This window comes from Natrix helvetica (assembly GCF_964273705.1).
Source record: "Natrix helvetica genome assembly, chromosome: 15".
Classification (NCBI taxonomy): Eukaryota; Metazoa; Chordata; class Lepidosauria; order Squamata; family Natricidae; genus Natrix; species Natrix helvetica.
This window is the reverse complement of record NC_138565.1, coordinates 9,496,188-9,635,894: the sequence shown is the minus strand read 5'-3', so window position 1 is coordinate 9,635,894 and position 139,707 is coordinate 9,496,188. Positions and strand designations below refer to the sequence as shown.

The 139,707-nt window shown below is 47.7% G+C and overlaps 8 protein-coding genes, 1 long non-coding RNA gene and 1 pseudogene across 11 annotated transcripts in view; 2 read left to right on the top strand and 8 right to left on the bottom strand.

Annotated features, from left to right (window-relative positions):
* Positions 1–12,900, top strand: part of EGFL7 (EGF like domain multiple 7) — a 30,645-nt gene extending 17,745 nt beyond the window's left edge. The window contains exons 6-11 of one of the 2 annotated variants that reach the window (XM_081967497.1): positions 2,537–2,632; positions 5,397–5,552; positions 7,211–7,278; positions 8,695–8,863; positions 10,434–11,016; positions 11,424–12,900. In XM_081967497.1, the coding sequence (XP_081823623.1) occupies positions 2,537–2,632; positions 5,397–5,552; positions 7,211–7,278; positions 8,695–8,863; positions 10,434–10,456 (512 nt within the window). In that variant the 3' untranslated portion in view covers positions 10,457–11,016; positions 11,424–12,900. Of the gene's footprint in view, positions 1–2,536; positions 2,633–5,396; positions 5,553–7,210; positions 7,279–8,694; positions 9,259–10,433; positions 11,017–11,423 lie in introns of those variants that run through there. The other variant, XM_081967496.1, reaches the window with a different exon arrangement.
* Positions 1–17,593, top strand: part of LOC309399569 — a 216,730-nt gene extending 199,137 nt beyond the window's left edge. Inside the window, exon 2 of the long non-coding RNA XR_014176539.1 lies at positions 13,523–17,593. This is a non-coding gene — a long non-coding RNA (uncharacterized lncRNA). The remainder of the gene's footprint in view (positions 1–13,522) is intronic.
* On the bottom strand, positions 16,355–62,284 carry AGPAT2 (1-acylglycerol-3-phosphate O-acyltransferase 2). Its single transcript, XM_081967505.1, has 6 exons — positions 62,021–62,284; positions 39,541–39,674; positions 37,793–37,968; positions 23,925–24,020; positions 21,509–21,581; positions 16,355–19,331 (listed from the first exon to the last, which is right to left on the bottom strand). The coding sequence occupies exons 1-6, from the start codon at positions 62,197–62,199 to the stop codon at positions 19,165–19,167; spliced, it is 825 nt and encodes a 274-aa protein (XP_081823631.1). The 5' UTR covers positions 62,200–62,284; the 3' UTR covers positions 16,355–19,164.
* Positions 62,285–64,388: 2,104 nt separating this feature from the next.
* On the bottom strand, positions 64,389–66,616 carry LOC309399372 (ficolin-1-like; the record flags this gene model as incomplete). The annotated part of the gene is made up of 6 exons (XM_081967108.1): positions 64,389–64,902; positions 65,050–65,184; positions 65,380–65,509; positions 65,833–65,960; positions 66,150–66,205; positions 66,612–66,616. The coding sequence occupies 6 exons, from the start codon at positions 66,614–66,616 to the stop codon at positions 64,652–64,654; spliced, it is 705 nt and encodes a 234-aa protein (XP_081823234.1). The 3' UTR covers positions 64,389–64,651.
* A 9,131-nt stretch (positions 66,617–75,747) lies between these two features.
* LOC309399561 (ficolin-1-like) lies at positions 75,748–79,306 on the bottom strand (annotated as a pseudogene). The gene is made up of 10 exons: positions 79,214–79,306; positions 78,992–79,096; positions 78,616–78,669; positions 78,294–78,329; positions 77,933–77,959; positions 77,573–77,608; positions 76,984–77,111; positions 76,569–76,698; positions 76,232–76,365; positions 75,748–76,086 (listed from the first exon to the last, which is right to left on the bottom strand). The product of its transcript is annotated as a ficolin-1-like (transcript).
* Positions 79,307–80,627: 1,321 nt separating this feature from the next.
* LOC309399568 (ficolin-1-like) lies at positions 80,628–101,344 on the bottom strand. The gene is made up of 10 exons (XM_081967513.1): positions 101,120–101,344; positions 100,911–101,024; positions 84,584–84,637; positions 83,365–83,400; positions 82,990–83,016; positions 82,618–82,653; positions 82,070–82,197; positions 81,503–81,632; positions 81,175–81,309; positions 80,628–81,027 (listed from the first exon to the last, which is right to left on the bottom strand). Exons 1-10 carry the CDS (start codon positions 101,208–101,210, stop codon positions 80,777–80,779), a joined length of 1,002 nt encoding a protein of 333 aa, XP_081823639.1. The 5' UTR covers positions 101,211–101,344; the 3' UTR covers positions 80,628–80,776.
* On the bottom strand, positions 98,343–100,711 carry LOC309399347 (ficolin-2-like; the record flags this gene model as incomplete). Its single annotated transcript, XM_081967083.1, has 6 exons — positions 98,343–98,743; positions 98,891–99,025; positions 99,218–99,347; positions 99,665–99,792; positions 100,212–100,247; positions 100,585–100,711. Coding segments are annotated over 6 exons (807 nt in total), but the record flags the coding sequence as incomplete, so codon positions are not given.
* A 3,041-nt stretch (positions 101,345–104,385) lies between the features above and the next one.
* LOC309399559 (ficolin-1-like) lies at positions 104,386–109,252 on the bottom strand. The gene is made up of 9 exons (XM_081967502.1): positions 109,139–109,252; positions 108,899–109,012; positions 108,560–108,613; positions 106,713–106,739; positions 106,343–106,378; positions 105,800–105,927; positions 105,353–105,482; positions 105,038–105,172; positions 104,386–104,891 (listed from the first exon to the last, which is right to left on the bottom strand). The coding sequence occupies exons 1-9, from the start codon at positions 109,227–109,229 to the stop codon at positions 104,641–104,643; spliced, it is 966 nt and encodes a 321-aa protein (XP_081823628.1). The 5' UTR covers positions 109,230–109,252; the 3' UTR covers positions 104,386–104,640.
* Positions 109,253–126,384: 17,132 nt separating this feature from the next.
* LOC309399371 (ficolin-1-like) lies at positions 126,385–129,101 on the bottom strand (the record flags this gene model as incomplete). The annotated part of the gene is made up of 8 exons (XM_081967107.1): positions 126,385–126,635; positions 126,783–126,917; positions 127,110–127,239; positions 127,557–127,684; positions 128,103–128,138; positions 128,476–128,502; positions 128,802–128,915; positions 129,011–129,101. 8 exons carry the CDS (start codon positions 129,099–129,101, stop codon positions 126,385–126,387), a joined length of 912 nt encoding a protein of 303 aa, XP_081823233.1.
* A 3,175-nt stretch (positions 129,102–132,276) lies between these two features.
* On the bottom strand, positions 132,277–137,192 carry LOC309399558 (ficolin-1-like). The gene is made up of 9 exons (XM_081967501.1): positions 137,079–137,192; positions 136,841–136,954; positions 136,463–136,516; positions 134,603–134,629; positions 134,232–134,267; positions 133,691–133,818; positions 133,244–133,373; positions 132,929–133,063; positions 132,277–132,782 (listed from the first exon to the last, which is right to left on the bottom strand). The coding sequence occupies exons 1-9, from the start codon at positions 137,167–137,169 to the stop codon at positions 132,532–132,534; spliced, it is 966 nt and encodes a 321-aa protein (XP_081823627.1). The 5' UTR covers positions 137,170–137,192; the 3' UTR covers positions 132,277–132,531.
* Between the last annotated feature and the right edge of the window lie 2,515 nt (positions 137,193–139,707).

The window sequence follows — 139,707 nt, the reverse complement described above, 5'->3', positions numbered from 1 at the left end:
TGCTGGGTGGGCCATGGTGGGTATGACCTACTTGGCCTCCTGCACAAACAGCGGGGGGGGGGGGGGGGGAGGAGGGAGGCTGTGTTTTCGCCCTCCCCAGGCTTTGGAGCAATTGTGAAATCTATATATTTTTTTTGCCACCGGTTCTGTGGGCGTGGCTTGGTGGGCGGGGTCATGTGACGGTGGGCACGGCCAACTTTTTTTCACTTTCTAAAGCATTGTTTTCCCTACTATGCGCCTTAACCGACAGGGAAAAAATGCTTTAAAAAGTGGGGGGGGGAGGGAAAGGTTCCCACGATCACCCCCCTCATCAGCTGTGAGCTGCGCGATCCTCAGACCCTCTTAATGATGATTGCACGGATCCGCTGAATGTCACGGAATCTTTTTTCCCACTTTTTAAAGCATTTTTTTTCCTACCTATTCACCCAAACCGCAGGAAAGAAATGCTTTAAAAAGCGGGGGGGGGGGCAACAGGTCCCAATAATTGCACTGCTCACAGCTGATCCATGGGATCGTGGGAACCTCCCCCCCCCACTTTTTAAAGCATTTTTTTTACCTCCGGTTCTGGTGAAGGGGTAGTAAAAATGCTTTAAAAAGTGGGAAAAAAGGTTCCGTGACACTCAGCGGATCCGCGCAATCGTCAAAACCACTTCTTAAAGCTTTTCTTTTACTACTGGTTTGGGCATTTTTTGCTACCGGTTCTACTGAACCAGTCAGAACCGGTAGCATTTCACCCCTGCTCCGGAGGTTTTCCTTGAGCCTCCGGGAGGGCAAAAACAGCCTCCCTCAGGCTCTGGAGGCCCTCCGGAGATCAGAAACAGGCCTGCTTCCAGACAGGCCCGTTTTTCGCCCTCCCAGAGCCTCCTGTACTTACCTGGCATTATGAATGGGCTGCATGGAGACTCCTGGGAGGGGAGGGGAGGGATGGGCAGGACCACCCAGTTCTTGCAGCTACCGGTTCGGCAAATCGGATGTAAAATTAACATCTGGTTTGCCCGAACCTGTGCGAACTGGCCCAATCCCACCCCTGGTTTTATATATATGTGTGTGTGTGAAGGAAGACTGATGCTGAAGGAACTCAGTTTATTTGATGGAAAGAGAAGCTCTTTTCCCCTCAAAACTGCATATCAGGCGACTTGGAAAACACTTCTGGACTTTCTGCTCAAGAGAGATACAAATGAAATTCTGAGTTTATGTTTTTAGGTGGTTATTATAGAAAAAGTTAGGACTTAACTGTTTTTGTAGAAGGAAAAAGGTGGTGCTATAATTCTACTATGCACTGAAAAAAGTTGGAAAAAGTTTTTCTTTCTTTCTTCTTCCCTTACTCTATCCCCCTCTTTTTCCTCCCTTCATCTTTTTTTTCTTGTCTTCATTTTTGTTTGTGTTTTATATTAAGAAAAACATTTAATGGAAATTATCGAAAGAGCTGCGTATCAGGCACCAGAATCTTTGAAAACCTAATTACGACTTTTCAACCAAAGTCTGTAGAGATTCTCCGTCATCCAAGGTTGTGATTGTCCCAAAGGTGCTTTTCCAGGAGGTAACTGGAGTTTCTTCTTCTTTTTTCCTTTTGACGATGTTTTGCTTCTCATCCACAAGCTTCTTCAGCTCTGACTGGATGGTGGGGAATGGAAGGATTTATACTCCTTGCAGACAGAACTGGTCATTTGCCTCCTTTTAGATGGTCCTTAAGGGACACAGTGGCTAAGACACTGAGCTTGTCAATCAGAAAGGTTGGCAGTTTGGCGGTTCGAATCCGTAGCGCTGCGTAACGGAGTGAGCTCCCGTTACTTGTCCCAGCTTCTGCCAACCTAGCAATTCGAAAGCACGTAAAAATGCAAGTAGAAAAATAGGAACCACCTTTGGTGGGAACGGAACAGTGTTCCGTGCGCCTTTGGCGTTTTGTCATGCCGGCCACATGACCACAGAGACGTCTTTGGACAGCGCTGGCTCTTTGGCTTTGAAACGGAGATGAGCACCGCCCCCTAGAGTCAGGAACGACTAGCACAGATGTGTGAGAGGAATCTTTACCTTTACCTTAGAGGGTCCTTGAAGCACTTGGAGGTTTAGGTTCACCTGAGTAGCACAAATGTTTTATTCTGGAAATCCCCACCGTCCTATCAGAGCTGAAGAAGCTTCTGGGATGAGAAGCGGAAACGTCTTCAAAAGAAAAAAAAACAAGAAAGTCCAGTTACCTCCTGAAAAGGCACCTTTGGGGCAACTTTTCAACCAGTTAAATCCACAGGCAGCTAAGCCAACCCGGGATCTGTCAAGCCCAGTTACTCTGTTCCGATAACAGGTCATGCCTGAGAAAGAGCAGATAATGGTAGGGTAGATAGCCTGGATCGTCCCACTTCCCCCTGTCTGAATGCAAGTGGGGGTCCCCTCCGCCTTCTCTTTGGCTCTCTGGTCCCGGGGTTTCCGTCTGCTCTTGTATGAAACCAGCCCACACGTTGACTGATTTACGAGCAGCGGGTCTGCAGGAAAGAGAGACCGCCAGGATGCAAACCTAACCGGTGTGTTTGTCTCACCGCAGCTGCTATTTGCCGCCCACCGTGCCCGCCCAGCCAGAAATGTTCTCTCCCAAATGACTGTGCCTGCCCTGGATGGACCGGGAGGTGTTGCCAGACAGGTAAAAGTCTTTGGATGCTGCCAGGTGCTTCCTCTTCAGGAGAAGCTGCAGCTCAGCCTGATGCTGGCATTGGGGAAGGTGCCGTGCTCCGAAAGCTCAGATTAAATGAAAAGGGACTCGTGCGTGCAAAGGGCCCCTTCTGGGATATGCCATTCCGGACTCCCATGTGGCTGCAGGAGGGGTTTAGAGAACACTTAGTCCAGCCTTGGCCACTTGAAGAATTGTGGACTTCAACTCCCAGAATTCCTCAGCCAGCAAAATCTGGGAGCTGAAGTCCACAAGTCTTAAAGTTGCCAAGGTTGGTGACTCCTGATCTAGCCCATCTCCATGAGGGGATAGACGTCTCCTGAGAATGTCTCCCTTCCCAAAGGAGCTCTTAATCCTAGGAAATTCTTCTTGATGCCCAACAAAGGTCTCTTTTCTTGCAAGAGCAGTGAGGAAAATAAGGCAGGCGTTCCTTTGGCTGGCGGACAGAAGAGGCTGGCAGGTTTTTGTGTTGTTGTTGTTAGTCGCGAAGTCGTGTCCGATCCATCGCAACCCCATAGACAATGTTCCTCCAGGCCTTCCTGTCCTCTACCATCTTCTGGAGTCCATTGAAGCTCACACCGGCTGCTTGGGTGACTCCATCCAGCCACCTCCTTCTCTGCCGTCCCCTTCTTCTTCTTTTGCCCTCCATCGTTCCCGGCATGAGGCTCTTCTCCAGGGAGTCCTTCCTCCTTCTCATTAGGTGGCCAAAGTACTTGAGTTTCCTCTTCAGGATCTGGCCTTCTAAAGAGCAGCCAGGGTTGATCTCCTCCAGGACTGACCGGTTGGATGGCCTTGCAGTAAAAGGGACTTGCAGGAGTCTTCTCCAGCACCAGAGTTCAAAGGCTTCCATTCTTTGGTGCTCAGCCTTTCTTAGGGTCCAACCTTCACAGCCATCCATTGCAACTGGGAAAACCAGGTGTCAGCATTCCAAATATCATGCAGAATTAAATCAGAGTCCAAGGCAAAACTATCCTTAAAGTTCCAATTTAATAAGTCAGACATGTTGGCACATCTGTGGAATCCCAAATCTAAAGCTTCCTGGGATTCCACCCAGTTGAAAGTTCATGATCTTATCCCCACACCCACAAATCCATCACATGGTCCAACCTTCTTCGGCCACGCTGGCATCTCCACCCAGCTGGTTCCGGTCAGGTGCAGAGGTGCGGAGACAAAAGATGACCTTGGTGTCAGGCCTGTAGTTCTGTTCCTTTTAGGATCTTTGGCCTGCCACACTTTTTAAATAAATTCTTATGCTGTTTCATTGGTATAGTAGTTGGGAGGGGAGAATAGAAAGGAGTAGGATTGTGGAATGTATTGTTATGGATTTTCTTAGAAGCTCAAGGTCGTCTTTTGTCTCCGCACCTCGACACCTGGCCGGAAGAAGAGGGGTGCACATGCCAGCGTGGAAGATGAAGATTGGACCATGTGATGAATTATGGGGTGTGGGGATAGATGATGAACTTTTAACTGGGTGAACTCACAGGATGTACGTTAGAGTTGAAATTTCACAGCATAATGCCAACATGTCTGTCTTATTAAATTGGAGTTTTAAGGATAACTTTGCCTTGGACAATGATTTAATTCTGCATGATATTTGGAACGCTGACACTTGGCTTCTAGAATGGAATGACAACAACACATTCCACAATTCTACTCCTTTCTATTCCCCCCTCCCAATTACTACACTAATGAAACAGCATAGTGAAATAATAGAGAGTGTGGCAGGCCAAAGATCCTAAAAAGGAATATAACTGCAGGCCTGACACCAGGTTTTTGTAGGCGTAGGGTAAATAATCTGCTGAATTTTTCCTCTGCTGTACCTTACACACACACACACACACACACACACACATATGTATTTGTGTTACAACCCCTGGTATGCCCAAATTCCAGTAAGGGTATGGCTAGCTGATGAGAGCTAAATAGCTTGAAATAGATCTATACTAGTCTCCCTTTATTTATTTATCAGCACAAATACAACACACACACACACACACACACACACACACACACACACACACACACACACACACACACACACACACACATATATATATATATATATATATATATATATATATATATAATTTTTACATTTAAAACAATGCAATACCGCAGAGTCGGAGTGATCATACATTCACATTATGTACAGCTAGTTTCAACCATTAACAGTTAATCTACTTGATACATTGTCTGTCCTTCTGTCCAATCACAATATATACATTTGTTCCAGTCTTGTCATCTTGACTTATACCAATCATAAAATCTGTTCCATACTTCAAAATATTCTGATTCCCCTTTATTTTTAAGTTCCAAAGTGAGCCTATCTGCTTCTGCATAGGCCAACACTTTTCTGATTATATCTAGCTCTGATGGTGTGTTTTCTTTTTTCCAATACTTGTACATAGGTTATGCGCGCTGCAGTTAGTATATGTATAATTAAGGCTAGCAAACTCTTGTTGGTGTTTTATAAGGCATTCAAAGCTGGGATTTTCAGTGGGCATTTGGGCTGGCATGTTAAATAGGCCCATTTCGAGAGTTGGTATGATGTGTTTATCAGATCGGGTGCCTGTTATTCCTCCCCCCCTCCTCTTCCCCATCATTGATGCAACAATTATTGTTAAAATATATTATTGTAAATGGGTGCAACCAGAAACGCACTAACCAGGCCTGGGAGGGGGGCTGCTCCCACCATGCAGGGGTCCCCTTGGCTCACAGCTTCCCCCTCTGCCTGCAGATGTGGACGAGTGTGCAACGGGGAAACACGGCTGCAGCCAGCTTTGCATCAACACGGCCAGAGGTTACCGCTGCGCTTGCCATCCAGGGTACGAGCTCCAGGCGGATGGACAAAGTTGCTGGGCTCTGAAAGTGCCCCCCACCCCAGCTCCCCCAGGTGAGATCAGCCAGCTGGCTTAATTCTTGTCTGACAAGGGTGTCGGGGAAGGGATTCGGGCTTTGTGTGCTTTCTCACAAAGGAATGCAGAGGCCAACAGTTGACTTTGAGCCATTGCATGGAATTTCTCCTCGCCTCTCCCCCTGTTGGGATTTGCACCTGGGCCCTCCTTCTGGCCACCTTCGTATCTGGTGACTTGGCTTGCTTGTTTTGGCTAAGAAAAGCTAGAGATACAGACACAGATATAGATTAATAGGATTTCAGCTGGGTTTTTTTGCTTTTTAAAGGAAAAAAATACTTTAAAAAGCTTTAAAAACAGCTTCCGACGATCGTGCGGCTCAGCTCTGAGATCGTTGGAAGCTATTGATTTAGATTTTTAAAAAGCGGGGGGGAAAGTTTCCAACAATCGCACAGCTCTCACAGCTGAGCCGCACAATCGTCCAAAGCTATTTTTAAAAGCTTTTTAAAGTATTTTAAATACTTTAATCGGAAACTTTTTTTTTTTTTACTACTGGTTCACAGAACCAAACCATGCCGAACCGGGAGGATTTCACCCCTGGTATGAGCCCATCCTGTGCAAGATTACCTGGTCCCTAATCCTGGCCCAACATGACTGACCTGGAGCTCCCAAACATCACTTTTAATTCTGCACACACCTTCCTGTAGCACCTCAAGACTTTTCTCAGGGGCTTCGGGGGTGGTGGTCCACCTGCTGCCTTCCTTCTCTACGTCGCACCCCGAGCAGGAAGAGGAAGACTACCAGCCCAGGCTGACCACCGCTCATTATTACTTTTGGTACGCGCTGTGCCACTTCAAACTCGTACCGTGAGTAATAATGCGCGGAGGGGCAGCCTTTACGCCGAAGAGGAAGAGTGGAGCAACGTGTCGCCGGAGCAACGCTTCTATCCGTGGGAAGGGAAGAGCTACTTAATGCGCGGCTGATTTCCTGCACTCTCTTGGGGAGACCAAGAGAAGGAGGATTTTGAACATCTGGGGTGTGTTTGGTTGGTTTTTTATCACTCCAGGAGCACAAGATATAATGCTCCGTCCAAAAATAAGCTTGCAAGGTAGGCCGGGGAGAGAGCCAGCAAGTGGTTTAAGTCACTAGGTGGGTTTCTGTGGTTGAGGGTGGTCTTGAACCCAGGTTCCCCTGCTTTCCAGCCCAACATCTCAACTCCACACCAGACTGTATGGTTGGCAATATTTGCAATTCTGCCTGAATAAGCAGAGTGCCAGATAGCAATCGCCATAGCAGTCTTATATCCCGCTTCACAGTGTTTTTACACCGTGAAGTGGCATATAAGTCTAAGGGCTACTGCTCTATATAACTGGGAACAATTTCCCTCCGTTCTCCGGATTGTTTGGGAAGCCGTCGTGAAGGAATGCAGATCTGGCTTTGAGGAAGGAAGAAGAGAGACGTCGGGGGGGGGGGGGACGTGGACAGAGAGAAGAAAGTTCCAGAAAGAAACTCGAGATCCTGGTTCTCGTAGTGTGCGAAGGGGCCGAGAGAAATTTGGACAGACTTTCGGGAGCCTCTTATTTCATCCCAGAATAGCAACAAACACCAACCTTCTTGGAATCGTTGCGATGGCTGCCCTTAACCCGGTTCTTACCAACATTTTGTCGTTGTTTTGTTTCGTTGTGCATTTTTGCTGCAGGAAGTGACAGCCTTCCCATTCCAGACGAAGTGAGGGAGCTGAGAAGCAGGTTGGCCGCTTTGGAAGAAGTGAGTCCCCGTCTAATAACCACGGTTAGCAGTGGAGATGACAGTTGTCTGAACAGTGGCAGTCACTGCAACTAAGCAACAAAAATCCATAGGGTCAGGCAGAGATCAGGGAGGAAAATTCACTCAGTAATTTGGGTAATGGGTTTGACTTAGAAAAGAAAGTCCTGAGTCCGTGATGGCGAACCTATGGCAGGCGTGCTACAGGTGGCATGCAGAGCCATATTTGCTGGTATGCCAGCCGGTGCACATATACACGCCGGCCAGCTGATTTTCACCCTTCCGGAGGACCCGGGGAGGCGGTGAAGCTCAAATTAGGACACTGATGGCCAACATTGTGTGCTTGCGTGCTATCACACAAATGCACATGCCCACACCAATTCAATCCTCCCTGCCCACCTGCATATGCGCGCACCACCCCTGCCCAGCCTCCGGAGACTTTCCTGAAGCCTGGGGAGGGCAGGAAACAATGAGCCAACCGGAAGTTCGGAAATTATCCTTTCCAGCTTCTGGCCCCGGGGAGGCTGTTTTCGCACTCCCCAGGCTTCAGGAAAGTCTCCGGAGGCTGGGGAGGGGTCATGTGTGCAAGTGGGTGGGAAGGATTGAATTGCTATAGCACGCGAGCATACAATTTTGGCACGGCGTCAGAAAAAGATTCGCCCTCACTGTCCTAATTTGAGCTTCACTGGTGAAGCTCAAACACAGCTGTGGAGCTTGGCTGGCAATGTGGCATATGTGGTTGATTCTTTGGAAATCCTTGCTTGACCCCAGCCTGGCTGATTCTCTTGAGATGCCCTGGTGGTCTCCTTTCCAAGCTGACTCTCCTTGGTCCTTCCTAGAGTCACGCTTCTCCCGTTCTCGTGTTTACGTAGTTTTATAATATTACATACAGAAAGAATACAAAGGCAAATATTAAGGAGAAGAGGAAAGGGGACAGTGGGGGAAAGCAAGGGGGAAAGTAAAAAAAAGAAGGCATTGACTTCCAACTCCTTTGGTGCAGTAAAATAAGGCATTCAGATCTCCCCTCAACTTTTTACTTTTTTGTAATAATTGAAACTAGCCATTTCTAGCACGGCAAATCTAACTCATCGGTAAACCCTAAAAATCACTTTCGGCTTTTTTCCACCTCAAGCACAAAGTCCAGAAGTGGTTTCCAAGTAGAAATAAAAAATATTTGTATTTTTCATCAAAGCAGTCGATTTAGCCAACTCCGTCAGCTTTTGCAGCCATCCCTCCGTTGTGGGAATTGAGGGGACCTTCCATTTCTGGGCATAGAGTAGTCAACATACATAACGTCCGAGTTCTGAATCCCCCACCCCCAGTTTTGTTCCATTAAACCTGAAAGAAAAGTCTGTGGCTTTCTTTCTACATCCACTTTAAGGGTTTTCTGTATTAAAACGCTTCTCCCTTTCTCAACAGAAGTTCCAGCTCGTTTTGGCACCGTTTCTCAAACTGGATCTGCCTGGCGCCGGAGAGGGCCCTGGGGCAGCAGAACCCATCAGCCTGTTGGTCCACATGATCCAGCAACTGGACCGAATAGATTCGCTCAGCGAGCAGATCTCTTTCCTGGAGGAGCGGCTGGAAACCTGTAGGTGGTGCCAATGTGCCTACTTCCCTCCGGCTCATTCCTTCCGGGCCTGGCCCAGATCCATCATCACAGGGTTTCCCATGGTGCAAAGTGCAGGAGGGATTTGGGACACGGGGGTGGTGGAGGGGGGAGACTGGTCTGAAGAGCCGTACAGACTCTTCTGTGGCTCCCCAAGAGCTTCCCACCCCATTTGCACACGTTTAGGGGTGCAATTGTTCCAGATCAGCACCAGGGATTCCTTCCCCCAATTTGCAGGCGGAAGGTCTGCCCTAAATAGCTTTAGAGTGGCGGGGGGGGGGGGGGGTAAGCAAAAATTTAAATTTGGAAGAGAGTATATTTGTAGCTCAGGGTTGCAATGAGGAGCCGTTGGTGCTCTCTGAACTTGGTTGTTTTCTTTCTGGGAACATCATCAGTGCGAGAAGGGAGTGGCATTTGGGGAGGGGAGGAGGAGGAGGAGGAGGAGGAGGAGGAGGAGGAGGAGAGGAGGAGGAGAAAGAAGAGGATGACTATGGGGTCCTTGATGCTCTCTGAGCTTGGTTGTTTTCTTTCTGGGAACATCATCAGTGCGAGAAGGGAGTGGCATTTGGGGAGGGGAGGAGGAGGAGGAGGAGGAGGAGGAGGAGGAGGAGGAGGAGGAGAAGAAAGAGGAAGAAGAGGATGACTATGGGGTCCTTGATGCTCTCTGAGCTTGGTTGTTTTCTTTCTGGGAACATCATCAGTGCGAGAAGGGAGTGGCATTTGGGGAGGGGAGGAGGAGGAGGAGGAGGAGGAGGAGGAGGAGGAGGAGGAGGAGGAGGAGGAGGAGGAGGAGGAGGAGGAAGAGGAAGAAGAGGATGACTATGGGGTCCTTGATGTTCTCTGAGTTTGGTTGTTTTCTTGCAGGCGTTTCATGATCCAACTAGGTTACATTATCAGTGCTTAAAGGGAGTAGCATTTGGGGAGGGGAAGGAGGAAGAGGAGGACTGGGGGGGGGTCCTTAATGCTCTCTGAGCTTGGTTGTTTTCTTGTAGGCATTTCATAACCCAACTAGGTAACATCATCAGTGCTAGAAGGGAATGGGAGGTTTGTTCTCTTTTTATCTACAGTGACTTGGCCTGTCAGGGGGTGTTGTTTTCCTCTTGGTAGTTCCTTAATTTGGCTGTTTTGATTGCTGCTCTGACTTGATAATCCTTGGATCTGTTGACTGTTGACTGCTTGAAACTTAAAGCCATAAACAAGACCCCAATGGAGGTCAATCAAATCAAGGAGTCAGCCTCCCACCAACACTGTCAGGGAGGCCACTAGCATCCAAGCAGAGAGCAAACCCCGTCTCCTTCTAACACTGATGACGTTATCCAGTCGGGTTATGAAACGTCTGCCAGGAAACAACCAAGCTCAGAGCGCACCAAGGATGCCGCAAGACCAACGTTTTGGACGGGGAGTCAGAGCGATGGTTTTGCTCCTTTGAAATAGCCGAGGGATGCTTTTCTTCCTCTTGACATTCCTCCTCCATTGTCCTTTCCCTTCCTCAAGGACCCTCCCCCCTGGAATGCCGAGGCTGACTTTGCCATTTTGCCCCCCCCCCCCATAGGCTCCTGCAAGAACCGTCTCTGAGGCTGAAGGAGGTTGGAGGTCCGCATCCCACTATTTCCCCGGTGTGTCTCTCCGTTGAGTAGCAACTGAGCCCTGTTCCAGCAGCCAAGCCAAGCAAAGGCAGCGGAGAGGATTAAGCGGCTGGAAATATCACGTTCTCAGCAAGCCTCCCCCATCCCCACCCCCCCTCCCTCCCTCCAGCTGGCTGGCTCCCAGGATGGCTCACCTCCCCAAACCCTGCTGGCCAGAGGTGGTGGAAGGGAGACAGGCGGCCTCCTAGCAAAACATCCCTGGGAAACAGGAAGCATCTTGCTTGCTGAGCGGACGGATTCGGGTGAGGTGGGCAGGTCTCGCCTCTTCCCCGCGAAGTACAAGAGCAGCAATTCAGGGGGAAAAAAGAGGGTTGTTTATTTTTGGCAAAGCTCAGAAGCTGCTCTTTTCCAGGCTGCCGCCCAAAATACCTTGGCAAGGCAGGGTTAATTCTGTGGGGAGGGGGTGGCGCTAAACCAACCCTCCCCCATGTAAATGCACCATCAATGTCCTGCTTGCTTCGTTTTCCAATTGTAGGAAACACTCCCACTGTGCTTCTCATTGTCAGGGGAAGATTTCACCCTGAACTAGATGAGGCTTAGACCGCGGCGTTTCCAAACTGCATTATCTTTAAGGTGCGAAGAAAAGAAATAAAATCCCGGAAAACATATTCTAATGAAAAACAAAACTTTAATACAAAAATAATAAATTGGAAATGAAACAAAAACTAACTAATTGTCACATTTTGGAAAAAGCAATTCTGTCTCCCAGTTTTCCTGGTAGTCGGACAAAGATCAAAAGGGAAGAGAAGACTCTGGAATGTGTGAAGTAATAAAAAAAGATAAGCATGCGCAGTACATCATTGTCAGATAAGACCTTATGACCTGCGCAGTAACTCTTTCAGTTTAACTATTTAGTTTCAATTCGTCAGTTCAGGCTAGCAAACAATTTAACGCAGTGACACTCATGTCCTCCCTTTCTAAGAAAGAAATAGAATCCTAGGGCTGGGAGGGACCTTGGAGGTCTTCTAGCTCAACCCCCTGCTCAAGCAGGAGACCCTATACCCGTGATGGCAAACCTGTGCCACTTTGGGCATGTGCAGCCATGTTGCCTGTTTGTCGTCTGGGTTTCTGGCATGCTTGTGTTGGACCTTGGGGGATGGGTGTGGTCAGGAGGACCATGGCCAGGTCAACGTCACTCATGTGGTAGCCCGAGCACTCTGCCAGCGAAAACGGGCTCCCGAGCTCCATTTCCAGCTGCGATGGCCTCCCGCAACCCTCTGTCAGCGAAAACAGACCCCCGAGAGGACCATGTGTGACTCTCCCAAGCTCCATTTTTGCTGGCAGAGGCACTGCCATGGGCCAGATCCATCCCCCAGGCCTTGAGTTTGACACCTCTGCTCTAGACACCCCGAGCTCCCTCAACTGTCCATCTTATGATTTAGCCTCCAGAACCCTAATGGTCTTAGTAGCTCTTCTCCGCGCTCTTTCTAGGGTCTCAGATCCTTTTTTGGTCTCATGATGACCAGAACTGGAGGCAGGATTCCAAGCTTGGCCTCACTAGTTCAGTGTAAAGTGGTACTCTCACTTTCCGTGGTCTTGAATCTTGTTGAAGGCAGCCAAGGTCTGCGTTGGCTTTCCTGACTGTTGCAGCAGACGCCTGGTTCCTATTTAAGGAGTGGTCTACTAAGACTCCTGGATCCCTCTCACTGTTACTGCTGTTGAGCCAGGAGCCGCTTATTCTATACCTGCGCATTTGGTTTTTCCTACTTAGGTACAGAACCTGATTTCTCTCGCCGTTGAATCGCATCTTATTCAGAGGTGCGCTGCTACTGGTTTGGACTGGTTCTAGCGAATTGGTAGTAACCCGCTCTGCCCACCTGCCCCAGCAGCATTCTGTCCTATATCACCGTGTTTTTGAAGCTGCCTGCATGCGTGCATGCTCACATTTTCAGTCCCGTGAGAACCGGTTGTTACATTATGTGACACTCACTTCTGTTTCTATTGGGTTGGGCCTGTCGAGATCCTGCTAAATCTTGAAGCTGTCTTCCAAAGTGTTGACTTTTCCTATCAGCTTGATGGAAATTTATACTTCTTCCCCCCATGTCCTTTATAAACACAGTCCTGACTCTAGTAAAGCCGTCAGAATTCCTTAGCAGGGACATCCTCTTCTAAAATAGCTAATACAGGTAATCGGTCCAACCGTCTTAAAGGGACCCAGGCTCTGCCCATGTTCTGCCTCATGCATTTTCAAAAACTTTGGCTTGTGACCTTCATCCAACCGTTGTTGAATTTGCCCACCCCTTCCCATACACTTGATTGGATAGAATGGAATAGAATGAGCTGGAAGGGACCTTGGAGGTTTTCTAGTCCAGCCCCACGCTCAAGCAGGATAACCTATAGCATTTTAGATGACTGACTGTCTAGACCAGTGTTTCTCAAACTTGGCGACTTTAAGTCCTGTGGACTTCAACTCCCAGAATTCCCCAGCCAGCATAGCTGAGGGCAACTTCTGTTCCATGGGTTGATTGTTCTCACTGTCAGAAAATCTCCTTATTTCCACGTTGAATCTCTCCTTGGTCTGTTTTCAGCCTTCCTCAGCCTTGCAAGACATGCTCCATAATCCCCAACAGCTGAGACTTATGGGAGTTGAAGTCCAACTCCTCTAGGGTGCCTTTCTTTTCCTTGGCCAGTAGTGGGTCATTTTCTCAGTGTCTACAAAAAAAAAGCTCAGAGCCAAACTAGGGGTGGGAGGGTCACAACCACCCAGGACCAGCCTTTGATTAGATTAACAGAGTTGGAAGGGATCTTGGAGGTCATCTAATCCAACCTCCCTGCTCAGGTAGGAGACCCTACACCATTTCTGACAGATGGCAGGCCAGTCTCTTCTTGAAGGTCCCAAGTGATGAAACTCCCACAACTTCCGAAGGCAACTTCTGTTCCATGGGTCGATTGTTCTCACTGTCAGAAAATTCCTCCTCATTTCCAGGTTGAATCTCTCCTTGGTCAGTTTCCATCCATTGTTCCTTGTCTGGTCTTCCGATGCTTTGGAAAATAGCTTGACCCCCCTCCTCTCTGTGGCAATCCCCCAAATATTGGAATTGACTGCAATGAGTTGGCCATGGCCAGTTGGCCCACAGCGTTTTGGCTGTAATGAGTTGGCCGCCATGAGTTGGCCATGGCAAGTTGGCTGTAGCAAGTTGTCCCATTCCCCTCATGGTACTTCACTGCTGCAGAGCTGCTGTCATAGTTAGACAACCTAGCCAGGTACTTTTGTGTCGGGAGTCTAAGGCTGCATCACATGGACCAGGTACCATTACCTAAAACAGAGAATTGGGCCGCTAGTGCATCCAATTGCCTCAATTACCTTTGCCGAGGTACCAGAGGCAGCGAAGAAAGGAGATAATCCTGAGTCCTTTTTTTTTTTTTTTTGTAACAGTGCAGATGTTTCGCTTTCCTTTTTTCTTGCTTGGAGCCTGTATGTTTTTGGCCACGTGCTGACTTCCATGGTGCTTCCCAGCACCTATCGAGCATTATCGTCTGACGGTGAGGGCCACCGCAATGTTGGACATTGAAGATCATAATGGGGCAATGATTTGTGAATGAGGTGTCAAACGCAAGGCCCGGGGGCTGCCTCCGGCCCGCAGGTTGCTTAAATCTGGCCTGCAGAGCCAGCCTGGAAATATCCAAGGATAGGCTCATGGTGCCTCTGCTGGCCAGTGGGCCACGGGAGGGCAGGGGGGGAGGCAATCCCCCACAGCCCATTTTCAGCCTCCCGAGCCTCCTGCAGCACTCTGCCAGCCGAAAACGGCCCGTTTTCAGCCGGCAGAGTGCTGGAGGCCCACCAATGGCCACGGCCACCCCCAGGCCACACACACACACACGCACCCCCAGCCCTCCGAGGTCAAACACAACCCTAATGCGGCCCTCAATGAAATTGAGTTTGACACCCTTCAGCTACAGCCCCTTTGTATTCGGAAAAACGATTGTTAACCTGCATGTAACCTCTTTAAGGAAATCAAGGGATCTTCGGAAGGGTTGACCTCCAGTTTCTCATATCTCAGTCAAAACACGATTGTGACGAGGTTGGATGGGAGCAAAAGGAAGCCATAAGGAATGCCGGGAACCAGGCTGAACCGCTGATAAGGAAGGAAACAACTAGAATAAAAGGACATTTGCAAAAGTTTGCAAAAGTTTGAATTGTTATCATAGAAATAGCGCTGCGGCGTTCCTCCCCCCCCCCCCGGCTTTCCAATAAATCTGTTCTTGGCTAAAACAACCTAAAGAAGTAAGACTTTTCATCTCATTACAATGGGGGAAGCTTTAAATGGTCTCATTCGTCGGACTCTCCTGCAATGCCAGTGCTGGAGGGTCTGGGAGTGAAATTTTCAGTCTCAAAAACTGGTAAGGTGCTAAATAGGGTCAGTTGCCACTCAGTGGGAATGCCTTTTAAGTCAACCTGAAGTGGTGGTGGGGGGGGTTCCTTTGCTTTGAGGATCTTGGAAAGGCCAATAATAAAGCTTTTTTGGGGGGGGAGGGGAGGGCATCATTCCAGACCGTGCTGGATTTTCCAGAGAGTTCATCCAGACGCCCTCCTGGTAAGAAAAAAACAGTACCGAGCCAGTTGGGCGAAATGGTGCTGATGCTGGGCCTAGAAACCAGGAGGTTGAGAGTTCTCATCCCATCTTAGGCACAAAAGCTGGTTAGGAGAATTTGGGCCAGTCCGTTTCTCTCAGCCCAACCCACCTCACAGGCTTGTTGTAGAAGAAATAGGACGACGGTGTATTGAGTGTGTTTGCCCTCTTGAGTTATAGCAGTAGTACTTCGATTTATATACTGCTTCAGAGTGCTCTCCAGCCCTCTCTAAGCGGTTTAGAGAGTCAGCATGTCACCCCCAACAATCTGGGTCCTCGTTTGACTGACCTCATAAGGACAGAAGGCCGATCCACCTTGAGCCGCTCGGGGTCGAACTCCAAACAGTGGGCAGAGCTTGCGGTGCTGCATTCTAACCCATACAATCAAGAGTGAATATAGCACTACATGCATAACATCAGGATGGAAGGCTGAATCGACCTTGAGCTGGTCAGGATCGAACTGCTGGCAGTGGGCAGAATTAGCCTGCAATACTGCATTCTAACCACTGTGCCACTGCGGGAGGGAGGGAGGGAAAAGAGGGATGGAGGGAAGGAAGCAAGCAATAGCACTTACATGTACATATACCACTTCATACTGCTTTACTGCACTCTCTAAGTAGTTTGCAGAGTCAGCCTACTGCCCCCAACAATCCCGTTCCTCGTTTTACCGACCTCATAAGGACGGAAGGCTGATCCACCTTCAGCCGCTTAGGGTCGAACTCCAAACAGTGGGCCGAGTTAGCTTGCAGTGCTGCATTCTAACCCATACAATCAGAGTGAATATAGCACTACATGCATAACATAAAAGGTAAAGGTTCCCCTTGCACATATGTGCTAGTCGTTCCCGACTCCAGGGGGCGGTGCTCATCTCCGTTTCAAAGCCGAAGAGCCAGCACTGTCCGAAGACCTCTTCGTGGTCACATGGCCGGCATGACTCAATGCCGAATGCGCACGGAATGCTGTTCCCTTCCCACCAAAGGTGGTCCCTATTTTTCTACTTGCATTTTTACGTGCTTTCGAACTGCTAGGTTGGCAGAAGCTAGGACAAGTCATGGGAGCTCCCTCCGTTACCTGGCACTAGGGATTCAAACTGCCAACCGAAGCTCAGCGGTCTTAACCACTGAGCCACTGCGTCCCTATTAAATGCATAACATAAGACAAGGTAAATTAACCCAGACATGGCTAAGGCCTCCCTTCCCTCCCTTAATTCCCCAAAGCAACATTTTTTTTGAAGGAATCAACCACGCCAGCATTGCTTCTCTTTAAATAAAATTCTTTATAAAAATAGTACATTTGACAATACCAAAAAGCAACCAACGGTTTTGCAATGTAAGGCACTTTTGCACATGTTTTTGGTACGCTTTTGAAGGGGTGGAAAAACCATTCTTCAGCTGTCGGAACTACAACTACTAGCAGCCACATACTCCTTTCTGGTCTCCGCCCCCTGAAGTCCGGCTGGGGATGAGCACTTTGGGCCTAAGGTTGAGGGCCTCCCTTCCACTTGTGCTTGTCCCCCGTCCGTCCGCCCATCCCCAGGACAAGGGCAGCCATGTTCCCAAACCTTGTAAATTAAGCTGGAACTGGCTTAAAAGGATGGTGGATCCAACAGACCATTTGAATGCCGGAGTTCTGCTTGATGATGTCTTCCAGATGCTGAGCTGCTTCGGGAGTAGCTTCATCCCCGCTAAGTGGGAGATGGGCTTTGTTGCAGAATTGGAGTGGGGGGACAGCAAGATGGGCATCCCAGATACTGGAATGGAGCAAAGCAATCCTATACATTTGGCTCTTCTCCTGTCTATGGAAGGATGACTGATCACCAAGACCAAGGAATTCTCCAGAGTCTGGTGATCTTTTTCAACCTCGATGACATCAAGATGGGTGGACTTCAACTCCCAGAATTCCCCTGACTGGGAGTTGAAGTCACCATCTTGAAGTTTGGGCAAGATGTGCCCAGTCTCAACCATTTTTGTGGGTTACAGAAGAATGGTCCATGGGGACAGGGCCACAGCGGATTGGATGAAAGCAAGGGAATGCAACTTGCTTTTGCATGGCGGGGCTGCCAAGAAAGACCACCTAAGCCTTTGATGGGGGAACTAAAGGCATGCGTGCTGGAAGTGGCACACACAGCCATCTCTCCGGCCATGAGAGCTGTCGCTCGTTCTTCTTCCAGGTTCCAGCATGCCAGCCAGCTTGGTCTTCACGTTCATGGGAATGCCGGAAACTGGAAGAGCAGCTACCCAGTGCTCAGACACACGCCAGGGAGACGATCTTCCATTTTCTGGCACATGCATGCGCACCAACCACCTGGTCTTCTGGTTTCTGTTGGGCACGCATGCACGAAGACCAGCTGGGCGGATCATCTTCTCAGCTGCTCTTCTAGTTTCTGCCACATACATGCGAGTGCGCAAACTCCCATTTCGGCATTCGATACCGAAAAGGTTCGCCGACACTGACCTACCCCCCCCCCCAATTTGGGTTCAGGGTCCCAATCGGTTCAGAAACGGACACCCTTGAGCAAAAAAAAAAACCCACTCCCCCTGAGGCTGGAGGGCCTCACTCAAACTTTGCAAGATGGCGGAGGCTGCCTTTCTACAAACTAAACTTTTCCTCAACTTGCAGACTGAAGGAAGCATAAGGCTGATTGTCAACCAACAGGCAGTGGCTTCATCGGCTGGTTCGGGTGAGAATGGCTGGATCAAGGCTTGTGGGGAGCAACCAGAGTTTAGGAGGGCAGCAGCCGAATGTGCAGGGAATGTCGGACAAGTGGCAAGTTCTCCCTCCCATTTCCGAGTGAACACGACGTCTATTCTCTTTTAAGAGTTTACTTCTGGGAATCTCTGCCCCAACACAACTCAACTCTGCTGAAGAGTTCATGAAAAGCTTGCGAGCAGCCTCGTGCCCTCCGTTTATCACAAAAAATCGAAATGAAATGGGCATGCTTTGCTGAGGTGACAGGCAAATCCAAACACTACGGCAGGGAAGTTTAATCAGATTTCTTCACACATTCGTCTTGTTTTGAAATCCTCTCCAGCAAAAGGATCTCCCCCTCCCCATCAGCTCTTCTCTTTGACATCATGAGATCTCAGAATTTCCAAGTTAGTATGTCTGCTTTGCACTCCGACACACAAACCGTGTTAAGGCAACTTTTGGTGACTAAAAGGCTTGAGATAAACCTCTTCTTGCAACAGAGCTCTAGTTATCTTGAAAGAAAAGAACAAGGAGAGAACTTTGCCCCAAATAAATAAGAAAGCTTCCTTTTTCTTAGGCGACATTTGAAGTTGGAAGGACTTTGTGATGTCTGGACTTCTATTCCCAGAATTCTCCAGCCAGCTTAGCGGGCTGGAGAATTCTTGGAGTTCAGGTCCTCACATCTTAAAAGTTGGTGAGACTGAGAAGGATCAATAGGAGTGCTGGAGGATGGAATTTTCTTGGTTGCCATAGCAGCAAACTTTGCTCTGGTCCTTCACATTCTCCCCAGCTTACCTGTGGGAGTTTACTAGCGTACCTTGTCTCCAACAGTAATAGATGCAGTCTAACAGGACAGCAAACACCCAGCATCTCCTCTTAGGAACAAGGGTCATTACTGGTTACCCCTCTCAACTCAAAACTGCGTCACCCCCCATCTTCCTTAGGAAAAAATGCCAAGTGGATCAGGGTCTGGGCCTGTCCACCCAAATTGTCCCTGTGCCCAATGAAGAGAAGAAGCGCCTTCACACCATCACCCTGGAGGGCAAAGAGGAAGCCGTGGACCCAGTCCCTGAGGTCACCAGGAGAGAGAAAAGGCACTTGGGGTTGTTTAAACTGCTGGTTGTGGACACCGAGAAGGACAGGAATCTTTGGTAATGTCAGTTTGTGGAGAAGGAGGTGGGGGGAGAAAGGCCAGACGAGATTCCTCAACCTTTTGAGCACATCCACTGGTTGAATTTCCTCCTCCCCCTCACTCAATTGCTTTGGGACAACCTACACAAGCAAGTTCCCATCAAGCAAGGGGGGCCATCACCACTCTTGGGGTCAATTGAAGGATCTGTCCCACAGGTGAGCCCTCCAGTCATTTTGGCAAGAGACCCTACTGCCCAAGGATGGAGGCCTCTCCGTTGGCTTCTCTGCTCATTCCCGACAACCTGAAGAAGGTTTCCCTCATGGTGGTGTAGCATTGCTTGGAGAGATCATCAACGTCCTCACTTGTCAGGCCCTCCGTTGAGATGGGCGGGAAGATTTCCACCTTGATTTTGCCTGAAGGCAGAAAAGTCAGTGACAAATTCATCTCCATGGGCCCTGGTTTTACTGCCCCCACCCCACATGTTTAGAGCAGGGAGTTCTGTTGGTTGGCCAGGCCAACTCTCCCAAGTATTTGGGAAGGGGGGACCCACAAGGAAACTCCTCCACTCACCCAACACATGGCCCAACTCTCAAACCCATCCTCTCGACTGGATGCTTCCCCCGATTAATTTACCCCACTGTCCCTCTGGGTTCTCACAATGGAATGCGACAACTTGCCACGGCCAACTAGCTACGGAACAACTCACTGTAGCCAAGTCGCTGCAGGACAATTAACAATTAATGAAAACATTGTTTTAATTGCTGTCATTCACTTTTCATGTTGCCCCTCCTTTAATGCAGATGTGTCAACCTCAATTTCATTGAGGGCTGCATCAAGTCTGTGGTTGACCTCAGGGGGGGATGGGTGTGCATGGCCGACTGAGTGGGTGTGGCTGACTGGGTGGGTGAGGCCAACTGGGTGGGCGTGGACGGCTTGACGCCACTCCCCAAATTGCTGGCATGTTTCCTTTTCCCATTGGGTAGACTGGGCCGAAGTTACGTTGGCGTGATCTTTGCTCTTTGCATTGGGTGGACCAGGACGGCCCTCAGGCTGGATCTTGAGTCTTGAGATCTAGGCCTTGAGTCTGACACCTCTGCTTTAATGGTTCTATTCCCCCGTTTCTTTGATATTAGGGTAACTCTTGTCCAGCGATGAGTTGTATATGGCGAGTTGACCGCAGCGAGTTGGTCGTGGTGACTTAAGTCGCGGATTGACTTAAGGTCAATACTGTAAGGCCTCTTATACAGTATTGATGAGCTGCTTGCCCGGAAGGTGTTACAGAGCCCAACTATATTGCTTTGACTGGGGGGACCTTCCTGTTGTGGCCCACCAGCGGCCAGAGGAGCTGGCAGAGGAAGCCGTGGACCCAGTCCCTGAGGTCACCAGGGGAGAGAAAAGGCACTTGGGGTTGTTTAAACTGCTGGTTGTGGACACCGAGAAGGACAGGAATCTTTGGTAACGGCAGTTTGTGGAGAAGGAGGTGGGGGGAGAAAGGCCAGACGAGATTCCTCAACCTTTGAGCAAATCCACCGGTTGAATTTCCTCCTCCTTCTCACTCAAGTGCTTTAGGACAACCTACACAAGCAAGTTCCCATCAAGCAAGGGGGGGGGGGGCATCACCACTCTTGGGGTCAATTGAAGGATCTGTCCCACAGAGTCTGACATTGAGAAGGTTGGGGTGGGGCCAGTCCTGGAGGCTGAGGAAGGCTCTGAGGAGGGCTCTGCATCAGAGGCAGAGACGGGGCCGAGGCCGTCTGACAGTGATCAGGTACATATGGAGCTAGACAGCAGTGAGGCAGAGGAACAGGTGGAGCCTGTTCCAGTGTGCGCATGCGCAGAGCTGCCAGAAGAAAAGAACAGCTGAGAAATCAGGGTCGACTTGGGAATAAAGCCACAGGTGGATGGTGAATGACCCCTCCCATAGGAAAAAAAGAGGAGCGAAAGGGGAGTGGGCTTTTGCAGGAAGCAATTCATTTGTTCGTTCGTTAGATGTTTCAGGAGTGTGAAGATCTGTCCGTGAATCTCACAGACTCTGTGCCCGGTGTTTCCTTGCATTGCACTGCGTTTGGAAAATATCGACATGGCAGCTTCCCAAGGTAGATAAGGTCTGTGGTCATCAATACTCCTTTGAAAGACTGTTTGCCAGGCCTTGGCTGAATGTGAAAGAGAGGAATTCACATTCATTTACGGGGTTTTGTCGGGACCAGGGCTCTGCTTCATGCTTTTTTGGGGAAGCCTTGTCAGAACAACTCCAGAGAAATAGACTTTGGGAGGGTGGAGGATTAGCCAAAAGGCGGTGAAACCAGAACCGTGGGAAACAGCCCCCCCCCATCCCCCCCCATCCCCCCCCCCCCGGTCTCTCAAGCGTTTTTTTTTCTGCTGGTCCGGAAATCCGATTTGTTTCTTGAAAAGCTCTATCAAGCAAGCGGGGAGGAATAGATGCTGCTCTGAACCCAGGCATATCTGCAGGCAGAGAATTGGCTCACCAAGCCAGCAACCTGGATTCCTTTTCGCCATGCCAGAGAATTTTTGGATCTCCAAGGACAGTTAAGAGAAACAGAACAACACCGCAAGCTGTGCATTATCCTACCTGACGTAAACATCTTCTTTTCTGGGTTGTAAAATGAAGAAAAGGACGAATAGACCACAGGAATTATTGGAACCTTTCAAAGGGAAGATAATAATAATAATTAAAAAATGTTAGCAAAAATCTGGAACGTCTGTGGAGATTCTCAATCATTCAGGTAGGTCATGATTGTCCCAAAGGTGCTTTTTGGACTTCTCATCTAAGAAGCTTCTTCAGCTCTGGCTGGAGGGTCAGATTCTTCCATTCCTCACCCTCCAATCAAAGCTTGAAGAAGCTTCTTGGATGAGAAGGGAAACATCTTCAAAGGAAAAACCAGAAAGTCCAGTTGCCTCTTGAAGAAAGCACCGTTGGGACAAAAATCAGGAAGTTCTTAAATCTGCAATGATCCCTGGTTTTTGTTTTTTGTTTTTTACTCCCAGGGTGATTTATACTTCTTCTTTTTTTACACGACATAATAGCAAATGAAAACTTCCTTCTATCAGGACTGAAGCTCGAACGTTAAAGACTTTTCTTATGATGGTGCTTTATTAAAAAGGAGAAATTTTGCACAGAAGAGGAGCATGGGGAGCTGTGGAAGGAAGTCAACCAAAGGAGAACTCGACTGGAGTCAGGTGTTCAGTGAAAAAGTTGCATAAGAATGGACAAGGGGCCACCATTGCATTAACACAGGGGTGTCCAAACTTGGGAACTTTAAGACTTGTGGACTTCAACTCCCAGAATTCCCCAGCCAGCCATGCTGGCTGGGGAATTCTGGGAGTTGAAGTCCACAAGTCTTAAAGTTCCCAAGTTTGGACATCCCTGGCATAACATAACATGACGTTGAATTCAACATTAAAAAGAAAAGGAAGGAGCTCATCATAACGTTGTTGAGATGCAAACGTGTTGCATCATTCAAATGTGGTTTTTTTGCAGTGCCCTAAAGTTATGTTCTGGGAGGAAATAGTTTAATGTATATTAATTTAATTCTGAGACCTTTGACGTTACAATAAAAGTAGAGTTGCTACTCATGATTTGGGCTTCTTGTCTCGGGCTGTTCCTGGGGGTCCCTATGATACCAAGCAGCAGCCTTCCTCAAAGACATGCTCCATAATCCCCAATAGCTGAGACATATGGGAGTTGGTCTAACTCCTCTAAGGTGCCTTTCTTTTCCTTGGTGGGACATTTTCTCAGTGTCTATGAAAAAAAGCTTGGAGCCAAAGTAGGAGTGGGAAGGTCACAACGAGCCAGGACCAGCCTTTGATTAGATTAACCGAGTTGGAAGGGACCTTGGAGGTCATCAAGTCCAACCCCCCACCCAAGCGGGAAACCCTACATCATTTCTGACAGATGCCAGTCCAGTCTCTTCTTGAAAGCTTCCAGGGATGAAGTTCCCACAACTTCCGAAGGCAACTTCTGTTCCATGGGTTGATTGCTCTCCCTGTCAGGAAATTTCTCCTTATTTCCATCCTTGTTCAGTTTCCATCCATTCTTCCTTGTCTGGCCTTCGTGTGCTTTGGAAAACATCTTGACCACTCCTCTCTGTAACCGCCCCTCAAATATTGGAAGACTGCTCTCCTGTCTCCCCTGGTCCTTCTCTTCCCTAGACTAGCCATGCCCAGTTCCTGCAACCCTTCATTTTATGTTTTAGTTTCGAGGCCTTTGATCATCTTAGGTAGATTCATATTAACAAAGTTGGAAGGGACCTTGTAGGTCATCCGTCCAACCACCCGCCAAAGCAGGAGACCCCACAGCATTTCTGACAGATGACAGTCCAGTATCTTCTTGAAAGCCTCCAGGGATGAAGCTCCCACAACTTATGAAGGCAACTTCTGTTCCATTTAGTTGATCGTTCTCAGTGTCAGAAAATGTCTCCTTATTTCCAGATTGAATCGATCAGTTTCCATTCATTGTTCCTTGTTTGGCCTTCAGGTGCTTTGGAAAACAGCTTGACCCCCTCCTCTCTGGGGCAGCCCCTCAAATATTGGAAGACTTCTATCCCGTCTGCCCTGGTCCTTCTCTTCCCTAGACTAGCCATGCCCAGTTCCTGCAACCGTTCATCGTCTGTTTGAGCCTCCAGTCCCATCATCATCCATTGTTGGAAAGTCCCAAAAGGTGATCACATGACCTTGGGACGCAGCAATGGTCATAAGTATGAGTCAGTTGCCAAGTGTCCAAATTTTGATCACGTGACCCTGGGGAGGCCGCAAAGGTCACAGCTATGAAAAATGGCCCTTAAGTCCCTTTTTTCAATTGTAAGTTTGAACAGTCACTAAACAAACTGTTTGTAAGTCGAGGACCACCTGGGCTATGTAATGTTTGACAACTTGAGTTATTTCTAAAAATAAAAATTAAAAAGGCAGGCTATAAATAATCATAGGTATAAATAATCCCATTTCAATCCATGGGAGGCAAGTCACTCCTGCCAAGCGCCGTCTCTCACCTGGGTCTGGACTGCGAGATGAAAAGCTCCTTTCTTGAAAGGCAGAAGATCTCTATTCATGTTCCGTGTTCCCTCTGGGTAGATCCAGATCTTGAGCTGCAAGCAAAAGGAAAGACAAACTGTAATACCTGGTGTGTGTGTGTGTGTGTGTGTGTTTGTGACAGGCTCCCCTGGCTGTGAGGCGCCTAAGCCCTCTGTGTTCTGACCGAGGCTCCCCCAGCAGCACGAAGCCGAGTCCTCGTCCCGATAAACCCCTTTTATTTATTTGGCAGTGAATTCCTCTCCAGCAAAGTCTTTCCTCTCCCGCAGTTTTTCAAGAGAGTTCACAATTGCCAACCTTGATCAGGCTTGGAGAGTGGCCAGGCCGATATCTTTCAGATGCCGCAACACTAGGCAAGAATGCAGGAAGGAACTCATGGTCTCCTGCAAACTCCACTCCCCGGTTGCTCCTCTTTTATTCCTATGGGAGGGGCCATTCATTATCCACCTGTGGCTTTACTCCCAAGTCGACCCTTGTTCTTTAGCTGCTCCCTTCGTCTGGCAGCTCTGCATATCCGCACACTGCGAACAGGCTCCAGCTGTTCTTCTGCCTCACTGATGTTTGACTCTGAAGGCAGCTGATAACTGTCAGACGGCTCTGCCCCCCTCTCTGCCTCCAACATATAGCCCTCATCAGAGGCTTCCCCAGACTCCAGGACTGGCCCAGGTTCCTCCCCAACCTCCTCACTCTCCGAATCGGCTGCCAGCTCCACTGGCGAGCCAAAAACAGCCCTTAAAATCTGAGCAGTTACCGATCCCTTGGTCAAGATTTCGGAAGTACCCCAAAACAAAATGACTTCTCTCTCTTCCTCCCTTCCGAGATTTTTGCTGCAGCTTCTGAAAGGTTCCTCCTGGCGCAAAAACTGCAGAAAACTAGAAACTCAGTTGCACTGTTTGCAAATCTAACTGTAAATCAAGGAGCTACCTAGAATGCTCCTACCAACACGGACAGGGCAGGCCGCTAGTACATAAATGGGGAGCGAAACTCTGCACTCGCTAGCACTGATGGGGTTAAATAATTGGGTGGTAAAACGTCTGCAAGAAAACCACCAAGTTCAGAGAGCACCAAGGACCTCACAGATCAAATATTTTCTTCTATTTGGTAGCACAAATGTCAGGCTTTTGACGCCCAAAGTCATTGAGAAGTGCTGTTACCTAGAGATGCCATCTACCTCAATGTTCACACAGAATAAAATGTAGGAAATAGAGGCATATCTTTCAAAAGATCGTTTGGATGCTACAACATTCAAATATAGTCCCAAAGGTGCTTTTTCAGGAGGCAAACTGGACTTTCTTGTTTTCTGGAGAAGCTTCTTGGATGAGAAGCAAAATGTCTTCAAAGAAAAAAAGCAAGAAAAGACAATTTCATCCAGCCACAAACTGGATGACGGAGAATCTCCATAGACATTCGAATAAAGTGTTTGAAAAGCACATTTCTTACTTATGGACAGTTGGGCCTTTTAAAAAGCAAATCTGTTCCCCGTGAAAGCTTTAAAAGGAAACACTTAAAAACAACTTTGCAGACTTTTTATTGTATTTCAGCTCAAGTGTCAACTTGCAAAGCATTCCTGGCCTGCATCCCTTAATTAGGGCATCAGTCGGAACCCTGACAGCAAGTGGGAATCATAGAAGGGACCTTGAAGGTCTTCTAGCCCAACCCTAGCCTGGCTCAGAGCAGAAGACCTTATACCAGGGGTGTCCAAACTTGGCAACTTTAAGACTTGTGGACTGGGGAATTCTGGGAGTTGAAGTCCACAAGTCTTAAAGTTGCCAAGTTTGGACACCCCTGCCTTATACCATCCCAGTCAAATGGTTTTTTTAAAAAGAAAACCTCCAGCAATATCTTGTTGATTTGATATGGCAGTGAATTCAAATACCTTTTGAGGCTGTTTAAACTTTAGAAAAGCTCTAGTAAGACCACACCTAGGACACTGCACCCAGTTTTGTTCACCGTGCTATAAAAAAGAGGTTGAAACTCTAAAAAAAAAGTGCAGAAAAGAGCAACCAGGATGATGAGGGGACTGGAGGCTCAAACATACGATGAACAGTTGCAGGAACTGGGCATGGCTAGTCTAGGGAAGAGAAGGACCAGGGGAGACAGGAGAGCAGTCTTCCAATACTCGAGGGGCTGCCACAGAGAGGAGGTGGGTCAAGCTATTCTCCAAGGCACCCAAAGGCCAGGCAAGGAACAATGGATGGGAACTGAACAAGGAGAGATTCAACCTGGAAATAAGGAAAAAAATGCTGACAGGGAGAACAATCAACCAATGGAACAGAAGTTGTGGGAGCTTCATCACTTGACACTTTCAAGAAGAGATTGACTGTCGTTTGTCAGAAATGGTGTAGGGTCTCCACTTGAGCGGGTGATTGGACTAGATGACCTACAAGGTCCCTTCCAACTCTGTTAATCTGTTAGAAATGGAATTAATCTTGCCACCTCCAGGACATTGAACAAGAAAATGTCAAATGTTGTTCTCATCATATCTACGGTTGGTGGCAATCTCTAGTTGATCCTGGATCACCTTGAACAAAATACTGAGCAAGAAGAGATTTGATTAGCATACCGGCTGGGGAACTCTGAGAGTTGAAGTGTCCACCAGCCTTAAAATTTGTCCTGTTTTGAGAACCACAGCTCTGAAGCAATTTTTTTCTCTTTAGATGGACGGAGTCAGGGAGAAAATGAAGTCTGTGTGCATCGTATCACCTGCCAGAAGGGGGTGCTGTTGCCCCGGCATGCTTTCATAGAGGGCAGCCAGTGTGGGGAAAAGAGCAGATTTAGAATAAATAGAATGAACTGGAAGGGACCTTGGAGGTCTTCTAGTCCAGCGGTCACCAAATGGTGGTCCGCGGAAAAATTATTTGCATTTTTTATATTGCACTCAATCACGGGTCCTCAAACTAAGGCCCCTTGGTCGGATATGTGCAATGAACGCTTGTGTTGCTGCAGAGAGTCTCCCCCTTCGGGGTCTTTTTGTGGGGGTCGGAGGGGGGCAGAAGTTCTGACTTGGGGTCTGCTTCGGCCTCCTGGTGGGGGGATTTAGGCGAAGGCTGGAGGGAAGTATCGTTGGTGGCGAAGAGTCGGAGGGCCTCGTTCCAGTGGGACTGCATCATGGCCTGGAACTGGCTGACCATCTCAGCCCACTGAGCTTCCAGGCGCCGGTACCTGGCCTTGCCCTCCCACAGGTCTTCCCTCTGCTTGGAAAGCCCATGCTCCTAGTCCTCCGTGAGGTGCTTCTGCTGAGCCTCCTTCTGGGTCAAAGCCAATTTGAACTGAGCTGTTTTGCCAACTCTTCGCCCCAGCAACTGCTTCCTGTTGGGGCCCTAAGGAGCCCGGGCGGGCAGGCGAGGAGTGGCTGAGAGGGGAGGGGCGAGCAGAGGCCGGCAAGGCTCCCCTCGACATGAATGACATTGAGTTGGCCACGCCCACCCAGACACATGACTACCTAGCCACACCCACCTAGCCAGTCATAAGGCAGATATTAGTGGTCCGTGGGATTTAAAATTATGAATTTAGTGGTTCCTGAGGTCCGAAAATTTGGGGACCCCTGTCCTAGTCCATCCCCTTATTTTAGATAAGTGATTATCTGGACTCTTTTTAAAAAGCTTCAGGGATTTCTGAAGGCAAGCTGTGCCATATAATGAATGATTATGTCAAGGAGTCTACGATATAATGAGCAATTGAGGGACCTGGGTATGTCTAAACTAACAAAGAGAAGGACTAGGGGAGACAGGATAGCAGTCTTCCAGTATCTCAGGGGCTGCTCCAAAGAAGAGGGAGTCAAGCTATTCTCCAAAGCACCTGAGGATAGAACAGGGAGCAATGGGTGGAAACTAATCAAGGAGAGAAGCAACCTAGAACTAAGGAGTTGTGGGTGTTCCATTCCTGGAGTCCCAAGGGTGGTTTTTCAAGAGGCAACTGGACTTTCTGGATTTTCTTTGAAGACGTTCCACTTCTCATCCAAGAAGCTTCTTCAGCTCGGATGAGAAGGGAAACGTCTTTAAAAAAAACAACCAGAAAGTCCAGTGAAAAAGCACTTTTGAGACAACCTGGATGACTGAGAATCTCCATATCCATTCCTGGAGGTTTTCAAGAAAAAAAAGATTGGACCAGCAGTTGTCCAGGAGGGAATAAGGACTCCTGCCTCGGTCAAAGAGGCTGGACTAGAAGATCTCCAAGGTCCCTTCCAGCCCTACAATTTTATGCTGAATAGCTCCCCTTATTCGATCAGAAAGATGGAATCAGAAAGTCTTCACATGAAAACATTCAACCACTTATCGGAGAAAAAATATATACAGGTGGTTCTTGAGTCTGTCCATCGGAGTCATAACTCAAGACAGTCATAAACTGGGTTGGCCATGTGACTGATTCAATTTTACAACCTCTTTTTGCAGCAGTTGTTAAGTGAACCCGTGGTTCGCATTGGGACCAGTTTTGCAAAAAAAAAAAAAAAAACCCAGAAAATAACTATTGGTTTTCAGCAAAACCATCGGAAAATGCCATCACGTGATCACTGTAGAGAGTGATAAATGTTGCCCAGTACCCAAAATGTGGTCACGTGATGTGGGTGGGGCCATCTGTCAAAACTTCTCAATCTAGGTGCAAGTACCTGTTGTGCCTGTCAACTGTCAGCCCCTCCAGCAGCTGAATCAGAGGAGGAGGAGGAGGAGGAGGAGGAGGAGGAGGAGGAGGAGGAGGAGGAGGAGGAGACGTGGGAGTTAGGGTCAGTATCAAGGCAACCTGAGAGCTCCGAGGGAGAAGAGGGAATGGAGCTGGCAGAGAGAGAGAGAGAGACAGAGGCAGAGCCTGGACTGTCCGTCAGCCCTCAGATGGAGGGTCAACAGCCCCCAGGTCTGGAGGTGGCTGATGAGGAAGAGGAGGAACAGTTGGGTCCAGTGCCTGACTTGCAGATGCACAGAAGGCAGAGGAGAGGAGAACAATAGAAATCTATGGGCCTGTCCTTGGGACGGAAGAGCCACCGCTGCTAACAAAGCCCCACTCTAGCTCTGGGGATCAAAGACAGGGGGTGGAGATGAATTAGTGTAGCAGACAACTATTCATCTCCCTGCCTGATGGACTTGTTAGCCTGTGTTGAGAGAGAAACTTTTTTGTCAGGGCTGCTGGCTCTCCTACTACTTGTTTCAACTACACAGGGTTTGTTGTGTTTGGGGAGCTGGGTCAGAACAGTACCCCTCCCCTCCAGGTCCGTCGTAACTTCAAATAGTTGCTAAGTACCAATCCTAAGTCAAGAACTACGTAACCCAGCATACAGCTGTTTTAAAGGTTGCAAAATCACTCAAAATGCACTGGCTGATTTAGGACAGAAAAATAAGTCCAATAAGAATATTATCTTAAGCTATTCCTACGGACTACAAAACTTTGGCAACTTAAAAGATGTGTGAACTTCAACTGCTACAGAGAAGGGGCTCTTTTAAACTGCTCCCAATTTCATTTAGCTACAGCCCAGGAAAATTTAACTCCAGATATTGTAGCTTTAGTATATTAAAGTATAAAGGTAAATGTAAAGGTTCCCCTCACACATATGTGCTAGTCATTCCTTACTTTAGGGAGCAGTACTCATCTCCGTTTCAAAGCACAAGAGCCAGCGCTGTCCGAAGATGTCTCCGTGGTCATGCGGCTGGCATGACTCAATGCTGAAGGCGCACAGAACGCTGTTCCCTTCCCATCAAAGGTGGTTCCTATTTTTCTACTTGCATTTTTTACCTGCTTTTGAACTGCTAGATTGGCAGAAGCTGGGACAAGTCACAGGAGCTCACTCCGTTATGCGGCGCTAGGGATTCGAACCGCCAAACTGCTGACCTTTCTGATCGACAAGCTCAGCATCTTAGCCACTGAGCCACCATGTTAAAGTGTCTTGACTTGATAGTAATTATAGTTCCTTATGTCTTTTTATAGACACAGCTCTCATAGAAATAGCATAGAACTGACAAAGTCCCAACGTAGAATACATTCTTGAAGATAACCTGACTCAGTTTTTGTTGCAAAAGATTAACCTTGCACACTAGATGGTTTAGTACAAGGAGTTGCATCTAGGTAGCTGGCCCAAGTCCAAGCCACAAATATAAATCTTTCTACATGCTATGCAATAAAACCACATTTTACCTTGCTGCCACCACCTCAGTTCAAGAGGGCGATTTGGGTCACATTTCTTGGAAAAGTTTTGTTTATGACATAACATACAGCCAGATAGATTAGATAGATAGATAGATAGATAGATAGATAGATAGATAGATAGATAGATAGATAGATAGATAGATAGATAGATAAATAGATATAGATAGAAGATAGATAAGATAGATAGATGATAGATAGATAGATAGATAGATAGATAGATAGATAGATAGATAGATAGATAGATAGATTAGATAGATAGATTAGATAAGATAGATTAGATAGATAGATTAGATAGATAGATTAGATAGATAGATAGATTAGATAGATAAGATAGATAAGATAGAAAAGATAGATAGATAGATTAGATAGATAGATAGACAGACAGACAGACAGACAGACAGACAGATAGATAGATAGATAAGATAGATAAGATAGATAGATAGATGATAGATAGATGATAGATAGATGATAGATAGATGATAGATAGATAGATAGATAGATAGATAGATAAAATAGATAGATGATAGACAGACAGACAGACAGACAAGATAGACAGACAGACAGACAAGATAGATAGATAGATAGATAGATAGATAGATAGATAGATAGATAGATAGATAAGATAGATAAGATAGATAGATAAGATAGATAGACAGACAGACAGACAGATATAGATAGATATACATACATACACACACACACACATACACATACATATATATTAATAGTATATTAGCAATGTCATAAAATACTTTCAGCTCCTCTTTGATTTCTGACCAAAACTGAGATCGAAACCTCCGATTGCTAAGCAAACCGGTGTTTAAATGAGTCATGCCTAATTTTATAACCTGTTTGCACAGTCATTAAGTGAATCACATGGTCATTAAGGGAATCCAAAGCCAGTTGTGAAGGTCACGAATGGCAATCATGTGACCCTTCCTCCACACACACACACACACAGACACACCAGGACATTGCAACTGCCATAATTGCATGCCAATTGCAAATCATTACCAAATTTTGATCCTATGATTTCAGTCACACTGACAACCATTAATTCTGAGGATTAGTTGTAAATCATTTTTTTCAACTTTACATCGGTTGTTACACAGTTGTAACTCAAGGATTATCTGTACATGCTCTCCCTTGTAGCTTTGTTACAATAAGGGAAAGGGAAAAATCCCCCTGGCACATTTGTGCCAGTCGTTCCCAACTCTAGGGGGCGGTGCTCATCTCCGTTTCAAAGCCGAAGAGCCAGCGCTGTCCGAAGACGTCTCCGTGGTCATGTGGCCGGCATGACTCAACGCCGAAGGCGCATGGAACGCTGTTCCCTTCCCACCAAAGGTGGTCCCTATTTTTCTACTTGCATTTTTGACGTGCTTTCGAACTGCTCGGTTGGCAGAAGCTGGGACAAGTCACGGGAGCTCACTCGATTACGCGGCGGGAGGGATTCGAACCACCGAACTGCTGTCCTTTCTGATCGACAAGCTTAGCCACTGAGTCCCTTTTTTGTTACAGTAAAATAATAAAAAGAAATTGCATTTTGGTGGGGGGGGGGGGGAGACGGGGGTTCAACCCTGGAAGCATATATAGGTAAGTCCTTGACTTACAAAAGTCCATTTAGTGACAATTCAAGGTGACACCGGCATTGAAAAAATGACTTATGATCGTTTTTCACACTCACAACCACTGCAGCATCTCTATGGTCAGGCGATCAAAATTCACACGCTTGGCAACCGACTCATACTTATAACGGTTGCGTTGTCACCTGATCCCCTTTTGCGACTTAAGCAAAGTCAACAGGGGAGACAGATTCACTCAACAACCGTGGCAAGAAAAGTCATAAAACGGGGCAAAACTCACTTATTAAGGGCCCCCTTAGCAACACAAATGTTGGGCTCCGTTGGGGTCTTAAGTAGAAGACTACCTGTACAGGGATATTTTGACTTTAAAAAAAAAAATGTTTGCAACTCAAGAATAATATTGTGAGCTGGGTCTTGGAGCCACAAAGCAAAGCTCAACAAAGTGAGATAGAAAATGCCAGCACGCATTTCTACACATAGCCATCCTTGCTACATGCAAATATACAGTAATGTTTTTGAGGGCAGAAAGCAGGACTGACTTCCAGTCATTCAAAGTGACACAAGCTCAGGATCTAAAAACATCTTAAGAGACTTAACGGGGAGAAAAGCAAAGTTTTACACCTGGGCAGGAAAAACCAAAGGGACGAGGACAGATTAGGCAAAACCTGGCTCCAAAACAGGAACTGTGAGAGGGACCGTGGAGTCCTAGTGGACAATCACTTAAACAGGAGACAGCAGCCAAAAAAGCTAACACAATCTTGCGTTGTATAAGCAAGAGGCAGAGAATCAAGATCACGTGAAGTGTTAGTGCCTCTTTACAATGCCACACCTGGAATACTGCAACCAATTTTGGTCCCCATACTACAAAAAGGGATGTTGAGAGTTTGGAAAAAGTGCAGCGAAGAGAAACTAAGGCCTGGAGACTAAAATGTGTGAAGAATGGCTGCAGGATTTGGGTGTGGCCAGTCTAGAGAAAAGAAGGACTAGGGGGGACATGATAGCAGGATTCCAGGATTTGAGAGCTTGCCACAAAGAAGAGGGGGTCAACTTATTTTCCAAAGCACAGGACAAGAAACAAAGGATGGAAACTAATCAAAGAGAGAAGCAACCTAGAATTAAGGGGAAACTTCCTAACAGTGAGGACAATTAACCACTGGAACAGCTTGCCACCAAAATCGTGGGTGCTTAATCCCTGGAAGTTTTTAAGAAGAGGCTGGAAAGTTTTTAAGAAGAGGTGTGAAATGATCTCCTGCTATCGGCAGGGTGTTGGGCTGGAAGACCTCCAAATTCCAATGCTATTATTCGCTATTTTATGTTCTAACTTCCACTTTGGTCTCTCAAATTATTGAGAGCAGGAAGAAAAAAAATCTGAAGCTGTTCTGGGAAACCAGAAATTTAAGGTGCTCTAAAATCAGCTGGTCCAATTCTACCTGGCCAGCAAAATTAATGGCACCTTTTGTATCTGCTGGGCTCTTCTTGTTCAAGTTGAGTTGATTAGGAAAGAAAATAGCTGAAGGACTCTTGAAGGGTTTGGAAAAGTAGCATTCAAATACTAGCTTTTTCTTTGAAGTTATTTGGACTGGATTGGTTCCAAATATCTTAGGGAGCTCAGGTCTGGAAGAGGAGGTACCCTGGCACAGATCAGATCAGAGCAAAGGCCAGGAAAGACTTATGGAAACTGCTAACCAGCCAGGGAGCAGCTTACTCCAAGTTGGCAAAGCTCAACAAAGTTGGTCAGTTGCCTGATTCCCTTCACTGTTAAGTTTAGCTGGAAACAACTCCTGGTATCGTTGTTGTTGTTAGTCGCAAAGTTGTGTCTGAGTCATCACGACCCCGTGGACAACGTTCCTCCGGGCCTTCCTGTCCTCTGCCATCCTCTGGAGTCCATTGAAGCTCATGCCGACTGCTTCGGTGACTCCATCCAGCCACCTCCTTCTCTGCCGTCCCCTTCTTCTTCTTTTGCCCTCCATCGTTCCCAGCATGAGGCTCTTCTCCAGGGAGTCCTTCTTCCTTCTCATTAGGTGGCCAAAGTCTTTGAGTTTCCTCTTCAGGATCTGGCCTTCTAAAGAGCAGTCAGGGTTGATCTCCTCTAGGACTGACCGGTTGGATGGCCTTGCAGTCCAAGGGACTCAATGCAGGAGTCTTCTTCTCCAGCACCTTCCTTATGGTCCAACTTTCACAGCCATCCATTGCAACTGGAAAAAGCATAGCCTTGACTCTATGCACTTGTGTTGGCAGGGTGATGTCTCTGCTTTTTAGGATGCTGTCTAGATTTGCCATCACTTTCCTCCCCAGGAGCAAGCCTCTTTTAATGTCTTGGCTGCAGTCCCCATCTGTGGTGATCTTGGAGCCCAGGAAAATAAAATCGGTCACTACCTCCCTTTCTTCCCTATTTGCCAGGAATTGAGAGGGCCGGACGCCATGATCTTAGTTTTCTTAATGTTGAGTTTCAAGCCAACTTTTGCACTCTCCTCCTTCACCCGCACCAAGAAGCTCTTTAGTTCCTCTTCACTTTCTGCCATTGGAGTGGTAACATCTGCATACCTGAGGTTGTTGATATTTCTCCCAGCAATCTTAATTCCAACTTGTGATTCATCTGCTCCTGCCTTTCTCATGATCTGGTACAGGGGCCAAAAACATCTTAGCAAGAAAAGCACAAGGCGTTTCTCCTTCCTCGTGGGTGTGGCTAGATAGTGTTTTCATCGGCAGGGAAAAAAGCCTGTTTGTGCAAGGAAACTGTGTGTATGTGTGTGTGTGTGTGTGCAGGTTGATTGGTGGGCCATGAAAGCCGGATCTGCTGGTCTTGGGGGTCTCAAATGCTATTTCAGCATCCAAAGATATGAAGCTGATTAAAATAGTTAAGATAGGAGTCCCAACGGTGCCCTAAAGGTTCCACTTGTTTTACAAATAAGTGCAAATAAGTAAAACAGTTAAAAACGCACACTTGCAAAGAACAATGCAATTTTATTATTGCCTTCTGTTACTTCTGGGGCTTGAAATTTATTTTATTATTCATGCTTCTAGACCGCCCCCTCTCCCAAAAGGGACTCGGATCTCGCCAAAGGATCTTGCCAGGTGTCCATTTTTTAACTTTCTTGCTTAACGTTTGGGCAGGGAGGGGCACATGCAGCCACCCCTTTAGAGGGCAACAACTCACTCAACCAGGCGTGTCTAGACAAGGTGCCACATGTGGCTGCTTCAGCTCAGACATGTTAATTCTCCTGCTTAGAATCTGCAGCCTTATTGGGACAAAGCAGTGATTCCTGAGGTTCTTAGTGAAAACCCCAGCAAGACATCTTTTTGAGATGCCTTCACAATGCTAAGTCAGAATAACAGAATGACAGAGTTGGAAGATGCCCTGTAGGTCATCTAGTCCAACCCCCTACCCAAGCAGGAGACCCTACACCACTTATTAACAGATGAACAGAGTTGGAAGGGACCTTGTGGGTCATCTAGTCCAACCCCCTGCCCAAGCAGGAGACCCTACACCATTTCTGACCGAGGGCAGTCCAGTCTCTTCTTGAAAGCTTCCAGGGATGAAGCTCCCACAACTTCTGTTCCATGGGTTGACTGTTCTGACTGTCAGAAAAAAACCCTCAAATATTGGAAGACTGCTCTCCTGTCTCCCCTGGTCCTTCTTTTCCCTAGACCAGCCATGCCCAGTTCCTGCAACCGTTCAGCGTATGTTTGAGCCTCCAGTCCCCTCATCATCCTGGTTGCTCTTCTCTGCACTCTTTCTAGAGTCTCAACCTCTTTTTTATAGTGTGGTGACCAAAACTGGATGCAGTGTCCTAGGTGTGGCCTTACTAAGGCTTTATAGAGTGGTATTAGTCCCTCCCTTGATCTTGATTCTATCCCTCTGTTAATGCAATTTAGGATTGCATTGGCTTTTTTGGCTGACTTCTCACTCATGCTTAATTGGTTGTCCACTAAGACTCCCAGATCACAATTACTGCTATTAAGCCTGCTTTCACAACTAGTCTCTCTCTTCCCCCGTCGTGAAGGAAGGCCTCGTCAACAAATCATTATGTAAGATAATTGTGTTCACACAAAACCAGGTTATTGGAACTCCTTGACCCCTTGGCAGCATTGTGAGAATTGTTTGCCCTGCCTTCTTCCAGAATGGTTTCATTTTCCCGGTTCTGAGATTTCCAGGTGGCCTCCTTTCCAACGAGCTTGCAATTATCCAGCAAATACAGGTAGTAGTCCTTGACTTACAACTGAGTCCAACATTTCTGTTGCTAGGTGAGACAGTGGTTAAGTGAGTTTTGCCCCATTTTGCAACTTTCCTTGCCGCGTTTTGTTAAGTGAATCAACTGCCGTTGTCAGATTAGTAACCCGGTTGTTAAAGAGAAACTGGCTCCCCTTATTGACTTTGGTTATCAGAAGGTCGCAAAAGGGAACATGCGAGCCCTGGACACTGCAACTGTCATAAATGGGAGTCAGTTGCCAGGTGTCTGAATTTGGATCACGTCACCACAGGAATGTGGCAATGGTGGTAAGCCTGAAAAATGATCATAAATCTTTTTTTTTCAGTGCCGTTGTAACTTTGAATTGTTGTAAGTTGAGGACTATCCATAAAGCAATGGCAGCTTCACAAACACCATCGTCTTTTAACGGCCCCATAATCCCTTGCGGGGTGCTGTCAGGGCAACTGAAGGGAGCAGAGTGTTTTAATGGCCGGATGCCCTTCCTGTCTCCAATGCGGAGTTTTTGTTCAGCAGATATATTCTCATTGTGCCCAGAGAGAGAGAAATATCTGCCTCTACCTAGGATCGAACTCACAGCCTCCCGATTGTGAGGCGAGAGCTCCAAATGACGGCTTCACAAACCCTGTGAGAAAACAAAGGCTCAGTTCTCACGATGATTTTGCCTCGTCTAGCATACAAGCTGAGTGGCCGAGGTACCTTCCATGTTCTGACCTCAGCTTCCCCAAAAAGCAGGAGGCCTGGTCCTGAAAGAAAACCCCTTTTATTAAACGAATGTGAATTCCTCTCTTTCACATTCAGCCAAGGCCTGGCGAACAGTCTTTCAAAGGAGTATTTATGACCACAGACCTTATCTGCCTTGGAAAGCTGCCATGTTAAATATTTTCCAAATTAGGTGTTGTGCAAGGAAAGGCTGGGCACAGAGTCTCTGAGATTCACGGACAGATCTTCACACTCCTGAAACGAATCTACGACCAAATGAACAACTTGTTTCCTGCAAAAGCCCCCTCCCCTTTCGCTCCTCTTTTACTCCCTACAGGAGGGGCCATTCACCATCCCACCTGCGACTTTACTCCCAAGTCGACCCTGATTTCTCAGCTGTTCTTTTCTTCTTTGCGACCAATTCGCTCGCACAGAGAGGGACTCCTCCAGGTGCTGTCCACCAGACAGTGCCGAGGGGCGGCGCCTAGGAGCAGAGCCTTCTCTGTGGCGGGCCCAGCCCTGTAGAATGACCTCCCTCCGGATATTAGGACTACCTCTGACCTCCGCTCCTTCCGTGTAAAGCTCAAGACCCACCTATTCCAAGTAGCTGGCCTGGCTCAACCATAGTCTGATCATATCGCTCCTGACGGGTTTTTTATTTTGGTAATTTATTTAGGGGATTTTTAATATTGTGATTTTAATTGTTTTTATCCATCTGCCCACCTCCTCCTTGTATACGTCTATATTATATGTATGTTTTGTCCATATTTGTATTTTTATGTGTTTTATTGTACGCCGTCCCGAGTCTCCTTCGGGAGAGGGTGCGGCTAAGAAATAAATATTATTATTATTATTATTATTATTATTATTATTATTATTATTATTATTATTATTATTATTATTATTATTCTGGCAGCTCTGCACATGTGCACACTGGGAACAGGCTCCAGCTGTTCCTCTGCCTCACTGCTGTCTACCTCCGTAGGCACCTGATCACTGCCAGACGGCCTCGGCCCTGTCTCTGCCTCAGATGCAGAGCCCTCGTCCGAGCCTTCCCCAGCCTCCAGGACCGGCCCATGCTCCTCCCCAGCCTCCTCACTTTCTGACTCTGCTGCCAGCTCTGCTGACCGCTGGCGGGCCACACCATTGCAGAGGGACCAGGCCAGGGGGCTGTAGCTGCCCTGGCAGTCCCCACACACTCACATTCTCGCTGGTCATGGCCTGGCCGACTCCGGACATCACGGACTTGGCGTTGCCGGTGCTTTTCCGGTTGATGAAGATGATCCCACCTAGGTAGATAACCAGACCCACCGGCCCGAAGTATAACAGCTCCTTTTTGGCAATCTGGACGCAGCGTTCCGGAAGGATTTCCATCAGCCCTGCGAATGGCAAAAAGCAGGAGGAAGAGGCGTGAGAAGCTGCCTCTGAGATTGGGGGTGGGGGGGAGATCCCGCCGAGCGTCCCTCTCCCTGTCTTTGCTAGTAGAGGAGCCCAGAGGAAGGTCCTGTTTGGGTCGGGGCACCGCGACTTAAGTCTGCCTGGAAGGCCTGTTGGGCAGGTAAAAGATGGAAACGACCCAGCTGCCCCGTTATTCTCTAGCGTTGAAACCCAAGTCGAGATTTCATGGGCCCTGGGGAAATTAAGAGTCTCTCAGCTGCATTTCACAGCTGGGGTCTGGGAGGGGGTCTCAAAAGGATTGGGCTGTGGTGGGAGAACAGGGAGGAGCAACCAAGAAGCCTCCTGGTGAGTCAGGAAGGAGAATCCCACCCACTCCCATCAGGCATCTAGTCTGGCTAATAGCCCATTTAGGTGGGGCATGAAGCAGCCCAATCCTCTTTCATGCCTGCCATCCATCCATCTCTACCTATTTACCTACCTACCTACCTACATCCATCCATCCATCCATCCATCCATCCCTCTATCAAATCTATCTATCTATCTATCTATCTATCTATCTATCTATCTATCTATCTATCATCTATCTATCATCTATCTATCTATCTATCTATCTATCTATCTATCTATCTATCTATCTATCTATCTATCTATCTATCATCTATCTATCTATCATCTATCTATCATCTACCTACCTACCTACCTACCTTTCTTTCTATCTATCATCTATCTATCTATCTATCTATCTATCTATCTATCTATCTATCTATCTATCTATCTATCATCTATCTATCATCTATCTATCTATCTATCTATCTATCTATCTATCTATCTATCTATCTATCTAACATTTACCTACCTACCTACCTACCTACCTACCTACCTACCTACCTACCTCCCTGTCTCTCTCTCTACATACATACATACATATTTGTGCCTGTCTGTCTGTCTGTCTCTCTCTCTCTCTCTCCAGTATCTCTATCTCTATCAACTCTCTCCCTCTCTCGTCTATATTTGTCTGTCTGTCTCTCTCTCCAGTATCTCTATCAAATCTCTCTCTCTCATCTATATTTGTCTTTCTGTCTGTCTGTCTGTCTGTCTGTCTGTCTGTCTGTCTGTCTCTGTCTCTCTCTGTCTCTGTCTCTCTCTGTCTCTCTCTCTCTCCAGTATCTCTATCTCTATCAAATCTCTCTCTCATCTATATTTGTCTTTCTGTCTATCTGTCTGTCTGTCTGTCTCTCTCCAGTATCTCTATCAAATCTCTCTCTCATCTATATTTGTCTGTCTGTCTATCTCTCTCTCTCCAGTATCTCTACCAACTCTCTCTCTCTCTCTCTCTATCATCTATATTTGTCTTTCTGTCTGTCTGTCTGTCTGTCTATCTCTATATCAACCATATCTATCTCTCTACCTCTCTATCAACCATATCTATCTATTTATCTGTCTATCATCTATTTACAAACTATGATTTTCACTGAGCTGATTTTAAATCAAGCCTTGATTTAATCAAGGACCACCCTGGGAGCAGCCCTCCCACTGAGCCCCCAGACCCCTACCAATCATGTCCAGGATGCTCTGGTGGTTTGAGATGATGACACAGGGACCTTCGACCTCGAAGTGCTCCAGACCCTTCACTTCAAACCTCAGGCCGTAGACGTACTTGAAGGTGCGAACCACATTTTTAATGATCCTAAAAAAGAAAACACAGGCAAAAGCGAGGGATGAGACACCTGGGCCTTCTAGAGAGGTGAAGCTTTGCGTCCAAGATGGCCCGAAGCTGTGCCTCAACAAATGCCATATTTTTCCCCCCAACTCTCTTCCCACTCGCCTGCATGCAACAGGTATTTTCTTCGCTCATTAAACCCGAAATTCTGGCTTCTTAAAACAGTGAAACCTCTTTTGGTGAAGGTATTAAAAAGCGCTAGGAACTGAGTGGATTTTCCTGCTTTCAGCTGGAAAAACAGGTTCCTCTCTTTCCCCCCCCCCTCCCCTTCCAGTCACCTCCATCAACGTCTTTCTGGAGGCAAGAAGGTAAAATATCCATGGAGATGACTCAGGTGTTTCAAGGAAAGCCATGGCTGGGCAAAGTCCCTCAGCCGCCCTCGGAGTGATGGAGGCAGGGTGTCACTCTTGACCTCACAGCTGCCTGCATCCCTTTGCTCTCTCTCTCTCTCTCTCCCCCCTCTCTCAAGAGATTCCCCCAGAAGCTAGGACCTAAAACACATGAAGAACGTTTGCAGGAACTGGGTATGTCTAGTTGAATGAAAAGAAGGACCAGGGGAGACATGATAGCAGTCTTCCAGTATCTCAGGGGCTGCCCCAAAGAAGAGGGAGTCAAGCTATTCTCCACAGCACCTGAAGGCAGGACAAGAAGCAATGGGTGGAAACAAATCAAGGAGAGAAGCAACCTAGAACTAACCAGTTCAGTTGCCTCCTGAAAAAACACCTTTGAAATAACCATGACCTGCATGACTGAGAGTTTCCGTAGACTTTCAACCTGGAACTAAGCAGAAATTTCCTGACGGTGAGGACAATTAATCAGTGGAACAGAAGTTGCCTCCAGAAGTTGTGAATGCAATGTGTGTTGACTGGGGGGCAGAGGTCGACCCCGAAGCCACTCTCTTGTGGGGTGCCGCAGGGGTCGGTCCTCTCGCCCCTTTTGTTCAACGCATATGTGAAGCCGCTGGGTGAGATCATCCGTGGTTTTGGGGTTGAGTACCATCTGTACGCTGATGATACTCAGTTGTACATCTCAACCCCAAGCCACCCCAACGAGGCTGTCGAAGTGATGTCCCGGTGTTTGGAAGCCGTCGGGGTCTGGATGGGGGACAACAGACTCAAACTCAACCCCTCCAAGACTGAGTGGCTGTGGCTACCGGCACCTCGGTTCAGCCAGCTGATTCCATCACTGGCCATAGGGGGCGAGCAATTGCCCCCTGTGGAACGGGCGTGCAATTTGGGCGTCCTCCTAGATGCCCGGCTGTCAATGGATGATCATGTGGCAGCCGTGGCAAGGGGGGCGTTCCACCAGGTTCGCCTGGTGCGCCAATTGCGCCCCCTTCTGGACCGTGATGCCCTAGGCACAGTCACTCATGCACTGGTGACGTCTCGCCTGGACTACTGTAACGCTCTCTACATGGGGCTTCCCTTGGGACGCGCCCGAAGACTGCAGCTAGTCCAGAACGCAGCCGCGCAGATAGTCATGGGGAGTACTAGGTACTCCCACGTAACACCTCTCCTGCGCGAGCTGCACTGGCTGCCTGTGGTCTTTCGGGTGCGTTTCAAGGTTCTGATCACCATCTTTAAAGTGCTCCATGGCATAGGGCCTAGTTACCTGCGGGATCGCATCCTCCCACATACATTCCTGCGGCCAATTCGCTCTCACAGGGAGGGCCTTCTCCTGGTGCCGTCCACGAGGCAATGCCAACGGGCGACACCGAGGAGTAGGGCCTTCTCTGTGATGGGCCCAACCCTCTGGAATGACCTCCCCCCCGACATTAGAACCACTACTGACCTCCGCTCCTTCCGACAGAAACTGAAGACACACCTGTTCCGACTGGCTGGTCTGGCATAATTTATAACATCTACCTCCTGGCATACACATTCTTACTGGTTTTTAGAGGGATAGTGTTTTAAATTTAACCTGATATGACATTGGGATTTTAAATTTTTGTACATTTCGATTTATTTATTTAGCTGTACAGTTTGGCATATTTTATCCTCCTCTCATACATGTATTTATGTAGTTATTACTATGTTTTAATTTGTTGTATTTTGATACGGACTGTACACCGCCCCGAGTCCCTTTCGGGAGAGGGGGCGGTATATAAACGCTAATAAATAATAATAATAATAATGCTCCAATACTGGAAGTTTTTAAGAATGGATAACCATTTGTCTGAAGTGGTGTAGGGTTTCCTGCCTAAGCATGGGGTTGGACTAGAAGTCCTCCAAGGTCCCTTCTAACTCTTATTCTATTCTATTCTATTCTACACTATACTATGCTACTCTACGCTACTCTGTTCTGTTCTATTCTATGGAACTGGAGGCTAAAACATAAAGAACGGTTGCTAGAACTGGGTATGTTGAGTTTGATGAAAAGAAGGACTACGGGTGACATGATGGCAGTGTTCCAATACCTGAGGGACTGCCAGAAAGAAGAAGGAGTCAAACTATTCTCCAAAGTGTCTGAGGGTAGGACAAGAAGCAACAGATGGAAACTTATCAAGGAAAAAAGAAATTTCACCTAGTGAAATTTCCTGAGAGTGAGAATTAATAAAACGGCTTGCCTCTAGAATAGTGATGGCGAACCTATGGCACGCGTGCCACCGGTGGCACGCGGAGCCATTTGTCAGGGTGCATGTGCGCACTGGCCAGCTGAGTTCACCCTTTTTTAAAGCCATTTTTCGCCCTCCCCAGGCTCCAGAGGCTTTATAGGGGAGGGCGAAAAGAGCCTCCGGAGGCATCATGAGCTTCCCTGAAGCCTCCGGAGCGCAAAAAAACGGCCCTACAGGGAAACCGGAAGTTCAGGAACGGACTTCCTGTTTGCTCGGAGGGTCTTTTTGACTGCTCTCGAGGCTTCAGAGAAGCCTCCTGAAGGTCCCTGAAGCCTTTGTAGCACTTAAAACGACCCTCCGAGCAAACCGGAAGTGACTCCGGTTTGCTCGGAGGGTCGTTTTGACTGCTTCGGAGGCTTCAGGGAAGCCTCCTGAAGGTCCCTGAAGCCTCCAGAGGGCTTCCGGGAGGACGGCGGAGACTGTTTTCGCCCTCCCCATTCTCCTATAAAGCCTCTGGAGCCTGGGGAGGGCGAAAAAAGCATGCAAAAATGGGGGTTCACGCCTGTAGTGCACGCATGAGCACTGGGGGTGTGTGTGTCGCGCATTGCATTATGGGTGTCGCATGCCTGCAAATGACCCCCCTGCGCTCCCCCCACTTATGGCACGGGAGCCAAAAAAGGTTCACCATCGCTGCTCTAGAAGTTGTGGGTGCCCAATCCAAGGAACAACGGATGGAAACTGGAGAAATTCAATCTAGAAATAAGGAGAAATTTTCTGACAGGGAGAGCAATCCACCCATGGAACAGAAGCTGCCTTCGGAAGTTGTGGGAGCTTCATCCCTGGAAGCTTTCAAGAAGAGACTGGACTGCCATCTGTCAGAAATGGTGTTAGGTCTCCTGCTTGGGGCGGGGGGGGGGGGTTGGACTAAATGACCCACAAGGTCCCTTCTAATTCTGTTAATCTGTAACTGGAGATATCTGTCTGAAATGGAACAGAATCTTCTAAATCTTTGGCAGGAGGTTGAACTAGAAGACCTCCAACCTACCGTATTTCCCTGAAAATAAGACAGGGTCTTATTTTCTTTGGATCCCTGAAATAAGCGCTTGGCCTTATTTTTGGGGAGGTCTTATTATTTTTGCGGTGCAGGAGGCACCTCATGGCTGCTGCTGCATTGCAATATTTTCGGGGAGGGCTCATTTTCAGGGGAGGGCTTATTTTAGCGCATGTGCTTAAAAGCCCAATTGGGCTTATTATCCGGGGTGGTCTTATTTTCAGGGAAACAGGGTATTATTCTATGTTCTTATCCCCAGCCCAGGACCATGAAAAGCACAGGATCTTGGAGGTCATCTAGACCAACATCCCAAGAAGATCATCTTGGACAAAGGAACTGGGTATGTTTAGCTTAAGAGAAAGAAGGACTAGGGGAGACATGATAGCAGTCTTCCAATATCTCAGAGGTTGCCACAAAGAAGAGGGAGTCAAACTATTCTCCAAGGCACCTGAGGGTAGAACAAGAAGCAATGGGTGGAAACTAATCAAGGAGAGAAGCAAGTTAGAACTGAGGAGAAATTTCCTGACAGTTAGAACAATTAATCAGTGGAACAGAAGTTGCCTCCAGAAGTTGTAAATGCCCCAACACTGGAAGTCTTTAAGATGATGTTGGATAGCCATTTGTCTGAAACGGTATAGGGTTTCCTGCCTAGGCAGGGGGTTGGACTAGAAGACCTCCAAGGTCCCTTCCAACTCTACTATTGTATTATTGTATTAAAAAAGGGTTGCCTAACTTTCACCTCTCCTGGGCTGGATGAAGAGGCAGATGGACGGGGTTGGGTGGGGGTGGGTGGCCCATTCCAAGACCCAAGTTAGCAATGCCAACCGATAGTCCCACCTGCCGATCTGTGATGGTTCTGCCTGCATGGGGCTTAAAACCAGAACAGGGCAGCTAGAAATTGGCAAGGGAAAAATGTATCGTGGTTAAATTTTACTGAAAGCTGGGAGGCAAAGGGCACCTGGAGCATTTATAAAAAAAGGCAGCAAGCCCATTTCCTTTCAGTCTGCAACTTCCACTCCTGATTTAATAAAATCCCAAACTTCCTAGAGAAACTACCACGCCTAGAATTCCCAGCCATTATCCCACATGGGTGGAAACTGCAGTCCCAACACTGTCTGGCATTGCTAAAAACCACCAAGAGCCGCTAATTAGTCCTTCACTTATTATTATAATTATGACCGGAATTTCCACTGTAAGTCTTGATGGTTGTAAGTGACATCAGATTCAACTTTAAGGACACATTTCATGGTAAGCAAATCAGAGGTGGTCAGAGCAAGTCAGAGCTTCCCCAATCGGTGTTTCTTGCTTGAAATTGGCCAAAAAAAGTCACAAAATGTGACCCCAGGATGTTGCAACTTGTCATAAACAGGAGCCGGCTGCCAAGTACCCAAATTGTTATCACACAATTGTGGCGTGATATGACAGTCGTAAGTGTAACTACAGGTTTTTAGGGCCTTTTCTTAGCATGGTTGTAACGTTGAAACTTTGTTCAGTGAAAGGGGAATCATTACTACATTACAGGTCCCAGCTTAGATACAGATACAGCTTAACAGAGTTGGAAGGGACCCTGTAGGTCATCTAGTCCAACCCCTCCGCCCAAGCAGGAAACCCTACCCCATTTCTGACAGATGGCAGCCCAGTCTCTTCTTGAAAGCCTCCAGTGATGAAGCTCCCACAAGGTCTGAAGGCAACTTCTGTTCCGTTGGTTGATTGTTCTCCCTGTCAGGAAATTCCTCCTTATTTCCAGGTTGAATCTCTCCTTGATCAGTTTCCATCCATTGTTCCTCGCCTGGCCTTTGGAGAATAGCTTGACCCCCTCCTCTCTGGGGCAGCCCCTCAAATATAGGAAGGCTGCTATTCTGTCTCCTCTGGTCCTTTTCTTCACTAGACTAGCCATGCCCAGTTCCTGAAAGCTTGTATCTTTCAATTTATATTGTTTTATTTGTTTACTAGTATAATTTGATAACTTTTTAGTAACCTTGACTATCACTAAGTGTTGTATCTTATGATTTTTAATGAATGTATTTTATTCTCTTTATGCACACTGAGCATCTGCACCAAAGACAATTTCCTTGCGTGTCCAATCACTCTTGGCCAATAAAGAATTCTATTCTACTCTATTCTAACCGTTCTTCATATGTTTTAGCCTCTGGTCCCTTCATCATCCTGGTTGCTCTTCTCTGCACTCTTTCTAGAGTCTCAACCTCTTTTTTATAGTGTGGTGACCAAAACTGGATGCAGGATTCTAGCTTGCTTTGCTATCAGCTGCAGCACTGCAACACCTCCTGAAATGAAGGCAGGTGGAGTAAATTATTACTGTCTTTTTTGGAGTATAAGACGCACATTTTCTCCTCAAAAAAGAGGCTGAAAATCTGGGTGCGTATACAGCATTTTTTTGCCCCCTTCACCAAAATGGCCGTGCATACCCTTATGGAGGCTTTCAGAGAGCTTCTGGGGGCTGGGGAGGGCAGAAATAAGCAAAAAATGGCCCGTTTTTTACCCCCCAGCAGCACTCTATAAGCCTCCATAAGGCTATGCATGCAATTTTCTTTTTTACAAGAAATGGGCCTGTTTTTGCGAAAAATGGGCCATTTTTTGCTCGTTTTTGCCCCCCTACCCTCCCAGGACCACTCTGCAAGCCCCCCCCTCAAGGCTATTCATGCCTTTTTTGAAAAAAAACGGGCCTGTTTTCATGAAAAATGGGCCATTTTGGGGGGGGGGGGTTGCAGAGTGCAAAAACTTTTTTTTCTTTTGGAAAGCTCTTTAATTGATTGATGAGAATTACATTGATCAAGTGCTGTGCCAGCAGAAACAAAGTCTTAGGTGCTACAGATTGTCAGCGATTTCCTTCTTCAGCACATGGATAAATACACCTGGAAACATCTACCTACCTACCTACTCTCTCTCTCCCTACCTATCTACTGTATTTCTCTATCTCTTTCTATTTCTCTCTACCTACCTACCTACCTACCTACCTACCTACCTACCTACACACTCTCTCCCTCCCTCCCTCCCTACTATATTTCTCTCTCTCTCTCCCTCTCTCCTTCTATCTATCTATCTATCTATCTATCTATCTATCTATCATCTATCTACCTACCTACCTACCTACCTACCTACCTACCTACCTACCTACCAGGGACGTGCGGTCAGGGGAGGCAGGGGAGGCAGAGCCTCACCTCTCATAATGAAATAATAATATATAATAATAATATCCACAAGGGAGTTTCATATATATAAGAGGAAGAGGAGGGAGGAGGAGGAGCGCGCGGGGCGGTGCCAGCTGGGCAACTGGCGGAGGCAGGAGGGTTCTCGGAAGCGCCAATAACCTTCCTGCCTCCACTGTACTTTGCGCGCTCCTCGCGACTGCAATAGACATCCAGAAGTGACAGGGGTTTGATGACGTTGCCGCAGCTGCCATGCGCGGATGGGCGGAGGTAGCCAGAGTGGCCCAAGGCAGTCCGGCGGAGGAGCGACCGAGGATCAGGCTGCCTGATCCTCCATTGCTCGTTTGCTCGCTCTTTTGTCCGCCCAGACCCCTCGGCGCTACTCTGGTTACCTCCGTCTGGCCGCGCCCAGCAGCGACGTCGGCGACGTCATCAAGACGAAGTGGCTTGGAGGCGAGGTGCTTTTCAGTGCGTCTGGCGTTTAGGTACATAGCCGGATGTCCTAAACGCCAGATGCACCGAAAAGCACTGAAAAGCAGCTGCTGTTGGGGATCGTGGAGCGTGAGCCAGTGGAGCGCGCTCAGAAAGGCGGGGAATGGGGTCATGTGTGCTGGAGGATGAGGCAGCCTAAGCCTCCAGCACACGTGGTCCCATTCCCTGCCTTCCTGATGACGTCACCAGCCTCACCAGCCATAAACCTCACCGCACATCACTGCTACCTACCTACCTACCTACCTACCTACCTACCTACCTACCTACTCTCTCTCGCTCCCTACCTACCTACTGTATTTCTCTCTTTCTCTCCCTCTCTATCCCTCTATCTACCCACCTCCTTTTTTTAAAAAAATTGCCTCTTCAAAACCTTGCTGCGTCTTATACTCCGGTGCGTCTTATACTCCGAAAAATACGGTAGTAACCTATGATTATCATTAAGTGTTTTATCTTATGGTTCTTGATGAATGTATTATATTTTATTTTCCTTATATACACTGAGAGCATTTGCACCAAAGACAAATTCCTTTTGTGTCCAATCACACTTGGCCAATAAAGTATTATGTTCTATTCTAAAGGAAGGTTGCAAGAGCTGGTCGGGGCAAAACAGAGGGACAAGCCACGATGCTCTCCTGCCCTGGCAGCCCAAGGGAGGGGAGGGGCAGATGGCACACCACCCTGAAAAGCTGGGTCTGATTGGCTCTCTCCAGCTGCCTCATCTTCATGCAAATGGGAGCAGAGTCCACTTCCAACGTATGGAGCAGAAACAGCGGTTGAGTAAGCCTCAGGCCAGAGATCGAGGCCAGAGGTTCAAACCATCCCTGGGATGAATGGCTAGGACTTTTCCAGAGTGTGCAGAAGAGAAATAAGGATGGGAAGAGCAGCTTTTCACACCTCTTTAGCTCAAGAGCCCAAAAGCAACAAGCCAGGGTGGATAAAAAATAGATTTTAAGTTTTTTTTTTTAAAAAAAAAAGTCAGATTTTTAAATTTAAATCAGATTTTTAAAATTTAGATCCATTTCTTTTATTTTTATCCTATTTATTTTAATAAAATGCTTTTGTGGTAAAAAAATCTATCTAAAGATAGTTTTCTACTTAAGATACATTAATAGTTTAGTTTATTCAGCATGAAATGGAGCTTAGTTATATAGCATGAGGCGGTATATTCTGCAATATTTACATTTTTGGTACACTCGTTCAATGAATGCAAGCTGAGATAACATGCACTGCATTGATGCGTTCACACAATATCCCAATAACCATGAGATAAATCACGAAACAAAGTTCAGGAATGTTTCTTTATCCCCTTGTTTTGCAAATCTATCTACACTACAAACTCTGTGATGGTTTATAAATTTAATAAATGAAATGAATGAAATGAAATGGTTTGAAGAGAAATGCATCTGTGCCACTAGGCACCAGGAGGAAGGGCAAGCAGTAAAAATGAAAGTGAAACCTTATAAGCAGCTTATAAATATAATAAGGGGACCTGTCATTTCAGATCCGTCATGGCAACACCTGTTAGTGAGCATCCACTCACCTGCTGCCTGCCAGGTCCCTCACCTTATGTCCCTGTCGCATCACCAGCCATCCCGTTAAAGCGAATGGGACGGTCGGTGAGTCAACAGGGGCTCAGAGGAGGAGCCATTGTGGGACAGAGACAACAGTTGCTCTTTGAAAACTATGATTTAAATCGAGTTGATTTAAATCAGGCCTTTTTAATAGTGATTTATATCATGATTTAAATTGTGATTTAAATCAACTTGATTTAAATCGAATCCACCCTGCACCGAGCAAAGGCCTAACTTTTCTGCCAGTGAGGAAAAAGGCATTTTGCAGAGTGATATAGTCTGCTTGAGGGACTTTGCACGAAGATGTCGTGTCAAAGGACTTTTTGTTCTCAATTTTCACATGACTTCAGGAAAGAAATTGAACTGTAGATGGTTCCACAAAAGCCAACCGCTACAGTGGAAAGAACAGCCAGCAAGGAAATTGGCTCTCTGTAATTCCTCTCTGGACAAAGAGAGGAACGGGGATCACCCACAAGTGCTCCAGACAACTGCTCCTTATGAGGAGACCATAAGCAATGCTCTCCGACCTGCTCAGAGTTCTGGGAGACAAAGCAATACCCCTTTTTTTACTCAAAACAGGGCCAGTGCTTTCTAAGGGATGCAAATGGATTTACATATTTCCTTTTCTAAAAAGAAATTTCATCCTTCCCGTGGGAAAATGCTTTTGTTTTGAATTCTCTTTAAAAAACAACAACAGGATTAAACTATGAAGCTTAGACGTAAGGAGGAACCCAAAAGGAACTAAAGTGTACAATTAAAGGGGAAGAACCCTTAACATGTTTTACTAAGACAGAATTAAACAAAGTGTTTTGCAATGCAGAACAATGTTTTTGAGCAATGGACTTGGAAGTTAATTTTAAGAGTGTCTGTGTTTAAAAAATATTATGGAAGCGGAACAAGTTTTACCAGACCTGATTGAGGCAGTGGATTTAAAAACGAAAGGCTACAAGAGATGGTAAAAGACGATGCACTTTCAAAAGAAGCTAGATGATGTCTTAATAATTAAAGCGGATTAAAACAGAATTTGCAAACCAGGAGGAGGATTTGGATTTTCCTATATTGGATTTACAAAAGAGGCTTCTTAAAGCTCTGAAGAATTTTCCGCACTTTCTATTCTTCTACTCTCTTAATTTTTTTAAACTTTGAACTAGCTTTTATCATTGCAATTTTTTAAATAAATTTACTTTTTAAAAATTCCTGAGGTAAAAAAAAAAAAAAACCATGCTGCCAAGTCACAATGGCCCAAAGCAGGGCCCAAAACAACCAAGGCTTAATCCACATTTGAGGCCCGCGTTTTGCACCTAGCCAGTCCTAAGGTGACTGCGCCTAGGGACCAATTCCCTCCTCTCTGGAGCATCTTCAAACGGCCCCACTCCCTCACAAAAGAAGGAGGAACAGCTACCCACCAATGCCAAAAAAAAAGAAAAAGAATTTCAAATGCCTAAATGCTAGATCAGGGGTGTCAAACTCAAGGCCCAGGGGCCGAATCCGGTTTAGATCTGGCCCACAGGATCATCCTAAAAACAGTGAGGGACCGATCCATGCTGCGTCTGCCAGCAAAAATGGACTTTGGGAGGGCCACGTGCGGCCCCCATAAGCTCCATTTTTGCTGGCAGAGGGTTGCAAGAAGCCGTCGCAGCTGAAAACGGCACTCGGGGGGAGCCCGTTTTCACTGGCAGAGAGCTTGGGCCACCACAGGTGCTCTGACATGAGTGACGTTGAGCTGACCACATCCACCTTGCCACCCAAACACAATCCTGATGTGGTCCTCAGCGAAATCAAGTTTGACAACCCTGTGGCAGACCAACGTTTCTCAACAGTAACAATTTAAGAAGCGTGAACTTCCAACTCCTAGGGTGCTAGCATTCTGGGAGTTGAAAGTCCAATCATCTTAAAGGTGCTGACGCCGAGAAACAATTAGACCACAGTTTCCCCAACTTTTCTGGCTTTGTGGACCAGCGGGGAGGGGAGGGGATGGTTCAACATGGGGCAACAAGGAAGCACCCCATTTGTGCCACAGGCAGGCACCCCACGCGTGCAAATGGAGCACACGCTCGCCCTTGACTTCCGCGGCCCAGTTCCAAATGGGTCAAGGTATGGTACTGGGTTATTATCACCCAGGGGTTGGTGACCCCTGTGTTAGACAATATTAGCTAGCATCGAGGATGTTTACCTACTTTGGGTAATGAAACATCTGCAAGAAAACAGAGAGCACTTTATGTCAACCCTGAGCTACAAATATACCTCTTCATTAATATCAGCAAGTGCTGGGAGATTTTTTTTTAACAGATTAACAGAAATGGAAGGGACCTTATAGGTCACCTAGTCCAACCTCCCACCCACCCAAGCAGGAGACCCTACACCATTTCTGACAGATGGCAGCCCAGCCTCTCCTTGAAAGCCTCCAGTGATGAAGCTCCCACAACTTCTGTTCCATGGATTGATTGCTCTTCCTGTCAGAAAATTCCTCCTCATTTCTAGGTTGAATCTCCTTGTTCGGTTTCCATCCATTCTTCCTTGTCTGGCCTTCGGGTGCTTTGGAAAACAGCTTGACCCCCTCCTCTCTGGGGCAGCCCCTCAAATATTGGAAGACTACTTTCCTGTCTCCCCTGGTCCTTCTCTTCCCTAGACTAGCCAGGCCCAGTTCCTGCAACCGTTCATCGTATGTTTGAGCCTCCAGTCCCCTCATCATCCATTGTTGGAAAGTCTCAAAAGGTGATCACATGACCTTGGGACACAGCAATGGTCAGTTGTCAAGTGTCCAAATTTTGATCATGTGACCCATGCCCAGTTCCTGCAACCGTTCTTCATATGTTTTAGCCTCCAGTCCCCTAATAATCTTGGTTGTTCTTCTCTGCACTCTTTCTAGAGTCTCAACACCTTTTTATAGTCTGGTAACCAAAACTGGATGCAGTACTCTAGATGTGGTCTTAATAAAGCTTTATAGAGTGGTATTAATACCTCACTTGATCTTGATTGTATCTCTCTGTTAATGCAGCATTGGCTTTTTTGGCTGCGACTGGACATTGTTGTCTCATATTTAGCTGGTTTTCCACTAAGCCTCCAAAATCCTTCTCACAGTTACTGCTATTAAGCCTGGTTTCACCCAGTCTATAGTTTGGGGTTTTGTTGCCTTAAGTGTAAGACTTTACTTTTCTCTACTTTCATTTTGTTGGATGGGGCCCAGTGTTCATGTTTTTGTAGAAGAGAGCAAAGCCAGAGGACTTTGCATTGGCAAAAACTTTTCCAGGTTGAAATAACGAAAGAGGAAGATCATTGCTGCTCCTGACCCACCCCCTTCCCAATTCCAGAGCAAATACATGGCTATTTTTACCAAGCAAGGACAAAGTATTGCATTCACACTCCATGCTGTCAGGCTGCCACATCACAATTCAACTGTAAGATATCGAAGTCTTCCTTCTGGGACAACCACTCTTTGCCCACAAAATGTTTCTGGATTTTTGCAGCCCAAGAAAAGAAGAAAACCAGTCCATCCAGATTGCGGGGCGTGTCCCATCTCAGCGGAGGAGAACAAAATACCACCCAAGGCCTCCAGAATAACAATATCAAAGCAAGGAGGGGCAGTTTTCATTAAGCGGATTATGACAAAGAAGCTTAGAAGCAACTGTCAAACCCCACGCTCTGCCAACTTCGATCTTCGGATCCCACGCAACGCATCTATGAACAAACTGTGCAACCGGAGAAATCATTTCTCAAGTTGGCATCTGCATGGAGACATCCAAGGAAAGTGATGACTAACCTTTTCTGGACCGAGTGCCCAAAGTGCGCATGTGCGTGCGTGCCCAAACACCCAAAATCCAATGTGTGCATGGCCTCCTGCACCCCCCCCCAGCACATGTGCAACAAGAGACTTGATGACCAGACAAGATATGAAGGGGGGGAGGAGCCATGGCTCAGCCAACAGACAGGGGAGAGGAGGCAGCAATGAGACTTAGGTCACAGAAATGATTTAAAAACACATTGCAATTGTTAATACAATGAAATGGTTAGAAGTGATATAAAGTATGATTGAAGATGTTAAAGAATTTTAGGTAAATCCAAACTGCTAATATGTATGTAATAAGGGTGTCTACCCTTCTTAACACATCAGACACTGTGGGCAGACTCCAGGGCCTTCCCTTAAATATTGTCATCTGATGGGCACTAGGAAGCATGTTTTTTTTCCCCAAGGCAGCCCCGTTTCCTCAGTCCTGGTTGCAAGCTGTCAACTCTGCACCCCAAAGTCTGCCAGGCCTCCTTGGCTCTCCCCACCTTCCATAAAGCTTGCTAGGATCAAGTTGAGCAACTACACATTAAAAAAAAATGACTTGGTGCCAGGCCTTTGCAGCTTTAAATGTTCTAATGCAATTAGTTCTATAGGTTTAATTGGCGTTTAACTTTTGATTGGGAGTCGCCCAGAGTTTATTAGAAAATGGGCGACTATATAAATGTTTTCAACAAATTATGAAATTAAAAATGTTGGCAGCTCATAGGTTCAAGACAAATGTTATTTCATAAGCTACACGTCATGCCATGGTTAGTTAGTAGATGTTAACTCCCTGCATTTTTCTCTTTATAGGACACGCTTGCGTTCTGAAGGGAGGCCGTCTGTCAGACCTGGAAGCCATTGTTTACTTTTTGGATTTCAGGCCTGCCACGCTTTTTGCTGTGGGAAAATGGGATGGGGGCTTTATAGGGAGCTGGGTGATAGGTAGCCATAACAACATTCTTCTTAGAAAGCCAAGGTCATCTTTGTCTCTGCACCTGGCCAGATGTGGATGGGAGGGATCTGTCTTTGTGGTAGTGGAAGATTGGACCGTGGGATGGACTTGTGGGTGTTGGGGCAGAATCTTGAACTTTCAACTGGTTGGGGAAACCTGGAAGCTGTCCGATTCGGGTTTTCCCAGATGTGTCAACATGGCTCTCTGAATAAATTGGGACTTTGAGGAATCTCTTGCCTCGGACTCTGATTTCATATTGAATGCTATTTTGAACCCCGACACTACAGCCTAGACTGGACAATCATTCTGCACTTTTTCAGACACCACGTAGTAAAGGCATACTTGCAAGACAACAACCATCCAGCCTGATGCAAACCTCACAAGACACCTGCAAAAAACGGGTCCACTTCGACTGCTAGTCTAGGGAAGAGAGGGACATGAGAGCAGTAGTAGGGGCCTTTCCCAGTACCCCAATATTTGAGCCACAGAGAGGAGGGGATCAAGCTATTTTCCAAGGCATCTGAAGGCCGGAGAAGGAATAACGGATGGAAACAGACCAAGGAGAGATTCAACCTGGAAATAAGGAGGAATATTCTAACAGTGAGAATCAACCTGTGGAACAGAAGTTGCCTTCGGAAGTTGTGGGAGCTTCATCCTTGGAAGCTTTCAAGAAGAGACTGGACTGCCATTTGTCAGGAATGATGTAGGGTCTCCTGCTTGGGCAGGTGGGTTGGACTAGATGACCTTCAAGGTCCCTTCCAACTCTGTGAATAAGCAAGGTAGTTTAGTGCCTTATGAGGTATTAGCTTCCTTCCTTCCTTCCAATCGGGTGACCTAATTAAGGTTGTGTGTGTGTGTGACCGCAGGCCCCGTGCAGCCTCCACTCTCTTCCCTAGGCAAGCATCACAACAACACACCTGTATTGATTTTGAGACTTTTGGGAAAAGTGCAGAGAAGAGCAACTAAGACGATCAAAGGCCTGGAGACTAAAACATAGGAAGAACGGTTGCAGGAATTGGGTTTGGCCAGTCTAGAGAAGAGAAGGACTAGGGGGGAAATGATACAAATATTGATTCCAATATTTGAGGGGTTGCCACAAAGAGAGAGTCAGCTTATTTTCCAAAGCCCCCGAAGGCCAGACAAGAAACAATGGATGGAAACTGACCAAGGAGAGATTCAACCTGGAAATAAGGAGGAATTTTCTGACAGTGAGAATCAACCTGTGGAACAGAAGTTGCCTTCGGAAGTTGTGGGAGCTTCATCACTGGAGTCTTTCAATAAGAGACTGGACTGCCATCTGTCAGAAATGGTGCAAGGTCTCCTGCTTGGGCAGGGGTTGGATTAGATGACCTACAAGAGTCCCTTCCAACTCTGTTATTCTGTATTCCATTCTAGAATATTATTCCATCCAACTTCTTGGTAGACATTCCCAGGGCTCCAGTTTAATTAAAACCATGACTCATTTTTCCACAATTAATTGCTCATCTTGTGCAAACATCAAAGCCCATCACAACACCTCAACCAGAAAAAGGCATCGCAGGTTTCGACAGCAAAGCAATAAAAGGGATTTTACTTGTTTCTAGATGGCAGAGGGTTGCAGGAGGCCGTCACAGTCAAAAACGGAGCTTGGGAGCCTGTTTTCACCGGCAGAGCCCTCAGGCCACCACAGGTGCCCCCCCCCAACACGAGTGACGTCAGGCTGGCCACACCCACCCTGGCCATGCCCACTTACCCCCCCCCCCAAGGTCAAACACAATCCTGATGCAGCCCTTAATCAAATCAAGTTTGACACCCCTTGTGTAGTGTCTCCTGTTTGGTCAGAGGATTGGACTAGATGATCTACAAGATCCCTTCCAACTCTGTTCATCTGCTCTTAATTGGATCCCGGGACACAGAAGCAGCCACAATGCCCACCACAAAGGCAGCCAAACGACAGTCTAGCTTTTGTGACGTTAGAAGAAGGGGGGAAAGGGAGCAGGGTAACATTTCCTGTCTCTACTTGTTGCCTCGACTGAAAGGCATTCCAGGAATTGTATATCTACTAAGGATTTACACACCCAACCGTCAAGTCGGCGGGAAGGTGGGGGGGGGAGGTGTAGACTAGCATAGAGAAGCCATAAAGGACTTTTGTCCCGGTTAATGCCACACCTTCCAAGAGGTTGGGCGGCAGGTAGTCTCACCTTACCCAAAGGACATCAACCTTACAGAACGGAACATTGGAAGGAGTCTGAGTAGTTCTTTTGTCCAACTAACAGATTTAGTTGAAAGACTCCTCGTTGCAAAAACTTTGCTGCTTTCCCTGGCCTTGAATAAGTGTAACATTCGGTTAAGTCTCTGGACTTTCTTTCCAGCTTCGTCCATCTGCTTTTTCAGAGTAAGGCCCAGAGTTAGCCGTGGTCTTGAGCTTGACAAAAAACAAGGCGCAAATATTTGGGATGTTTATTAAAATGGCTCAGTGGCTGAGACGCTGAGCTTGTCGATCAGAAAGGTCGGCAGTTCAGCGGCTCAAATCCCCAGCGCCGCCGAACGGAGTGAGCTCCCGCGACTTGTCCCAGCTTCTGCCAACCTAGCAGTTCAAAAGCACGTAAAAAATGCAAGTAGAAAAATAGGAACCACCTTTGGTGGGAAGGAAACAGGGTACCGTGCGCCTTTGGTGTTTAGTTATGCCGGCCACATGACCATGAAGATGTCTTTGGACAGCGCTGGCTCTCTGGCTTTGAAACGGAGATGAGCGTCCCTAGAGTCGGGAACGACTAGCACGTATGTGCGAGGGAAACCTTTACCTATTAAAGTGAATGATAAGCAGGAGAATTCCCTCGATTCTCTCTCTCTCTCTCTTTTCCCGATTGGATATAAAATGCGGAAAGAGATCTGCTTTTGAGGGTCTTTCCCGGAAGGGAATTTCAGGGAAATTATTGCGGCTGGAAGATCTTGCCCTTACGGTATTTAGTGCAGGGAGATCTCACCAATCGCCTCATCCAGCAATCATTTGAGGTTACAAGGTGGGGGGAGTCCTGCGTTTATGACAGGGGTGTCCAAACTTGGGAACTTTAAGACTTGTGGACTTCAACTCCCAGAATTCTCCAGCCTGGGGAATTCTGGGAGTTGAAGTCCACAAGTCTTAAAGTTCCCAAGTTTGGACACCCCTGGTTTATGACCTTTGCAGTGTCTCTCGGTCACATGATTACTGTTGGATTCGGTGTTTGTTGTCCTCTGCCTGCCTTGTTTTTCTTTCCCCCCCACTGCAGAGCAGAGACATTGGAGAGGAAGGGATTACAAGAGAGTAGAGCAAGCCCATCAGAAGGAAGAAGTCTGTTGTTTGCAGAGCACACTCAAGGCTGCAGGTGTACTCTCCCGCATTCTGTCCTTCTCCAAGGAATGCAAATGCAAAATTACTGCAATTACTTTCTTGCTAATTATCCCAGGATTGATAAGAGCATTCCGAAGGGCAAGGGAGCTGGGTGAAATGGCAGCACTGTTACAGTTACAAAGTTTCCCACTTAGCAATCATTTCATTTAACCACAGAGCTGCCAAACCCATTTGTGGCCGCTAAATGAGGACTATCTGTAACATGGTGGCAAGGCAGATAAGTCTTTCATTCACAGTGATATACTTCAAGCTTCTCCAATATGCAAGAAAACCATCCTCGAGAGGTGACTGACCAGTATTTTCTTAAAATCACCAAAAATGGAGAACCTTCTACCTCCTCAGGGTCATGGACAGGTCTCACTATTCAAAGGTTTTTCCTTAGCTTTAGAATTCCTTTCCTTGAGGAGCCTCGGAGCAAGCTGCTTAATTCATTCTTTGCACCAGTCTTCATGTAAAAAGGAACTACAGCCCAACCTACCCAAAAACATATCCTGCCCCATACATCCCTTCGGCCGATTCGCTCACACAGAGAGGGACTCCTCCGGGTGCCGTCCACTAGGCTGCCCAGGGGAAGGGCCTTCTCTGTGATGGGCCCGACCCTCTGGAATGACCTTCCCCCTGATATTAGAACAACCACGGACCTCCGCTCCTTCCGTAAGAAGCTCAAAAGCCACCTGTTCAATCTAGCCGGCTTGGCCTAATTCCAGCTCTCCCACCTCAGTCTGTATTTTTAAATTTTGGTCTTAGGCTAAGTTTTTAATTTTTATAAATTTGTACAGGGGTTTAATGTTTAATTCATTTTTAACTATATTTATGATTATTTGTAAGGTTTTTAATTTGGTACCTGTACACCGCCCCGAGTCCCTTCGGGGAGAGGGGGCGGTCTAGAAATCAAATCAAATAAATAAATAAATAAATAAATAAATAAATAACCATAAAAGACAGGCTAGAAAGACAAATTAAAATCACTTGATGAATTACATGCCAGAATTCTAAAGGAGCTGGCTGATGTGAACCATTGTATCGTATCTTTCAAAAATCCCGGAGCACTGGGGAACTACCTGAGGACTGGAAAAGAGCTGATGTGGTTCCCATCTTCAAAAAAACGAAGGGAAGAAAAAAAAACAGACCCAGGAAACTACAGACCAATCAGCCTAACATCAATACCTGGGAGGATCCTGGAAAAAATAATTTAAAAACAGAACTGTGAATATATAGAAACAAAAGTTATAACTAGTAGCCAGCACAAGTTTGTTAAAAACTGATCATGCCAAACCAATCTTATTTCATTCTTTGACAAAGCGACTAAATTAGTAGAAAAGTGAAATGCTGTGGACACAGTCTAATTTAGACTTCAGCAAGGCATTCAACTAAGTCAGGGGTGTCCAAACTTGGGAACTTTAAGACTTGTGGACTTCAACTCCCAGAATTCCCCAGCCAGTCCACAAGTCTTAAAGTTCCCAAGTTTGGACACCCCTGAACTAAGTAGACCGCAAACTACTTCTTGGTAAGCTAGAAAAAAGTGGGACAGATAGCATCACCACCAGATGGATTTGTAACTGGCTGACAAACCATACTCAATGAGTAGTCCTTAATGGTACTACATCTAAACAGTAGGAAGGAAGCAGTAAGGTACCACAAGGTCCAGTATTTGGCCTAAATACTCTTCAATATCTTCATAAACCACGTAGATGAGGGAACAGAGGGGGAACTCATCAAATTTGCAGATGACACTAAACTGGCAAGGATAGCCAACACTCCAGAAGACAAGCTCAGGATCCAAAAAGATCTTGACAGACTTGAACAATGGGCCCTATCCCACAAAATGACATTTCATGTGGAGAAAAGCAAAAGTTTTACACCTGGGCAGGAAACACCGAAGGTACAGTTACAGATTAGGTGAAACATGACTCAAAAAGAACAACTGTGAGAGGGACCTAGTGGACAATCACATGGATATGAGTCACCAATGTGTGGCAACAGGCAAAAATCCAATGCAATTCTAAATGGCATTAACAGAAGGATTGAATCAAGATCAAGTGAGGTACTAATACCACTCTATAAAGCCTTAGTTAGACTAGAATACTCCATCCATTTTTGGTCACCACACTATTAAAAAAGAGGTTGAGACTCTAGAAAGAGTGCAGAGAAGAGCAACCAGGATGATTAGGGGACTGGAGGCTCAAACATACGATGAACGGATGCATGGCTGGTCTAGTGAAGAGAAGGACCAGGGGAGACATGAGAAGTTTTCTAATATTTGAGGGGCTGCCACAGAGAGGAAGGGAGGGGGGTCAAGCTATTCTCCAAAGCCCCCGAAGGCCAGACAAGGAACAAATGGATGGAAACTGAACAAGGAGAGATTCAACCTAGAAATAAGGAGGGATTTTCTGATAGTGAGAACAATCAACCCATGGAACAAAAGTTGCCTTCAGAAGTTGTGGGAGCTTCATCCCTGGAAGCTTTCGAGAAAATGGACTGCCATTTGTCAAAAATGGTGTAGGGTCTCCTGCTTGGACAAGGGGTTGGACTAGATGACCTACAAGGGTCCCTTCCAACTCTGTTATTCTGTATTCCATTCTAGAAAATTATTCCATCCAACTTCTTGGTAGACATTCCCAGGGCTCCGGTTTAATTAAAACCATGACTCATTTTTCCACAATTAATTGCTCGTCTTGTGCAAACATCAAAGCCCATCACAACACCTCAACCAGAAAAAGGCATCGCAGGTTTTGGCAGCAAAGCAATAAAAGGGATTTTACTCAGAACTGGGGAAATGTTTGAAAATGTTTTGCAATTTCTATGGCTGGATTTCTGATCCATCCTCCTAACCAGAAGGAATCCAGGATCGCTGGTCTTAAGTGGAGACACTAAGAGCCCAGTTTAGTTTTGGGAGACAAGGGAGCTCCTATAGCAGAGATGGAGCTGCTATAACAGTTTCTCTCTGTGTTTGGACATAAAAGAATACACATTAATGCGTAATACACTCTCTTTGTTGCTTTCTTTTTTTTATTTGGGTCTATGGGGAACAACAGTGTCTTAACTATGCTGCCCAATTTACAATAATCCAAGAGCAGCTATCTTAATCCCAATCTCAAACCTCTTTATTTAATTTGGATTTATTGCCAACATACAGACAGGGCTTGGCTCTTCAGATAATTTTTTTTTGGGGGGGGGTGTACATGTGAGCAGGAGGGGGCTTGAGCCAGGGTCTCCCCAAAGCCAATTAATCCCTTCACCACTGCAACTCAGTGGCTAATTAGAATTGCAGAAAAAAACAATGGCTACCAAGCTGCCTTCCATTGAGGACCTGTACACTGCAGGAGTCAAAAAGAGGGCCGTGAAAATATCTACAGACCCCTTGCATCCTGGACATAAATTGTTTCAACTCCTACTCTCAAAACGATGCTATAGAGCAGGGGTGTCCAAACTTGGGAACTTTAAGACTTGTGGACTTCAACTCCCAGAATTCCCCAGCTGGGGAATTCTGGGAGTTGAAGTCCACAAGTCTTAAAGTTCCCAAGTTTGGACACCCCTGCTATAGAGCATTGCACACCAAAACAACTAGACACAAGGACAGTTCCCCCCCCCCCGAATGCCATCACTCTGCTAAACAAATATTTCCCTCAACACTGTCAAACTATTCACTAAATCTGCACTACTATTACTATTTATTAATCTTCTTGTCATTCCTATAACTCATCGCCTCCCACTTACGACTGTAACTTTGTTGCTTGTATCCTTATGATTTATATTGTTTGTTTCTTAGTATGGTTTGGTTGCTTATTTGTACCCTATGGCTATCTTTAAATTTTGTACTTTATGATTCTTGACAAATGTATCTTTTTTTAATGTACATTGAGAGCTTATGCACCAAAGACAAATTCCTTGTGTGTCCAATTACACTTGGCCAATCAAGAGTTCAATTCTGTTCTGTTCTCTTCTACTCTACTCTTTTCCATTCTATTCTACTCCATTCCTGTCCTGTCCCTAATTCTGTTCTAATTCTATTCCTATTCTATATTCCAAAATCTATCCTATCCCTAATTCTAATTCTAATCCTAAACCTAATCCTAATCCCATTCCTCTCCTACCCTACCCCTTATCCTATCCTATCCTATTCTAATTCTAATTCTATTCCTATTCTATTTTATTTCTATTCTATTCCTATTCTCTCACTAAAATTCCCTTTACAAACTTTCGAAGGAGATTCTGCTACTTCTGGTGTACTAACTCTAACTCAGCAGCTCCAAATTCACAGAACGCCCATGAGCCATGTTGGCTGGGAACTATGGAGTTTATAGTCCAACACCTCCTGGCTGGAGAAGATGGGTTGTTTGACGGCTTAACCAGAAAAGTTTTCTACAATGTTTCACAATTAGCCGCAGGGGAAGCTCTCGTTTTCAAACCGTAAAGAATTATTTGTTATGAAAGATTGAAAGTGTTTCATTTAGACGCAACAACGTTGTTTCTCAACCTTGAGGAGTTCGGAAAGGTTCAACTCTGGGAACTGGGAGGATTGCAGACTTTTTAAAGTGAGTAAGGTTGAGAAAACATCGAGTCCAAGTCCTGTTTAACGTCGGGGTCTGCCTGCTCTTCCCCCCCACTCCAATTCCTTCCCCTTGGGAGCCGAACCCTTGCCGTTCAGCTTCAGTGTCCGGAGACGCAACGCTGATTAACTTCCTGCTTCACATAGTAAACCCAGGTGTGTAAAGCTCACTCAGCTTCTCCTCCCCTTTTCTGGACAATGGGATTGGTGGCCTCCTGGGGGTGGGCCTTGTATCTTAGGGAGAGCCAGGGACAATGCCTGCCACTGGCTACTCACAAGATACTATTAGCAGCCCAGAAGAGGCAAGCAGGGAGGGCTGCACAGGGACAGTGTGGTGTGTGTGTGTGTGTGTGTGTGTGTTGCATCTCTCTTACTTGGCTTGTTTCAAGAAGCGAAATAGGGGGCGGCAAAGAGTCCCAGGATGGGAGACCACTAGGCAATCCCACCCAGTGGAGTGAAGCGCTACCCTTCTGGAGAGAGAAATCCTGCCCAAGGCTTCAGGGTCCCGGCAGCAGCGAAGCAAGGGAGGGGGGCATTTAAGAGTCGCTGGACGGGAGACCACCACGCGATCCCACCCAGCGGAGCAAGCTGAAGTCCCTTCACGGCGTGGAAATGCGCCACCCTTCTGGAGGGAGGGAGCCCAGCCAGGGCTTTGGGGTCCCGGTAGCAGCTAAGCAGTGGGGGGGGGGCGTACGAATCCCGGGACGGGAGACCACGAGGCGATCCCACCCAGCGTGGCCGCCCTTCTGGAGAGAGCGAGGCCGGCCAGGGCTTGGGGGTCCCGGCAAGGGCGGGAGTGGGGGCCATGGGGGCGGGCAGCCAAGGGCCCGGGACTCACGTCATGTTGCGGACGGTGCGGCCGCCGTTCCACACGAGGCAGACGAGGCTGGTGAGGGCCGAGGCGACCACGCAGAGAACGCAATAGCTGGCGACCTTGGCGCGGAAGCGGAGCGCCGGACTCAGCGCCCCCAGCAGCAAGAGCAGCGCCAGCAGCAGCAGCACCGTGCCGGCCCCCATCCCGCCGCCTTCAGAGCTCCGGAGCCCCGCGGCGGTGGTCGAGAGTCGGAGAAGCGCCTGGCTCTCTGCCTGCCCCGCCGCCCTCGCCAGCTCTTAAGGGGCGGCCGCCTCCCGCGCCCGCCCTCCGCCCAGGGGCGGCTCCTCCCCGCCCGCTCTCCCGCCCCGGGCCAGCCCCTGCGCTGCTCCGCCCGCTCTCCTTCAGTAAGAATACCCGAAGGACCGAGTTGGAAGGGACCTTTGGAGGTCGTCTAGTCCAGTGTTTCCCAACCTTGGCGACTTTAAGTCCTGTGGACTTCAACTCCCAGAATCCCCCAGCCAGGGGAATTCTGGGAGTTGAAGTCCATAGGACTTAAAGTCGCCAAGGTTGGGAAACACTGGTCTAGTCCACCCCCACAACCTTACACCATTTGTGACAGAGGGGAGTCCAGTCTCTCCTTGAAAGCCTCCAAGGATGAAGCTCCCACAACGTCCGAAGGAAACTTCCGTTCCATGGAATATAGAATACCAGAGTTGGAAGGGACCTTAGAGGTCATCTAGTCCAACCCCCCCCCCCCCGCCCAAGCAGGAGACCCTACACCATTTCTGACAGAGGGCAGTCCAGTCTCCCTTTGAAAGCCTCCAGTGATGAAGCTCCCACAACTTCTGAAGGCAATTTCTGAAGGCAACAAAGAAGAGGGAGTCAAATTATTCTCCAAGGCACCTGAGGGTAGAAGAAGAAGCAATGGGTGGAAACTAATCAAGGAGAGAAGCAACTTAGAACGGAGGAGAAACTTTCTGACAGTTAGAACAATTAATCAGTGGAACAGAAGTTGCCTCCAGAAGTTGTGAATGCCCCAACACTGGAAGTCTTTAAGAAAATGTTGGATAGCCATTTGTCTGAAACGGTATAGGGTTTCCTGCCTAGGCAGGGGGTTGGACTAGAAGACCTCCAAGGTCCCTCCCAACTCTACCATTGTATTGTATTGTATTATAACTTCTGTCCCATCGGTTGATTGCTCTCGTTGCTCCCCTTTGGCTCCCTTTGGGGGGGGGGCTGTCAGTGTCATAATAGCATTAGCGCTCAACACTTATATACTGCTTCACGGCGCTTTGCAGCCCTGCTCTGCAAGCTGCATCAGTTGCCCCTCTGCTTCTCGGTGTAATTCAAAATGCCGTTTATGATCCATAAGTAGCTATAGCCCTTAGACCTGGAGTGGTTGTCTCTAAGCGGTTTAGACAGTCAGCCTGTTGCCCCCAACAATTTGCGTCCTCCTTTTGCTGACCTCAGAAGGATGGAAAGCTGAGTCAACCTTGAGCCGGACAGGATTGAACTGCTGGCAGTGGGCAGTGAGTTAGCCTGCAGTCCTGCATTCTAACCATTGGGATGGATGGATGGATGGAAGGAAGGAAGGAAGGAAGGAAGGAAGGAAGGAAGGAAGGAAGGAAGGAAGAATAGCCCTTAGACTTATATACCACTTCACAGTGCTTCACAGCCCTCTCTCAGTCTGTTGCCCCCAACAATCTGGGTCCTCCTTTTACTGACTTCAGAAGGATGGAAGGCTGAGTCAATTTTGTGCAGGTCAGGATCAATCTACTGACAGTCGTCAGAAATTAGCCTGCCATACTGCAGTCTAACCACTGCGCCACCATGGCAAGGAAGGAAGGGAGGGAGAAGAAAGGAAGGGAGGAAGGAAGGAAGGAATACCAATAGCAATTAGACTTATATACCACTTCCCAGTTATTTGCTGCCCTCTGTAAGCAGTTTACAGAGTCAGCAAATTGCCCCCAACAATCTGGGTCCTCATTTTACCGACTTCGGAAGGATGGAAGGCTGAGATAACCTTGAACTTCTGGCAATAGAATGCAGAATTAGCCTGCAACACTGCATTCTAAGCACTGGGCCACCATGGCTCATAGATATGAGAGAGAGGGGGGAGGGAGGGAGGGAGGGAGGGAGGGAGGGAGGGAGAGAGAGAGAGAGAGAGAGAGAGAGAGAGAGAGAGAGAGAGAGAGCGCTTGGGGAAATGGGGTCATTTATTTATTTCATTTCATTGCCATGCATCGGGTATGTAAACAACTTGCCTTACAACATTAACACATTAAACTATTCATGTGTATCTAAAACAATAAAAATGGAAAACTCAAGTAAAAATGGAAGTAAAAATTATTTATAGGAATAAAGCAAACTTGGAGACCTTTGGCTGGGTTGAAGATCCTATTTTTATTTATTTCATTAATATTCCTTGGCGGCTGAACGCCAGTGGAGCTGAAGTTGGGGGGGAGATGTGGGAAAGGCACCCCCCCCAACCTGGCAAAAGCACCAAGGAGTAGCTATTTAAAGATCATTTAATCATGTACATTTTGTAAAATGCAAGCTCTGTCTCAAGGTAGCAAATCAAACGTAGAGGGGATGGACTAGATGCCCTTTGGAAACCCTCAGAAAGAAAAAAGGCCCATCAGCTGAAAGAGCCACCTAAGCCACAGGCCGGATTTTCATTTCGGAGCACTTGTAGGAGTAGTTGTGGCCTTTCCCAGTACCCCAGTTGATGCCGTCCCCGCGAGACTTGTGTTCTCCCAACCAGTATCTCCCGTTGAGGTTGGACTGGTGGCAGACATCGTACCACCAGCCCCCTTTGTACTTCTCAGCGCAGTTGAACTTCTGGGGGTCCTGCTGCTTCTCTCGGGTGGAGAAGGGCATGTTGTTGTGGTAGGAGAGGGAGTCACCTGGGAGGAAGAGACGGGGGAAGGGTGCATGGAAGGCCAGCCCAGAGCATCTCCAGGGAGGCCCTCATTGGACAGACTGGCACTGCCCAATTCCAAGAGACTCATGGAGAAGGATGCTGATCCCCCTGGACTTTATCAGGGACTCACCTGCAGGGCCCCCCTTGAAGGCACCCACAGTTAGCCGATACCAATCAGATTCTGCTGCCACCTGGAAGGACGCATATTTGGCAAAGGAATGCTTATTGTCAAAATCAGTCAGGTCGACACGCAATTCATTCTTTCCTAGAAGGAAGAAAACAGACACATGGATCAGTTCGCACACTGCCCAGTCACCACAACTCACAACCCTGCAGGGTATGTTTTTCTGCTGCCTCCTCCATCTGGAGAGGGCCCATTTGTGGCTCTTCCCACCGAGGGCCCTGCACCCCTCTCCCCTGGCAGCAGGAGGGTCCAGGGCTGCAAGGGGAAGCCCCTCACCCAGTGAGGTCAAGCGGTGAAGGTTGTCATTCCCCAGCCAGAATTCAGTCAGCTGGTTTCCAAATCCTCTCTTGTAGGCTGCCCAGTCCCGGAAAAAGTCCACGGAGCCATCCGACCGCCTTTGGAAGACCTGCGGGGGAGAATCGGGACCCTTAACCTTCCCTCAGGGCAGCTCCCCAAATCACACGCTTCCCTCCCTTCCCAAATTTTAGGGGTCTCAGAGCTGGTCTTCTCCATCCAGAAGTGCTGGAACCCCGATCCCAACCCCAGGTTCCCTCCGGCCCCCATCCTGGCCTCAGTACTCGGTTTCTGGTTCATCCCATTCCTGGCAAGCAGCAAAGTTACAATCCTGGGTGTGTCTTCTGTGGGGCACAACCCCACGAAAGCTCCCTCAAAGCCACGGTGGCCAGAAGCGCCCCACGCCTGGGAAGAGCCACCCTCCGCCGCACTCACAATCCATCCGCCTCCATCTGTATCCATGTCGCACAGCACCTCCAGGGGCCTGCAGTCCTTGGAGTAGATGGTGTACCAGCCGCTCAGGATCGTCCCTCTTTTCAAGAGCTCTTTGCAGTTTGGGGCACCTGGGCAGAAAGAGGGCAGGAGAGGTTGGCACTCTCTGTGCCAGGGTCTTTGCCAAAATGCCCTCGCTTCTCTTAGTCCTAAGGAACTGGCTCAGTAGCTGCAGCCAGTTGGCAACGGGCATCCGGCCGATTAGCAGACTAACCGGTTGCAGTGTGGGGTTGCAAGTTGGGGGTGGGGGCTTCTCTTACTCTGGTGGGTGGACTGGATCCCCCCCACTGAAAGGTTTTGCGGAGGAGCCTTTTTTCTTCCAAAGATGAAACATTTTTAGGGCAATTTTCCCTCTTGAAGCAAAGGTTGCCAGTGGTCAGAAGTGGATTCTGCAAATGCTGGAACTACTTGGACAAAACATCATCTCTCCAGGGAATTGGGGGGGGGGGGCTAGGAAAGGAATGGGTAGTAAGGACACACTTACACTCACACACACATACACACCTCGCTTGCATTGAAGAGCCTCCAGCTTCTTCTCATCTGCAAAAAAGATTGAAGTGAAGAAAAACCAATTCCTGCCCCACCCAACCCTCCATGTGGCAGGAAAAGCCGTGGAGGGAGAGATACCACGATGCTGGCCTGAATTGGGAGGGGGATGGAGGCTCAGCTACATCTGTTATGCCCCGGGCTGCTTACCTGTCAGAAGTCCCTTTCAGCCTAACTTCATGCCCCACTGAGCTTAATACAATAATACAATACAATAGTAGAATTGGAAGGGACCTTGGAGGTCTTCTAGTCCAACCCCCTGCCTAGGCAGGAAACCCTATACCGTTTCAGACAAATGGCTATCCAACATCTTCTTAAAGACTTCCAGTGTTGGGGCATTCACAACTTCTGGAGGCAACTTCTGTTCCACTGATCAATTGTTCTCACAGTCAGGAAGTTTCTCCTCAGTTCTAAGTTGCTTCTCTCTTTGATTAGTTTCCACCCATTGCTTCTTGTTCTACCCTCGGGTGCCTTGGAGAATAGTTTGACTCCCTCTTCTGTGGGGCAACCCCTGAGATATTGGAACTTAGCTTGTTGGGGGGCTGAGCTGCATGATTTCAGCCAGAAGCCTCTTAGGCTGGCTCAGTCCCCAATCCGAGGCTCGCACTGTTCCCCTTGGGGGGGTCAGCAGTCCTTACCAATTGCTCCTGGGATGCCTCTCTTGCCTGAAACAGAAAGAGAAAAAAGTAGGGTAGAATTCCTTCTTTTTAGGAGGGTCCGGCAGCATCACTCGGGGTGACAAGCAGCTGCTGAACCCCCTTGTGGGCAGAAGCTCATAGGTTACACCCTCTGCTGGGGTAGAATGGGTACCAAGCTCTCTCCCCAGGACTTCATAAGCCATTTTCAGGGTGTTTCCCTTCCTTACACCAGAGCAGGCAGCTTAACCCAAGGAAATGCCCCCTTTGGGAGGGGGAGTTTCAACAGGTCGACTGCCCAGAAGACACAGTTCTCTCTCGTGCCAGTTCTCTTTCGTGGCACTTTCCTTCCGCCTTGTGACAAGTTATTTCTCTCGGAAACCCATTATTTCTCTTGGAATGGGCCAACTTCACCCTCTGCCCACAGACCCACCTTTGGGCCCTGGAACGCCAGGGGGCCCCGGGGGCCCTTGTGGTCCTGGCGAGCCTGGATTCCCCCGCACAATGGCTATTGTCTCATTGCCATCCAGGCCCAGCTCCTTAAACTCTGCAAAGGAAGGAAAAACATTTGGGGAGAAAGAAAAATGCTAAGCTAAATTTCCCACCTCTGAAGGCTGGAAGGAGGTGGCTGTCCCTCTTCCTCAGAGCCAACCTGTCTGCTACTCACCTGGGCAGGAGGACTCCTGTGCCCCTTGGTGGATTATGATCGTCAGGCAGAACAGGAGGAGGGGACCCACTTGCTCTCCAGCTCTCCTCATGGTGCCCGCTGGACTCTGATTGCTGCCTGCCCTGGATCCTCTGCTTTTATTTGGGCGGCCTGCTTTTGTCCCTGTCGTTTTTAAGTGGGGACTCTCAGGCAACTACTTCCTTGTTCCTTGATCAAACACACTCCATTAATTCAACACACAGGGAATTCTTCATTCTAGAAGGAGGCACCCCACCTGCTTCAATGAAAAGCTGCAAGGGGAAACATGGGGCGACTACGACATGAGATGTCTACAGGTGATCTTCAGGTGGTCTTCCTGCTGGTTGGTTGTCAGCAGGAACAGATTTCCAGTCCAGAGTCAAAGGATCAGTGGTCCAATGACCAAAATTATGCCGGACTTCAAATCTGGGGACGAGTGTGAACCAGCTATAGGATCACAGAATAACCTTTCTAAGATTTTTGTAGAAATATGACTGAAGGATTAAAAGCAACAAGGCAAAGAGAAGGTTTCAATCAATCAAAATAGAGCTGGAAGGGACCTTGGAGGTCTTCTAGTCCAACCCCTTGCTCAAGCAGGAGACCCTCTACCATTTCAGATAGGTGGCTGTCCAGTTTTTTCTTTAAAATCTCCAGTGATGAAACATTCACAACTTCTGAAGGCAAGCTGTTCCACTGGTTGATTGTTCTCACTGTTATTTCTCCTTAATTCCAGGTTGCTTCTCTCTTTGATTAGTTTCCATCCATTATTTCTTTTCTTGTCTTCTGGTGCTTTGGAAAATAAGTGGACCCCTCTCCTTTTGTGGCAGCCCCGCCAATACTGGAATAATGCTATCATATCCCCCTTAGTCCTTCTCTTCTCTAGACGAGCCAAACCCAAATCCTGTAACCGTTGTTCATATTTTTTTAGTCTCCAGGCCTTTTAAATCATCTTAGTTGCTCTTCTTTGCACTTTTTCCAAAGTCTCAACATCTTTTTTGTAACATGGGCACCAAAACTGGATGCTGTATTTCAGGTGTGGCCTTAGTAATGATTTTTAAAGTGGTACCAACACTTCACATCATGTTGATTCTATGCCTTTGTTTATACAACCAAGGATGGATTATATAACCAAGAATTATACAGCCACTGTGGCTCAGATTCTCGTCTTACGATAGGAGGTCAGGCGTTTTCTTGGAAGTCTGCAAAACATTGCCCAATTTCAGCCTCTGAGTGAATATTGGGGTCCCTTTCAGGGAGCAGATTTCCCCTTTTAGCATTTGCGTCCCCATCTCTGATGGATGTCCACTTGGATTGGGAACAAACACCAATTCAAGGGGAATTTCATGCTCCAAAATCCCCAGGGAGCCATACAAGAAGTAACTGCTAGAAGGGAACTGGTTCTCCTGGGTATTTCTGAAAAATGGGGAAAAAACTACAATACATAACATTACATATCCTAACCGTAAGTAGAAACGTTTTAGCACAGAATTGGAAACAAACAGAAACTCCTCCCGACCCAATTACAAGGAAAATCTATGAATGCGCAGAAATGGATATACTGTCTATGGAAATGAAGGAGAGAGAAGAAACCGATTTGGGAGTGATGGTATTCCTGGCTTGAGAGTAAACTTAAAAACATAAGGTATAAAAATGTAAAGTATAAAATATAGAATGTAAAATGTATCAGAAATATATGATATAACTTACAATAGTGATACAGAGATAGAATTTTTGCAAATAGGATTGTTACGAAAGATATACCATATTTTTCAGAGTATAAGATGCACCAAGATTTTGAAACTCTGCAGACCTCTTGAAAAATGGCCCATTTTTCATCAAAAAAAAAAAAAGGACATGCATAGCCTTTAGGAGGATTATAGAGTGCACCTGGGGACTGGGGGGGGGGGCAAAAACAAGCAAAAAATGGCCCATTTTATGCTCATTTCTGCCCTCCCCAGCCCCCAGGAGCACTCTGTAAGCCTTCCAACCCCTCTGCACATCCATTTTTGCAAAGGTTTCGGGAGGCGAAAAATGCTGTATTCAGTGTATAAGACGCACCAGATTTTCGCCCTCTTTTTTGAGGGGAAAAGGTGCATCTTATACTCCGAAAAATACTGTAGATACCGATATGGAAAAGCTGTTATAAGTGTAAGTTTGTGCTTTGTCTTTTGTCTTTTAAATGTTGGAAAATTCAATAAGTACTATAGAAGAAGAAGAAGAAGAAGAAGAAGAAGAAGAAGAAGAAGAAGAAGAAGAAGAAGAAGAAGAAGAAGAAGAAGAAGAAGAAGAAGAAGAAGAAGAAGAAATAATGGCTAGAAACTGACCAAGGAGAGATGCAACCTGGAATTAAGGAGAAATTTACCGACAGGGAGAACAATAGAACGTCTGGCCTCCAGAGGTTGTGGGTGCTTCATCATTGGAGGTTTGCAAGAAGAGGTTGGATAGCCATTTGTCCAGAATGGTACAGGATCTCCTGCCTTGCACAGAGGGTTAGACTAGAGGACCTTAGAGATCTCGTCCAACTCTTCTGTTATTCTTTTTTTTAGATTTTTTTTTATTTTAATTAAACAAAAACACAAAAAAGCATTCTTCATTACATCTTGTAGAAAGCATGTCGATTGGTTACAAATAAATTTCGTGTGTTACTTTACATCCTTCATATTTTTAATTTATATTTTAAAATCGAAGATCTTTATGTATTTTACCATCAATATACCATCATTCTCATTTAGCTATAATTATTTAAACATGCTTTTAACTAGAATCATTTGTATTTAAAGACACAACCACCTACATTCATTAGCTATTCCTATAAACCTCCAATAATTACCCTTTTATAGCATATTCCCTTTTTTTTTTCCAACTCACTATTTAAGGCTTATATCTAATTGCTTTTACCAATGCCAAGACATATAAAAATCATTAAACATTATCCATTAGCATTTCCTTATTATTATTATAGTTATCTAAAGAAAAAAAGAAAAAAGAATTTTTTTTTGTAATTTATATCACATCTCCTCCCCAAGAAAAATTACATCTTTATAATAAAATCTAAGCAAAAGTTTGTTAGTAAAGTTTATAAGTGCCCAAGAGAAATTACATCTTTATAGTAAAATCTAAGCAAAAATATATTAGTGAAATTGATAAATCTTTTCCCCAGGTCCCAATTTACAGTTTATATCCAAATTATTTTTACTAATTTAAATTATTATTTCATTATTATTATCATAATGAGTTATTAATTAACAAATAAACATTTTAAAGAAAACATTCTAAAAGTGTCTAAGAAATCCTACTTATTAATCACCAAAGGTTAACTAAGTTTTGAGTTATCAACCTTCATTATCAGCCTGTCTCTTTCCAGTAACAAAACAGTCTTGTCTCTTTAGCCAGTTGTTGCATCAATTCTCTTATAAACTTCTTTATAAAGTTTTTTAAAACTTCTCTCCGCACTTTTTTGCTTGAAAGATCTCTCATATAGTCTTGTTGCCCTTGAATTGGTATTAAAATTAACATGTCTTTGATTATCCGATGTCTTTCTAAAGCTGTTTTTCTACCCCATTCTGGGGCCAGCCAGTGGTGGCATTTGCCAGTTCTCTGAACTACTCAAAATTTCTGCTAGCGGTTCTCCAGAACCTGTCAGAACCTGCTGGATTTCACCCCTGATATAAAGTTAAATATTATAACCACCATTCTTATTTACAATTGTCTATTCAGTATTTGCAAATGTAAGGATATCGTATTTTCATCCGTCGTTGCTTTGTTCTTGTCTTATACATTTTCGCTGTTATAATTCCATACATAATTCTAATCTCCATTCTATAAACCTTAGTCATTGCTCATTTTGGGTCTTTCCTTTTTTGTTCCAACCATCAATAAAATTTATCCCAGATCTTGTAATATTCTGATTCGTCTTTGTTCTTCAATTCCCATGTCAATTTATCCATTTCAGCACAAATCAGAATTTTCCTAATAACTTCCTCTTCTTGTGGAATTTCCCTATTTTTCCAATTTTGGACAAAGACCATTCTTGCTGCCGTAATAATATGTGTTATTAAGTAGAATACCCCTTTGTTAATCCTGCGCCTGCTCTGTTGGGGCCATGAGTCCCTTTCGGGAGAAGGGGCGGTCTATAAATACGAATAATAAATAAATAAATAAATAAATAATGAGCAAGCAGAAGTGGGCCAGCAGCCACGTGGGCTTATTATGAGTATTTTAGAAGGGATTTGTTAATGTCAGGGTTCCAAGTAACACCCCGAAATAAAGAAGACCCCAAGGCTCGAGTTTCCTCAAAGTTCCATTTTATTAGAGATGTCAAGATGGCACATCTGGGAAAACCCAAGTCTGAGAGCTTCTAGGTTTTCCCACCCAGTTGAAAGTACAAGACCCTGCCCCAACACCCCAAGTCCATCACATGCTCCAATCCTTCATTGCCATGAAGACAGATTCCTCCCATCCACATCCATCCAGGTGCAGGGACAAAGCGACCTTGACTTTCTGAGAAAGAATGTTATTATGGCTACACATCACCCATACTCTGTATAATCCACCCTCCCATTTTCCCACTGTAAAAAGTGTGGCAGGCCTGAAATCCAAAAAGTCAAAGATGGCTTCCGGGTCTGACAGGCAGCTTCCCTTCAAAAGACAAGTGTGTCCTGTAAAGAGAACAATGCAGGAGGCTAACATTACCTAACTAACCACCTCTTCCCCCCTCCAAAGTGGACCCTTTGGCTTTTCTGAAAATTCGTCATGGAACTGCTTAACTAATCTGTCAGCTTTCATATTCCAACTCTTTACCTACATAGCTTCTGGCAAAGGATACCCCTTCCAATGCACTAAATATTGTAAACGACATCTATGCAATCTAGAATCTAGTATTTTTTTCACTGTATAATGTGTCTCTCCTTGTACTACTATAGGAGGAGGGAGTGGTTGGGTGTGAGGTCTCAAACTGGACCCACTCACAGGTTTCAGCAAGCTACAATGAAAAACTGTGTGTGCCTTCCCTAGAATTTGAGGAAGGCTGAGCTGAACTGTAACTGGGTTAATTATTTTTACTATTGGGAAGGGGCCTAAAAATTTAGGCCCTAATCTCTTGCTAGGAATCCTCAACTGTATGTATTTGGTCGATAGAAAAACTTTATCTCCCACACAGAAGGGGGGTTGAAGTGAGAGGTGCTTGTCAGCTTGTTTCTTATATTCTTCCACCACATCTGCCAGGGCTTTCTTGGTATTCTTCCATCCCATCGAGGAGGGGGGGCTCCCTGGACAGCTCAGCTCCCTGGGGTAAACCAGGGAGTGACCCAAACAATCTGAGAACATGTATGTTATTTTCCACTTTTAACGTCAATACTTTTTAATTATATCTTAATGTCAGTACTTTTTAACATATTGTAAAAACTAATGTGCATTGCTGGTCTTTGACCATAATAAAGATTTACTTACTTACTTACTTACTTACTTACTTACTTACTTACTTACAGGCATGGGGACAAATTCCATGCCACTTGTAACTTGAAAAGGAGTTAATCCAGTGCTGCTATGAACAGCATTGTTATACGCCACTTTGGCGAATTGTAGCACGTCTGACCAATTGTCCTGTTGGTAATCCACACAACAATGGCTGTATTGTTTGACCGTTGCGTTCATTCGTTCCGCTGCTCTGTTTGTGCTTGGATGGAAAACCGAGCTGAGTCCTTGCATGGATCCAATGGACCTCATGCCTCCAGAATTGAGCTGTGAACTGGACTCCTCTGTCAGAGATGATTCTCCAGGGTACTCCGTGCAGGGGATAGATATGCTTGACAAACAGCCTCGCTAGCTTCTTTGCTGAGGGCAACCCTGAGCAAGTGATAAAATCGGCTCTACGATGAAATCTGTTAGGGGTATCTCCGTTGGGAGACAGAAAATAGCGCAATGAAATGTTCAGCTAGAGAGGAAAAAACATTGCTAGTAGAAAAAACACACGAATAGAGTTTCAGACACTGCTAGTAAAAGAAAAACAAGTAGTTTTACTACTACTAATTGCTTCACAAGAAGTGACAGTAGATATATGTCCAAACACAATTCAAAGAACAAACAATTGCTTACAGTCGCAGTACACGTTCCAGTCATCAAGCGAGCAAGTAGTTATCGAGCATAGGACAAGCAGAGAGAGAGTGAGTGAGCTCTCCTGACTCCCTCTTATTGTAAAGTTAATTACAGCTGATAAGTACATTCCACCTATTAAAGCAACAACAACCATTTGTTATTGTATGTAGATATATGTTGCCTACCCAACACTAGGAGTATACTCCCAACATTGCATTGCGATTTCTTCCCGGGGTCGGTTGGGGCTTGTCACCTGTTGCAGTAGCCCAGGGGGGCTTGCCCGGACTTATTTTCATGGCTGTGCAGGTGGCACAGCTCTTTACGCAGTCCTCCACTTCTGCTTTCATCTTAGGCCACCAGAATTGCTGTCTGGCGAGATGGGGGGCTTTTAAGAATCCAAAGTGGCCACCTAATTTTGCATCATGACTGTGCTGTAGTACTTCTAGCCTCAAGCTGGCCGGGATGTATATTTTGGATCCTTTCCAGGCTAGTCCATCTCTCATCGTTAAGATATCTTTATTGTTGGTGAGCCAGGGGTCGGCTGGCAGTACGGCTTTCAGGGTGGCGGTCAGTTTGTCCTGGCTGGGGTCAGTCAGCCATTTGGTTTGGCCTCTGGTGGTGACTTGTGCTGCTAGTTGTCTAGGGGGAATAATGGGGTAAACCACTTCCTCTCTCTGCCTGTCAAATCATAGATTTCTTGACAAGGCTAGCAGGTTTTCCCATGCTGGGAGGGTACTTCAGTTCAACTTTAAATCTCCTGAAGTAACGCACCTAGTGGACTTGTTTTGGAGACAGTTTATCCATCCAGTTGAAAGTTCAAGACCCTCCCCCAACACTCCAAGTCCATCACATAGTCCAATCCTTCATTGCCATGAAGACAGATTCCTCCCATCCACATCTGTCCAGGTGCAGGGGAAAAGTGACCTTGACTTTCTGAGAAAGAATGTTGTTATGGCTACACATCACCCATACTCTGTATAATCCCCCCTCCAATTTTCCCACAATAGAAAGTGTGGCAGGCCTGAAATCCAGATAGGAAAAGATGGTTTCCAGGTCTGATACATGGCTGCTTTTGCTGCTGCCATGAGGCAGGTATCGGGTTGTGGATGGTCTGGCTGAGGTAAATCAGTGCAGGAAGCACAGCGAGCAAGCAGACGGAAGGGGCAGCTATCCGACTCTTAAGTAGGGCTTATTTTGGAGGTAGGGCTTATATTAGGCATACACACATTTTTTTAAAAAAGCCACATGGTAGGGCTTAATTTTGGGATAGGTCTTGTTTTCAAGGAAAGATGTATTTCTAAAAGAATAAAAATGGAAATCACACATTCTTCACGCATTTGGAAATCACTCAAAAGGCAGTTATTGTTAAAAGATGCAGAGAGAGGGAACAGAATTCATGCCGAGGTGGGAGGTGGGATTGAATCTTAATTCATCGACTATCTCCAGTGAGATTCTCTCCTTCAGGGCTCAAGCCAGTGCAGGGTCTTTAGGCTCTTGCAGATCAGAGCCACTCCTGCGGGGGTTCCAAAGAGACTCCCCCTGAACCCCACCAACTGGAACTCCTTGCTCTTGTTAGCCTCAGCAGGCAAGTTCTTGGACAAACCACCTGGGATGTGCCAGGCCTTTCTGGCAGTGTGTTGGGGTGTTCAGAGTCCTTCCTTTGCCAAAGGTTGGCAGATTTTATCCCCTTGAAATAAAATGTTGGCAGATTTTATCCCCTTGGAATAAAAGAGACTTGGAGACCGTCACCTGGATTGAAGATCACATTTTTATTTATTGACTTTACATTCGTTGACTGCCCAACTCCAGTAGAGCTGAAGGAGAGCAAATGGAAAAGCCCACCCACCCCAATCCTGCAAGATCATTTAATCATGTGTATTTTGAAAAATGCAAGCTCTCTATCAAGGTAGCAAATCAAAAACAGAGGGGATGGACTAGATGCCCTTTGGAACCCCTCTGAAAGAAAGGACCCATCAGCCTGAAGTAGCCGCCTAAGCCACAGGCCGGATTTTCATTTCTGTGCACTTGTAGGAGTAATGGAAGTTTCTCCCCATAAACCAGTTGATGCCATCAGCAAAGGACTTGTGTTCTCCCAGCCAGTATCTCCCCTTGAGGTTGGAGTTGTGGCAGATGTTGTACCACCAGGCCGCTTTGTACACCTTAGAGCAGTTGAAGTTCTGTGGGGGAGGCTTGTCTCGGGTGGAGAAGGGCATGTTGTTGTGCTGGAGAGGGAATCACCTGGGAGGCAGAGAAGGGGGAATGGGTGCATGGAAGGCCAGCCCAGAGCATCTCCAGGGAGGCCTTCATTAGCCTGCCTGGCACTGCCCAATTCCAAGAGGCTCATGGAGGATGCTTAGCCCCCTAGACTTTGTCAGGGACTCACCTGCAGGGCCCCCCTTGAAGGCGCCCAGAATTAGCCGATACCGGTGGATTCTGCTGCCACCTGGAAGGATGCGTATTTGGCAAAGGAATGCTTGTTGTCAAAATCAATCAGGTCAACACGCAGTTCATCCTTTCCTAGAAGGAAGAAAACAGCCGTTTGGTTCAGTTGGCGCACTGCCCAGTCACCAAAACTCACAACCCCACAGGTATGTTTCTCTGGCGCCTCCCCCATCCACAGAGGGAACTGAGGGCCCATTTGAGGCTTTTCCCAGCAAGGGCCCTGCACCCCTCTCCCCTGGCCGCAGGAGGGTTCAGGGCTGCAAAGTGAAGCCCCCCACCCAGTGAGCTCAAACGGTGAAGGTTGTCGTTCCCCAGCCAGAATTCGGTCAGCTGGTTTCCAAATCCTTTCTTGTAGGCAGCCCAGTCCTGGAAAAAGTCCACCGAGCCGTCCGACCACCTTTGGAAGACCTGCGGGGAAGAATCGGGACCCTTAACCTTCCAGCTCAGCAGGCCCCCCAAATCATACTCTTCTGTCCCTTCCAAAATATTAGGGGTTCGCAGAGTTGACCTTCTCCACCCCTCCTAGCATCCCTATGGCTCCCACCCTGGCCTCAGGAAAGACTCAGTTTCTGGTTCAATCCTGGGTGTATCTGCCGTGGGAGACAAACCCCCTTCCCCAAGGAAGGTTCATTCCAAGGCACGGTGGTCAGAAGCGCCATACCCCTGAGAAGAGCCGCCCTATGCCAGGCTCACAATCCATCCTCCTCCGTCGGTGTCCATGTCGCACAGCACCTCCAGAGGCCTGCAGTCCTGGGGGTAGATGGTGTACCAGCCGCTCAGGATCGTCCCTCTTTTCAAGAGCTCTTTGCAGTTTGGGGCACCTGGGCAGAAAGAGGGCAGGAGAGGTTGGCGCTCTCCGTGTGAGGGTCTTTGCCAAATTGCCCTCCACATCTCTCAGTCCTGAGGGGGCGGCTCAGTGGTTGCAGGCAGTTGGCAACAGGCCTCCGGCCAGTTAGCAAACCAAGCGCTTGCAGTGTGGGGTTGCAACCACTTGGTCTGTTCAACCAGCCAGATGTGGTATTGGGGATGGGAGGTTCTCTTAACATTGGGTGGGTAGACTGGATCTTCCCCATCCCTGAAAGGTTTTGCGGAGGAGCCTTTTTTCTTCCAAAGATGAAACATTTTTAGGGCAATTTTCCCTCTTGAAGCAAAGGTTGCCAGTGGTCAGAAGTGGATTCTGCAAATGCTGGAACTACCTGGACAAAACATCAGCTTTCTGGGGAATTGGGGGGGGGGAGCAAGGAAGGGAATTAGTAGTAAGAACCCACACACAAACACTCACCTTGCTTGCACCGAAGTGCCTCCAGCTTCTTCTCATCTGCAAAAAAGATTGAAATGAAGAAAAGCCGATTCCTGCCCCACTCAGCCCCCATGTGGCAGGAAAAGCCGTGGAGGGAGAGATAGCACGATGCTGTCCAGAACTGGGATAGGGTCAGCGGCTCAGCTACATCTGATGTGCCCCAGGCTGCCTACCTGCCGGGAGTCCCTTTTAGTCTAACTACATACCCCACTAAGCTTGTTGGGTGGCTGAGCTGCACAATTCACCCTTTGCTTCAGACAACAGAGAAGCAGGCTGGCTGAGGCCCCAATCCAAGGCATCTTCTCCCGCTGTCCCCATTGGTGGGGGGGGCGCAGTCCTTACCAATTTCTCCTGGGTCGCCTTTCTTGCCTGAAATGCAGAGAGAAGGAGAAGTGAAGTATCCCCCCCCTCTTTAGGGGCGTCCGGCAACATCACAGGGGCTCAAGAGCGGGTGCCAAGCAACTGAACGGCAGAAGTAGCAACATCTGCTGGGGGAAAACGGGTACCAAACTCTCTCCCCAGGCCCCCGAACCTTGTGGGGCCACATAAGACATTTTCAAGGGAGACCCTTCCTTTTCAAAAATGTTTCTGACAAAGTTGAGCAAAACCAGAGCACATGATTTACATTACAAACACCAAGTATGGTTGGTAGAGTGAAGATGATAAGAACCAGGGTCCCAGAGGAGCACAACCAAACTCTTACCTTTCTCTCCAGGTTGTCCTGGGTCTCCTTTTTCTCCTGAATCAAAGGGAAGAAATTCTTTTGAGACCTCCAGCGCTCAACCTGGTTCTCACCCCAGGAAGCCCCAGGGATGCCAGCGCTGTTTTCCTGCCCACACAAAGAGGAGCTGACGGGTGAGGTCCTGGGGCCCTGCAGGTGGTGGCAGGGTGTGCTTGTCCTTTAGGGTACCTTTTAGAGTCCCTTCTTTCAGTTCTTTTCACAGCATGTTCCTCTGTCTCTCCACCAACTACTCAAACACACCTGTGCAACCCAGGAATCGGAAAACCCTCTCATTCCACCTTACCTTTTGGCCCAGGGGCTCCAATTTTCCCGGGGATTCCCTGCAAGCCTCTTTCACCTGTTAAGGAAAGGCACGGTGAAGCTCCCAGGTGCCCACAGGGGGGAGGGGATTAGCCCCCAGCTGAAAAGTGGCTGAACGGGCAGCCCCCTTCCAGCCACTCTGTGTTTTGTGCAGGTTGGAGAACCCAAGGAAATGCCCCCCTTGGGAGGGGGAGCTTCAACAGGTCGAGTGCCCTGAAGACACAGTTCCTATCCCTCTCGTGCCATTTCTTGCAGTCTTCATTTCTGGCACCTTCCTTCTCTCTTGTGACCAGACGGGTTATTTCTTTCGGAAGGGGTAAGGTTCAGGAGCCAACTTTATCCTCTGTCCACAGACCCACCTTTGGCCCCTGGAATGCCAGGGGGGCCCCGTGGCCCTTTTGGTCCTGGACTCCCCTGCACAATGACTACGGCATTGTTGCCATCCAATCCCAGCGCCTTAAGTTCTGCAAAGGAAGGGAAATATTTGGAGCAAAAAAGTGCTTCTTTTGAGCTAAGCTCTGAAGGCTGGCAGAAGGTCTCTGTCCCTCCTGCTCCTCAGAGCCAACCTGCCTGCTCCTCACCTGGGCAGGAGGACTCCTGGGCTCCTCGACAGGTTGCAATCATCAGGCAGAACAGGAGGAGGGGACCCACTTGCTCTCCAGCTCTCTTCATGGCGCCCGCTGGACGCTGACTGCAACCTGTCCCGGACCCTCTGCTTTTATTTGTGCAGTCTGCTCTGTCCCTTTCCCCTTTAAATGGGTCCTCCATGGTAACAGCTTCCTTGTTGATCAAAGAACACACCTGCTAGTTAAACACATGGATAATTCTTCATTCTATTCTGGCCTCCTGCACATGGTGGGGAGAGTTTCACCCTCACCAGGCTCTAGAGGATTTCCTAGAGCCTCCAAGAGGGCAACGATGGCTTCCCTGGGCTCTGGAGACCCTCCGGAGGCCAAAAACAAGCCCACTTCCAGACTTCTGGAACTTCCGAGAGGCTCCTCCCAGAGCCTCTGCATGGCACTTACCTGGCATGATGAAAGGGCCGCGTAGAGACTCCGGGGAGGGGAGGGGTGGGCGGGGCCAGCCAGTCCTTCCAACTGCCCGTTCCGTGAGCTAGTTGCAAAATTAGCATCTGATTCGCCTGAACCGGTCCGAACCAACTGAATCCCACCCTGGGTGGCACCTTTAAGGGTACTGAGTCCAGCCTGCACACTGATTTCGGGGCAAGGCAGAATGCAAAATGTCTCTCTAATTGGGAAATGGATATTTGGCCTTCAGATCTCAAGATTCTTCTCCAGATAAAGCTGTTTTAGTATAGTCTTTATTGTCCTTGTACAAAATAAATACAACGAAATTGGTTTATGCATTGATCTGTAAAGTAATCCGTCAGGCAGTAGAACAGCCAAAGAACCAGTCTTGCCAGATTTTGCCAAGGAAGGGAAGGGGAGTTTTTTTTTATTTTTTCTATGAGGTTATAGCAGCACTTTATTTATTCTGAGATTCATGATGGACAAACAGGTGCAAGTTTGCCCCGTGTGTTTACTGGTAAAAAAAAGTAGGAGATTTAAGTGGTTCTGCTGGGCTGAGACCAGAGGTGAAATTCAACAGAAATTCTGGAGAACCCGTAGTGGAAATATTTAGAAGTTTGGAGAACTGACAAATGCACCTCTGGCTGGCTCCAGAGTGGGGATGGAATGAGGATTTTGCAGTATCCTTTCCCTGCCATGCCCAACAAGCCTCACCCACAGAACCAGCAGTAAAAAAAATGAATTATACCACTGGCTGGGGCAAGAGGGAGGTGCCAGGACTTTCTGGCAGTATGCTGGGGTGCTCAGAGCCCTTCCTTTGCCAAAGGCTGGCAGATTTTATCCCCTTGGAATAAAAGAGACTTGGAGGCCATCAGCTGGATTAATGATCATATCATATTTATTTATTTAACATTCATTGACTACTCAACTACAGTAGAGCTGAAGGGGGACAAATAGAAAAACCCACCCACCCCAATTCTGCAAGATCATTTTATCATGTGTATTTTGTAAAATGCAAGCTCTCTATCAAGGTAGCAAATCAAAAGCAGAGGGGATGGACTAGATGCCCTTTGGAACCCCTCTGAAAGAAAGGACCCATCAGCCTGAAGTAGCCGCCTAAGCCACAGGCCGGATTTTCATTTCAGAGCGCTTGTAGGAGTAGTAGTAGCCTTTCCCGAAATACCAGTTGATGCCATCAGCAAAGGTCTTGTGTTCCCCCAGCAAGTATCTCCCATTGAGGTTGGAGTAGTGGCAGTTATTGTACCACCAGGCACCTTTGTACGTCTCAGCACAGTTGCTCTTATGGGGGTCCTGCCGTTTTTCCTTGGTGGAGAAGGGCATGTTGTTGTGGTAGGAGAGGGAGTCACCTGGGAGGAAGAGACGGAGGATGGGTGCATGGAAGGCCAGCCCAGAGCATCTCCAGGGAGGCCTTCATTAGCCTGACTGGCACTGCCCAATTCCAAGAGGCTCATGGAGAAGGATGCTGAGCCCCCTAGAGTTTGTCAGGGACTCACCTGCAGAGCCCCCCGTGAAGGCGCCCAGGGTTAGCCGATACCAATCAGATTCTGCCGCCACCTGGAAGGACGCATATTTGGCGAAGGAATGCTGGTTGTCGAAATCAGTCAGGTCGACACGCAATTCATTCTTTCCTAGGAGGAAGAAAACAGCCACGTGGGTCAGTTGTCACACTGCCCAGTCACCAAAACTCGCAGCCTTGCAGGTATGTTTCTCTGCTCCCTCCCCCGTCCACAGAGGCCCCCTCAAAGCTGTTCCCAGCGAGGGCCCTGCACCCGTCTCCCCTGGCAGCAGGAGGGTTCAGGGCTGCAAGAGGAAGCCTCTCACCCAGTGAGGTCAAGCGGTGAAGGTTGTCGTTCCCCAGCCAGAATTCAGTCAGCTGGTTTCCAAATCCTCTCTTGTAGGCAGCCCAATCCCGGAAAAAGTCCACCGAGCCATCCGACCGCCTTTGGAAGACCTGCGGGGGAGAATTGGGACCCTTAACCTTCCAGCTTCCAAAGACTCGGTTTCTGGTTAATCTCATTCCTGGCAAACAGCAAAGTTACAATCCTGGATGTGTCTTCTGTGGGGCACAACCCCCTGCCCCAGGGAAGGCCCTGTTAGATATCTACAACAATAGATATGGTTTCCACCAAGGTCCTCTGTTCCGGCGGGAACAGAGCTTTGATTCTATTGGCTGAGAGTCTGACAGCTCGCTATAAAAGGGCTGATGTCAGAGCCAGCCTTTGCTGGATTGTTCACACTTGTTGTTCTCTAAATAAACAGCTGTTGCACTGTTAGCCTGTGTCTGCCTTTCCATTGCCCCATCTAACAGGCCCCCTCCAAGGCCTGGTGGTCAGAAGCACCCTACGCGTTGGCCGCACATGGATAAGAGCTGCCCTCCACCACACTCACAGTCCATCCTCCTCCATCGGTGTCCATGTCGCACAGCACCTCCAGGGGCTGGCAGTCCTTGGAGTAGATGGTGTACCAGCCGCTCAGGATCATCCCTCTTTTCAAGAGCTCTTTGCAGTTTGGGGCACCTGGGCAGAAAGAGGGCAGGAGAGGTTGGCGCTCTCTGTGCCAGGGTCTTTGCCTTATTCCTGAAGAGCCGACTCAGTGGCTGCAGCTGGTTGGCAATGAGCATCCAGGCATTAAAGTGGGCCAAGGGGTTGTGGTGTGGTGTTGCATGATGGGCATGGGGGCTTCCCATAAGGGTGAGAGGACTGGATTACCCACCCCTCCTGAAATGTTTTTGGAGGAGCAATTATTCTTGTCAAGAAGAAATCTATTTTAGTGCAAACCCTTTTTGTGTGTTTTCCAAAAACTGCCAGTGGTCAGAAGGGGGTCCTTTAAATGCTGGAACTGCCCGGCCAAAGCATTGCCTCCTTGGGGAATTGGGGAGGGGGCGTAATACACACACACACACACACACACACACACACACAGACACACACATTCACCTTGCTTGCACTGAAGCGTCTTCAGCTTCTTCTCATCTGCAAGAAAGAAGGAAGTGAAAAAAACCGCAAGTCCTCCCCCCCCCCTCATGTGGCAGGGAAGGCCAGTGGAGGGGGGGAAGGATCATGCCATGCTGACATGAATTGAGGGTTTGGGGCAGAGGCACAACTATGTCTGATGTGCCAAATCCTGCCAACCCCTCAGGGATCCCTTTCAGCCTAACTTCATGCCCCACAGAGCTCGTTGGGGGGCTGAGCTGCACAATTCAGCCAAGGACCCCAGAGAACAGAGAGCCTTGCAGAGGCCCTGATCCAAGGCAGCCCCTCCCAATGTTCCCCTTAAGAGGGCGGGGGGGACGGGGACACAATCCTTACCAATTTCTCCGGGGTCGCCTTTCTTGCCTGCAAGGCAGAGAGAAGAACAAATGAAGAATTCCTCCTTTTTAGGAGGGTCCGGCAGCATCACTGGGGCTCAAGAGGGGGTGCCAGGCAGCTGAACCCCAGAAGCCCAGAAGTAGCAACATCTGCTGGGGGGAAATGGGTCCCAAGCTCTCTCTACAGCCCCCTCCCAAGACTTCATGGGGCCCCATAAGCCATTTTCAAGGGGGTCCCTTCCTTTTGGAAAATGTTTCTGGCACAGTTGACCAAAAACAGAGGACATCATTTGTGAGAAACACCATGTGTGGTTGGTAGAGGGAAGGCGCCCACGATAAGAACCAGGGTCCCAGAGCAGCACAACCAAACTCTTACCTTTCTCTCCAGGTTGTCCTGGGTCTCCTTTTTCTCCTGAATCAAAGGGAAGAAATTCTTTTGAGACTTCCTGGACACAACCTTGCTCAATCCTCCTGCCAGGCAGCCCCAGAGATGCCAACCGCTGTTTTCCTGGCCACATAAAGCTGAGAAGCGAGGATCTGGCCTCCTGAGAGTGTGTGTGTGTGGGGGGGAGGCTGCCTAACCTTCAGGCTCAAGTTAAATAGACGATAGATAGAACAACTTTATTGTCACTTTGAATGTACACTAATCGGCGTACAATAAAATGAAATTCCATTGCATACAAAATTATGCATATTCCCACATATGTTATGTCACACAGAGAAACTACACAGTCTAGTCTTGATGTATACATGTACCAGAGGTGGATTGCTGCTGGTTCGGTCCAGTTCAGCGAAACCGGGATTGGAATTCAGGCCTGGGTCACAGAACTGGCAGCAACCCAGGCCTGCGGGTCATTACCATTTTGGATTTTAGTGTCTGCACATGGGGGGGGGGTGCACGTGCATGTTGCATGCGTGTTTTGAACGCTGGCAGCAACCCACCCCTGACATGTACAGATGGCAAAAAAAAAAAATGCCCTGCATCTTGTGAGTTTACTTAGATGGATGGCCTTGCGAAAAAAGCTGTTACACAATCTGATACTCCTGCTAAAAATACTTTGAAACCTCGTCCCAGAGGGGAGCAACAGAAACAGACCATGAAGTGGGTGTGGGGTCTCTAACAATGCTTCAAGTACATAGTGCTTATAAGCAGTATCCTCAATAACGGGAAGCAAGCTTCCTATTATCTTCTCCACTGTCCTCACCACTCTCTGTAGGGACTTTCTATCTGAGGCACTGTGGCCACCAAACCAAACAGGGACGCAGTTTGTTAGAATGCTTTCCATCGTGCCTCTGTAAAAAGTGTTGAGGACAGAAGGAGAAAGATGTGCTCTCCTCACCCGACACAGGAAATGCAGATGGTTACTTAAAACTGTTAACATCTGCATCTACATCTGCATCCCTGGTACTGAGTGGAGTATCACCATGCCAGGTCTTTCTAAAATCTACAATGATCAAACAATCCAACCACCCGACCCCCCAAGTTTTAGGGTCCATTCTTTGGGTTCCTTTCCCAACGTGTTCCTCTCTCTCTCCACCAGCTACCCAAACACACCTGTGCAACCCAGGAATCGGGAAAACCCTCTCATTCTTACCTTTTGGCCCAGGGGCTCCAATGTTCCCGGGGATTCCCTGCAAGCCTCTTTCACCTGTTAAGGAAAGGCATGGTGAAGCTCCCAGGTTACTCTGGGAGGGGAGTAACTCCCAGTTGAAAGGTGGCTGAGTGGGCAGCCCCCATTCTGTGTTTTGTGCAGGTTGGAAAACCCAAGGAATGTCCCATTGGAAGGGGGAGTTTTGACGGGTCGAGTGCCCACAAGACACAGTTCCCTTCCCTCTCGTGCCAGTTCTTGCAATCTTCATTTCTGGCATCTTCCTTCTCCCTTGTGACCAGACGGGTAATTTCTTTCGGAAGGGGTAAGGTTCAGGAGTCAATTTCACCCCCTGTACACAGACCCACCTTTGGCTCCTGCAACGCCAGGGGGCCCCTGTGGCCCTTGGAGTCCTGGAATGCCACGGGGCCCTGGTGGCCCTGGTGGTCCTGGAATTCCAGGGGGGCCCCGTGGCCCTTGTGGTCCTTGAATGCCAGGGCGGCCCCGTCTTCTTAGCAAGCTTCGACTCTCCCGCACAACCTTTATTGTCTCATTGCCATCCAAATCCGGCGCTTTAATTCCTGCAAAGGAAGGAAAAACATTTGGAACACAGAAAAAGTGTTTTCTGAAGGCTGAAGGCTGGAAGAAAGTCGTTGTCCCTCCTCCTCGGAGCCAACCTGCCTGATACTCACCTGGGACGGAGGACTCCTGTGACCCTGGATGGATTGCGATCATCAGGGAGAACAGGAGGAGGAGACCCACTTGCTCTCCAGCTCTCCTCATGGTGCCCGCTGGACTCTGACTGCTGCCCGGACCAACTTCTTTTATTTGTCCTTTTCCCCTTTAAGTGGGTCCTCCAGGGGAATAGCTGCCTTACTGATCAAAGAACACACCTGCTAGTTAAACACATGGATAATTCTTCATTCTAGAGGAAGGCATCCCATCTGCTTCCGAAGCACTATATGAATCAATATGAATCAATATTGGCTATTTGCTTTTATCATGAATTGCTTATGTTACTACATAATTGTTACTGATTAAACCAATATTTGCTGCTTGCTTCTGATATGATATACTGCTAGAAATTATTTCTTTAAAATTATGCTTTGATTTTGGCTTCTGCTTATACTGTTGTGTACTGTCAGAAATTAGTTGTTTCTAGCCTAGCAAATTGTAACCTTAATAATGGATGGCATTACTGCAAATGTCATCTCACTGCTGCGTCTTGTTTCTATTCTTGGCTTCAAAACTAGGCACATCCTTGAAAATATAGAAAAAATTGTTACATGGGAATAGCAGGTCCCATAGATAAAGGAACCAAACTAGGGAGTTTTCCAGGCTCATAAATCCTTAAAGCATTCTGCCAAAAAGAAACTTGGCAAAAGGTTCTGGCTATTGCTTACATGCATTTGTTTGTATGTTTTGGATATAGTTTTGCTTTTGCTTTGCTTTTGCTGTGGCCATAAATAAAAGCTGATATTTTTGCAAGCCTCGTCTCTAGTCTCACTCTCTTTGACATTTCAGTGGCTCGGGGAAACTGCTAGAACCTTACGTTTTCTGGCGTACAACGTGAGGCTTGAAGGCATTGTTCCTTCAAGGTAGCTACATTCAGCTCCTCACGAGTTGAGCTGCTTTAAGGTTCAGTTGATGGGCTGTATGCTAAAGCAAGGTCATGGCACACACTTGAAAGTAAACCAGGAAGATTGTAATTGTGGGGGTCTGTCTGGCAAGAACAAAGAATGCTTATCAACAGGAAATATTCGTGTGTAAAGCTTGTAGCAATTATGGGTAGTTAGACAACTTGCAGACCCCAGCTTAAAGTTAGGGATGGCCTACAGCAAATGAAAAGTGTTTTAGATAACTCCTGGGTCATTCACGAACCAAGGCTTAGGAATAGGGACAGCTAGAAACCAATAGAACAAATTGTAGAATTATTACTAAAGTGTTTATGAGATGATATTTCTTGTTACCTCACCTTGTCCTGCCTTCTCCTTTAGTGAAAATGTATAAAGCCTTCTTAATCCTTGGTTCTTAGCCTTTTGACCAGGAACCATTTTCCTAGGAATACTCCAATAAAAAGCGATCAGAAAACCTGCACTTCGTGTCTGGCGTCCATCATTGGCTTCAGCACCAGGCTCAGACCTGAATTGGGGACAACACAGTTTCCTTCATTTCAGCAGGCAGGAAAAAACAGCAAAGACCAGTTACGATGTCAAGAGCGCTCCTGGAAAATTTCATCCAAAGATCTCGACCTGGTCATAGCTGGCAGACTCTGATCCCAGCCTGACCTGAACTCAAAGAGGCTTGCACTGAGGGCTGTAGGGTAGTGTCCTCTAGGTGAGTAGAATCCCTTATTTTGGAGGGTTGAGGGGAGTGTTGCCTTGTGTGTGTGTGTGAATGAGAGGAGGGAAATTCTTACTAGAGGTTTCCCTTCCAAGTGAGAGTGGAGATACAATCTGCATGAAGGAATGTGACTGTTGAAGTAATTGCCAAGCCCCATGCCAAAGAAAGGTCCAAGAAATTCAGTCTGCCCAATTGGACTGCTGATAGTTCACGTAGCACCTCAGGTACTGCTCTACCATGGCATTCAATCTCTCTGCTGCCCCATTGGTGCTCGGGTGAAAAGCCAAGCTAAAGCCCTGGGATGACCCAATGGACCACAGGAACCCCCTCCAGAGCCGTGAATTGGACCCCCTCTGTCTGAGATAATTCTTCAAGGTAATCCAGACAGGCAGTAGATGTGCTTCAGGAACAGTTTGGCCAGCTTGTGAGCTGAGGGTAATCCGTTGCAGGGTATGAAGTCTGCCTGTTTGGAGTCGTGCCCTGGGTGGTGGCTCTGGCCTTGGCATCAGGGTTGGGGTCATGTACGCAGATGCCATGTGGCACACCCCCCACATCTGTAGCATTTCAGTGGACTTCAAGGGGGGGTGTTTTCAGGGCTTACTGTGTTGCTGTGGGTCCCCATCAGCTGGGCAGTTTCAGGTTGGGTTGACCTCTCTCTTTTGTGATCAGTGGCTTTCTCATGTCGTTAGCGCACAATTTTATTGCTACTTGGAACCACTCAGAGAGTCGGTTTGGGATGTCGTGGTAAGCAGTTACCTGGGCAATCTGTTTGTCCAGACTTGTTCTGAAAAATGCTCTGGTAAACTTTACCCCTGTTCCTCCCCTCCCCTCAGTCTGTGTCATAAATCACATTCCCCTATGAGATGCAGTCCTCCCAAGCCTGCTGCAGTAATCTGAGATTTCACTTCAGCCCACAGTATGTGTGGAATGCGCTCCCCTCCCTTCTCTCACTATGGCAATGTTAGGAGTTGACACGCACATGCAGCAGCCCTGCATATGTCCGCTTGCCCTCCCGGAGCACCGCTGGTTGTGCCCCTCTCAGCCCCAGCGTTTCTACCAAGGGCCAGAAGGGGGACCGCTGGGAAGGCTGTGTGGAAGGCAGGCAAGCTGCAGAGCAGAAACTAGGCGGGACGGGGCAGGGCACATGTACAGTACTAAAAAATGCTTCTGTGCAGAAGCAAAGAACAAGATAGCGGCACCTATGGCACTACTGATAGAACCGGTACAGTCATGTGTCTGCCAGAACTACTACCTATTCGGCCAAACCGTACCGGTAGGAACCCACCTCTGATCAGGCAGAACAGGAGGAGGAGACCCACTTCCTCTCCAGCTCTCCTCAGGATGCCTGCTCGATTCCAATTGCTGCCTGGCCTGAACGCACTACTTTTTTTTAACAAGTTTTTATTGGTTTTTACAAATTTTTTCAAGGAAAAGGGGTTAAGAAAGGTATTGAAAATTTTGACAGCTACATCTTGCAGGGGAGAGCAGTCCCCCCAAATCTCACAACTTTTACAAAGAAAAATAGAAAAACATCAACATTTGAATAAACATTGGCAGTTTTGACTTTTATACTAAGTCATCAGTATATTCAATCATTTTTTGTATCACTTCCATAAAGTTACATTATAACAACAATTGCAATAATGTTTCAAATCACTTTTGTGACCTGAGTCTTCTAGATGTTGCATCCTTCCCCCCCCCCATCTGCTGGCAGAGCCTTGGCCCCTCCCTCCTTCATTTCTTGTGTACCATCCCCTGTTTCGTTTAGGAGAGCATTGTGTTTTTAGTGAAAGCCTCCGCCTCCACAACTGGGTTAATTCTAATTCTGCTGCCCTCCCAGAAAATCAGCATACCTTCTGGCAATAACCACCTGAACCAGACTCCTTTATTATATAATTTCTTTGCTAAAGAGGAATATTTCTTCCTCTTATCTCTTACTTTCTTTGGAATCTGTTTAAGAATGGTTATTTCTTTGTCTTTATATTTTAGTGGTCCCACCCTTTGAGCTCCTAGAACCTCATCTCTTGTAGTCTTTCTAAGAAATTTAACATGGACTTCCCTTGGAACATTGTGTGTTCTAGCGTATGCTGAGTTGATCCTGTAAATCAGGTCAATATCCCACCACAGCTGCTGTTTATCTCTTTTAATGTATTCTGCTAAAATTGTAGTCATAATCTCCTTAAGATCTTCATTCTCAGTTTCTGGCAAGTTTTGAAATCTAAGGAAAAAAGACATCCTTTCAAATTCCATCTTTATCATATGATTTTCAAATTCTATATTCCCCCTCTGGATTGTCTTAACCTCCTCCCTCATCCCAACCGCGCCCTCCTCCAGTACATCTATTCTCTGTTTGTTTTGTGTGGTTTGTTGTTGTGTTTCTCTGAGCTGATCATTTAGATCTGTGAGCTGTTTTTTCAATTTGTCCTGTCCCTTTAAAAGAAATTGAAGCATTTGGTGAACTGATAAATCCTTTGAGCTCTCTTCAGGTGCTTTAGGTTGTAGAAATGACACCAATGTCTGTTGGGTAATCGGGCTGGACGTAGAAGATGTCAGGGCCGAAGAAGCCTTACCAGGCGGTAATTTTTTAGGACCCATCATGAAACTCAGAGACAGTTTTGCGTCTGTGCAAAGAAATGGCGTCTGTGGAGAAGCACAGCTGGGAGAGATCACAAGGCAGGCAAACCCAGAAGAGAATGTTAATCTTCCAATGCAGCTCCAGGTCAAATAGTTAAATCAAAATATTCCAAATCCAAGGGAAATACGTAATAGGAGAGGCTCCTGGAGGTCTCTGGGGTGGAAACTAGTTCAGAGCCAGAAAATCCTCCAAAAGAGGAATCTCATTCATAGAGGCAAAGAAGAAGGAGGAAGTTGGCCATCTTGACTCAGCCTTCACAGGAGGTCAGAAAACAACAAGTCCAAAGTTCCCATAAATAGTTTAAAGAAGGATCAGTTCAACCATCCTTTCTCTTGCAATTGTAGTAAAAAGTCATTCTCCCATTGCTTAGGGGAAGTGAAAGTAAGTTTTTAGCTCTCTCTCTCTCTCCTATGAGAGAGAGAGATTTTACAAGTGCCGCTTTTCCGAGGGGGGTGGAAATTCCCCCCTCCAATCTTAACTCTTCCAGAGATTGAATCAAAGTTCTAACAAGACTGCAGTTCATCAATTGAGTAGATTAGTAAAAGACTTGGGGAGACTTCCCACCTCACCGCACTTCAGCTGTATCCTTCAAATTGGTTGTTTCCTTCCACGCTCCATGCAGTGCCGCCGTGCACCCCCCTCGCTTCCTGGCTCCTGGGGCGAAGCTGGAGCCCCCCCCGGTGGCCGCCGCCGATCCAGGGGGTCCCAGCAAGCCACCCTACGGCAGGGTGCCCCTCCAAGGCACCCTGTGCTCCCAAAGGGAGCCCACCGAAAAAACGAGCAGCAGACGTGCACGTCCGTCGCCTTCGGAGACCGGAAGTCATCTCCCCTGAACCCACTACTTTTATTTGGGCATTCTGCTTTTGTCCCTTTCCCCTTTAAGTGGGTCCTCCAGGGCAACAGCTTCCTTGTTGATCAAAGAACACACCTGCTAGTTAAACACATACATAATTCTTCATTCTAGAGGAAGGCACCCCATCTGCTTCTGAAGCACTATATGAATCAATATGAATCAATATTGGCTATTTGCTTTCATTATGAATTGCTATATAATTGTTACTGATTAAACCAATATTTGCTGTTTGCCAGGATATCGCCATAAATAAAAGCTGATATTTTTTGCAAGCCTCATCTCCTTTGGTGGCTCAGGGAAACTGCTGGAACCTTACACTTCAAAGCAAAGCCTCAAGGGGAGACATGTGGCTACTACCGCATGAGATGTCTGTAGGTGATCATCTCTTCCTGCTAGTTGGTTGGCAGCAGAATCAGATTTCCAATATGGAGTAAAGGACCAGTGGTCCAATGGCCAAAATTATATCAGACTTCAAATTTGGGGACAGGGCTGAACCAGCTATTAACTTTCCTGATTTTGTAGAAATATGAACAACATGGCTGAAGGATTAAAAGCAACAAGGCAAAGAGAAGGTTCGGTTATGTGCTGTGAATTCCATGACAGAAAAGGGCCATTTGCAACAAAATATTTCAAGATCCTTGCAAACAATCCAGAAAAGAGCTCAGCCTTTGGGCTCTCCTGGAAAAGCCACTAGAGAATTTGGCCACGGATGATGTGGTCTTTGAGAAGTAAGGCCCTTCTCCATCTGAGGTCAGGGAGAGGCTGCTGGCCCAAAGCCTGAGTTTTCTTACACAGTGTTGTGAACTACTCATGAAATAAAAGTGGCCCAATGTGTAAAGATGCAGCATAGATAAGGACAAACATCCCTAAAAGCCACTGGGGGAGTAGAAAGAATTGTGTAAAATTGCCTGCTATTCCCCGTTCCTGTCTGTTTTCCCTGTTCCTCTGATCCTCAGCCAGCAGAACTGCAGGAACAGGAGGTGCAGCATTGACCCAAAGGGTTTTCCCCACCTTGGCCCACAGCCATCGGCCCCAGGGAGGCACCCGGGCAAAGTCCCAGTGGAGAAGAATGAAGGGACCTCCAAGCAGCCTTTCGGGGATTGTTCCCTTTTTTCATTTTATTCTCCTGTTGTTCAAAAGACAGGCTCCCCGTTTTTCTTCAGAGGTCACAACAGCAACAGAGAATTGCAAAAGTAGCATCCAGTTAGCCTGATCCGGTCCAAACCGGCTGAGTCCCACCCCTGGGTGGCACCTTTAAGGACACTGAATCCAGACTGCCCTCTGATTTGGGGGCATGGCAGATTGCAAAATGTCTCTTTAATTGGGAAATGGATATTTGGCCTTCAGATCTCAAGATTCTTCTCCAGATAAAGTTGTTTTATGCATTGATCTTTAAAGTAACCCATCAAGCAGTAGAACAGCCAAAGAACCAGTCTTGCCAGATTTTGCCAAGGAAGGGAAGGTTTTTTTTTAATCGTTTCTCTGAAGTTATAGTAGCACTTCGTCTATTCTGAGATTCTTGATGAACAAAGAGATGCAAGTTTGCCCCTGGTGTTTACTGGTGGAAAGGCGGGTGATTGAAGTGGTTCTGTTGGGCCGGTGCCAAGAGAGCCAACAGTGTCCCAGCTCTAAGCCAAGCCACATGGGAGGGAGGGAGGGAAGGAGCCGCTCAAGCCAAGGAGAGGCAGGGTCGGCCATCAGGACTGTTGTATCACCTTCTGGAAAAGAGGAATGAGGAAGGCCCCACAGAAATGTTTCGCTTGCTGCCTTTATTTGACAAACAGGGTGGCAGCATTCCAGAAAGCCCCACCTCCAATGAAACTCTCCCAGACAGGCATTTTCTCAAAGCCCCCCTTTATTAGAGGAGGTATACAGGGAAAACCCACCATCCTGGGCCCAACATTTGGGAAGCCAGGCTCTGCCTGTCACAAGCCAGGACAAAGGGTGAGTGATGGAGGAGTAACCCCTCCTTAAAAAACATTGGGCCACCTCGTAAGGGCCCCTTTCCAGGGTTACAGGAGAAGACAGTCCACAGTTTGGAAGGTGGAAGAGGGCTCTATGCCCCAACAGCAGATCAAGCTGCAGAGCCATCTTCTAGGAGAAGGAAAACTCTATTACAAACCTCCACTGCCTTGTGGCTGCATCCACTCCTGGAAAAAGGCTTCAGGAGTCAACCTCCAGGCAAAATCTGGAGCTGGAGTCCCGGAAGCAGTTCATGACTGTGTAAAACCACGTTCTGGTAACTCCTGCGATGCAACTGGAACCAATCGTATCAGTTCTGCTGTTCCATTGGACTATTTCAGCAACATGGAGAGGAGGGATAGGCTGCTTGGGTAACAGTCTATCCTCCATATTAATCTACCCAGGCCTCGTTCTCTGGAGAGGATACTCCAGCTTTGACCTCTTCCCAGAGCACAATAACCATAGTCTTTTCAGACTGAAGGATGCCAATGCAATACATGCAATATAGGCACATCTGGGAAAATCCAAATCTGAGATTTCCAGGCTTTTCCTAAGTAAATCAAAATTCCAAACTCAGCCCCTGCACTCATCAGTCCATCACAGGGTCCAATACAGGGGTGAAATGCTATCGGTTCTGACTGGTCCACTAGAGCCGGTAGCAAAAAATGCTAAAGTTCACCTGAACCAGTAGTAAAAAAAATGCTTTAAAAAGTGTGTGTGTGTGGGAGATTCCAGGACACTTAGCTGTGCCACCCGATTGTCAAAAACCTTTTCTTTTTCACTTTTTAAAGCATTTTTTCTACCTATTCACCTCTTCTATTACACTGTGAGAGTTTGTAGATCTGCACGTATTCTCCCCTTATTAGAGAGATTGCCAGGGAGGGCAGACAATTTTTATGTAGGCTTTCTCCTCTGGGACACTAACCCGGCTACCACGTATGCAGTGGCAAAATTCTGTGTCGCTGCAATGTCCACAAGAAAAAAAATTGGTTACAGAAGTATAGTTGTCATCTTGTACCAATTATTTGGAGATATCTCTTAACAATTTCTGGACCATTGTATTTACTCCCATACTGATCGGATTTTTATCCATGTAAACCAGGGAGTGACTCTAACAATTTGAGAATATGTATGTTATTATCCACTTTTAACGTCAATACTTTGCAATTATATTTTAATGTCAGTACTTTTTAACATATTGTATAAAGTAATATGCATTGCTGGTCTTTGATCGTAATCAAGATTTATACTGTACCTATACTTATACACTACCTATTCGCCCCAACCAGCAGGAAAAAGTGCTTTAAAAAGTGGGGAAAAGTTGGCCACACCCACCCAGTCACGTGACCCCCCCCCAGACCAAGCCACGCCCACAGAACTGGTGGCAAACAAATTTAGATTTCACCACTGGTCCAGTCCCCATCCGTCCCAACTCGAGACATCCCTTCAGCCACTCCTCCTCCAGGTGCAGGAATACCATGAACTTGACCGAAAAGAAGAATGCTATTATGTGTACCTAAATTCCCTCTACTAAATCCCCCCTCCTAATTTCCCAAGCACAAGAATGTGGCATTGTGGAAGCTCCCGTTGTTAATATCCCTTCCATAGCTGACAGCCCCCCCCTCCCTGAAGAGAAAAGCATGTCCTGGAAAATGAAATAGACAGAACACAAAAGAGGGGTTAATCCAAAGTCCACCAAAACACCAAACTCCCCTCCGAACCGTAGGCACCGCCATCTTGTATTTTGCTTCTGCGCATAGGCAGAGCAATTTTTATTCCACTGCACATGCACGAATAGCTTGTATCAAGTGTGTCCACATGCTTGGCATGGGCATGAGCCAACCGGTAATAGTGACTATCAGAACCCACCCCTGCTCTGCACTATCATAGGTTGGGGAGGAGCAGCTGGTATGGGTCTTAAAGTAGATCCTACTGCCGGTTTCATTAAGTTGCCGTGAAACACCGGATGTATTTTTCCTAGTATCCGAGGGAGGCCAAGTTGGACAGTCACAGGGTTAATCACTTTCACTATAGGAAAAGGGCCAAAGAAATTAGGCCTGAATTTCTTGCTCGGTAACCTCAATCTTAGGTATTTAGTTGACAATTACATTTTGTCTCTTATCCGAAAAGGTGGTTGGAGAGACCTGTGCTTGTCTGCCTGTTTCTTATATTTCTCAGCTGCTTCTTCATATTCTCCCACCCTTTTTGCAATGAGGCCATCCATTCTATTAGGGACATGGAGGTGGGTGGTTCTCTAGGCCAGTGGTCGGCAACCCGCGGCTCGCGAGCCAAATGCGGCTCTTTAAACATTTTAATCTGGCTCTTCTGTGTGCCGGGCGCCCGCTTCCCTCCCTCCTCTCGGGCTTCGGAGGGAAGCTTCTGCAAAACCCCGGCGAGACAAGTCTCCCAGGCTGTAATTTGCCGAGCTGTACGCGCGCGCCTGTTTTCCACGGCGTGGAGCAGCGGCGAGATTCTGGGCGGCAAGCGATGATTCCGGGGGCCATCAGTGGGGGGGCAGGGTCCCCCCTCACGTTCCTCATCTTCCCGGATGGCCCCCGGAATCATCGCTCGCCGCGCAGAATCTCGCCGCTGCTCCACGGCGTGGAAAACAGGCGCGTGCGCACAGCTCGGCAAATTAAAGCCTGGGAGACTTCTTGTCACTCGCCAGGGCTTTTGAAGAAGCTTCCCTCCGAAGCGTTCCGAGGGAGGGCTGTAAACTTCCCTCCGAAGTCTTGGGAAGTTCTGAGGAGCCCCCCAAGCCAAAACGCCGCTGCCAGGTAGTTAAAAGTACCTCTCTGATTCGTCTCTGTCAGTCTCTCTCTGATTCCCTCTCTCACTCCCTCTCTCTGTTCCTCTCTCTGTCTGTCTGTCTCACTCACACACACACTGTGGTCACCTTGTTGAGTGTTCCAATCACATTTCAAATGTGATTGGAACACTCAACAAGGTGACCACAGTGTGTGTGTGTGTGTGTGTGTGTGTGTGTGTGTGAATGAGACAGACAGACAGAGAGAGGAACAGAGAGGGAGTGAGGGAGGGAATCAGAGAGAGACTGACAGACACACACACACACACACACAGAGGGGGAGGGAGGGAGAGAAAGATAGACAGACAGAGAGAGAGAGACACAGAGAGTGAGTGATTAAGTGAATGAGTGAGAGACAGACACACCCACATACACAGAGTGACAGAGAGAGAGGGAGGGGAGAGAGACAGAGGGAGAGACAGAGACAGACACACACACACACACACACACACACAGAGTGACAGAGATGGGGGAAGGAGGAGAGAGAGACAGAGATACAGAGAGAGAGAGACAGACAGATAGACACCCAGAGAAAATGACAGAGGGAGACAGAGAGGGAGGGAGGGAGAGAGAGACAAAGAGCCAGAGAGAGAGAGAGAAAGAAAAAGAAAAAAAGAAAGAAAGTGGGAGAGGGAGATGAAATTAAAAGCAACAACATACAAACCTGACTTACTCAAACTATCCAAGGAAATGCAAGGCCAATGTTCACATTAGTGGTTGTGACTTTGTCAGTCATTGTCAGGATGCAATTTTCTCTACATTGTAAGGCAAATTTTACGGAATTTAACGTTATCGATAAATAATATCGTTCTAAAGTTTTTATTTTATTAGTTGTGTTATTTGTATCCTCCCCACCTATGTGGATACTTGCATGCGGAATATTCTCAATAAAAACTTATTGAAACTAAAAACAGTGTACCACCCTATGTATTTTCGGTTTTAAAAATGCGGCTCTCCAAATAAATTTCAATTGTGGTTTTGGCGAGATTTGGCTCAGTTGAAAAAAAAGGTTGCCCACCACTGCTCTAGGCAATTCAGGCATAGGCACAAAATCCATGCCGGTAGTTATTTGAAAAGGAGTCAGCCCAGTACTACTATGTACTGCATTATTATAAGCCACATCTGCAAATGGTAGTAAATCCGCCCAGTTTTCTTGTTGATAATTTACGTAAAATCTAATGTGTTGTTCCAACATTGCATTGGATCATTCTACTGATCCGTTAGTAGCAGGATGAAAAGCCGAGCTAAACCCTTGGGATGAATCACTATGGACCTCAGGAACTTCCTCTAGAATTTAGCAGTAAATTGGACTCCACGATCTGATATTATTCGCCATGGAACACCATGAAGCCAGCAAATGTGCTTCACGAAAAGTTTTGCCAGTTTTTTGATTAACAACAATTTCCCAGAGCTCCTTTGTCTTCAGGAAAAACACCGTCTTTGCATGAGGAAATCTCTGGACAGCAAGTTTTGGGGGTGGGCAGAAGGTGCTGGCCTGAGCCTCTGATTGTGTGTACTCAGGTACTGGCGTGGTCTTGGCTCTTCTGAGGAAGCCCCCCTGCCTGGACCACACTCTTCTGTCCCCTTTAAGCTCATAGGATCTGTCTATGAGTAACGCTCTCTACATGGGGCTCCCCTTGAGATGCACCCGAAGACTGCAGTTGGTTCAGAATGCGGCCGCGCGGGCAGTCTCGGGAGTCGCTAGATACTCCCACGTAACACCTCTCCTGTGCGGGCTGCACTGGCTACCTGTAGCTTTTCAGGTGCGTTTCAAGGTGCTGATTATCATCTTCAAAGCGCTCCATGGCACAGGGCCTAGCTATTTGCGGGATCGTATCCTGCCCCATACATCCCTTCGGCCGATTCGCTCACACAGAGAGGGACTCCTCCGGGTGCCATCCACTAGGCTGTGCCAGCGGGCGACACCCAGGGGAAGGGCCTTCTCTGTGATGGGCCCGACCCTCTGGAATGACCTTCCCCCTGATATTAGAACAACCACGGACCTCCGCTCCTTCCGTAAGAAGCTAAAAACCCACCTGTTTAATCTAGCCAGCTTGGCCTAATTCCAGCTCTCCCACCTCAGTCTGTATTTTTAAATTTCGTGGGTAGTCTTAGGCTAAGTTTTTAATTTTTATAAATTTGTACAGGGGTTTAAAGTTTAATTCGATTTTAACTGTATTTATGATTATTTGTATGGTTTTTAATTTGGTACCTGTACACCGCCCCGAGTCCCTTCAGGGAGAGGGGGCGGTCTAGAAATCAAACAAAATAAATAAATAATAATAATAAATATCAGAATAACAATAGCGCTTAGACTTATATACCACTTTACAGTGCTTCAGAGCCAAAACTCAGAAAGGGTATGTAAACTCATGATTGAATGTTAATCATTCTAGCTAGCCAAGAAGCTTTGCTGAATGTCACTCATCTTGGTTCCTTGTCATTAAAAGCTTCTTTCTGGCAGCTCTGCTTCGTTATTCAATTATTTCTTCAAAATACTGGCCATTGCATCCCGGCTGGAAGAACTCCCAAAAGGGGAGTATTTCCTCCCAACAGCAGTGTAAAAAGCTTAAAACAACCCTTCCCCTTTAAGAAAGTCAAGCCCAGCAAAGTACCAGCAAAGGGAAAAAAATATCCGGAGAAGCTCCGGAGGCAACAGTAAGTCTAGGCACACTGCCAAGAATGTAATAAGGGTTAACGGAGAGGCAGCTTCTGTAAGCAGGGCAATAAAGATTAGACTAGAGACAACACCAGAATGATTCCTTCTTACCTTCCTTACATGATTAGCCCTGTAAAGTGGGAAAAAACAAAAGGAGATTTCTTCCAACAACCAATTCTCCAAGCTGCTTAGAAAATTAACTCCTGAATAGTTGAGAACTGGTAGAATCCGCCCCTGCTCCTCCTGGACCCCACTGGCCAGAAATCTTTGTTCTTGATAGCCTCAGCAGGAAAGTGCTTGGCTGAACCACCTGGGATATGCCAATCCCTTCTGGAGGGGCTGCTCAGAGTAATTCCTTCCAAAGGTAGGCAGATTTTATCCCCTTGGAATAAAAGACACTTGGAGACAGCTGAGTTGCAGATCATATTTATTTTTATTTATTTTTATTTAACATTCGTTGGCTGCTCAACTCCAGTAGAGCTGTAGGGGGACAAATGGAAAAGCCCACCCACCCCAATTCTGCAAGATCATTTAATCATGTGCATTTTGAAAAATGCAAGCTCTGTCTCAAGGTAGCAAATCAAACGTAGAGGGGATGGACTAGATGCCCTTTGGAAACACTCAGAAAGAAAAAGGCCCATCAGCTGAAAGAGCCACCTAAGACACAGGCCGGATTTTCATTTCGGAGCGCTTGTAGGAGTAGTAGTAGCCTTTCCCGGTACGCCAGTTGATGCCATCAGCAAAGGTCTCGTGTTTCCCCAGAAAGTATTTCCCATTGAGGTTGGAGTAGTGGCAGTTATTGTACCACCAGGCACCTTTGAACGTCTCAGCGCAGTTCCTCTTTTGGGGGTCCTGCTGCTTCTCTCGGGTGGAGAAGGGCATGTTGTTGTGGTAGGAGAGGGAGTCACCTGGGAGGAAGAGAGGGGGGATGGGTGACTGGAAGACCAGCCCAGAGCATTTCCAGAGAGGCCTTCATTGGGCTGACTGGCACTGCCCAATTCCAAGAGGCTCATGGAGAAGGATGCTGATCCCCCTGGACTTTATCAGGGACTCACCTGCAGAGCCGCCCGTGAAGGCGCCCAGAGTTAGCCGATACCAGTCGGATTCTGCCGCCACCTGGAAGGACGCATATTTGGCGAAGGAATGCTTGTTGTCGAAATCAGTCAGGTCGACACGCAATTCATTCTTTCCTAGGAGGAAGAAAACAGACACATGGGTCAGTTGGCGCACTGCCCAGTCACCACAACTCACAACCCAGGGTATATTTTTCTGCTGCCTCCTCCATCCCCAGAGGGCCCATTTGAGGCTCTTCCCACTGAGGGCCCTGCACCCGTCTCCCCTGGCAGCAGGAGGGTCCAGGGCTGCAAGAGGAAGCCCCTCACCCAGAGAGGTCAAGCGGTGAAGGTTGTCATTTCCCAGCCAGAATTCGGTCAGCTGGTTTCCAAATCCTCTCTTGTAGGCTGCCCAGTCCCGGAAAAAGTCCACCGAGCCATCCGACCTCCTTTGGAAGACCTGTGGGGGAGAATCGGGACCCTTAACCTTCCAGCTTACCAGGCCCCCCAAATCTTCCCTCCTTCCCAAACGTTAGGGGTCTCAGAGCTGGCCTTCTCCACCCAGAAGTGCTGGACCCCCTCCAGGATCCCTCCATCCCCCATCCTGGCTTCAGGAAAGACTCGGCTTGTGGTTCATCCCATTCCTAACAAGCAACAAATCCTGGGTGTGTCTGCTGTGGGGCACAACCCCCATGGAAAGTCCCTCCAAGCCAGGGTGGTCAGAAGTGCCACACGCCTTGGCCATGCCTGGGTAGAGCCACCCTCCGCCGGACTCACAATCCATCCTCCTCCGTCGGTGTCCATGTCGCACAGCACCTCCAGGGGCTGGCAGTCCTGGGGGTAGATGGTGTACCAGCCGCTCAGGATCGTCCCTCTTTTCAAGAGCTCTTTGCAGTTTGGGGCACCTGGGCAGAAAGAGGGCAGGAGAGGTTGGCACTCTCTCTGCCAGGGTCCTTGCCTTATTCCTGAGGGGCTGACTCAGTGGCTGCAGCTGGTTGGCAATGAGCATCCAGGCATTAAAGTGGGCCAAGGGGTTGTGGTGTGGTTTTGCATGATGGGGATGGGGGCTTCCCATAAGGGTGAGTGGGTGGATTACCCACCCCTCCTGAAATGTTTTTGGAGGAGCAATTATTCTTGTGAAGATGAAATCTATTTTAGTGCAAACCCTTTTTGTGTGTTTCCCAAAAGCTGCCAGTGGTCAGAAGGGGGTCCTTTAAATGCTGGAACTGCCTGGCCAAAGCATTGGCTGTTTAGGGAATTGGGGGGGGGGCATAATACAGACACACACACACACATAGACAGACAGACAGACCCACACACTCACCTTGCTTGCACTGAAGCTTCTCCAGCTTCTTCTCGTCTGCAAGAAAGAAGGACGTGAACAACAGCCAATTCCTCCCCCACCCCCAATGTGGCAGGGAAGGCCCAGGAAGGGGGGAGGGATCCCATCATGCTGACCTGAATTGGGTGGGTGGGGGAGACAGAGGCACAACTGTGTCCAATGTGCCAAAGCCTGCCAACCTGTTGGGAGCCCCTTTCAGCCTAACTTCACGCCCCACCTGAGCTCGATGGGGGGCTGAGCTGCACAATTCAGCCAGGGTCCCTTTTGCTTCAGAGAGCAGAGAGGCTGCCAGAGGACCCAGTCCAAGGTAGCTCCCCACAATGTTCCCCTTGGGGTTTGGGGGCGCAGTCCTTACCAATTTCTCCTCGGTCACCTTTCTCGCCTGGAATGCAAAGAGAAAGAGAAGGGCAGAATTCCTCCTTTTTAGGAGGCTCCGGTAGTATCACTGGGGGCTCAAGGGGGGTGTCAACAGCTGAACCGCATAAGCAGTGGTGGGATTCATTCGGTTTGCACCGGTTTGGGAGATCCGTTTGTTAACTCTTTCTGGAGTTCTGCGAACCGGCTGAATAGTCAAAGTTGCCCAGCTGCCTAACGATTCCAGTAGCCCAAACACACCTCAAGACGGGTTAGTTCTCTCAGAAGAGTTCGGGAGCCAACTTCACGCTCTTTCCACAGACCCACCTTTGGCCCCTGGAATGCCAGGGGGGCCCTGTGGCCCTTGTGGTCCTGGCAAGCCTCGACTCCCCCGGACAATGGCTATTGTATTGTTGCCATCCAGGCCCAGCACCTTAAGTTCTGCAAAGGAAGGAAAAACATTTGGAGCCCAAAAACATGCTTTGAAGGCTTGAAGAAGGTCCCTCTTCCTCAGAGCCAACCTGCCTGATACTCACCTGGGAAGGAGGACTCCTGTGACGCTGGATGGATTGCGATCATCAGGGAGAACAGGAGGAGGAGACCCACTTGCTCTCCAGCTCTCCTCATGGTGCCCGCTGGACTCCGACTGCAACCTGCCCTGGATCTTCTGCTTTTATTTGGGCAGCCTGCTTTTGTCCCTTTTCCCTTTAAGTGGGGACTTTGGCGAAAGAGTCAAAATACCACCAACTGCTTCCTTATTGATCAAAGCACACCTCTGTTAATTAAACAGCACATGGATAACTCTTCATTGTAGAGGGAGGATTACTGCATTTGCTTCCAAGGAAACCCACTGTCAATCATGCCAACTTGGTCAGTTAAAAAAAACAAGCCTCTCGAATCAATTGTTAATGAAAGTAGACTTTACTAAAGCCAAGTGCTTTAAAGGAGAAGCAAACCCGGAACTGGGATTTTCATACGCAAAGCTGATGATTACCTTTTCCCATGCTCCCACCTTCCACCCTGGTTATCTTTAATGTCCAATTCGATTCTAAAAAATTGCTTGGGTAAAGGTCCCTGGCTTTGGAGGAGGGATGGCTCTGCATTCCAGTGATACCTTGGAACTGTTGGCAATTGCACAATGCATATTTTTGATTTATCTCATGCTAATCCAATGGTCAAAATTATGCCAATGTCAGGTCCCCATAGATCCCTATCAGGATGCCTTGCTTTGGACTGGACAGTGGGGAGGGGTTCCTGCAACTTTTAACTTAATGCTTTCGTGTGGGAACTTCAGATCTTGCCTATTCTCCTTGCTATCACTATCTCCTAATAAAAGTTCCTTTTGAAATGTTGCCTGTAATCATGCTGTAACTTTCCTAATTTTGTAGAAATGTGGAATACATGACTGAAGCAATAAGACAAAGAGAAGGTTTGATCAGCTTGGTTAATAAATTAATAGAATTCTTTATTGGACAAGTGTGATTAGACACCCAAGGAATTTGTCTTTGGTGCATATACTCTCAATAATGCGGGAATGGGGATTTTGCAGTATCCTTCCCATGCACCCAAAGCCATACCACGCGCATAAAGCCATGCCCACAGAACCGGTAGCAAATAATTTTGAATCCCACCCCTGGGAGGTACTACATCACCTATCTCCTGTTCATAACAAAATGAATCAAAATCGAGCTGGAAAAGACTCTGTAGAAAAGGCACAGGGGGACGGTGAATGGCCCCTCCCACAGGGAATAAAGAGGAGCAAAAGGGGAGTGGAGTTTGCAGGAGACAATTAGTTCAATTAATTTGGGTGAAGATCTGTTCCTGACTTCTAGCCAAGTAATTGCTGCTACAGTGTGGCATTTGGAAGATATCAGTATGGCAGCTCTCCAAGCCTGATAAATGTTGTGAAATCTCATGAAAGACTGTTGGCCGGGACTTTACTAGAGAGGAATTCCCTTTAACCTAAATAAAAGGGGTTTTATTGGGACGAGGAGTCAGGTTCGTGCTTTTGGGAAGCCTAGGTCAAGGTTAGGGTTAGGGTTGTGGAAATATGAACAACATGACTGAAGGATTAAAAACAACAAAGCAAAGGGAAGGTTTCAACCAATTAAAATTGAGCTGGAAAAAACCTTGGAGGTCTTCTAGTCCAACCCCTTGCTCAAGCAGGAGACCCTCTACCATTTCAGACAGGTGGCTGTCCAGTATTTTCTTAAAGAATGCGGTGGCTGACAGCTGCTAAATTGCACAACAGACACTCTCTCTCCCAGCAACAGCAGTAGCTGCTGCCCCAGAGAGCAGAGAAGGAGTGGAGCAGGGCCCAAAAGGCTGCTCGGTCAACCCTCGCCGCGTGGCGGAAGCCACTCACATTTTGGGCAAACCGGTTGTTAGGTGGGTTGAATCCCACCATTGGTGTCCATCTATTTTCTTGCCATCTGGAAAATAAGTTGACCCCCTCTTCTTTGTGGCAGCCCCTCAAATACTGGAATGCTGCTCCAAGGTCCCACTCACAGTGACTGTTTTTGAGCCAGGTTTCACTTAATCTGATGTCAACTCTCAGTTTAGTCATGTGGACAGAATGGGGGGAAGTGCATTCCATGCATACTGTCAGCTGGAGTCGGATCTCAGATTGCTACAGGTAGTCCCCCTTTTCTGTTCAGGAGCTCAAGCCACGTGGTCCTGTCCACCATTAAACCCTCTTTCCAAGCAGCCTCCATGTCTCCAGTGTCTTTTTCCCCACTTGGAACCCAGAAGGACATTTCTTCCAACACAGCCTTTCAGGGACTGCATCCTTTTTGGCTTTATTCTCCTATGGTTCAAAAGACAGACTCCCCTGTTTTTCTTAAGATGGCAGGAAAACAACTGAGCGGGGCTGAAATGGGTTGGCACCTTTAAGGGCATTGAATCCAGCCTGCCCACTGATTTCCACGGAAGCCAGAATGCAAAATATCTGCCCAATTGGGACATTTGGCCTTCAGATCTCAAGATTCTTCTCCAGATAAAGCTGTTTTCTGCATTAATCTATAAAGTAATCCATCAGGCAGTAGAACAACCAAAGAACCAGTCTTGCCAGATTTTGCCTCTTCCAAGGAAGGGAAGGGAAGTTTTTTATTGTTTCTCTGAGGTTATAGCAGCACTTTATTTATTCTGAGATTCATGTTGGACAAACAGGTGCACGTTTTCCCCGTGTGTTTGCTGGTAGAAAAGTAGGAGATTTAAGTTGTTCTGCTGGGCTTTTGCCAAGAGAGCCAACAGTGTCCCAGCTCCAAGCCAAGCCACATGGGAGGGAGGGAAGGCGCCGCTCAAGCCAAGGAGAGGCAGGGTCGGCCATCAGGACTGTTGTATCACCTTCTGGAAAAGAGGAATGGGGAAGGCCCCACTCGCTTGCTGCCTTTGGGGTTTATTTGACAAACAGGGCTTTGTAGTTGCCTTCTGGCTGGCAGGGAGGGAGCCACCCACAGGGACCCCTTTATCAAAAGTCAGGGTTATTCCCTTCCCAACAATAATAATATAAGAATATAATAAAAATATATTCCCCGCTCCCCCCCAAAAGAAATGGAGGTTGGGTCTCACCATCTTCTGCGTATGGTGATGTGTTTGGTCTTAGTCAAGGTCAACAATCTCTGCATACCAACTGAATGAGAAGTTTGAAGATGCACCGCACATGACACCTTAGGGAGTTGCAGATTGGTTCATAGGTTGGGGTGATTGGGGGGTGGTGTGTTGGGGTGCTCAGAGCCCTTCTTTTGCCAAAGGCTGGCAGATTTCATCCCCTTGGAATAAAGGAGACTTGGAGACCGTCAGATGGATTAAAGATCAAATCTTTATTTATTTATTTATGGTATTTATTTAACATTCGTTGACTGCCCAACTCCAGTGGACCTAAAGGAGAGCAAAGGGAAAAGCCCACCCACCCCGATTCTGAAAAGATCATTTAATCATGTGAATTTTGAAAAATGCAAGCTCTGTCTCAAGGTAGAAAATCAAACGTAGAGGGGATGGACTAGATGCCCTTTGGAAACCCTCAGAAAGAAAAAGGCCCATCAGCTGAAAGAGCCACCTAAGACACAGGCCGGATTTTCATTTCGGAGCGCTTGTAGGAGTAGGTGGCGCCTTTCCCAGTAACCCAGTTGATGCCGTCCCCGTTAGACTTGTGTTCCCCCAGCAAGTATTTCCCGTTGAGGTTGGATTTGTGGCAGCTCTTGTACCACCAGGCACCTTTGTAGTCCTCAGCGCAGTTGTGTTTTTGGGAGTCCGGTCGTTTCTCTCGGGTGGAGAAGGGCATGTTGTTGTGGTAGGAGAGGGAGTCACCTGGGAGGAAGAGACGGGGGAAGGGTGCATGGAAGGCCAGCCCAGAGCATCTCCAGGGAGGCCTTCATTGGGCTGACTGGCACTGCCCATTCCAAGAGGCTCATGGAGAAGGATGCAGATCCCTCTGGATTTTGTCAGGGACTCACCTGCAGAGCCACCCGTGAAGGCGCCCAGAGTTAGCCGATACCAATCGGATTCTGCCGCCACCTGGAAGGACGCATATTTGGCGAAGGAATGCTTGTTGTCTAATTCAAACAAGTCGACACGCAATTCATTCTTTCCTAGGATGAAGAGAACAGCCGTTTGGGTCACTTGGCACAGTGCTCAGACTCACAGCCCTACAGGGCTGTTTCTTCTGCAGAGGGGGCTGAGGGCCCATTTGAGGCTCTTCCCACCGAGGGTCCTGCACCCCTCTCCCATGGCAGCAGGAGGGCCCAGGGGTGCAAGAGGAAGCCCCTCACCCAGAGAGGTCAAGCGGTGAAGGTTGTCATTTCCCAGCCAGAATTCGGTCAGCTGGTTTCCAAATCCTCTCTTGTAGGCTGCCCAGTCCCGGAAAAAGTCCACCGAGCCATCCGACCTCCTTTGGAAGACCTGTGGGGGAGAATCGGGACCCTTAACCTTCCAGCTTACCAGGCCCCCCAAATCTTCCCTCCTTCCCAAATGTTAGGGGTCTCAGAGCTGGCCTTCTCCACCCAGAAGTGCTGGACCCCCTCCAGGATCCCTCCAGCCCCCATCCTGGCTTCAGGAAAGACTCGGCTTGTGGTTCATCCCATTCCTAACAAGCAACAAATCCTGGGTGTGTCTGCTGTGGGGCGCAACCCCCATGGAAGGTCCCTCCAAGGCACGGTGGTCAGAAGTGCCACACGCCTTGGCCATGCCTGGGTAGAGCCACCCTCCGCTGGACTCACAATCCATCCTCCTCCGTCGGTGTCCATGTCGCACAGCACCTCCAGGGGCTGGCAGTCCTGGGGGTAGATGGTGTACCAGCCGCTCAGGATCGTCCCTCTTTTCAAGAGCTCTTTGCAGTTTGGGGCACCTGGGCAGAAAGAGGGCAGGAGAGGTTGGCACTCTCTGTGCCAGGGTCCTTGCCTTATTCCTGAGGGGCTGACTCAGTGGCTGCAGCTGGTTGGCAATGAGCATCCAGGCATTAAAGTGGGCCAAGGGGTTGTGGTGTGCTGTTGCATGATGGGGATGGGGGCTTCCCATAAGGGTGAGTGGGTGGATTACCCACCCCTCCTGAAATGTTTTTGGAGGAGCAATTATTCTTGTGAAGATGAAATCTATTTTAGTGCAAACCCTTTTTGTGTGTTTCCCAAAAGCTGCCAGTGGTCAGAAGGGAGTCCTTTAAATGCTGGAACTGCCTAGCCAAAGCATTGGTTCTTTAGGGAATTGGGGGGGGGGGGTGTAATACACACACACACATAGACAGACAAACAGACCCACACACTCACCTTGCTTGCACTGAAGCTTCTCCAGCTTCTTCTCGTCTGCAAGAAAGAAGGACGTGAACAACAGCCAATTCCCCCCCCCCCCCAATGTGGCAGGGAAGGCCCAGGAAGGGGGGAGGGATCCCATCATGCTGACCTGAATTGGGGGGGGGGGAGACAGAGGCACAACTGTGTCCAATGTGCCACAGCCTGCCAACCTGTTGGGAGCCCCTTTCAGCCTAACTTCACGCCCCACCTCAGCTCGATGGGGGGCTGAACTGCACAATTCAGCCAGGGTCCCTTTTGCTTCAGAGAGCAGAGAGGCTGCCAGAGGCCCCCGTCCAAGGCAGCTCCCCGCAATGTTCCCCTTGGGGTTTGGGGGCGCAGTCCTTACCAATTTCTCCTGGGTCACCTTTCTCGCCTGGAATGCAAAGAGAAAGAGAAGGGCAGAATTCCTCCTTTTTAGGAGGCTCCGGTAGTATCACTGGGGGCTCAAGGGGGGTGTCAACAGCTGAACCGCATAAGCAGTGGTGGGATTCATTCGGTTTGCACCGGTTTGGGAGATCCGTTTGTTAACTCTTTCTGGAGTTCTGCGAACCGGCTGAATAGTCAAGGCTGCCCACCTGCCTAACGATTCCAGTAGCCCAAACACACCTCAAATATCCCTTCTCATTTGTAATTAACTAAAGGACGGGAAAAGAAAAAGAAGAAATAACCACATAGCCATTTTCTCAGCATAAACATTTAAAACTCAGGCTTAAAGTGCAAGAGAGGTTTTCTTTTCCCTTCAGTTAATAGCTCTGGCCTGGGCAGACAGCCAAGAACCATTTAACAGTCAAGTACTTAGTTGCGATAACAAAACCACAGGAATCAGTCAGCACAGAAACAATAGAAATTTACAGATCGTATGGATTAACAGAACTTGGAAGGGACCTTGTAGGTCATCTAGTCCAACCTCCACCCACCCAAGCAGGAGACCCTACACCATTTCTGACAACTGGCCATGCAATCTCTTCTTGAAAGCCTCCAGTGATGAAGCTCCCACAACTTCCAAAGACAACTTCTGTTCCATTGGTTGATTTTTTCTCACTGTCAGAAGGCAAACTTGGTGGTCGACCAATCAATTGATCAATCAATCGGTTGATTGGTTTTACCCTTAGGAAATGGATCCTTAGTCCTAGGTTGCTTCTCTCTTTGGTTAGTTTTCATTTTTGTTTCTTGTTATGCTTTTCGGTCCTTTGGAAATAGTGCGACTCCCTCATTTTTGTAGGAGCCCCTTAAATTTTCTGACAGGACAATTAATCAGTGGAACAACTTGCTTCCAGAAGTTGTAAATGCTCCAACACTGGAAGTTTTAAAGAAGAGATTGAATAGCTATTTGTCTGAAGTGGTGTAGGGTTTCCTACCTAAGCAGGAGGTTGGACTAGAAGATCTCCAAGGTCCCTTCCAACTCTGCTATCCTATCCTATCCTGTCCTATCCTCTTGTTCTGTTCTTTTCTGTTCTATTACATTCTATCCATTCTATTCCATTCCATTCTAAATATTGGAACAACCCTATTTTATTGTGCTATTTTATTGTGCTATTTTATTGTGCTATTTTATTGTGCTATTTTATTGTGAATTGGACTAAGGAGAAATTTCCTAAGGGTAAGGGGAAAATGGGTACCAAGCTCTCTCTCCTGCCCCCCATGACCTTGCGGGGCCCCATAAGCCATTTTTAAGGGGGTCCCTTCAGTTTGAAAAATGTTTCTGGCACAGCTGAGCAAAGCCAGATGACATCATTTGGGATCTGGACAATCACTATTCATGGTTGGTAGCAAAAGTGTTATGATAGTGAAAAGTGATATTTGGAAGGCTGACAGTCGGTTTGCACCAGTTTGGGTGAACAGGTAGTGGTGATACTCCTACTACCAAACCGGTAGTGAAGATAGTAGGATACCATTACTGGTTGGGAGAGTGAAGGCACCCATGTTAAGAACCAGGGTCCCAGAGCAGCACAAGCTCTCTCCAGGTTGTCCTGGATCTCCCTTTTCTCCTGAATCAAAGGGAAGAAATTCTTTTGAGGCCTCTTGCAGGCCACACCAACGGAAAACTGTGAGGATCTCAGTCTCAACACCACCACCCCCGTTTTAAGGTCCCTTTTGGGGTTCCTTTCCCAGTGTGTTCCTCTCTCTCTCCACCAACTACCCAAACACACGTGTGCAACCCTGGAATTGGAAAACCCTCTCATTCCACCTTACCTTTTGGCCCAGGGGCTCCAATTTTCCCGGGGATTCCCTGCAAGCCTCTCTCACCTGTTAAGGAAAGGCATGGTGAAGTTCTCTGGTGCCCATGGGGAGAGAGGGGAGTAACTCCCAGCTGAAAGGTGGCTGGTTTAAACCAGAGCAGGCAGCTTAACCCAAAGAAATGCCCCCTTTGGGAGAGGGAGTTTCAACAGGTCGAGTGCCTGGAAGACTCAGTTTCTTGTGCCAGTTTTTACAGTCTTCCTTCGTGGCACCTTCCTTCTGCCTTGGGACAAGACGGGTTCGTTCTCTCAGAAGAATTCAGGAGCCAACTTCACGCTCTTTCCACAGACCCACCTTTGGCCCCTGGAACGCCAGGGGGGCCCCGTGGCCCTTGTGGTCCTGGCAAGCCTGGACTCCCCCGGACAATGGCTATTGTATTGTTGCCATCCAGGCCCAGCGCTTTAAGTCCTGCAAAGGAAGGAAAAACATTTGGAGCCCAAAAAAATGTGTTTTTTTTTTTAGCTGTTAAATTTCCCACCTCTGAAGGCTGGAAGAAGGTCCCTCTTCCTCAGAGCCAACCTGCTTGATACTCACCTGGGAAGGAGGACTCCTGTGACCCTGGATGGATTGCGATCATCAGGGAGAACAGGAGGAGGAGACCCACTTGCTCTCCAGCTCTCCTCATGGTGCCCGCTGGACTCTGACTGCTGCCTGGACCAACTTCTTTTATTTGTCCTTTTCCCCTTTAAGTGGGTCCTCCAGGGGAATAGCTGCCTTACTGATCAAAGAACACACCTGCTAGTTAAACACATGGATAATTCTTCATTCTAGAGGAAGGCATCCCATCTGCTTCCGAAGCACTATATGAATCAATATGAATCAATATTGGCTATTTGCTTTTATCATGAATTGCTTATGTTACTACATAATTGTTACTGATTAAACCAATATTTGCTGCTTGCTTCTGATATGATATACTGCTAGAAATTATTTCTTAAAAATTATGCTTTGATATTGGCTTCTGCTTATACTGTTGTGTACTGTCAGAAATTAGTTGTTTCTAGCCTAGCAAATTGTAACCTTAATAATGGATGGCATTACTGCAAATGTCATCTCACTGCTGCGTCTTGTTTCTATTCTTGGCTTCAAAACTAGGCACATCCTTGAAAATATAGAAAAAATTGTTACATGGGAATAGCAGGTCCCATAGATAAAGGAACCAAACTAGGGAGTTTTCCTGGCTCATAAATCCTTAAAGCATTCTGCCGAAAAGCAACTTGGCAAAAGGTTCTGGCTATTGCTTACATGCATTTGTTTGTATGTTTTGGATATAGTTTTGCTTTTGCTTTGCTTTTGCTGTGGCCATAAATAAAAGCTGATATTTTTGAAAGCCTCGTCTCTAGTCTCACTCTCTTTGACATTTCAGTGGCTCGGGGAAACTGCTGGAACCATACATTTTCTGGCGCACAACGTGAGGCTTGAAGGCATTGTTCCTTCAAGGTAGCTACATTCAGCTCCTCACGTGGTGAGCTGCTTTAAGGTTCAGTTGATGGGCTGGATGCTAAAGCAAGGTCATGGCACACACTTGAAAGTAAACCAGGAAGATTGTAATTGTGGGGGTCTGTCTGGCAAGAACAAAGAATGCTTATCAACAGGAAATGTGTATGTGTAAAGCTTGTAGCAATTATGGGTAGCTAGACAACTTGCAGACCCCAGCTTAAAGTTAGGGATGGCCTACAGCAAATGAAAAGTGTATTAGATAACTCCTGGGGCATTCATGAACCAAGGCTTAGGAATAGGGACATATAGAAACCAATAGAACAAATTGTAGAATTATTACTAAAGTGTTTATGAGATGATATTTCTTGTTACCTCACCTTGTCCTGCTTTCTCCTTTAGTGAAAATGTATAAAGCCTTCTTAATCCTTGGTTCTTAGCCTTTTGACCAGGAACCATTTACCTAGGAATACTCCAATAAAAAGCGATCAGAAAACCTGCACTTCGTGTCTGGCGTCCATCATTTGCTTCAGCACCAGGCTCAGACCTGAATTGGGGACAACACAGTTTCCTTCATTTCAGCAGGCAGGAAAAAACAGCAAAGACCAGTTACGATGTCAAGAGCGCTCCTGGAAAATTTCATCCAAAGATCTCGACCTGGTCATTTTTATTTATTTTATTTATTTAATTAGCGCTTCTAGACCGCCCCCTCTCCCAAAAGGGACTCGGGGCGGTGTACAGTCCATATCAAAAACATCATAAATAACTATAAAATTTAAACAATTAAAATTATTAAATGGATAAATACATAAAAGAGGAGGATAAAAATAGACAGAACTGTAATTGCTAAGTAAATAATTTAAAATATACAGAATTTAAAACCCCAGTGTCCTATAAAATTAAGTCCCCTAGAAAACCAGTAGGAAATATATATGCCAGGAGGTAGACGTTAAAAATTATGCCAGGCCAGCCAGTCGGAACAGGTGTGTCTTCAGTTTCTGCCGGAAGGAGCGGAAGTCAGTAGTGGTTCTAATGTCGGGGGGGAGGTCATTCCAGAGGGTTGGGCCCATCACAGAGAAGGCCCTACTCCTTGGTGTCGCCCGTTGGCATTGCCTAGTGGACGGCACCAGGAGAAGCCCCTCCCTGTGAGAGCGAATTGGCCGCAGGGATGTGTGTGGGAGGATGCGATCCCGCAGGTAACTAGGCCCTATGCCATGGAGCGCTTTAAAGATGGTGGTCAAAACCTTGAAACGCACCCGAAAGACCACAGGTAGCCAGTGCAGCTCGCGCAGGAGCGGTGTTACGTGGGAGTACCTAGTACTCCCCATGACTGCCTGCGCGGCTGCGTTCTGGACTAGCTGCAGTCTTCGTGCGCGTCCCAAGGGAAGCCCCATGTAGAGAGCATTACAGTAGTCCAGGCGAGACGTCACCAGTGCATGAGTGACCGTGCGTAGGGCATCCCGGTCCAGAAGGGGGCGCAATTGGCGCACCAGGCGAACCTGGTGGAACGCCCCCCTTGCCATGGCTGCCACATGGTCGTCCATTGACAGCCGGGCATCTAGGAGGACGCCCAAATTGCGCGCCCGTTCCACAGGGGGCAGTTGTTCGCCCCCTATGGCCAGTGTTGGAGTCAGCTGACTGAACCGAGGTGCCGGTAGCCACAGCCACTCAGTCTTGGAGGGGTTGAGTTTGAGTCTGTTGTCCCCCATCCAGACCCCGACGGCTTCCAAACACCGGGACATCACTTCGACAGCCTCGCTGGGGTGATTTGGGGTTGAAACGTACAGCTGAGTATCATCAGCGTACAGATGGTATTCAACCCCAAAACCACGGATGATCTCCCCCAGCGGCTTCACATATGCGTTGAACAGGAGGGGCGAGAGGACCGACCCCTGCGGCACCCCACAAGTGAGTGACCTCAGGGTCGACCTCTGCCCCCCTGTCAACACACATTGCGACCGGTCGGAGAGGTAGGAGCCGAACCACCGTAAAACGGTGCCTCCGACTCCCATCCCCTCCAGCCGGCGCAATAGGATACCATGGTCGATGGTATCAAAAGCCGCTGAGAGGTCTAATAGGACCAGGATAGAGGAACAACCTCTATCTCTGGCCCTCCAGAGATCATCAACCAGCGCGACCAAGGCTGTCTCTGTGCTGTGCCCGGGTCGGAAGCCGGACTGGCGTGGGTCTAGATATTCAGATTCGTCAAGGTGTCGTGGAAATTGCTGTGCCACCACATTCTCAACAACCTTCGCTAAAAAGGGAAGGTTGGAGACTGGACGATAATTAGCCAGCTCCATTGGGTCCAGTGAAGGCCTCTTGAGTAAGGGCCTCACCACCGCCTCTTTCAAGGCAGTTGGTAAGTATCCCTCACCCAATGAGGCGTTCACCAGGCCCAGAAGCCAGCCTCGTGTCACCTCCCAGGATGCCAGTACCAGCCAGGAGGGACACGGGTCCATTAAACATGTGGTGGGTCGCAGCCGTCCACGCAACCTGTCCAAATCCTCGGGGGCAACAGAGTCAAACTCCTCTCAGAATGGTCTCACAAGACTCACTGTTGACGGCTCGTCCGGCCCACTGGAGGGGCCCATCCGCTCCGGATCTGAGCGACTTTGTCCTGCAGATATTCCCCAAACTCCTCTGCTCTACCCTGCAAGGGTGCCCCCCGCGTCCCCTGTGACAGGAGAGAGCGGGTCACCCTAAACAGGGCGGCAGGGCGGTTATCCGCGGACGCAATAAGAGCGGCACCATGTCTACGTTTGGCCGCTCTCAATGCCACAAGGTAGGTCCGTAAATAGGCTCTTACCTGTGTTCGATCAGACTCGGAGCGTGAGGATCGCCACCTGCTCTCTAGACGTCTCCTATGGCGCTTCATCACCCTCAGCTCCTCGGTGTACCAAGGAGCTCGGGTGGATCGCTGCCGCAGGAGAGGTCGCAAAGGCGCAACCCGGTCCAAGGCCCCAGCCGCCGCCGTATTCCAGGCGGCCACTAGGTCCTCCGACCGAGCGCGGGTCAGGGCTACAGGTAGTGGCCCAAGCTCCGTCTGGAACCTATCCGGTTCCATCAGGTGCTTGGGGCGGTACCAGCTTGGACAGGCTGGCTCCGCCTCCTCGCGGTGGGGGGTAGCGGCAGGGAAGTCGAGCCGGAGACATGAGTGATCTGACCATGACAGGGGAGTAATAACTAAATCCCCTATTCCCAGATCACTTGTCCGCTGTTCAGATACAAAAATAAGGTCCAGTGTGTGACCGCCCTCGTGTGTGGGGCCCTGAATTAATTGGGTCAGGCCCATGGCTGTCATGGAAGCCATGAACTCCCGAGCCACCTCAGATGCTGCTCCCGTCGACGGCAGGTTGAAGTCCCCCATGACCAAAAGCCTGGGGATCTCAACCGCTGTCTCTGAGATCAGCTCGAGGAGCTCGGGCAGGGCCGCTGATGTATAGTGAGGAGCCAAGTATACAATCAGCAGGCCCAACTGCCTCCCTTGGCCCCATTTCACACCTAGGGACTCACAACCGGGTATCTGAGGAACAGTGAACTCTCTCGGTTCTAGACCATCCCGTATAACTACCGCCACCCCACCACCCTTACCCAGGGCCCGAGGCTGATGGAATGCACGGAAACCCGGTGGGCACATTTCCACGAGGGGTAAACCACCCTCGTGGCCCAACCAGGTCTCCGTTATCCCTGCAAGGTCCAGCTCCCCCTCGGAGATCAACTCGCTAATGAGGGGGGCCTTGTTGGTTACGGACCTTGCATTGCAAAGCATCAGCCGCAGGCCCTGGCTCTGTAGTTCCTGACCACCTAGGCTGCGGGGGTTGGTACAAACGACCGGGCGTAGCCAACAGCCACGGTCTCCCAACCGACCTTGTGATCTTCTCTTGTCCTCGCAGGGGGTTGGTACAAATGACCGGGCATAGCCAACAGCCACGGTCTCCCAACCGACCTTGTGATCTTCTCTTGTCTTATCTCCCCTCCCCGCGACCGATGTAATAAAACAACCCTCTACCGGAATAATTTGTTCCCTCTCCCCCCCCCCCCGCTCACTTCCCTCCTGGACTCACCTGTTCGTCTGGCGCTGGCTTCCCTCCCGGCCTGGTTAACCCCCCCTCCCTGGAACCCCCTAAAAACAATGTAAAACATTTGGCTAAAAATCCCCTCAGCTTCCGTTTCTTCCACCTCTTGGGGTTCACAAACCCGTCATCAAGGCAGGCCCTTGTAAGAGCCAAGGGCCATACCTGCGAGAGAGGGGCCTCCCGCAGGCGGAGCAGGTCTAACCTTGAATAAATTGATAAAATATTGAAGCCCAATTGGGTAAGGGTGCTGGTGGTCTTCTCCGACCAACCCTGGTGGGCTAAAACAAGCCCAAAGCAAGCCAGGGTGGTCGGGCTACCCAATTCTCGGCCCTCCGATGACATGAGGGCCGGCAGCAACCTCCTACCCAGTCGGGCGCTCCATGGTAAGCTTAGGAGCTTAGGAAGGCGACCGCCATCGCCGGAATCTCCTCCTCCTCCTCCAGAGTCATAGCTGGCAGACTCTGATCCCAGCCTGACCTGAACTCAAAGAGGCTTGCACTGAGGGCTGTAGGGTAATGTCCTCTAGGTGAGTAGAATCCCTTATTTTGGAGGGTTGAGGGGAGTGTTGCCTTGTGTGTGTGTGTGAATGAGAGGAGGGAAATTCTTACTAGAGGTTTGCCTTCCAAGTGAGAGTGGAGATACAATCTGCATGAAGGAATGTGACTGTTGAAGTAATTGCCAAGCCCCATACCAAACTTTAACTTTAACTTTATTTAAATTTATAAACCGCTCCCTCTCCCAAAGAAAGGTCCAGGAAATTCAATCTGCCCAATTGGACTGCTGATAGTTCACGTAGCACCTCAGGTACTGCTCTACCATGGCATTCAATCTCTCTGCTGCCCCATTGGTGCTTGGGTGAAAAGCCAAGCTAAGGCCCTGGGATGACCCAATGGACCACAGGAACCCCCTCCAGAGCCGTGAATTGGACCGCCTCTGTCTGAGATAATTCTTCAAGGTAATCCAGACAGGCAGTAGATGTGCTTCAGGAACAGTTTGGCCAGCTTGTGAGCTGAGGGTAATCCGTTGCAGGGTATGAAGTCTGCCTGTTTGGAGTCGTGCCCTGGATGGTGGCTCTGGCCTTGGCATCAGGGTTGGGGTCATGTACGCAGATGCCATGTGGCCCACCCCCCACATCTGTAGCATTTCAGTGGACTTCAAGGGGGGGTGTTTTCAGGGCCTACTGTGTTGCTGTGGGTCCCCGTCAGCTGGGCAGTTTCAGGTTGGGTTGACCTCTCTCTTTTGTGATCAGTGGCTTTCTCATGTCGTTAGCGCACAATTTTATTGCTACTTGGAACCACTCAGAGAGTCGGTTTGGGATGTCGTGCTAAGCAGTTACCTGGGCAATCTGTTTGTCCAGACTTGTTCTGAAAAATGCACTAATAGATGCTCTGGTAAACTTTACCCCTGTTCCTTCCCTCCCCTCAGTCTGTGTCATAAATCACATTCCCCTATGAGATGCAGTCCTCCCAAGCCTGCTGCAGTAATCTGAGATTTGACTTCAGCCAACAGTATGTGTGGAATGCGCTCCCCCCCCCTTCTCTCACTATGGCAATGTTAGGAGTTGACACGCATATGCAGCAGCCCTGCATATGTCCGCTTGCCCTCCCGGAGCACCGCCGGTTGTGCCCCTCTCAGCCCCAGCGTTTCTACCAAGGGCCAGAAGGGGGACCGCTGGGAAGGCTGTGTGGAAGGCAGGAAAGCATGGCAGGGTTGCAGGCCACAGGGAAGGGGGAAGGGTGCAGTGCTTCAGGCAGGCAAGCTGCAGAGCAGAAACTAGGCGGGACGGGGCAGGGCACATGTACAGTACTAAAAAATGCTTCTGTGCAGAAGCAAAGAACAAGATAGCGGCACCTATGGCACCACCGATAGAACCAGTACAGTCATGTGTCTGCCAGAACTACTACCTATTCGGCCAAACCGTACCGGTAGGAACCCACCTCTGATCAGGCAGAACAGGAGGAGGAGACCCACTTCCTCTCCAGCTCTCCTCAGGATGCCTGCTCGATTCCAATTGCTGCCTGGCCTGAACCCACTACTTTTTTTTAAACAAATTTTTATTGGTTTTTACAATTTTTTTCAAGGAAAAGGGGTTTAAAAAGGTATAGAAAATGTTGACAGCTACATCATGCGGGGGAGAGCAGTCCCCCCAAATCTCACAACTTTTACAAAAAAAAATGGAAAAACATCAACATTTGAATAAACATTGGCAGTTTTGAGTTTTACACTAAGTCATCAGTATATTCAATCATTTTTTGTATCACTTCCATAAAGTTACATTATAACAACAATTGCAATAATGTTTCAAATCACTTTTGTGACCTGAGTCTTCTAGATGTTGCATCCTCTCCCCCCCCCCATCTGCTGGCAGAGCCTCGGCCCCTCCCTCCTTCATTTCTTGTGTACCATCCCCTGTTTCGTCTAGGAGAGCATTGTGTTTTTTAGTGAAAGCCTCCGCCTCCACAACTGGGTTAATTCTAATTCTGCTGCCCTCCCAGAAAATCAGCATACCTTCTGGCAATAACCACGTGAACCAGACTCCTTTATTATATAATTTCTTTGCTAAAGAGGAATATTTCTTCCTCTTATCTCTTAGTTTCTTTGGAATCTGTTTAAGAATGGTTATTTCTTTGTCTTTATATTTTAGTGGTCCCTTTGAGCTCCTAGAACCTCATCTCTTGTAGTCTTTCTAAGAAATTTAACATGGACTTCCCTTGGAACATTGTGTGTTCTAGCGTATGCTGAGTTGATCCTGTAAATCGGGTCAATATCCCACAACAGCTGCTGTTTATCTCTTTTAATGTATTCTGCTAAAATTGTAGTCATAATCTCCTTAAGATCTTCATTCTCGGTTTCTGGCAAGTTTTGAAATCTAAGAAAAAAAGACATTCTTTCAAATTCCATCTTTATCATATGATTTTCAAATTCTATATTCCCCCTCTGGATTGTCTTAACCTCATCCCTCATCCCAACCACGCCCTCCCCCAGTACATCTATTCTCTGTTTGTTTTGTGTGGTTTGTTGTTGTTTTTCTCTGAGCTGATCATTTAGATCTGTGAGTTGTTTTTTCAATTCGTCCTGTCCCTTTAAAAGAGATTGAAGCATTTGGTGAACTGATAAATCCTTTGAGCTCTCTTCAGGCACTTTAGGTTGTAGAAATGACACCAATGGTGTATGTTGGGTAATCGGGCTGGACGTAGAAGATGTTGGGGCCAAAGAAGCCTTACCAGGCGGTAATTTTTTAGGACCCATCATGAAACTCAGAGACAGTTATGCGTCTGTGCAAAGAAATGGCGTCTGTGGAGAAGCACAGCCGGGAGAGATCACAAGGCAGGAAAACCCAGAAGAGAATGTTAATCTTCCAATGCAGCTCCAGGTCAAACAGTTAAATCAAAATATTCTAAATCCAAGGGAAATACATAATAGGAGAGGCTCCTGGAGGTCTCTGGGGTGGAAACTAATTCAGAGCCAGAAAATCTTCCAAAAGAGGAATCTCATTCATAGAGGCAAAGAAGAAGGAGGAAGTTGGCCATCTTGGCTCAGCCTTCACAGGAGGTCAGAAAACAACAAGTCCAAAGTTCCCATAAATAGTTTAAAGAAGGATCAGTTCAACCATCCTTTCTCTCACAATTGTAGTAAAAAGTCATTCTCCCATTGCTTAGGGGAAGTGAAAGTAAGTTTTTAGCTCTCTCTCTCTCCTATGAGAGAGAGAGATTTTACAAGTGCCGCTTTTCCGAGGGGGGTGGAAATCCTCCCCTCCAATCTTAACTCTTCCAGAGATTGAATCAAAGTTTTAACAAGACTTCAGTTCATCAATTGAGTAGATTAGTAAAAGACTTGGGGAGACTTCCCACCTCACCGCACTTCAGCTGTATCCTTCAAATTGGTTGTTTCCTTCCAGGCTCCGCTCAGCGAAGACGCACGGCGAAATGCAGTACTGCCACACACCCCCACGCTTACCGGCTCCTGGGGCGAAGCTGGAGACCCCCCCTATGGCCACCGCCAATCCAGGGGGTCCCAGCAAGCCGCCCTATGGCAGGGCGCCCCTCTAAGGCACCCTGTGCTCCCAAAGGGAGCCCACCAAAAAGATGAGCAGCGGACGTGCACGTCCGTCGCCTTCGGGGACCGGAAGTCATCTCCCCTGAACCCACCACTTTTATTTGGACGTTCTGTTTTTGTCCCTTTCCCCTTTAAGTGGGTCCTCCAGGGCAACAGCTTCCTTGTTTATCAAAGAACACACCTGCTAGTTAAACACTTACATAATTTTTCATTCTAGAGGAAGGCACCCCATCTGCTTCTGAAGCACTATATGAATCAATATGAATCAATATTGGCTATTTGCTTTCATTATGAATTGCTTATGTTACTATATAATTGTTACTGATTAAACCAATATTTGCTGTTTGCCAGGATATCGCCATAAATAAAAGCTGACATTTTTTGCGAGCCTCATCTCCTTTGGTATTCCAGTGGCTCGGGGAAACTGCTGGAACCTTACACTTCAAAGCAAAGCCTCAAGGGGAGACATGTGGCTACTACCGCATGAGATGTCTGTAGGTGATCCTCTCTTCCTGCTAGTTGGTTGGCAGCAGAATCAGATTTCCAATATGGAGTAAAGGACCAGTGGTCCAATGGCCAAAATTATATCAGACTTCAAATTTGGGGACAGGGCTGAACCAGCTATTAACTTTCCTGATTTTGTAGAAATATGAACAACATGGCTGAAGGATTAAAAGCAACAAGGCAAAGAGAAGGTTCGGTTATGTGCTGTGAATTCCATGACAGAAAAGGGCCATTTGCAACAAAATATTTCAAGATCCTTGCAAACAATCCAGAAAAGAGCTCAGCCTTTGGGCTCTCCTGGAAAAGCCACTAGAGAATTTGGCCACGGATGATGTGGTCTTTGAGAAGTAAGGCTCTTCTCCATCTGAGGTCAGGGAGAGGCTGCTGGCCCAAAGCCTGAGTTTTCTTACACAGTGTTGTGAACTACTCATGAAATAAAAGTGGCCCAATGTGTAAAGATGCAGCATAGATAAGGACAAACATCCCTAAAAGCCACTGGGGGAGTAGAAAGAATTGTGTAAAATTGCCTGCTATTCCCCGTTCCTGTCTGTTTTCCCTGTTCCTCTGATCCTCAGCCAGCAGAACTGCAGGAACAGGAGGTGCAGCATTGACCCAAAGGGTTTTCCCCACCTTGGCCCACAGCCATCGGCCCCAGGGAGGCACCCGGGCAAAGACCGAGTGGAGAAGAATTAAGGGACCTCCAAGCAGCCTTTCGGGGATTGTTCCCTTTTTTCATTTTATTCTCCTGTTGTTCAAAAGACAGGCTCCCCGTTTTTCTTCAGAGGTCACAACAGCAACAGAGAATTGCAAAAGTAGCATCCAGTTAGCCTGATCCGGTCCAAACCGGCTGAGTCCCACCCCTGGGTGGCACCTTTAAGGACACTGAATCCAGACTGCCCTCTGATTTGGGGGCATGGCAGATTGCAAAATGTCTCTTTAATTGGGAAATGGATATTTGGCCTTCAGATCTCAAGATTCTTCTCCAGATAAAGTTGTTTTATGCATTGATCTTTAAAGTAACCCATCAAGCAGTAGAACAGCCAAAGAACCAGTCTTGCCAGATTTTGCCAAGGAAGGGAAGGTTTTTTTTTAATCGTTTCTCTGAAGTTATAGTAGCACTTCGTCTATTCTGAGATTCTTGATGAACAAAGAGATGCAAGTTTGCCCCTGGTGTTTACTGGTGGAAAGGCGGGTGATTGAAGTGGTTCTGTTGGGCCGGTGCCAAGAGAGCCAACAGTGTCCCAGCTCTAAGCCAAGCCACATGGGAGGGAGGGAGGGAAGGAGCCGCTCAAGCCAAGGAGAGGCAGGGTCGGCCATCAGGACTGTTGTATCACCTTCTGGAAAAGAGGAATGAGGAAGGCCCCACAGAAATGTTTCGCTTGCTGCCTTTATTTGACAAACAGGGTGGCAGCATTCCAGAAAGCCCCACCTCCAATGAAACTCTCCCAGACAGGCATTTTCTCAAAGCCCCCCTTTATTAGAGGAGGTATACAGGGAAAACCCACCATCCTGGGCCCAACATTTGGGAAGCCAGGCTCTGCCTGTCACAAGCCAGGACAAAGGGTGAGTGATGGAGGAGTAACCCCTCCTTAAAAAACATTGGGCCACCTCGTAAGGGCCCCTTTCCAGGGTTACAGGAGAAGACAGTCCACAGTTTGGAAGGTGGAAGAGGGCTCTATGCCCCAACAGCAGATCAAGCTGCAGAGCCATCTTCTAGGAGAAGGAAAACTCTATTACAAACCTCCACTGCCTTGTGGCTGCATCCACTCCTGGAAAAAGGCTTCAGGAGTCAACCTCCAGGCAAAATCTGGAGCTGGAGTCCCGGAAGCAGTTCATGACTGTGTAAAACCACGTTCTGGTAACTCCTGCGATGCAACTGGAACCAATCGTATCAGTTCTGCTGTTCCATTGGACTATTTCAGCAACATGGAGAGGAGGGATAGGCTGCTTGGGTAACAGTCTATCCTCCATATTAATCTACCCAGGCCTCGTTCTCTGGAGAGGATACTCCAGCTTTGACCTCTTCCCAGAGCACAATAACCATAGTCTTTTCAGACTGAAGGATGCCAATGCAATACATGCAATATAGGCACATCTGGGAAAATCCAAATCTGAGATTTCCAGGCTTTTCCTAAGTAAATCAAAATTCCAAACTCAGCCCCTGCACTCATCAGTCCATCACAGGGTCCAATACAGGGGTGAAATGCTATCGGTTCTGACTGGTCCACTAGAGCCGGTAGCAAAAAATGCTAAAGTTCACCTGAACCAGTAGTAAAAAAAATGCTTTAAAAAGTGTGTGTGTGTGGGAGATTCCAGGACACTTAGCTGTGCCACCCGATTGTCAAAAACCTTTTCTTTTTCACTTTTTAAAGCATTTTTTCTACCTATTCACCTCTTCTATTACACTGTGAGAGTTTGTAGATCTGCACGTATTCTCCCCTTATTAGAGAGATTGCCAGGGAGGGCAGACAATTTTTATGTAGGCTTTCTCCTCTGGGACACTAACCCGGCTACCACGTATGCAGTGGCAAAATTCTGTGTCGCTGCAATGTCCACAAGAAAAAAAATTGGTTACAGAAGTATAGTTGTCATCTTGTACCAATTATTTGGAGATATCTCTTAACAATTTCTGGACCATTGTATTTACTCCCATACTGATCGGATTTTTATCCATGTAAACCAGGGAGTGACTCTAACAATTTGAGAATATGTATGTTATTATCCACTTTTAACGTCAATACTTTGCAATTATATTTTAATGTCAGTACTTTTTAACATATTGTATAAAGTAATATGCATTGCTGGTCTTTGATCGTAATCAAGATTTATACTGTACCTATACTTATACACTACCTATTCGCCCCAACCAGCAGGAAAAAGTGCTTTAAAAAGTGGGGAAAAGTTGGCCACACCCACCCAGTCACGTGACCCCCCCCCAGACCAAGCCACGCCCACAGAACTGGTGGCAAACAAATTTAGATTTCACCACTGGTCCAGTCCCCATCCGTCCCAACTCGAGACATCCCTTCAGCCACTCCTCCTCCAGGTGCAGGAATACCATGAACTTGACCGAAAAGAAGAATGCTATTATGTGTACCTAAATTCCCTCTACTAAATCCCCCCTCCTAATTTCCCAAGCACAAGAATGTGGCATTGTGGAAGCTCCCGTTGTTAATATCCCTTCCATAGCTGACAGCCCCCCCCTCCCTGAAGAGAAAAGCATGTCCTGGAAAATGAAATAGACAGAACACAAAAGAGGGGTTAATCCAAAGTCCACCAAAACACCAAACTCCCCTCCGAACCGTAGGCACCGCCATCTTGTATTTTGCTTCTGCGCATAGGCAGAGCAATTTTTATTCCACTGCACATGCACGAATAGCTTGTATCAAGTGTGTCCACATGCTTGGCGTGGGCATGAGCCAACCGGTAATAGTGACTATCAGAACCCACCCCTGCTCTGCACTATCATAGGTTGGGGAGGAGCAGCTGGTATGGGTCTTAAAGTAGATCCTACTGCCGGTTTCATTAAGTTGCCGTGAAACACCGGATGTATTTTTCCTAGTATCCGAGGGAGGCCAAGTTGGACAGTCACAGGGTTAATCACTTTCACTATAGGAAAAGGGCCAAAGAAATTAGGCCTGAATTTCTTGCTCGGTAACCTCAATCTTAGGTATTTAGTTGACAATTACATTTTGTCTCTTATCCGAAAAGGTGGTTGGAGAGACCTGTGCTTGTCTGCCTGTTTCTTATATTTCTCAGCTGCTTCTTCATATTCTCCCACCCTTTTTGCAATGAGGCCATCCATTCTATTAGGGACATGGAGGTGGGTGGTTCTCTAGGCCAGTGGTCGGCAACCCGCGGCTCGCGAGCCAAATGCGGCTCTTTAAACATTTTAATCTGGCTCTTCTGTGTGCCGGGCGCCCGCTTCCCTCCCTCCTCTCGGGCTTCGGAGGGAAGCTTCTGCAAAACCCCGGCGAGACAAGTCTCCCAGGCTGTAATTTGCCGAGCTGTACGCGCGCGCCTGTTTTCCACGGCGTGGAGCAGCGGCGAGATTCTGGGCGGCAAGCGATGATTCCGGGGGCCATCAGTGGGGGGGCAGGGTCCCCCCTCACGTTCCTCATCTTCCCGGATGGCCCCCGGAATCATCGCTCGCCGCGCAGAATCTCGCCGCTGCTCCACGGCGTGGAAAACAGGCGCGTGCGCACAGCTCGGCAAATTAAAGCCTGGGAGACTTCTTGTCACTCGCCAGGGCTTTTGAAGAAGCTTCCCTCCGAAGCGTTCCGAGGGAGGGCTGTAAACTTCCCTCCGAAGTCTTGGGAAGTTCTGAGGAGCCCCCCAAGCCAAAACGCCGCTGCCAGGTAGTTAAAAGTACCTCTCTGATTCGTCTCTGTCAGTCTCTCTCTGATTCCCTCTCTCACTCCCTCTCTCTGTTCCTCTCTCTGTCTGTCTGTCTCACTCACACACACACTGTGGTCACCTTGTTGAGTGTTCCAATCACATTTCAAATGTGATTGGAACACTCAACAAGGTGACCACAGTGTGTGTGTGTGTGTGTGTGTGTGTGTGTGTGTGTGTGAATGAGACAGACAGACAGAGAGAGGAACAGAGAGGGAGTGAGGGAGGGAATCAGAGAGAGACTGACAGACACACACACACACACACACACAGGGGGAGGGAGGGAGAGAAAGATAGACAGACAGAGAGAGAGAGACACAGAGAGTGAGTGATTAAGTGAATGAGTGAGAGACAGACACACCCACATACACAGAGTGACAGAGAGAGAGGGAGGGGAGAGAGACAGAGGGAGAGACAGAGACAGACACACACACACACACACACACACACAGAGTGACAGAGATGGGGGAAGGAGGAGAGAGAGACAGAGATACAGAGAGAGAGAGACAGACAGATAGACACCCAGAGAAAATGACAGAGGGAGACAGAGAGGGAGGGAGGGAGAGAGAGACAAAGAGCCAGAGAGAGAGAGAGAAAGAAAAAGAAAAAAAGAAAGAAAGTGGGAGAGGGAGATGAAATTAAAAGCAACAACATACAAACCTGACTTACTCAAACTATCCAAGGAAATGCAAGGCCAATGTTCACATTAGTGGTTGTGACTTTGTCAGTCATTGTCAGGATGCAATTTTCTCTACATTGTAAGGCAAATTTTACGGAATTTAACGTTATCGATAAATAATATCGTTCTAAAGTTTTTATTTTATTAGTTGTGTTATTTGTATCCTCCCCACCTATGTGGATACTTGCATGCGGAATATTCTCAATAAAAACTTATTGAAACTAAAAACAGTGTACCACCCTATGTATTTTCGGTTTTAAAAATGCGGCTCTCCAAATAAATTTCAATTGTGGTTTTGGCGAGATTTGGCTCAGTTGAAAAAAAAGGTTGCCCACCACTGCTCTAGGCAATTCAGGCATAGGCACAAAATCCATGCCGGTAGTTATTTGAAAAGGAGTCAGCCCAGTACTACTATGTACTGCATTATTATAAGCCACATCTGCAAATGGTAGTAAATCCGCCCAGTTTTCTTGTTGATAATTTACGTAAAATCTAATGTGTTGTTCCAACATTGCATTGGATCATTCTACTGATCCGTTAGTAGCAGGATGAAAAGCCGAGCTAAACCCTTGGGATGAATCACTATGGACCTCAGGAACTTCCTCTAGAATTTAGCAGTAAATTGGACTCCACGATCTGATATTATTCGCCATGGAACACCATGAAGCCAGCAAATGTGCTTCACGAAAAGTTTTGCCAGTTTTTTGATTAACAACAATTTCCCAGAGCTCCTTTGTCTTCAGGAAAAACACCGTCTTTGCATGAGGAAATCTCTGGACAGCAAGTTTTGGGGGTGGGCAGAAGGTGCTGGCCTGAGCCTCTGATTGTGTGTACTCAGGTACTGGCGTGGTCTTGGCTCTTCTGAGGAAGCCCCCCTGCCTGGACCACACTCTTCTGTCCCCTTTAAGCTCATAGGATCTGTCTATGAGTAACGCTCTCTACATGGGGCTCCCCTTGAGATGCACCCGAAGACTGCAGTTGGTTCAGAATGCGGCCGCGCGGGCAGTCTCGGGAGTCGCTAGATACTCCCACGTAACACCTCTCCTGTGCGGGCTGCACTGGCTACCTGTAGCTTTTCAGGTGCGTTTCAAGGTGCTGATTATCATCTTCAAAGCGCTCCATGGCACAGGGCCTAGCTATTTGCGGGATCGTATCCTGCCCCATACATCCCTTCGGCCGATTCGCTCACACAGAGAGGGACTCCTCCGGGTGCCATCCACTAGGCTGTGCCAGCGGGCGACACCCAGGGGAAGGGCCTTCTCTGTGATGGGCCCGACCCTCTGGAATGACCTTCCCCCTGATATTAGAACAACCACGGACCTCCGCTCCTTCCGTAAGAAGCTAAAAACCCACCTGTTTAATCTAGCCAGCTTGGCCTAATTCCAGCTCTCCCACCTCAGTCTGTATTTTTAAATTTCGTGGGTAGTCTTAGGCTAAGTTTTTAATTTTTATAAATTTGTACAGGGGTTTAAAGTTTAATTCGATTTTAACTGTATTTATGATTATTTGTATGGTTTTTAATTTGGTACCTGTACACCGCCCCGAGTCCCTTCAGGGAGAGGGGGCGGTCTAGAAATCAAACAAAATAAATAAATAATAATAATAAATATCAGAATAACAATAGCGCTTAGACTTATATACCACTTTACAGTGCTTCAGAGCCAAAACTCAGAAAGGGTATGTAAACTCATGATTGAATGTTAATCATTCTAGCTAGCCAAGAAGCTTTGCTGAATGTCACTCATCTTGGTTCCTTGTCATTAAAAGCTTCTTTCTGGCAGCTCTGCTTCGTTATTCAATTATTTCTTCAAAATACTGGCCATTGCATCCCGGCTGGAAGAACTCCCAAAAGGGGAGTATTTCCTCCCAACAGCAGTGTAAAAAGCTTAAAACAACCCTTCCCCTTTAAGAAAGTCAAGCCCAGCAAAGTACCAGCAAAGGGAAAAAAATATCCGGAGAAGCTCCGGAGGCAACAGTAAGTCTAGGCACACTGCCAAGAATGTAATAAGGGTTAACGGAGAGGCAGCTTCTGTAAGCAGGGCAATAAAGATTAGACTAGAGACAACACCAGAATGATTCCTTCTTACCTTCCTTACATGATTAGCCCTGTAAAGTGGGAAAAAACAAAAGGAGATTTCTTCCAACAACCAATTCTCCAAGCTGCTTAGAAAATTAACTCCTGAATAGTTGAGAACTGGTAGAATCCGCCCCTGCTCCTCCTGGACCCCACTGGCCAGAAATCTTTGTTCTTGATAGCCTCAGCAGGAAAGTGCTTGGCTGAACCACCTGGGATATGCCAATCCCTTCTGGAGGGGCTGCTCAGAGTAATTCCTTCCAAAGGTAGGCAGATTTTATCCCCTTGGAATAAAAGACACTTGGAGACAGCTGAGTTGCAGATCATATTTATTTTTATTTATTTTTATTTAACATTCGTTGGCTGCTCAACTCCAGTAGAGCTGTAGGGGGACAAATGGAAAAGCCCACCCACCCCAATTCTGCAAGATCATTTAATCATGTGCATTTTGAAAAATGCAAGCTCTGTCTCAAGGTAGCAAATCAAACGTAGAGGGGATGGACTAGATGCCCTTTGGAAACACTCAGAAAGAAAAAGGCCCATCAGCTGAAAGAGCCACCTAAGACACAGGCCGGATTTTCATTTCGGAGCGCTTGTAGGAGTAGTAGTAGCCTTTCCCGGTACGCCAGTTGATGCCATCAGCAAAGGTCTCGTGTTTCCCCAGAAAGTATTTCCCATTGAGGTTGGAGTAGTGGCAGTTATTGTACCACCAGGCACCTTTGAACGTCTCAGCGCAGTTCCTCTTTTGGGGGTCCTGCTGCTTCTCTCGGGTGGAGAAGGGCATGTTGTTGTGGTAGGAGAGGGAGTCACCTGGGAGGAAGAGAGGGGGGATGGGTGACTGGAAGACCAGCCCAGAGCATTTCCAGAGAGGCCTTCATTGGGCTGACTGGCACTGCCCAATTCCAAGAGGCTCATGGAGAAGGATGCTGATCCCCCTGGACTTTATCAGGGACTCACCTGCAGAGCCGCCCGTGAAGGCGCCCAGAGTTAGCCGATACCAGTCGGATTCTGCCGCCACCTGGAAGGACGCATATTTGGCGAAGGAATGCTTGTTGTCGAAATCAGTCAGGTCGACACGCAATTCATTCTTTCCTAGGAGGAAGAAAACAGACACATGGGTCAGTTGGCGCACTGCCCAGTCACCACAACTCACAACCCAGGGTATATTTTTCTGCTGCCTCCTCCATCCCCAGAGGGCCCATTTGAGGCTCTTCCCACTGAGGGCCCTGCACCCGTCTCCCCTGGCAGCAGGAGGGTCCAGGGCTGCAAGAGGAAGCCCCTCACCCAGAGAGGTCAAGCGGTGAAGGTTGTCATTTCCCAGCCAGAATTCGGTCAGCTGGTTTCCAAATCCTCTCTTGTAGGCTGCCCAGTCCCGGAAAAAGTCCACCGAGCCATCCGACCTCCTTTGGAAGACCTGTGGGGGAGAATCGGGACCCTTAACCTTCCAGCTTACCAGGCCCCCCAAATCTTCCCTCCTTCCCAAACGTTAGGGGTCTCAGAGCTGGCCTTCTCCACCCAGAAGTGCTGGACCCCCTCCAGGATCCCTCCATCCCCCATCCTGGCTTCAGGAAAGACTCGGCTTGTGGTTCATCCCATTCCTAACAAGCAACAAATCCTGGGTGTGTCTGCTGTGGGGCACAACCCCCATGGAAAGTCCCTCCAAGCCAGGGTGGTCAGAAGTGCCACACGCCTTGGCCATGCCTGGGTAGAGCCACCCTCCGCCGGACTCACAATCCATCCTCCTCCGTCGGTGTCCATGTCGCACAGCACCTCCAGGGGCTGGCAGTCCTGGGGGTAGATGGTGTACCAGCCGCTCAGGATCGTCCCTCTTTTCAAGAGCTCTTTGCAGTTTGGGGCACCTGGGCAGAAAGAGGGCAGGAGAGGTTGGCACTCTCTCTGCCAGGGTCCTTGCCTTATTCCTGAGGGGCTGACTCAGTGGCTGCAGCTGGTTGGCAATGAGCATCCAGGCATTAAAGTGGGCCAAGGGGTTGTGGTGTGGTTTTGCATGATGGGGATGGGGGCTTCCCATAAGGGTGAGTGGGTGGATTACCCACCCCTCCTGAAATGTTTTTGGAGGAGCAATTATTCTTGTGAAGATGAAATCTATTTTAGTGCAAACCCTTTTTGTGTGTTTCCCAAAAGCTGCCAGTGGTCAGAAGGGGGTCCTTTAAATGCTGGAACTGCCTGGCCAAAGCATTGGCTGTTTAGGGAATTGGGGGGGGGCATAATACAGACACACACACACACATAGACAGACAGACAGACCCACACACTCACCTTGCTTGCACTGAAGCTTCTCCAGCTTCTTCTCGTCTGCAAGAAAGAAGGACGTGAACAACAGCCAATTCCTCCCCCACCCCCAATGTGGCAGGGAAGGCCCAGGAAGGGGGGAGGGATCCCATCATGCTGACCTGAATTGGGTGGGTGGGGGAGACAGAGGCACAACTGTGTCCAATGTGCCAAAGCCTGCCAACCTGTTGGGAGCCCCTTTCAGCCTAACTTCACGCCCCACCTGAGCTCGATGGGGGGCTGAGCTGCACAATTCAGCCAGGGTCCCTTTTGCTTCAGAGAGCAGAGAGGCTGCCAGAGGACCCAGTCCAAGGTAGCTCCCCACAATGTTCCCCTTGGGGTTTGGGGGCGCAGTCCTTACCAATTTCTCCTCGGTCACCTTTCTCGCCTGGAATGCAAAGAGAAAGAGAAGGGCAGAATTCCTCCTTTTTAGGAGGCTCCGGTAGTATCACTGGGGGCTCAAGGGGGGTGTCAACAGCTGAACCGCATAAGCAGTGGTGGGATTCATTCGGTTTGCACCGGTTTGGGAGATCCGTTTGTTAACTCTTTCTGGAGTTCTGCGAACCGGCTGAATAGTCAAAGTTGCCCAGCTGCCTAACGATTCCAGTAGCCCAAACACACCTCAAGACGGGTTAGTTCTCTCAGAAGAGTTCGGGAGCCAACTTCACGCTCTTTCCACAGACCCACCTTTGGCCCCTGGAATGCCAGGGGGGCCCTGTGGCCCTTGTGGTCCTGGCAAGCCTCGACTCCCCCGGACAATGGCTATTGTATTGTTGCCATCCAGGCCCAGCACCTTAAGTTCTGCAAAGGAAGGAAAAACATTTGGAGCCCAAAAACATGCTTTGAAGGCTTGAAGAAGGTCCCTCTTCCTCAGAGCCAACCTGCCTGATACTCACCTGGGAAGGAGGACTCCTGTGACGCTGGATGGATTGCGATCATCAGGGAGAACAGGAGGAGGAGACCCACTTGCTCTCCAGCTCTCCTCATGGTGCCCGCTGGACTCCGACTGCAACCTGCCCTGGATCTTCTGCTTTTATTTGGGCAGCCTGCTTTTGTCCCTTTTCCCTTTAAGTGGGGACTTTGGCGAAAGAGTCAAAATACCACCAACTGCTTCCTTATTGATCAAAGCACACCTCTGTTAATTAAACAGCACATGGATAACTCTTCATTGTAGAGGGAGGATTACTGCATTTGCTTCCAAGGAAACCCACTGTCAATCATGCCAACTTGGTCAGTTAAAAAAAACAAGCCTCTCGAATCAATTGTTAATGAAAGTAGACTTTACTAAAGCCAAGTGCTTTAAAGGAGAAGCAAACCCGGAACTGGGATTTTCATACGCAAAGCTGATGATCACCTTTTCCCATGCTCCCACCTTCCACCCTGGTTATCTTTAATGTCCAATTCGATTCTAAAAAATTGCTTGGGTAAAGGTCCCTGGCTTTGGAGGAGGGATGGCTCTGCATTCCAGTGATACCTTGGAACTGTTGGCAATTGCACAATGCATATTTTTGATTTATCTCATGCTAATCCAATGGTCAAAATTATGCCAATGTCAGGTCCCCATAGATCCCTATCAGGATGCCTTGCTTTGGACTGGACAGTGGGGAGGGGTTCCTGCAACTTTTAACTTAATGCTTTCGTGTGGGAACTTCAGATCTTGCCTATTCTCCTTGCTATCACTATCTCCTAATAAAAGTTCCTTTTGAAATGTTGCCTGTAATCATGCTGTAACTTTCCTAATTTTGTAGAAATGTGGAATACATGACTGAAGCAATAAGACAAAGAGAAGGTTTGATCAGCTTGGTTAATAAATTAATAGAATTCTTTATTGGACAAGTGTGATTAGACACCCAAGGAATTTGTCTTTGGTGCATATACTCTCAATAATGCGGGAATGGGGATTTTGCAGTATCCTTCCCATGCACCCAAAGCCATACCACGCGCATAAAGCCATGCCCACAGAACCGGTAGCAAATAATTTTGAATCCCACCCCTGGGAGGTACTACATCACCTATCTCCTGTTCATAACAAAATGAATCAAAATCGAGCTGGAAAAGACTCTGTAGAAAAGGCACAGGGGGACGGTGAATGGCCCCTCCCACAGGGAATAAAGAGGAGCAAAAGGGGAGTGGAGTTTGCAGGAGACAATTAGTTCAATTAATTTGGGTGAAGATCTGTTCCTGACTTCTAGCCAAGTAATTGCTGCTACAGTGTGGCATTTGGAAGATATCAGTATGGCAGCTCTCCAAGCCTGATAAATGTTGTGAAATCTCATGAAAGACTGTTGGCCGGGACTTTGCTAGAGAGGAATTCCCTTTAACCTAAATAAAAGGGGTTTTATTGGGACGAGGAGTCAGGTTCGTGCTTTTGGGAAGCCTAGGTCAAGGTTAGGGTTAGGGTTGTGGAAATATGAACAACATGACTGAAGGATTAAAAACAACAAAGCAAAGGGAAGGTTTCAACCAATTAAAATTGAGCTGGAAAAAACCTTGGAGGTCTTCTAGTCCAACCCCTTGCTCAAGCAGGAGACCCTCTACCATTTCAGACAGGTGGCTGTCCAGTATTTTCTTAAAGAATGCGGTGGCTGACAGCTGCTAAATTGCACAACAGACACTCTCTCTCCCAGCAACAGCAGTAGCTGCTGCCCCAGAGAGCAGAGAAGGAGTGGAGCAGGGCCCAAAAGGCTGCTCGGTCAACCCTCGCCGCGTGGCGGAAGCCACTCACATTTTGGGCAAACCGGTTGTTAGGTGGGTTGAATCCCACCATTGGTGTCCATCTATTTTCTTGCCATCTGGAAAATAAGTTGACCCCCTCTTCTTTGTGGCAGCCCCTCAAATACTGGAATGCTGCTCCAAGGTCCCACTCACAGTGACTGTTTTTGAGCCAGGTTTCACTTAATCTGATGTCAACTCTCAGTTTAGTCATGTGGACAGAATGGGGGGAAGTGCATTCCATGCATACTGTCAGCTGGAGTCGGATCTCAGATTGCTACAGGTAGTCCCCCTTTTCTGTTCAGGAGCTCAAGCCACGTGGTCCTGTCCACCATTAAACCCTCTTTCCAAGCAGCCTCCATGTCTCCAGTGTCTTTTTCCCCACTTGGAACCCAGAAGGACATTTCTTCCAACACAGCCTTTCAGGGACTGCATCCTTTTTGGCTTTATTCTCCTATGGTTCAAAAGACAGACTCCCCTGTTTTTCTTAAGATGGCAGGAAAACAACTGAGCGGGGCTGAAATGGGTTGGCACCTTTAAGGGCATTGAATCCAGCCTGCCCACTGATTTCCACGGAAGCCAGAATGCAAAATATCTGCCCAATTGGGACATTTGGCCTTCAGATCTCAAGATTCTTCTCCAGATAAAGCTGTTTTATGCATTAATCTATAAAGTAATCCATCAGGCAGTAGAACAACCAAAGAACCAGTCTTGCCAGATTTTGCCTCTTCCAAGGAAGGGAAGGGAAGTTTTTTATTGTTTCTCTGAAGTTATAGCAGCACTTTATTTATTCTGAGATTCATGATGGACAAACAGGTGCACGTTTTCCCCGTGTGTTTGCTGGTAGAAAAGTAGGAGATTTAAGTTGTTCTGCTGGGCTTTTGCCAAGAGAGCCAACAGTGTCCCAGCTCCAAGCCAAGCCACATGGGAGGGAGGGAAGGCGCCGCTCAAGCCAAGGAGAGGCAGGGTCGGCCATCAGGACTGTTGTATCACCTTCTGGAAAAGAGGAATGAGGAAGGCCCCACTCGCTTGCTGCCTTTGGGGTTTATTTGACAAACAGGGCTTTGTAGTTGCCTTCTGGCTGGCAGGGAGGGAGCCACCCACAGGGACCCCTTTATCAAAAGTCAGGGTTATTCCCTTCCCAACAATAATAATATAAGAATATAATAAAAATATATTCCCCGCTCCCCCCCAAAAGAAATGGAGGTTGAGTCTCACCATCTTCTGCGTATGGTGATGTGTTTGGTCTTAGTCAAGGTCAACAATCTCTGCATACCAACTGAATGAGAAGTTTGAAGATGCACCGCACATGACACCTTAGGGAGTTGCAGATTGGTTCATAGGTTGGGGTGATTGGGGGGTGGTGTGTTGGGGTGCTCAGAGCCCTTCTTTTGCCAAAGGCTGGCAGATTTCATCCCCTTGGAATAAAGGAGACTTGGAGACCGTCAGATGGATTAAAGATCAAATCTTTATTTATTTATTTATGGTATTTATTTAACATTCGTTGACTGCCCAACTCCAGTGGACCTAAAGGAGAGCAAAGGGAAAAGCCCACCCACCCCGATTCTGAAAAGATCATTTAATCATGTGAATTTTGAAAAATGCAAGCTCTGTCTCAAGGTAGAAAATCAAACGTAGAGGGGATGGACTAGATGCCCTTTGGAAACCCTCAGAAAGAAAAAGGCCCATCAGCTGAAAGAGCCACCTAAGACACAGGCCGGATTTTCATTTCGGAGCGCTTGTAGGAGTAGGTGGCGCCTTTCCCAGTAACCCAGTTGATGCCGTCCCCGTTAGACTTGTGTTCCCCCAGCAAGTATTTCCCGTTGAGGTTGGATTTGTGGCAGCTCTTGTACCACCAGGCACCTTTGTAGTCCTCAGCGCAGTTGTGTTTTTGGGAGTCCGGTCGTTTCTCTCGGGTGGAGAAGGGCATGTTGTTGTGGTAGGAGAGGGAGTCACCTGGGAGGAAGAGACGGGGGAAGGGTGCATGGAAGGCCAGCCCAGAGCATCTCCAGGGAGGCCTTCATTGGGCTGACTGGCACTGCCCATTCCAAGAGGCTCATGGAGAAGGATGCAGATCCCTCTGGATTTTGTCAGGGACTCACCTGCAGAGCCACCCGTGAAGGCGCCCAGAGTTAGCCGATACCAATCGGATTCTGCCGCCACCTGGAAGGACGCATATTTGGCGAAGGAATGCTTGTTGTCTAATTCAAACAAGTCGACACGCAATTCATTCTTTCCTAGGATGAAGAGAACAGCCGTTTGGGTCACTTGGCACAGTGCTCAGACTCACAGCCCTACAGGGCTGTTTCTTCTGCAGAGGGGGCTGAGGGCCCATTTGAGGCTCTTCCCACCGAGGGTCCTGCACCCCTCTCCCATGGCAGCAGGAGGGCCCAGGGGTGCAAGAGGAAGCCCCTCACCCAGAGAGGTCAAGCGGTGAAGGTTGTCATTTCCCAGCCAGAATTCGGTCAGCTGGTTTCCAAATCCTCTCTTGTAGGCTGCCCAGTCCCGGAAAAAGTCCACCGAGCCATCCGACCTCCTTTGGAAGACCTGTGGGGGAGAATCGGGACCCTTAACCTTCCAGCTTACCAGGCCCCCCAAATCTTCCCTCCTTCCCAAATGTTAGGGGTCTCAGAGCTGGCCTTCTCCACCCAGAAGTGCTGGACCCCCTCCAGGATCCCTCCAGCCCCCATCCTGGCTTCAGGAAAGACTCGGCTTGTGGTTCATCCCATTCCTAACAAGCAACAAATCCTGGGTGTGTCTGCTGTGGGGCGCAACCCCCATGGAAGGTCCCTCCAAGGCACGGTGGTCAGAAGTGCCACACGCCTTGGCCATGCCTGGGTAGAGCCACCCTCCGCTGGACTCACAATCCATCCTCCTCCGTCGGTGTCCATGTCGCACAGCACCTCCAGGGGCTGGCAGTCCTGGGGGTAGATGGTGTACCAGCCGCTCAGGATCGTCCCTCTTTTCAAGAGCTCTTTGCAGTTTGGGGCACCTGGGCAGAAAGAGGGCAGGAGAGGTTGGCACTCTCTGTGCCAGGGTCCTTGCCTTATTCCTGAGGGGCTGACTCAGTGGCTGCAGCTGGTTGGCAATGAGCATCCAGGCATTAAAGTGGGCCAAGGGGTTGTGGTGTGGTTTTGCATGATGGGGATGGGGGCTTCCCATAAGGGTGAGTGGGTGGATTACCCACCCCTCCTGAAATGTTTTTGGAGGAGCAATTATTCTTGTGAAGATGAAATCTATTTTAGTGCAAACCCTTTTTGTGTGTTTCCCAAAAGCTGCCAGTGGTCAGAAGGGAGTCCTTTAAATGCTGGAACTGCCTAGCCAAAGCATTGGTTCTTTAGGGAATTGGGGGGGGGGTGTAATACACACACACACATAGACAGACAAACAGACCCACACACTCACCTTGCTTGCACTGAAGCTTCTCCAGCTTCTTCTCGTCTGCAAGAAAGAAGGACGTGAACAACAGCCAATTCCCCCCCCCCCCCCCAATGTGGCAGGGAAGGCCCAGGAAGGGGGGAGGGATCCCATCATGCTGACCTGAATTGGGGGGGGGGAGACAGAGGCACAACTGTGTCCAATGTGCCACAGCCTGCCAACTTGTTGGGAGCCCCTTTCAGCCTAACTTCACGCCCCACCTCAGCTCGATGGGGGGCTGAACTGCACAATTCAGCCAGGGTCCCTTTTGCTTCAGAGAGCAGAGAGGCTGCCAGAGGCCCCCGTCCAAGGCAGCTCCCCGCAATGTTCCCCTTGGGGTTTGGGGGCGCAGTCCTTACCAATTTCTCCTGGGTCACCTTTCTCGCCTGGAATGCAAAGAGAAAGAGAAGGGCAGAATTCCTCCTTTTTAGGAGGCTCCGGTAGTATCACTGGGGGCTCAAGGGGGGTGTCAACAGCTGAACCGCATAAGCAGTGGTGGGATTCATTCGGTTTGCACCGGTTTGGGAGATCCGTTTGTTAACTCTTTCTGGAGTTCTGCGAACCGGCTGAATAGTCAAGGCTGCCCACCTGCCTAACGATTCCAGTAGCCCAAACACACCTCAAATATCCCTTCTCATTTGTAATTAACTAAAGGACGGGAAAAGAAAAAGAAGAAATAACCACATAGCCATTTTCTCAGCATAAACATTTAAAACTCAGGCTTAAAGTGCAAGAGAGGTTTTCCTTTCCCTTCAGTTAATAGCTCTGGCCTGGGCAGACAGCCAAGAACCATTTAACAGTCAAGTACTTAGTTGCGATAACAAAACCACAGGAATCAGTCAGCACAGAAACAATAGAAATTTACAGATCGTATGGATTAACAGAACTTGGAAGGGACCTTGTAGGTCATCTAGTCCAACCTCCACCCACCCAAGCAGGAGACCCTACACCATTTCTGACAACTGGCCATGCAATCTCTTCTTGAAAGCCTCCAGTGATGAAGCTCCCACAACTTCCAAAGACAACTTCTGTTCCATTGGTTGATTTTTTCTCACTGTCAGAAGGCAAACTTGGTGGTCGACCAATCAATTGATCAATCAATCGGTTGATTGGTTTTACCCTTAGGAAATGGATCCTTAGTCCTAGGTTGCTTCTCTCTTTGGTTAGTTTTCATTTTTGTTTCTTGTTATGCTTTTCGGTCCTTTGGAAATAGTGCGACTCCCTCATTTTTGTAGGAGCCCCTTAAATTTTCTGACAGGACAATTAATCAGTGGAACAACTTGCTTCCAGAAGTTGTAAATGCTCCAACACTGGAAGTTTTAAAGAAGAGATTGAATAGCTATTTGTCTGAAGTGGTGTAGGGTTTCCTACCTAAGCAGGAGGTTGGACTAGAAGATCTCCAAGGTCCCTTCCAACTCTGCTATCCTATCCTATCCTGTCCTATCCTCTTGTTCTGTTCTTTTCTGTTCTATTACATTCTATCCATTCTATTCCATTCCATTCTAAATATTGGAACAACCCTATTTTATTGTGCTATTTTATTGTGCTATTTTATTGTGCTATTTTATTGTGCTATTTTATTGTGCTATTTTATTGTGAATTGGACTAAGGAGAAATTTCCTAAGGGTAAGGGGAAAATGGGTACCAAGCTCTCTCTCCTGCCCCCCATGACCTTGCGGGGCCCCATAAGCCATTTTTAAGGGGGTCCCTTCAGTTTGAAAAATGTTTCTGGCACAGCTGAGCAAAGCCAGATGACATCATTTGGGATCTGGACAATCACTATTCATGGTTGGTAGCAAAAGTGTTATGATAGTGAAAAGTGATATTTGGAAGGCTGACAGTCGGTTTGCACCAGTTTGGGTGAACAGGTAGTGGTGATACTCCTACTACCAAACCGGTAGTGAAGATAGTAGGATACCATTACTGGTTGGGAGAGTGAAGGCACCCATGTTAAGAACCAGGGTCCCAGAGCAGCACAAGCTCTCTCCAGGTTGTCCTGGATCTCCCTTTTCTCCTGAATCAAAGGGAAGAAATTCTTTTGAGGCCTCTTGCAGGCCACACCAACGGAAAACTGTGAGGATCTCAGTCTCAACACCACCACCACCGTTTTAAGGTCCCTTTTGGGGTTCCTTTCCCAGTGTGTTCCTCTCTCTCTCCACCAACTACCCAAACACACTTGTGCAACCCTGGAATTGGAAAACCCTCTCATTCCACCTTACCTTTTGGCCCAGGGGCTCCAATTTTCCCGGGGATTCCCTGCAAGCCTCTCTCACCTGTTAAGGAAAGGCATGGTGAAGTTCTCTGGTGCCCATGGGGAGAGAGGGGAGTAACTCCCAGCTGAAAGGTGGCTGGGTGGGCAGCTCCCTTCCAGCACTCTGTGATTTGTGCAGGTTTAAACCAGAGTAGGCAGCTTAACCCAAAGAAATGCCCCCTTTGGGAGAGGGAGTTTCAACAGGTCGAGTGCCTGGAAGACTCAGTTTCTTGTGCCAGTTTTTACAGTCTTCTTTCGTGGCACCTTCCTTCTGCCTTGGGACAAGACGGGTTCGTTCTCTGAGAAGAGTTCAGGAGCCACCTTCACGCTCTTTCCACAGACCCACCTTTGGCTCCTGGAACGCCAGGGGGGCCCCGTGGCCCTTGTGGTCCTGGCAAGCCTGGACTCCCCCGCACAATGGCTATTGTATTGTTGCCATCCAGGCCCAGCGCTTTAAGTCCTGCAAAGGAAGGAAAAACATTTGGAGCCCAAAAAAATGTGTTTTTTTTTAGCTGTTAAATTTCCCACCTCTGAAGGCTGGAAGAAGGTCCCTCTTCCTCAGAGCCAACCTGCCTGATACTCACCTGGGAAGGAGGACTCCTGTGACCCTGGATGGATTGCGATCATCAGGGAGAACAGGAGGAGGAGACCCACTTGCTCTCCAGCTCTCCTCATGGTGCCCGCTGGACTCTGACTGCTGCCTGGACCAACTTCTTTTATTTGTCCTTTTCCCCTTTAAGTGGGTCCTCCAGGAGAATAGCTGCCTTACTGATCAAAGAACACACCTGCTAGTTAAACACATGGATAATTCTTCATTCTAGAGGAAGGCATCCCATCTGCTTCCGAAGCACTATATGAATCAATATGAATCAATATTGGCTATTTGCTTTTATCATGAATTGCTTATGTTACTACATAATTGTTACTGATTAAACCAATATTTGCTGCTTGCTTCTGATATGATATACTGCTAGAAATTATTTCTTAAAAATTATGCTTTGATATTGGCTTCTGCTTATACTGTTGTGTACTGTCAGAAATTAGTTGTTTCTAGCCTAGCAAATTGTAACCTTAATAATGGATGGCATTACTGCAAATGTCATCTCACTGTTGCGTCTTGTTTCTATTCTTGGCTTCAAAACTAGGCACATCCTTGAAAATATAGAAAAAATTGTTACATGGGAATAGCAGGTCCCATAGATAAAGGAACCAAACTAGGGAGTTTTCCTGGCTCATAAATCCTTAAAGCATTCTGCCGAAAAGCAACTTGGCAAAAGGTTCTGGCTATTGCTTACATGCATTTGTTTGTATGTTTTGGATATAGTTTTGCTTTTGCTTTGCTTTTGCTGTGGCCATAAATAAAAGCTGATATTTTTGAAAGCCTCGTCTCTAGTCTCTCTCTCTTTGACATTTCAGTGGCTCGGGGAAACTGCTGGAACCTTACGTTTTCTGGCGCACAACGTGAGGCTTGAAGACATTGTTCCTTCAAGGTAGCTACATTCAGCTCCTCACGTGGTGAGCTGCTTTAAGGTTCAGTTGATGGGCTGGATGCTAAAGCAAGGTCATGGCACACACTTGAAAGTAAATCAGGAAGATTGTAATTGTGGGGGTCTGTCTGGCAAGAACAAAGAATGCTTATCAACAGGAAATGTGTATGTGTAAAGCTTGTAGCAATTATGGGTAGTTAGACTACTTGCAGACCCCAGCTTAAAGTTAGGGATGGCCTGCAGCAAATGAAAAGTGTTTTAGATAACTCCTGGGTCATTCATGAACCAAGGCTTAGGAATAGGGACAGATAGAAACCAATAGAACAAATTGTAGAATTATTACTAAAGTGTTTATGAGATGATATTTCTTGTTACCTCACCTTGTCCTGCTTTCTCCTTTAGTGAAAATGTATAAAGCCTTCTTAATCCTTGGTTCTTGGCCTTTTGACCAGGAACCATTTACCTAGGAATACTCCAATGAAAAGCGATCAGAAAACCTGCACTTCGTGTCTGGCGTCCATCATTTGCTTCAGCACCAGGCTCAGACCTGAATTGGGGACAACACAGTGTCCTTCATTTCAGCAGGCAGGAAAAAACAGCAAAGACCAGTTACGATGTCAAGAGCGCTCCTGGAAAATTTCATCCAAAGATCTCGACCTGGTCATTTTTATTTATTTTATTTATTTAATTAGCGCTTCTAGACCGCCCCCTCTCCCAAAAGGGACTCGGGGCGGTGTACAGTCCATATCAAAAACATCATAAATAACTATAAAATTTAAACAATTAAAATTATTAAATGGATAAATACATAAAAGAGGAGGATAAAAATAGACAGAACTGTAATTGCTAAGTAAATAATTTAAAATATACAGAATTTAAAACCCCAGTGTCCTATAAAATTAAGTCCCCTAGAAAACCAGTAGGAAATATATATGCCAGGAGGTAGACGTTAAAAATTATGCCAGGCCAGCCAGTCGGAACAGGTGTGTCTTCAGTTTCTGCCGGAAGGAGCGGAAGTCAGTAGTGGTTCTAATGTCGGGGGGGAGGTCATTCCAGAGGGTTGGGCCCATCACAGAGAAGGCCCTACTCCTTGGTGTCGCCCGTTGGCATTGCCTAGTGGACGGCACCAGGAGAAGCCCCTCCCTGTGAGAGCGAATTGGCCGCAGGGATGTGTGTGGGAGGATGCGATCCCGCAGGTAACTAGGCCCTATGCCATGGAGCGCTTTAAAGATGGTGGTCAAAACCTTGAAACGCACCCGAAAGACCACAGGTAGCCAGTGCAGCTCGCGCAGGAGCGGTGTTACGTGGGAGTACCTAGTACTCCCCATGACTGCCTGCGCGGCTGCGTTCTGGACTAGCTGCAGTCTTCGTGCGCGTCCCAAGGGAAGCCCCATGTAGAGAGCATTACAGTAGTCCAGGCGAGACGTCACCAGTGCATGAGTGACCGTGCGTAGGGCATCCCGGTCCAGAAGGGGGCGCAATTGGCGCACCAGGCGAACCTGGTGGAACGCCCCCCTTGCCATGGCTGCCACATGGTCGTCCATTGACAGCCGGGCATCTAGGAGGACGCCCAAATTGCGCGCCCGTTCCACAGGGGGCAGTTGTTCGCCCCCTATGGCCAGTGTTGGAGTCAGCTGACTGAACCGAGGTGCCGGTAGCCACAGCCACTCAGTCTTGGAGGGGTTGAGTTTGAGTCTGTTGTCCCCCATCCAGACCCCGACGGCTT

What these genes read in the sequence shown, in the direction of transcription:
- LOC309399559 (XM_081967502.1), bottom strand. Translation starts at nt 109,229, where the DNA reads ATGAGGAGAGCTGGAGAGCAAGTGGGTCTCCTCCTCCTGTTCTCCCTG. An exon ending in TGGCGTTCCAGGGGCCAAAG is followed by an intron (nt 108,614 to 108,898) that starts GTGGGTCTGTGG and finishes TTTCCTTAACAG; the next exon opens with GTGAGAGAGGCTTGCAGGGA. An exon ending in TGGAGCCCCTGGGCCAAAAG is followed by an intron (nt 106,740 to 108,559) that starts GTAAGGTGGAAT and finishes TTTGCATTCCAG; the next exon opens with GCGAGAAAGGTGACCCAGGA.
- AGPAT2 (XM_081967505.1), bottom strand. Translation starts at nt 62,199, where the DNA reads ATGGGGGCCGGCACGGTGCTGCTGCTGCTGGCGCTGCTCTTGCTGCTG. An exon ending in CGCACCGTCCGCAACATGAC is followed by an intron (nt 39,675 to 62,020) that starts GTGAGTCCCGGG and finishes TTTCTTTTTTAG; the next exon opens with GATCATTAAAAATGTGGTTC. An exon ending in AGGCCATGACCAGCGAGAAT is followed by an intron (nt 24,021 to 37,792) that starts GTGAGTGTGTGG and finishes TTTTGCTTGCAG; the next exon opens with CTCAAGATCTGGATCTACCC.
- LOC309399568 (XM_081967513.1), bottom strand. Translation starts at nt 101,210, where the DNA reads ATGAGGAGAGCTGGAGAGCAAGTGGGTCTCCTCCTCCTGTTCTCCCTG. An exon ending in TGGCATTCCAGGGGCCAAAG is followed by an intron (nt 84,638 to 100,910) that starts GTGGGTCTGTGG and finishes TTTCCTTAACAG; the next exon opens with GTGAAAGAGGCTTGCAGGGA. An exon ending in AGGCGACCCCGGAGAAATTG is followed by an intron (nt 82,654 to 82,989) that starts GTAAGGATTGTG and finishes TCTTTCTTGCAG; the next exon opens with ATGAGAAGAAGCTGAAGACG.
- LOC309399558 (XM_081967501.1), bottom strand. Translation starts at nt 137,169, where the DNA reads ATGAGGAGAGCTGGAGAGCAAGTGGGTCTCCTCCTCCTGTTCTCCCTG. An exon ending in ACAGGAGTCCTCCTTCCCAG is followed by an intron (nt 136,955 to 137,078) that starts GTGAGTATCAGG and finishes CTTCCTTTGCAG; the next exon opens with GACTTAAAGCGCTGGGCCTG. An exon ending in CCGACGGAGGAGGATGGATT is followed by an intron (nt 133,374 to 133,690) that starts GTGAGTCCAGCG and finishes TCTCCCCCACAG; the next exon opens with GTCTTCCAAAGGAGGTCGGA.